At 41.8% G+C, this 144,179-nt stretch overlaps 4 protein-coding genes across 5 annotated transcripts; 3 read left to right on the forward strand and 1 right to left on the reverse strand.

Moving 5' to 3' along the window:
• Positions 1 to 1,820: 1,820 nt before the first annotated feature.
• On the forward strand, positions 1,821 to 5,418 carry LOC120544985. Its single transcript, XM_039778902.1, has 3 exons — positions 1,821 to 2,036; positions 2,913 to 3,144; positions 4,646 to 5,418. The coding sequence occupies exons 1-3, from the start codon at positions 1,884 to 1,886 to the stop codon at positions 5,188 to 5,190; spliced, it is 930 nt and encodes a 309-aa protein (XP_039634836.1). The 5' UTR covers positions 1,821 to 1,883; the 3' UTR covers positions 5,191 to 5,418.
• Positions 5,419 to 19,308: 13,890 nt separating this feature from the next.
• On the forward strand, positions 19,309 to 85,009 carry rasgrf2a (Ras protein-specific guanine nucleotide-releasing factor 2a). Its single transcript, XM_039779058.1, is given in 28 exon segments — positions 19,309 to 20,098; positions 41,669 to 41,775; positions 45,027 to 45,174; positions 52,024 to 52,074; positions 52,077 to 52,115; positions 52,193 to 52,463; positions 53,222 to 53,301; positions 59,543 to 59,737; positions 60,765 to 60,874; positions 60,952 to 61,070; positions 61,149 to 61,312; positions 62,963 to 63,029; positions 63,112 to 63,248; positions 63,335 to 63,417; positions 63,891 to 64,139; positions 67,292 to 67,800; positions 69,712 to 69,837; positions 69,920 to 70,009; positions 71,745 to 71,851; positions 73,476 to 73,588; positions 74,664 to 74,724; positions 75,760 to 75,863; positions 76,566 to 76,650; positions 79,144 to 79,341; positions 79,905 to 79,984; positions 80,081 to 80,198; positions 81,039 to 81,107; positions 81,201 to 85,009. Coding segments are annotated over 28 exon segments (3,855 nt in total). The 5' UTR covers positions 19,309 to 19,819; the 3' UTR covers positions 81,297 to 85,009.
• Positions 85,010 to 87,349: 2,340 nt separating this feature from the next.
• On the forward strand, positions 87,350 to 108,086 carry ckmt2a (creatine kinase, mitochondrial 2a (sarcomeric)). Of its 2 annotated transcripts, none has more exons than XM_039779724.1 (10): positions 87,350 to 87,488; positions 91,066 to 91,256; positions 93,360 to 93,558; positions 99,082 to 99,177; positions 99,281 to 99,502; positions 102,615 to 102,700; positions 103,671 to 103,794; positions 104,311 to 104,445; positions 106,269 to 106,394; positions 107,712 to 108,086. In XM_039779724.1, the coding sequence occupies exons 2-10, from the start codon at positions 91,108 to 91,110 to the stop codon at positions 107,826 to 107,828; spliced, it is 1,254 nt and encodes a 417-aa protein (XP_039635658.1). In that variant the 5' UTR covers positions 87,350 to 87,488; positions 91,066 to 91,107; the 3' UTR covers positions 107,829 to 108,086. The 2 variants fall into 2 exon arrangements, with proteins under 2 accessions (XP_039635658.1, XP_039635659.1); XM_039779725.1 differs by lacking the exon at positions 102,615 to 102,700 and adding an exon at positions 102,895 to 102,980.
• A 2,867-nt stretch (positions 108,087 to 110,953) lies between these two features.
• Positions 110,954 to 119,690, reverse strand: LOC120545428 (ubiquitin-conjugating enzyme E2 L3-like). The gene is made up of 4 exons (XM_039779734.1): positions 119,561 to 119,690; positions 113,425 to 113,520; positions 113,130 to 113,316; positions 110,954 to 111,541 (listed from the first exon to the last, which is right to left on the reverse strand). Exons 1-4 carry the CDS (start codon positions 119,579 to 119,581, stop codon positions 111,387 to 111,389), a joined length of 459 nt encoding a protein of 152 aa, XP_039635668.1. The 5' UTR covers positions 119,582 to 119,690; the 3' UTR covers positions 110,954 to 111,386.
• Positions 119,691 to 144,179: the final 24,489 nt, after the last annotated feature.

Here is a 144,179-nt window from a genome sequence, read left to right on the forward strand (position 1 = left end):
GGCAGGCTGGTGGTGGGGGTGTTATGGTGTGGGGGACCCATCATGCCTTGTTACCACTGGGCAGGCTGGTGGTGGTGGTGTAATGGTGTGGGGGACCCATCATGCCTTGTTACCACTGGGCAGGCTGGTGGTGGTGGTGTGATTGGTGGGGGGACCCATCATGCCTTGTTACCACTCGGGCAGGCTGGTGGTGGTGGTGTGATGGTGTGGGGGACCCTTCATGCCTTGTTACCACTGGGCAGGCTGGTGGTGGGGGTGTGTGATGGTGGGGGACCCATCATGCCTTGTTACCACTGGGCAGGCTGGTGGTGGGGGTGTGATGGTGTGGGGGACCCATCATGCCTTGTTACCACTGGGCAGGCTGGTGGTGGGGGTGTGATGGTGTGGGGGACCCATCATGCCTTGTTACCACTGGGCAGGCTGGTGGTGGTGGTGTAATGGTGTGGGGGACCCATCATGCCTTGTTACCACTGGGCAGGCTGGTGGTGGTGGTGTAATGGTGTGGGGGACCCATCATGCCTTGTTACCACTGGGCAGGCTGGTGGTGGTGGTGTGGTGTGGGGGACCCATCATGCCTTGTTACCACTGGGCAGGCTCGTGGTGGGGGTGTGATGGTGTGTGGGGGACCCATCATGCCTTGTTACCACTGGGCAGGCTGGTGGTGGTGGTGTGATGGTGTGGGGGACCCATCATGCCTTGTTACCACTGGGCAGGCTGGTGGTGGTGGTGTGATGGTGTGGGGGACCCATCATGCCTTGTTACCACTGGGCAGGCTTGTGGTGGGGGTGTGATGGTGTGGGGGACCCATCATGCCTTGTTACCACTGGGCAGGCTGGTGGTGGTGGTGTAATGGTGGTGGGGGACCCATCATGCCTTGTTACCACTGGGCAGGCTGGTGGTGGTGGTGTGATGGTGGGGGACCCATCATGCCTTGTTACCACTGGGCAGGCTGGTGGTGGTGGTGTGATGGTGTGGGGGACCCATCATGCCTTGTTACCACTGGGCAGGCTGGTGGTGGTGGTGTGATGGTGGGGGGACCCATCATGCCTTGTTACCACTGGGCAGGCTGGTGGTGGTGGTGTGATGGTGTGGGGGACCCATCATGCCTTGTTACCACTGGGCAGGCGGGTGGTGGATGGTTGCTGCCTTGTTACCACGGGCTGGTGGTGGTGTGATGGTGTGGGGGACCCATCATGCCTTGTTACCACTGGGCAGGCTGGTGGTGGTGTGATGGTGTGGGGGACCCCTTTCACCTTCAGAACTGCCTTAATTCTTTGTGTCATTGATTCAACAAGGTGCTGGAAGCATTCTCTAGAAAATTGGCCCATATTGATAGGATAGGGTAATACCGTGTTTGACCCTATCCTATCAATATGGGTAGGATAAATCCAATAAAGGATTATTAGGAACACGTGTTCCTAATAATCCTTTAGGTGAGTGTATATTAACATTAGATCATGTGATATGTAACTCTGCAGGAGTAAATACAAACCTGCAATGGCATCGTGATATACAAAACGCTGCATGATTATAAAAAAAGAAAAAGAAAAAGAAACCTGTTCTTTGTATCCTCTGCCCAGAACATTACTTAACCAGCTGGTCATTTTGCAGACCTGTAGCCATAGAAACACTGTGACTTCACAGCGCAGTTCATAAACCCACCACAAGATGTCAGCGCCTGACCATAAGTTACAGAGCCGTGGAGAGCCTTTGGCCAACTAGGGAATCTAATGTTCTGAGCTATCCCGTTACGCGATTGGTTCCGAGGTTGTCACGTGTTTCGTGGACTCCATGTTTGATACCAACGTCCATCTGATTCCTATTGACACAGCTAGTGCAGGGAATAGTGGGACATAAATGTAAACATAAATCACTGAAAAAAAATGCCCTACTGTTGCGCGTTTGGCTGCAAAGAAAGACAGGGAAGGGGCAAAAGATTTCACAAGTTCCCCCGTGATCCAAAAAAGCGAAAAGTATGGGAGCTGAAGGTGAAAAGAGCAAACTGGAGGGCAAATGACTACTCAATATTGTGTGAGGTAAATGTCAATTCCTCTCTTCGACTTATGATAGCAAATTACATAGGACAAATATAGTAATACCATCCGTTAATGTGTACCATGCTGTCAAACAAGTTCTAACACTGCTTTAGAAATTAACTAAGTTTGAAGTTAGCCATGCACTAAATGCTAGCGTTAGCTTTTTCTCTAGCACTCCTATGTACCTAAATGCTTAGAAATGCTTGTGATCTTGCCAATTATAGTCATGACTTGAATTTAAGCTAGTCTGACTTCAGTTGTCATCTGTAACTCAGGTGTAATATGCTGTGACCTCGCAGGCATGTCATTTATGTTGATTTAGATCACCAAATATTATTAATACATAACTTTGCCTCGGTTCCTACTAAGTTATTATTGCTATAGCGTGATAACGTTATGGTCCTGTCCTACCGAGATTTACACCTGACCAAAACACACTTTTTTACCCGTATGCTGTCGGTCGCATTATCATTGTCTTATCGTGTATTTTGTCAAAAGACTGAGTGAGTAACTTTGTGAAGAGTTCAGTTGCTAGTCGTGACGTTTTTGGAAGTACAGAAAACGTGTGTTTGTAGCCAGGGCTGCTCCCTCTTAGTCGATTAGTCGACTAATCGGTCGTTTTGGTCTTAAGTCAACTTAGATTTCTTTAGTCCATTAGTCATGTTTGATGCTTTTTTTCATGCTGAATGACTTATTTCCAAGAAACGTACGAGCACATCTCTGGTAAACACAAGAATTAAAGTGGTGCTTTGAATGACTGCATAGAAACTCAGATTTACAGGTCTGTCGATTAAATCAACTAATCGATTAGTCGATACAATTGGATGAGTGTTAGTCGACTAAGAATTTCTTCAATCGAGCCTGTCTTGCTTGTAGGACCACTTTGAGGAAGCAGCCTATGAGACTGGCCGAATTGATGGCCTGAGGAGGCTCAGGTCGACTGCTGTCCCAACGCAGTTCGTCTTCACACCACCAAAGACCCCTGGCAGAACCACCAGGCGCAGTACGAGGACAGAAGAGGAACCGTGTGTTGGTGGACAGGAACGTGTACAAATTGACCATTCATATTGTTCTACATCCTGTCCTGCATCCTTTGAAGTTCAAACAGGTAATTATGTTTAAAGTCAAGTGAGAACTGATTCAAGTTGTTTGGAAATCTCAGCACAAGGGGTGCAAAATGCAGGTGAAAAGTTACACATAATAGTGACGATACATGAATCAAAACACTAATTTACATAATCAAACAACATAAGGAAAGACACATTTTGTTTATTATTAATGTCAGTAATGTTTAAAATTGCAAACTCAAAAGTCTGAGCGTGACTGATACTACACCATTACATTTTTCTCAGTGTCTTTGCAGTCTGAGAACGAGACTGTACTGACGGTGTGTAATTCAACACATGTCTTGTTATGGCGTTTTTCCATTACATGGTACCTGCTCGACTACTTGGCTCGACTCGGCTCGGCCGCGGTGCCCCGTCCTCCTTTTTCCATTGCAGATTTACCACGATTTCATGGACATCGGAAAAACATTTTTCCGAGTTAAAACGTCACCATTCACCTCACTTCCTGTGGGAATCAGAGGTGGGAAACTCGGGCTAGATTTTGCTAACAGAGTTTCCCAGTTGGTGACGCGTTGTTGACTTCTCACTTTTGATGGAGGCGACTTTGGTTCACTGAACATATTTCAATGACAATAAACTGTTTATTGTGGACAAACGCCTCTGCCAAGAAACATGCACAGACATAACATGTTTCATATTATTCATAAATAGGCCCATGTAAAAAAAAACCCAACACATTATCTGTGTCCTTTCCCGTTGGTTGTCCTGCAGATAACACAAACAAACACCTGGCTATGTGCTGTTTCTATGCTCGTATAAGAAAACAGCAGCAAATCTTTTGTTATTGTGGCCTCCATGTTTTCACCCACCTGATGCTCTAGTCTAGGCTACGGCCAACCGTTGGTGGCAGTCATGCAACAAGTTGTTATGCCAAACGCCAATATAACAGAAGAAGAAGAAGAACACGCATCCCGAACATGTGAACGCTGGCAGTCGGAAAAACAACGTAATCAGGGGGGGCGGTCCCTGTTATTCCCAGGTGGCATGAACGCAGCATAATGCGACACACGCACACAGAACGTGGAAGGTGTGTTGTTTGTGATTCTCGGCATTTGTGGCCGTTTGCCAGAAGACACATTTAGTTTCAAAAGAAGCCGGAGGCAGCAAAAAAAAACAAAAAAAACACACACTGCTTGCTAAACTATTTAAAAATGTCGGGTTTGTTCAGGACACCCCCGTCTGTCGCTAGCGATGATGACGCAGTGATTAGTGACCGTTCTCTCCGACCAATCGGTAGTCTTCAGGTTTTCACGTCACCTTTTGGTATCGGCTCAGCTCGCTTGGAACCTGGGCTGAGGTGATACTAAAAAAAGTACTTTTTAAAGGGACTTTTTTCTTAATGGAAAACCAAAAAAGTCGAGTCGAACAGATACTATGTAATGGAAAAACGGCATTAGTCTGCATAGATGTTACACAAAGGTGTGTAAGAAATGTTAATCATGCTGCTTCTACTCTTTAAAAAAAAAAAAAATTCTATTCCAGATCTCAAAGTTGACCATGAAGAGTTTGATCTGAAGAACAACGCCTGCACTGGTGGGACTGTGAGCAGAGAGACGACCAGCGAGGACCTGGTCAGCCGGGACACGGTCAGCGATGTGGCGGTCAGCGGGGAGACAGCGGGCAGGGAGAGTGTCAGCGGGGAAACTGCAAGAGGCGAAGAAGAACTGAACGCCTTGAAAAACAAAGTGGCATCACTCCAGCGGGCTCTTGTAAAAGAAAGGAAAGAGAAGTGGAAGGTCATCAGGCGGCTAAAACAACTCGAAGCAAGCGTTTCAGGAGTCTTCAACACAAATCAGCTTTACAAACTTAGCCAAGCAAGTAGACGGGGGACAAAATGGTCAGCTGACACGATCAAAAAAGGTCTTCAATTAAAGTTTGCATGTGGTGCTAATGGATACAACCTGCTTCTTGCCCAAAATCAACCTCTGCCATCAGCTAGATCACTACGAAGAAGTTTGGAAGCTGTCCCACATTCGCCCCATAGGGGCCATCAGACGATAGTATCCAATATGGCGCCCATGATTTGAGTTGACCAAACTCTCTCTCTATACGGCTCTGATTAGTTACATACATCATGTGTAACAACTTTCAGTTTGAGTGTGAGTGTTTTTGCACAATAATAAATCAACCTATGGAGGCACAATTTACTTTTCTATCAATGACTTTAGAACGACAAAATAACATATAGAAAAAGCAGTTGGTGTGCTCAGAAATTCAAACAAATAATCAAGGAAGGGAACTCAAAAAGTAAAAAAAGGGAAAGGTCCAAGGCACTCTTCTTGCAAAAAGTTAAGAAGCCTTTATTTAGATGGCTATTTCATGTTGATATTGTAAGGAGGGGCGTAGTGCATATTTATAACGTACAATAGCCGTCTAGGCTAAATAAAGGCTTTTTAACTGAAACTTTGTCTTATAAATACAAAATATATACAATATTATTAGCTAGATAAATTGGTCCATTCCTTGGGAAAAAAATAACTAACATTTTTCTCAACCTGGACCCTATTTTCCTATGTTTTTGTGTCTTAAGTGACTGATCTTTGACGTTGACGTCTTTGACGTTGGTCCAGTATTAAGAGAGATCGCTGCAGTGGGGTCAGCCCTATGTTCCAACATTTCTAACAATTTCTTTTTCACTGAAAATTAGGCCCTATGTTCCCACATTTCTAAGATTTTTCTTAAAATTAGGCCCTATGTTCCCACATTTCTAAGATTTTTCTTAAAATTAGGCCCTATGTTCCTACAGCCCTATGTTCCCAGGGTTAGGGTTAGTTACCAGATTTAGCTAACAGCTACATTCCATCTGTAGTCCATTGCTACTGGATAATAGGTTGGGTGTAATTGGCTACCAAATTGGGAGAAAGGGGGATACAATCTGATAAAAATGTATGAAAAAGGAAATGTGGGAACATAGGTCCTAATTTTGAAAAGAAATCTTAGAAGTGTGGGAACATAGGGCTGTAGGAACATATATGTTCAGGCTACAATGTGAGTTAATAGGGGCAATTAACCAGCTTGTATTTACCTTCACAAAAGTGCTCTTTTTAATATTCTAGGTATCTGACCACATAATGGAAAGGATCCCTTCAGAGTTAGACCTTTAAAACCTCTCTCCTCAGCCTTCAGTCTGTCTGCCGTTTCCAGAAAAACAGTGAGAGTTAAGATCCGACTCTAAATGGGAAAAAAAAACCTATTTTTACTGTCAGTTTTTGAGCTGCAAATCAGAGCTCTGCATGTCTGCATATCTATAGAAAAAAACCTGTCCAAATAAAAAAGTGTGTTCTCTCTTTAAGAGGGCAATCACACAGGTGCCTGGTTAGTCATGATGGCTAAACATACAGTCCCGTGGGTGTCTCCGGTTTCCAGCTGAGAGTACTTGTTCGCTGTGCTGATTTCCATCCCAACAGGGCAGAGAAGGGGTGCAGGTAACGGCTGCTCGTTGTGCATCACGTTCAGGACTCGCACAGGATCCTCTCCTGAAATAAAAACAGTCACAACTTATCCCGCAGTGTTGCAATGAAAAGAAATGCTTTTTTCCTAGAGGCCTTAAATATGAAACAAAATCAAAATAGGAAAAGCATGATAAGAGAATATGTCGTACGTAGGTGTGAAGCTCGTGTCTTTTGCTTCCACTTCACCTTCAGACCTTGAGACTCTCGCCCAGAATTACCTTTACAACCCTTGGCAACATGTGATTGTGTCTGTAACAACATATCAAAGTTTAATGTGATAGACAGCCAAGGGCGTAACTTTGGGTTCCACATGGGGGGGGGGGGTTGAGATCTCCAACTATCTAGGGAGGTCCCGGGACATGTATGCATGTATTTAAAAATGCCAAAAAAACATTGAAAAAAACAGACAACTATGTATTTTTGGGGCATTTTAAGCCTTTATTTGTATAGGATAGCTGAAGACATGAAGAGGGATGGTGGGGGAGGGGGGGGGGATGGCATGCAGCAAAGGGCCGCAGGTCGGAGTCGAACCCACGGCCGCTGCGGGGAGGAGTAGACCTCTATATATGGGCGCCTGCTCTACCATGTGAGCTACCCAAGAGCCTTTATTTTGATAATCTTTTTACATTTTATTTTCTTATTGTTGTAATTTTTTGTCTTTCTTAATTCTGTTTTTTTCTCATCTGTGTTTTAATTTTGTTCTGTGAAAGGTATAAATAAAGTTGAGTGATTGTGTGCCTCTGTAACAACTATAGTTCATATCAAAGTAACTTACGCTCATATACATAATTCCTTGTTATGGAATGTAAGGAAGTACATTTAATCAAGTACAGGCTACAATGTTGAGGTACTTGTACTTTCAATTTCTGCTACTTTCTTTCTACTTCTACAGCAATACACAAAATCTCCGAAGGAAATATTGTACTTTTTACTCCACTACATTTATTTGACAGTTTTAGTTACTTTACAGATTTAGATATTATACAAAACATAATAATAATCTACCCAACAGTAAATACACTAATTAAAATGAGCTCCACCTTTACCAGCTGCAACATTAAAGTGATGAACACATTATAATCCAATAATATAATAAATATTATTCTGCAAAATGAGTACTTTAACTTTTTGTAACTTTAGGGCACCTGACAGTTGTGCTCACTCACAGTTAAATGGCCAAAGACTATTATTTTTATGTGAAATAATAATTAGGTACATGAAGTTTCATTGTTTTAATGTTTTTTATAGAGATTATTTTTTGTGCTTATTCCGCCTTTATTTTGACAGGACAGCTAGGTGAGAAAGGGGGAAGACGTCCAGGAAATATTCACAGGTCGGATTCTAACCCTGGGCCTCTGTGTTGAGGCATAAACCTCTCAGTATATGTGCGCCTGCTCTACCCACTGAGCCAACCTGGCCAAGGCCTCTGTTTTTTTTTTTTTTAACAATTATTTGTTGCAGTTCACCAGATGCCCTCTAGGACTTTCCCTCCTTCTTCGCCCACCTGCTCACCTGTTCCCACTTCCCTCATCAGCCCTGCAGATATTTAACCAGCCCTTTTTCACTCCCCCTGTTTCTTTGTCGCTTCTTCCAGTTTGCGTTCAAGCCTGTGATTCCTGGAACCTGGAACCTGTGTCAGCAAAATATCCAGGTACAAGAGTAATGCCATAAAAAATTATAAAAAGTAATTGTGTGCACATCCCACCTGGCAGGTGCAGGACAAATGAAACTACTTAAAATGAGGGAAATGTAATGTCCGCAACACTGCTTAAACTCCCATATTTAATATAAATGCATATACTTGCAACGTTTCGACCCTACTGGGTCTTCTTCAGGCCATTATGTGAGGACATCACATAATCACACATAACATCACATCATAAAGGCCTGAAGAAGACCCAGTAGGGTCGAAACGTTGCAAGTATATGCATTTATATTAAATATGGGAGTTTAAGCAGTGTTGCGGACATTACATTTTCTTCATTACAAGAGTAATGCCAACCAAAGTCTCAAGCTCTGCTAAAATACAGATGCCTAAATGCAAGGGCGTCCCTTTGGGTTCAACAGTGGGGGGGGTTGAGCTCTTCACTTTTGGTCAAAATTTTAATTTAGTTATGGTGCGAATGTCTTTAATTATGTAAAAGAAATTATAATCAGTTTTTGGGGTGGGTTGAATTGGCCAGTTTTGCACTCCCTTGTAAATTAGGCCTAAATGATCCGACATGTGTTTGAATTTGGGGTAAGCCTAACGGTTAGTGACATGGCTCCTCTAAAAAAGACCCAAGCTCTCTCGAAAACAACAAAAGTTTGGTCTTAAAAACTGATGAAATTCAAGCCTCTGATTCCTCTAACCTGGACCCTGTACCAGAGATCCATGTATCCAGGTACAAAAGTAATGAAATACAGATAACGAAATGGTCCGACCCGTGTTTGAATTCGGGCTAACCGTTGGAGACATACAGTAAGACCCAAGCTCTCCCGAAAACAACAAACGTTTGGTCTTAAAACGGATGGAATGCATGAAATATATTGTGAGCCATTATCAACCAACATCCCCTCACCGGTTTTAAACGTGTGCTATCTTCTGTCTCTTTTGTCAATTATACAACATGAAAGATGATTCCCTCCGAAGGCCAGTTGGTAGCTATAGTATTTAGTAACAGACAGTTAAATTTGAGTAAAAAAGGGGATCCTGTAGCTATTATTTTAGTGTCTGTTAGATGTAGGCTGTAGTCGTTTAATGGCTGTCTAATGGATGGCTAGGCTATTAGAGCTATGGTTTAAAGTCTACTAAACTTATACTGACCGCCCAAATTTAGCTGTTTTAGCCTAGACGCCAGTTTTACGCATAGACAGAAAAAGGAATGGACACGACGACGCCATAGACTTCAACGGAGACCAGTGAAGGCTATTAGAAGCACTTTCGGTGATGGCTGAGCATTACTGAGCAGCCTCCAACTGAGCTTGACGACGTAGATGTGACGTGAGCAACCTGTCTGAAAGTGTGAAGTCTTCTGGTAGCTGTGCCGAGAGAAATCTCAATCATTCCCAATCTTGTGGATTAAGTGGATACATGTTAGTTCATATGAATTCATTTGCCACATACCGAAGTATTCCAATACATCAAAACATTGCTGAAATATTTTGTTCCGATGCTTTCATGGACTCTCTATGGGCTTCTCCCTTGTCCCCACGATTGCCTGCGAGCTTCTCCTGTACTGTACGGTAATTCCTCTACTATGCGACAGAAAGTCGCGTGGTGATGACACAATCGTTCGCCTATTTTTATAAAAGCGTCTGCTACCGAGCCATAACGTGCGATACAAGGTAATGGAGACTTTTATACATTGTCATGTTTCTTTAGAAATTAACAATGGACAAATAGAGTCTTTAAACGCTTCAGATGTAAAGTTATTCGCTGTCAAAGTGACGTCAAAATGAATGGGAGTCAATGGGATGCTAACGGGAGGTAATGGCTTGTTAGCCTCAGAGTCTCCCCCATAGGAGGTATGCTTTCCGGATGCTTGCTTACCCCCTTGGTTTTACGTATAGACGGCTATAAAATGTCTTTTAAATGCAAAACTGCTTGCTGGGTTATCTGGATTATTATCCTGTGTGTGTGTGTGGTTTTGTTTTGTGCCTAAATGTTTAAATTGTGTGTTTATTTAATGTCCTACAGGTTCATGCAGTGTTCCCCCAAAGACAAGAATACTACTTTATTCTTGTCTAAACAAGAGCATATAAATTATAGCTGCTTTGATGAATAATTTGTATGTTTACTTTGCAATCTGAGCTGCTGTTGTGTCTTCTTGTGTTCAGGGATTTTTCAAATGCATCAGGGATATTCCCCAATTTTCTGATGTGTAGATGAACGTGGAGTTGTGGGTCTCCTCCTCTGTTCACGCAGGTTCAGGGCCTCACCTAAAATACCACATCACATGTAAGAGATGCAGAAGCAGCTGTGAATTTAAAGTCTTAAAGAAAAAACTCTTAAGCCATTGTTTCTCAAATACCCCTAAGGGTACTTTGGAGTACTGTCCGGTGTGACATTTTCTTTTTAAGATTGTTTTTTGGGCATTTTTAGGCCTTTATTTGACAGGACAGCTTACACTTGAAAGGAGTGAGAAGGGGGAATGACATACCGCAAAGGGTTGCAGGCCGGATATTCAACCTGCAACCACTGCGGCGAGGACCGAGCCTCTGTACATGGTGCGCCAACGCTCTACCGGGTGAGCTACCCAGGCACCCCCGGTATGTCATTTTCTTATGCATATATCAAATGATTATACTATAATGCATTTAGTGAGGATTCTAAACCTTTTGAAATGTAGGCTAGCATAGCAAGTGTTTTTCAGTGTCAAGTCGTTTTTATTTCCATAGCATATTTAAAACGACAGAAGTTGACCCAAAGTGCTTTCCAGCCGAGGCAGATGGTTCAAGATCTGCCTTTTTAATACAGATAAACATCGTAGAGATGACGATACAAAATGTAATGAAAATCAACTGCGCGACCAAAGTCAAGAGATTAAAAAGCAGCGTAGGGAATTAAAAATAATACTCAAATAGTCAAAAGAGGACTTAACAAAAGCCGAGCAGCCACGAGATAAACTAAAAGCGAGTGAAAAAGGCGGGGTCTTTGATTTTGATTTCAAACTTTCAATTGTGGAACAATTGAAAATTGCGCTGTGTATTATAAAATATTTCAAAGGGGGTACATTATTGGAAAAAGTTTGAGAAGCACTGTCCTAAAGTAATAAACACAAGAAATGCTGCAGCAGCTTTTAAAGAGTAAGATTGTAAAAACTGCATTTCAGAAAGTAAAAAAAAAAGAGGATGTTCGTTGTGCAACATAAACACACAAAAACAATGCTGATCCTGATCAGTGATGTTTGGTGGTTTATGTGCAGCGGTCATAGTGGCAGACACAGTGATAGTAATCCCCCATAATCCTTTGCTGGCTATATCTACAGAAGAGAGCGAGCGCTGTTATTAAAGCCCCTTATATCCCAACATAAGACCACCCACTGTGACAGGTCACACGCACAGGATCAAATAAACTGTTCATGTTGTGTGTGTGTGTGTGTGTGTGTGTGTGTGTGTGTGTGTGTGTGTGTGTGTGTGTGTGTGTGTGTGTGTGTGTGTGTGTGTGTGTGTGTGTGTGTGTGTGTGTGTGTGTGTGTGTGTGTGTGTGTGTGTGTGTGTGTGTGTACACACACATGTATGAAGTTTAACTTGAACACAACCTGAAGCTTTTTATACTTTAAAGATGCACTAATTGATTATTTTTAAACTTACAATGAAACAAATGACATGCAATGGGAAAGGTGTTACTCAAAATCACTGAATCTGTTGTTCCTTTCAGCTCCACGAGGCTTTTCTAAGCATCTTCCAGCTTATTTTTTTTTTTTTTGGAGGGCTTTTTTAGGTCTTCATTGACAGGACCGCTGAAGAAATGAAAGGGGAGAGAGGGGGAATGACACGCAGCAAAGGGCCGCTGGTCGGAGTCGAACCCGGGCTGCTGTGTCGTGGAGTAGCTCCTATATATGGGCGCCCGCTCTACCAACTCAGCTATCGCGTCTCCACTTCCTCCCACTGTACAAAGTGAAGCCAAAATCTCAAAACAAGAATTGTGTCTAACGTTACTTGTGCTACATCTTCTATGTAGCTTTAAACTTCGGAGCGTATAGCTTTAACAAGCCTCATTCTCTAACAGATTTGGTGTAGATGTACATGATTCCTAAAACAAAGAAATGTCTTGTAAATACGTGTGATGTCCTTCACATAAATAAAGACCATAAATTGATGCCTAAAAAGTCACCAGAATGCAGGAAATAAAGTGTTAAAATTGTATGTGAGAGGAGAACCCTCAGACCCCTAGTTACAATCAATACCGCACCCACGGTGTGCCAGACTGCCAGGAGGCTACATTCATTTAAAATTAAACATTGCAGTTGGTGCTCTAAGTGGAGCGTCTGTCATAGTGGGATTGGTTATGTCGCTGTCAGTCCCCTGCTGCATATCCTATCCACCAATCACAGCGTCTCTCGGATGAAAACTCCTCTTTTAGTGCCCCCCATCCCCCCACTTAGTGCATGATGCATCTCCAATATTTATCCGTGTTTTACCTCTCCTCTGGTTATGTAACTGTTTTTTAAGGTCTGGTAGAATGAATCTATCTCTGTTAACCCAGGTCATTTCGATAGCCCGGCCCAGGCCCACTAATTCATGTTTAGGCCTTGGCTACTAGACAGGTGGCATTGATTCTTAATTTCCCACGAGAAGTTTAACTGGCACGTTACATGCCAGTTAAACTTCTGATCTCCAATCCTGTCTGTATCTGTGAGAAGTGGCGCTGTCCTGAGTTGAAAGATAGCCTACTTTACGGCTTTGTTATCAAGTTAATAGGCGTGTGTGTTCGTGTCGGCCGCTGTCTGTTTCCTAAGGTTCTGAAATGCAAACATTTTTTGACTACTTTTTTAATTTTAAAGGGCCTGCGCCCATGAGCACCCACGGAGCAAAACCTAAATCAGCGCCTATGGTTACAATGTGTCCGCCCCAATGTTGCAACCAAACCTACGCCCTTGTCTAAAGTTATTATTAAACCACCCGAAGAACATTTACTCAATTATAAGATGTATTAAGTGATAGCAGTAGCATAGAACAGTTGAAGGCATGAAGGGCTTTGGAGACTGGAGCCCCAGAAGCCACCCCTTGCTCCGCCCTGCTGCCACTTTGTAAATGCACAGATCAGGCTGGAAAACAGCTGAAACTGAACAGGAGTCTGGTGCAGCAGTCTGGTGCAGCAGTGGCTGTGATGCAACGTGCCCTTGCCCTCTCCTTTTGACCTCGGTGGGATTGTTTCTCTCCGTGCAGCTCCGCTGATGATATTAAGCTGCGATGAGACTTTTCATTTGTCAGCATTTGCCTGCGGACATCAGATGTGGTCTTTAAGGCTCGGGACCTGATAAGACGCGACAGGATGAGGTTAATCTACCTCTAGTGGTTAAAGTGTTCGCTCGCCAAGACTTAACCGGATAACCTACCCAGCCCTGGATCACATAGATCCAATGTCTTTCTACGATAACGGCACAGTTTAAGACATTATTCTTACTGAGCGCTGAAGCTATTAATCGATTAATCAATTAGATGTTCCTCAGAAAACCCTTTCTTTTTTATTAAAATTTAAGAGTTTAAGCTTCTTACATGTGAAGATTTGCGGCTTTTCTATATTTTCAATCGGAAAATTAACATTTGGGGGTTTAAAACTCTTGGTTGGACAAATTAAACTGTGAAAGTCAGTTTAGGCTTTTTTTTAAATACTATTTTCTGACACAACAAAATGTAATGGCCAGATTAATCAAAAATGAAAATAATTGTTAGTTGCAGCCCTGTTCTTATTCAAAATCTAAATGTCTTATCGGTTATGTTATATAATATTCCTGTATTTTAATTGTCTGTTTGCCTCATTGTGTCCCCTAATGCTTTAATCATCCTGGTTCAAACATGTAAAGCACTTTGTTTTGAAAAGCGTGCTGTATGAATATGTTACAGAAAAATGGAACTCAGCAAAAAGCTTGTTCATAGTAACACATAATATCTAAACACAGACTTTATCCTCTGTTCTGTTGTGCCGTTCCTTTCCCTCGGCACGCTTCATTTGCATCTGAGCATGTGCAGAAGAGTCTCAGGATCAAGGTGGGTTATAGGAGTTGGCGTGCGGTCCCTTTACCTGGCGCTCCTGTTTTAGCTTCCCAGTGGGAACAGCTCTGCTCCAGCAGCGTGGGCTTGATTATTCTCCGTCAGCTCTGCTGATGTAGGCGGCGGCTGAACTGGGAAAGATGCACTCTGGCTGCAACTGAAAGTGTGTTTTTTGTCACCTTATCCCTTTATCAAATAAAACCTCAACCGGCAGCGGTGGAGGAAGTATTTAGATCTTCTACTTCATTAAAAGTACTAAAACCACACTGTAAAAATACTCTATCACAAGTCAAAGTCCTGCATTTAAAACCTTAAAAGTATTTCCTGCAAAATGTAGCCTACTTAATTAAGTGGATTAATCTGCTGATTATTATTTTCTCAAGTTATTGATGGGATTGATTGATTGTTTGGTTTGTAACATTTTCAAAAATAGTCTGTGTTTGTAGTCCAAAACTGCAAAATGACTAGATGTGAAATAACTAAAAGGAAAAGCAGCAAATCTTCACATTTGAGAAGCTGGAATCAAACGGTTTTTGTATTTTTGCAGTTGCCGTTGATTTTCTGTCAATCAATTAATCAACCAGTCGCTTCAGCTGCGCTCGTTTAAATAGTTGGGGATGTCGGTACACGATCCGTTCTGCACATGCGCAGAATGTTTGCATGTGCTGTTGTACGAGGATTTACGACATTGCACGATCTGTTTCACGCTTCCGGTTGACAGCCAAGCTAACATTAGTTACGCTTCTGGTCGACAGCCAAGCTAACGTTAGTTTAGCTAACAGCTAATTCGGCTAACCGCTAGCTGAGACAGCACGTAATAACTTTAAAAGACCCTCAAAATAAAACTTGAAAATAAACGTTAACATATATAACAGCTGTTACGTCAGTTCTACTTGTGCTCATTTAAAATACAATCACTCAATACTTGTCTTTATTGTTATTACTGTAAAGTCTTAATGTAGCTGTAGCCTGCTTCTCCCATTAAGTTTGACTTAACGTCATTTTAGCGGATTAAAGCCTGACATCTGACGCGTGATGGCCCTCATCTTCCGCTCTTTGTGTGTTGCCGTTCGTAAACTCTTTTCGCTTCGGGAAACAACAAACTTGAAGCTAGCGAGCTACACGCTGAAAATGGAAAGTTTTGAAGACAATTTGGATCGTGCAACAAGGCAGGCCTGCTTTGTTCTTTCGGGGAATGACTGTAAAGATTTACAACGAATAGGTGTACGGCAGTTACTCTCTGAACTGGGACATTTGGCGGGATTGCTGTAGACAAAGTAAACACGGCGATACACTAGTAACTAGTGGCCCGAAGGTAAAATGGTTGCCCCACAAATGTAAATGGGCTGTATTTATATAGCGCTTTTCTAGACTTAACAACTTTTACATAGTACAGGAACCATTCACCATTCACACACCAACGTGCAGCATTAGGGTAACTTGGGGTTCGGTGTCTTGCTCAAGGACACTTCGGTATGGGACTGCAGGGCCAGGGATCAAACCACAGAACTTCCGATTGGGAGGCAACCGCTCTACCACTGAGCCACAGCCGTGGCGGGTGGCAGATCAATCCCAGGTCGTCCGGCCGCATGTCAAAGTGTCCCTTGAGCAAGACACTGAACCCCCAAGTTGCTCCCTGGATGCTGTATGTAAAGCTGTCCACTGCTCCTAATACTTAGGATGGGTTAAATGCAGTAATGGAATTTCACTACATTCTACATGTATGTGACGATTAAGGAATAAAGTTTGTTTTGTAAGAACAGATGAGGCTTAACCATGTATTAGCTAATTTAAATAGCTCACTTTACTGTATTGTGTATATATATTTTTTTCTCCTATCCCAGAATGCATCTGTGGTGTAGCCAGACCTATCTCCACAGCGCTGTGGAGCAGTGGTGTAGTCTAACGTATTGTAGTGGGTATACTGTACTCATATATAGGCCAATATATAAATATATTGGCCTATATATGTGGGCCAGAATCTGCCTTTGGGGGAGGGGGGTATATCATAGTGGGGGGGGTCTGGCTGTCCTCCCCCAGGGTTATTTTGAGTGTCAAAGACTTCATTTCCTGTATTTGAATAACTTTTATGCACCAATTTACGGTGGAAATCCATTTTATTTAGCCTATGCGAAGAAGAAAAACACAGATGACAATTCAAAATATATCCAAAATTTAATAGAAAGTATGTTGTTGCGTGTCATTGGGCATTTTTAAGTGGGTGTATAGCCTGGATCTTTCTTAGTGGGTATACCTGCGTATCACGTAGACTACACCACTGCTGTGGAGCTCTGGCAACGTGAGACCATATTTTACAAACTCTTCATATGTTTTATGCAAAAATCGTCATGTAGCTAAAGCTGTCAGACAAATGAAGTGGAGGAGAAGTATAAAGTGAAATGAAAAGAAAACACTCAAGTAAAGTACAATTACCTCCAATACACAGTACTTGAGTAGATGTACTCGGTTACATTCCATCACTGTGAGCAGGACACTGCAGAGTCGATTAGACTTCATCACAGTAAACTGATGCTAAGCTGCCTAACAGATTAGAGCGCCGTCGTCTGCGTGGGACATTGTGTGTGTGTGTGTGTGTGTGTGTGTGTGTGTGTGTGTGTGTGTGTGTGTGTGTGTGTGTGTGTGTGTGTGTGTGTGTGTGTGTGTGTGTGTGTGTGTGTGTGTGTGTGTGTGTGTGTGTGTGTGTGTGTGTGTGTGTGTGTGTGTGTGTGTGTGTGTGTGTGTGTGTGTGTGTGTGTGTGTGTGTGTGTGTGTGTGTGTGTGTGTGTGTGTGTGTGTGTGTGTGTTTATCTGTTATGTGATGTCCATGAAGTGTTGCATGTTTCTGGCCCTGAACTCAGCCAGACCTCCACCTGACCCTGTGACTGCAGGGCGGAGCGACAGGGCAGTGTCTTCGGGTTTAATACCCCTCCAATCTCGCCAACATGGAGGCGACCCAACCCAATCTATCACCACATCGTGCACAGGGAACATAAGTGAGAGGCAAAACTCTGTGGCAGCTTAGCTTAAAAACACTCATAACATCTGTCCACACACACACACACACACACAGAAAGCAAACAGATGTTGTGCGTTCAGGCTGGATGACAGTTTCGTTGTCTCCTGAAGCATATCCTCACTTTACAGAAATAGAAACTTCTGCTTTTGTGTGTGGTGTGTGTGGTGTGTGTGTGGCAAGAGACTCAAACATTTCTGTAACGCCCTAATTTGTCTAAAATCATAGTTCGAAAAAAAAAAAGGATCTTTATACGTACGCCTCACAGCTGGGTTTAGTGAATTAGTCCTTAAAGGGTGTGTTATATTTGGATCCTTTTTAAAAAAAATAAATAAATAAAAAAAATCTGAAATAAACACCTGCTATTTGATCAGGAGTGAAGAAACTAGAAAATATTCACATTTAAGAAGCTGGAGTCAGAGAAAATAACCCAAACCAAATAACTGATCGAAAAACTAAATTGTTGGCGTTTAATGTAACAGTTGACAAGTAATCAATTAATCTTTTTTTCCCTTTATTAGATAGTGACAGTGGCTAGACAGGAAAGGTGGGAGAGAAATGGGGGATGACACGCAGCAAAGGGCTGCAGGTCGGATTCGAACCCGTGCAGCTGCAAAGGACTCAGCCTACATGGGGTGTGCGCTCTTACTGGGTGAGCTAGAGGAAATCGATTAATCTTTAAAGATAATTCTTTGGGGCATTTTAGGCCTTTATTTGACAGGACAGGTGGAGACATGAAAGAGGGGAGAGGGGGTGGGAAATGACATGCAACAAAGGGCCACAGGTCAGAGTTGAACCTTGGCCGGCGGCACAGGGGGGGGGGGCCCCCCAAAATGGGGGCCCCCCCCCCCCCCCCCCCCCCCCCCCCCCCCCTGTTTTTTTTTTTTTTTGCCTTTCTCTTTAAGTCAATTACAGTACCTCCTAACTTGTTTTTAATTGCTCTTGTATTTACGTTTACCCTTTTGCTAGTTATATGCACCTCTTATTTGATTGTATTTGTACTTTTCTCTCTGTAATCAAGAGAAGGGCTGCGGCAACACCTGAAATTCCCCTCTGGGGATCAATAAAGGTTTATTTATCGTATCTTATCTTAGAGCGGGAACGCAGACTGCTGAAGCCTAACATTTAGCTTTTATGAATTTTTATCGCCCGTCACTGAAAGTGCTTTAAGAAGAGATTTCTTCGTGACCCGTTTGGACAGGAGGAATGGTTAACAACCTGTAGCAGACAAAAACCATCAGAATCAGCTTTATTTGCCAGGTATGAGGACACATACGAGGAATTTTGCTTTTTGATTAATACAATGCTCACAATGTGCTCACTCATACAAAACAAACAATATATACACACTATAAACAGAAACCATATAGACAGGTTGAGGCAGTAATGCAATGAAGTGTGCAAAGTGTGCAGGAGTAAATTATTTTTATGATAAATTATTATTATTTTAATTATGGAGCGTAGTGCAAAGGATGCTGGAATAAATAAGTATGTTATTATATAAGTATTACAATGATTAATAAAAAAATAAAAAAAAAAATTACATAGTATTAAGAATCTGTCACTTTCAAAGCACTTCTCAAAACCTGTATCTTTAGAATAGCCTTCACCCAATAATAATAATAATAATAATAATAATAATAATAATAATAATCACGTTTCACTTGTTTAATATGCTTCTTTTTATGTTTTGCGTTGTATTGCTTCCACCTGCTGTTATTGTACTTACCATGGTGTTCTTGTAAAGTGTCTTTGAGCAGTTAGAAAAACGCTATATAAATGTATTATTATTATTATTATTATTATTATTATTATTGCATCTAAAATGGAGGTCACTCCAACGCACCTGTCATGCTGTGATGTTACCCTTTCAACTTTTGGCCCCCACCTCACGCGCTCCTGCGCACCTGCACTCCAAGGGGCGTTCCTCGGCTCGTGCGCTCCTGTGATGAGGCGCGAGGCGCAGCGAGGGCAGACATGCAGCGCGCGCGGCGGGCTGCAGGCAGCGACCTGTCTCTTTAAAAGTCGGTGTCAAAGCCGATTACCGCTGATCTCCGCCGTGATTCGGTTTGCACCGTCTGTTCCCTCAATCTATTTCTGTCTCCGCGGTGCTGCCGGGACGACGAGCTGTCTTCTTCTTGAGACGTTTTCGTCGCTCAGGTAGAGTAACGACCGAGGGCTCGAGCGCTAGCTAACTCCTCGCCAAAAGTTTGGAGCACGGGAGCGTCGTGGAGTGTTTCCTGCGGGCTTTGCTTTGTGAGAAAGCCCCGACGTTAAAGCCCCAGTTTGCCGGTGAGCTGAGTGTCTTTCCAACTTTTTTCTACCGTGGTAAGCCTGGATTACTTTCCCTGCTAACGGAGATATATGAACCGCTTTCTCTCTGCTCATAACGCCAGTGACAGAAAACCGGGAGATGCAGTGATGCCTCGGGTTACTGTTTAAAGTTGGCACCAAAATAATAATAAAAAAAAACCAAATCCGGTTGGACATAAGATGCAGAAGGGCGTGCGGTACAACGAGGGCCACGCTCTGTATCTGTCGGTGGTTGCGCGTAAAGAGGGCTCCAAGCGCGGCTTCCTGAGCAAGAAGACCACGGAGATCAGCCGCTGGACCGAGAAGTACTTCGCTCTCTACCAGAACGTGCTCTTCTACTTTGAGAACGACCAGAGCACGAGGCCCTCCGGGATATACCTACTGGAGGGATGCACGTGCGAGCGGGCACCTGCACCCAAGGTCTCCGCCATCAGCAAGGAGCCCATGGAGAAACAGCAGGTGAGTCCCGCTGAGCTGTAACTGAGTGAGGCAGGGCAACGGCGAGGCAATGCACCTCTTGGAGGAAATCTCATTTTAACACTATTTCTGAAAAATAAGTATTAAAATCGTACAAAAATGACGAAGAAGTCCAATCACAAGTCTCTAAATGTCTTGTTTTGCCTGACTGTCTCAAACCCCTAATATTAAGTTGGAGGTGGAGAAAGATCCCAGTTAAAAGTTTACATTAGTTTAAAGAATGGAGGCTGCGGTTTCCTTTTTCATTAATAATTCCACCTTAAGCTTCATTTTGGTGATTTTTGCATCCATGAATCATTAATCATGTTGAGTAAAGCAACATGCATGGTTTCATAATTTGTACACCAACTCGGCTGCAAGTTTGACTTGCATTTGGTCAATTTTAACAGAATAAAATGCTGCCAGGAACCCAAAATACAGGACAAATGCCACGGTCTCATACAAAAGCATACACTTCTTTAGTGATAATTACTCAAAATATTATTACACAGTTAGGTTTGTACAAAAACACAGCAGAATAATTCAAGGAACAAATCTCTCACGCAGTACGGTCATGTAAAATGGTCAGGGAGAAGCTAGCTCATAAAAATGCACTCTTGCAGAAAATGTTATGTCAACACAATATTTCTGATGTAATTAAACACAACAATGCGTAGTCGATCATAACTGGCTGGGGCAATGAAGTCAAATAAAAATTCTGTGGCAAGCATATATATATATATATATATATATATATATATATAATTTTTTTAAACTCTTTAAGGTATTTCTACAGAAAAGAACACTGTGTAGGGCCCCACAGTTAGTTTTACATGATCCCTCGTGTTCACTGTCCACAGACATTCACTGTAATGGTGTAGACACATATAGCCGACCGATGACAGGAAACCCCGTCGATATGATCGGTCGCGAGGTCCAAAAACTGCCGCGGGACACACCAAAAAGACGAGAGGAGACGAGACGTAATACATCTCTATAACAGCAGGCGGCGCTAATCTGTAATGTTCCCCCAAGAAATGAAAACCGGCAGCTGATTGGACGAACGCGTCACATGGGTTTGTTTTCTCCGGAAATTCAGAGCCAGACTGTCATGGCGGCTCGTTCAGAATACGATCTCATATTGAACTAAAATAGTTCACTGAGACATGTTTCTGAAAACATTTTAAAGGAACATGCCAACTTATTGGGAATTTAGCTTATTCACCGTAACCCCCAGAGTAAGACAAGTCGATACATACCCTTCTCATCTCCGTGCGTGCTGTAACGCTGTCTGACGGCTCCAGCATTAGCTTAGCCCAGCACAGATCCTGCAGGTAACTGGTTCCAACTAGCCTACTGCTCCCAATTGTGACAAAAGTGACAAAATAACGCCAACATGTTCCTATTTACATGTTGTGATTTGTAGAGTCACAGCGTTTACAAAAAACAACGCAACATGAGACACAGCCGTCTTCTAACCGTAAACAAACCGGGAACTATATTCTCAGACAGGCTTGCTGCGACCATATCACTCCGCCCAAGTACTATATTCTTCCGCCTGAGAATATAGTTCCCGGTTTGTTTACGGTTAGAAGATGGCGGTGTGTCATGTGACCTTGTTATTTGTACACGCTGTGACTCTACAAATCACATGTAAACAGGAACATGTTGGCGTTATTTTGTCACTTATTCGGAGCAGTAGGATTACTGGAACCATTCACCTGCCTGTTCTGTTATTGGCTGATGCCGCTGGAGCCGTCAGACCGCTTTACAGCACGCACGGAGATGAGAAGGGTATGTATCGACTTGTCTAACTCTGGGGGTTACTGTGAATAAGCTAAATAAGCGTGTTCCTTTAAGCGAGAAATAGGCCATGCAGCTGCTGAATCTGTCTTCATTTCAGCTCAACAAAGGTCAGTTTAGAAGATTTTCATCAGATTTTGAGAGACTCTAGTCACCTCATCCCGCTTGTCATTTCCGGCGACCGAACATGTCAGGTCGGCCAAAATGAACGCCGACAGCCCCCCAGACGGACGACGGCACGGGACACACCGAACAGACTCGAGTCACCGACCTCGCCAGACTGTCCCACGGCCGATAATCGGCCTGATGTGTCACGGCCTTAAAGCAGCGTCCATTTCTCACATTTTTGTTTTTAGGAAGATTGCACTTTTAGATCTGAAGGCGCCGACACACCAACCTGATTATCAGCAGTCGGACAGTCTGGCGAGGTCGGTGACTCGAGTCTGTTCGGTGTGTTCTGTGCCGTCGTCAGTCGGAGGAGCAGTCGGCTTTAATTTGGGCCGATTTTACTTGTTGAATCGGCCAGTGGGCAGTCGGACTCAATGACCAATCTGATTGGTGGAGTGCTAGCCCTTGACTAGCGAATCAGTGCACTTATGTTAAAACACTTAGCGGAAATGACGAGCGGGATGAGCGTGACGAACGCCTCTCAAAATCTGACTAAAATCTTTCAACCTGACCTTCGTCGATCAATAAAACAGATTCAGCTAATGCCCGGCCTATTTCTCGCTTAAAATGGTTCACGAAACACGTTTCGTGAACCATTTTCGTAAAATACGAGATCGTATTCCGAACGTGCCGCCATTATGGGTGGCTTTGAAATTCGGGAGAAGCCAGACCCACGTGACTCATTCGTCATTTCCGTTTTTTTTTTTTTTGCCGACAATACAGAGTAGCGCCGCCTGCTGTTATGGAGACGTATCACGTCTCGCGCACGCGCAAAACGTGCGCTCAAGTCGGCGTCGCTTCGGTGGGTTCCGAGACACTTTTTGGACCTCGGGGAGGATGATCAGACCGACTGGCTTTTCTGCCGACGGTCGGCCGACGGGTTGGTGTGTCAGAGCCCTTAAGGAAACGCAAGCAAATATTTGTCGTTGATATTTGAGCCTACGTGATTCCAAAAAAAAAAAAACGTCCCAAATAGAGAAAGTTTGGAACAATACTGGAGATGAATTAATTTATAATATTTACATTAATAAAGACATTAGCATGGACAAATTGTTGCATACAAATTCAACAAAATGCAGGAAATGGAAGTATCTGGCATCGTAGATGGAGATCTCAAACCCCCCAATATTGAACCCAAAGTTGCGCCCTCCCAACCAATGAACATTTTTCATTCTATAAAAGTCAGAGAATGATGAAAAAGTCCCATCACAAGTTCCCGGAGCCCATGGCGCCGTATTTAAATGTCTTGTTTTGCTTGACTAACCTGACCAACAATCTAAAACCCCTAAATATGAAGTTGGAGGTGGAGAAAGATCCCAGTTAAACCAGTTAAATGTTTACACACAGATTAAGAATGGAGGCTGATAATGTTTACTTTTTCATTTATCATCCCTCTGGAGCTTTATTTGGGTTTGTTTTAACTTTTCTATGCATCAACTTCTGTCTTTAGTTTCACCTTTTGTAAACAGTCTTTACTCCACATGCACGGTCTCATCATTTCAGAACAAACTCGGCTGCAAGTCTGACCCTCGTTTTGGTTTTTATTTATTTAACAAAGTCAAAAACAGCCAGGAACCCAAAGTACAAGAAAAATGACACAGGCTATTATTATTATTATTATTATTATTATTATTATTATTTTATTATTATATCATACAAATCGTTACTGATAAGCACTCAAAATATTATTATTGAATAGTAAAAGGTTGTAAAATCTATAGTTTCACTGTTAATACACAAATGCAGCAGAACATTTCTAGAAATGTACCATCCATCTATCATACAGCCTGTTTACATCCAAAGTGAGTGGTTACTGTGACTAGTTCATTGACAGTCTACAGTCTGACCTCGTAAATCACTCAAATGTTGAATAATTCAGTTTAAAAACTGTTATGGTCTACAAACTACTGTGTGGAAGCCCCACATCAGCAGCTTGTCGCTACACAATTTATAAATTATACTACTATAAATAAAGGTGTGTGTGTGTGTGTGTGTGTGTGTGTGTGTGTGTGTGTGTGTGTGTGTGTGTGTGTGTGTGTGTGTGTGTGTGTGTGTGTGTGTGTGTGTGTGTGTGTGTGTGTGTGTGTGTGTGTGTGTGTGTGTGTGTGTGATGAAGGCAAAGTTTGAAACTGGGTGTGGTCCTAGCAAGGGCGCGGGAAGTAGGGTGGGTAGGATGTACGTAAGAGGCCCCACTCTAGTTTGCTTCAAACAGAAAACTACTTTGCATGATCTATTACATGCAATGCATTCTCATGAACGGGTTTGCATGATATCGTACGAAAACGTATGCACAACAGTTCTTATATCGTATTGCTGGTCTTGTGAAGACCGTCAAGTTTAGCTTTTTAGTCTTTGCAGTTAAATTTTGCCGACAAAAGGTGACTGTGAGCCGGGTACGGAGCACCGTGAGGTGACGGTCCTTTCAGCGGCCGTTGCAGATACAGAGGCTTGCAAAAGTAATCCTACCCCTTGAACTTCTCCACATTTTGTTACATTACAAACCACAAATGTAAATGTATATCATTTGGGATTGTATATGATAGACCAACACAAAGCGCCGCATAATTGTGAAGTGGAAGGAAAATGATACATGGTTTTCCAATTTTTCTACAAAAAAAGAAGGGTGCCGTGCAAAAGTACTCCGCCCCCTTTACTCTGCTACCCCTATATAAAATCCAGTGCAACCAATTGCCTTCAGAAGTCACCTAATTAGTAGATGTGTGTAATCTAGTCTCGGTATAAAAACAGCTGTTCTGTGAAGGCCTCAGAGGTTCAGCGGACAAAAAGTGAAACCTCATGCAGCAACGGCAGTTAAGTTTAGGCACCAAAATGATTAGTTAAGATTAAACAATTGGTTAAAGGTGCAGTAGGTAAGCCTTATAAAACTAACTTTCTGTCATATCTGCTGAAACCGACCCTATGTTCCAGTAGAACTACATGAAGCAGGTCATTCAAAATAATAAATCCAGCTCCTCTGGCTCCACCTACAGCCTGTAGTGAGATTTGCAAAAATCCACAGCTCCCTGTTCAGATGCACCAATCAGGGCCGGGGGGGTGTCTAACTGCACGTCAATCATGGCTCATGCACATGCATTTCATAGCATCCCTTGTGGGGGGAGGAGCTTAGGAGACCGTTTTGGGCTTTAGCGGAAAGGGGGGAGGGACTGAGAAGTTGTCGATGTTCACATTTTTTGGCTAAGTCCTGGATCTTCACAATTCTACCTACTGCACCTTTTTAAAGTAGAATTTTCACGTATATGTACTTTACTTCGTATTTATATTTCTGGAAACTTTTACTTTTACTCCACTACATTTCCTAAATAAAATGTATACTTTTACCACGATACATTTTCCCTAAGCATGTTTGTTACTCAATACTTCAAGAAATGTTTTCGTACGTTGGAGTAAAATCTTCGTAATCCTATCTATGGCAACTTTTTAAGATTCGAAAAAAGATTGTAATTTGGATTAATTTGGACACCATACACGTTTCCTGAGAGAGAGTCTTGCGTTTTACCCAGGACATGAACTCCGCTCCCCCGCTTGAAAGCCTGTGTTTCTTAGTAAATGTTTGGCTTTTTTTGCTGAAAAATAACTCAACTCAATCCTCCGATTTTTTTTGTTTTTGTTTAAACTGACAGAGAAACTCGTACACAATGTACACATCTTCCACGTTTAGCGGTAGAACACACAAACCGGAACATTTCTTGCAGACATCGTACGTTTTATTTAATATAGCACCTTTTTACAAAGTCACAAAGTGCTTCACATGAGGAAAAAATGGTTTTATTTTTATAGATAATTTTTTGGGGGCTTTTCCCTTTTTTTATTTATTTATTTATTTTTTTTTGTGTGAAAGTGGATAGATATGAAAGGGGGAGAGAGATGGGGGATGATACGCAGCAAAGGGCAGCAGGTCGGATTCAAACCCGCGCCGCTGCAGGACTCAGCCAACATGGGGCGAACGCTCTTACTGGGTGAGCTAGAGGCAGCCCCGAAAAAAAAGACCCAATAAGCAAAAAAGAATAAAATCATAGAAATAAAAATTGAAACTGGTAAAAAAAAAAAAATTTACATGGCTGTAATGTGTTGAAAATAACATCCTTTACAGAGAAAGTCCCGTGTAATGAGGTAGACATAAAAAGCCTGATGCTATTGATGATTTAATTGTAAACTAAATTAGATTAGGAAAATATTTGTTCTGGGAAAGCTAATTTTAAATGACCCATATTCCAGTTTCTGCTGCTGCGGGGTCTGAAGATGTTTCATCCCATCAGCAGCTGGCGTTATGTAGACGAGTGTTTATTTTGTAAACTATAAAAGGTCATTTTCTGCTCCACATACAGTCCACAGATCCTGTATGGATATAGTTCATTTCATTTTTATATACAAACTGGATTACGTTGGTTAAATATAATCTAATCTCATCGATACGCAGGTAATCTGCCGCTGCCTGACTCTCTGTCATCACTCCACATGTTCATGAGGCAGAAAAAAAGCAGACATGTTGTATTCACAGCTTTAATGTGGCGACAATGAATGTGTTCACACGCTCCAGTGGGGTGAGAATCTGCTGAAACACCATGATGACTTAATGACTGCTGTCGTTACATTTAAAGCTGAGCCTGTCAGAATCCCTCCACATGTTGACCTTTGCGCTTAAATCTCTTAAGTCATTATATTACTGTGAGTTTTGTTGGCATGTTTTAGGCATTTCTATGTAATGTAAGGGGCTGTTTGGATATTATTAGGGGCTGTCAGAAAAAGGCTTTCGTCACCATTACATAGTTTGTCCTCCGTACAGCAAGGACAAGTTTATTCTTAAGTATCTTTGTCACAATTTTTATTATTTTTTTAGGGCTGCCCCCTTTTTAAGTAGCCTGGAAATCCAGACCCGAATCCGAAAGATTAAGGGTCTGGCATTGAGTAATGAAAATGGCCCAACTCGAGGGGCGGCACCAAGCATGCATTTGAAAATCTCACTGCACGCAATTGGATAAGACTACGACCAATCGCAACAATACACGGGGTGACGTATCCAGAGCCCCATACGCTTAGCTACCAGCGGAGCTAACTGGTAGATCGTCATAGGTCGTCGTCTGTTTAGCTCGTCTCTGGCCCGCCTCTATCAAATACACCGATGTGATTGGTGCAGCTCGGCTACCAGGGCATAGTTAATGAGCATCGTTACTCAATGCCAGAGTGACTCGCTTAGCAAATTCAAATTGTGCTCTTGTGAGAACTCTGGATTTCCAGGGTACCCTTTAAGTAGTTTAGTCAACTAATCGGTCGTTTTGTTCTAAATCCCACCAGGCGCGTCTGCACTGCGTTCCGGCGTCTGCTGAGGCGCCAAGAAAGCTTGTTATCCGACCAGCCGCGACGCAGCGTGTCCCGGAAGCACGCGAGAAGCGGCTCTCCACTAAACATAGGCGAGCTGCGGGGCGTTCAAGAGTCGGGCAGGCAAAACGCTCTTCAAATCATGAGTTCAGTCGACTTCTTTAGTCGAGGACAGCCCTAAGATTTGAGATCCTCCCCAATAAAGGTGTAAATACCATTAGGGCTGTACTTTTCACATTCAAAGCTTCTATTGAGGTTTTCGAGTGAATTTAGCTCTGTGTTTTAGCAGTCAGAGAGAAAAAAAGGTAAAAATTCTCAAAGGAAAAACCCATATTCGTCCAATCGCCCAACACTAGCTATGAATGGAGCTGTGAACTATTCGGTAGTCCTCCTTGCGATAATGTGAGTAATATTTTTGTTTTTAAGTCTTGAATATCAACGTCGAAATCAGCCTCAGAAATCCAGGATCGATTGAATTTTAAAAGCTTAACAGTAACAGCACAAAGTAAAATAATTCAGGAGGTAACATGGCTTTAAATAAACATCCCTTTTTATTGTTGTTGAAGAGAGTGTAGTCTGACAGAGGCTCTCTTATTCTTTCTTTTCTCAGTTATATTTAATTTCAGCCTTCCCCTGGTGAAGTCTGTTATATAAAACAGAGATTAAATAGTTCTGTTGTGCACCACAGGTCATAAAGGTGCAGTATACAGAGGACAGCAATCCTGTCTCTGTGTCAGAGCTTTATTGTCCTCCCTTTTTCCTGCAGACAAACGCTCACATGGCTGCTCGTCTGCAGATAACAATTCAATCAGGAGAGACTGGTTTGCAGATATGCAAAAGGTTTAATATACAAGAGCATGTAGCTGTACAGAGTATTGGAGATTGAAGTCCATCGTTATATTATTATATTTAATATAAGGGTAGGGAACCATGATGTAACCCCACGATGGAATCCAGACACCGGTGGTGGCGGAGAAGGGCCGGAAGACCAGAGCGAAGAGGCACTGGAGCGACAGCCGGAGAATCACTATGACAGGAGGTGGAAGGGGAGGAGCAGGAGGGACGACTCCTTTCCTGAAATGACAGCTGATAGCACAGGGAGAGAAGCAGATTTTAAAGCCGTGTTGTGACTCTGTGATTGGCCTATGGAATCCGTGGCCGATTCTGATTGGCTTATCAGAAAGGTGAAAGCCTCCAGCGCTGATTGGCTTATCAGAAAGGTGAAAGCCTCCAGCGCTGATTCGCTTTAGGGAGAGAACTGATTTATTTGTTAGGTCTTCCTGAAAGAATTTGCGCTGAGCTACATGAGTTTTCAGTCATATTGCTCGAAAGAGGATTTTTTTTTTCGGGCTTTTCCGCCTTTATTTGACAGGACAGCTAGGTGAGAAAGGGGGGAGAGAGGGGGAAGATGTGCGCCTGCTCTACCCACTGAGCCAACCTGGCCACGAGGAGGGCAGCTTTTACTCCAAAAACAAAATAACCTAATGGTATCTGTAATTTTAAGCTGCAACTTGCTTTTCAGGTTGTCGTATTTGCAAAACTTTTGTTTACTTGCATTGTTCACTGGCCTTTTTAAAGGACACTTTTCTTTGTATACTAGAGAGGTTGTGTTGTTGGATGGGGGTCTAACAGCTCACCAGTGAATCCTGTTGTCACACCGCTATCATTAGCAGGATGCAGAGGACCGCGCTCTGTAATCTGTTATGAACACTTTAACATGCACACTTGCACAGTTTGTGTGTGTGCTCGGTTTAGTGTCATGTATCATGATGCGACCTGCAGGGCATATATCGTTGCTTGTAGAAGTTCTTCCTCTTACCTTCATGTAGTTATCAGGACTACTATTTTTGCCATGCACCTTATCAAGTCGTTTAAGTCCATATTACAGTCGTAAAACCTTATTTTCTTAAAACAAGTGAAACAAATCGGCCAATGCTGTAAAAATATTTCAATCTGTTTCTAAAAGAAATAAAGTAAATGTATCTTGAAGTAAACGTATCTTGAAATAAAGACTAAAGTACTGAACTAGAACAATGAAAAACTAAATTTGACTTTAGACAATAAGTTGATTTGCAATGGGAGCTTCTTTCCTTCTTTCTGTTCTGCCATAGTGAACCTTTAACTCACAGTAGTGGTGTGCGCTACTGCAATATTTGGTATCCATCTGATACCAAGTAAATACAGGGCCAGTATCACCGATACCATACCAATACTTTATAATAATTAAGGTGAATGCATCATCAAATTGCTAAATCAGAATACATTTTAATGACCTTTTCTGTTTTTTCCTTTTGGATTATTAATTAGTTAAATCTCTCTCTCAATTTCCATATGCTTGTATAAATTTGTTGTGTTACCACTGTATCTTACAGCCTTTTTACAAATTATACAGCTTTCCGTTGTTTCATTTTTGGCCTGAAAATATAGCCACACGACGCTCCTCTTCCCCTCTGCCGTTCCTTTGCTCTGTCCTGCTTGTGTGAGTGGGTGCGGTGCTGGCCGCCGCCAGGCCTGGCGGCTGGCTGGCTTGTTTGCCTGGTGCGCTGAGTCACGTGACGGTACAACATACTGTAAAATCACAAGAGGAGGGAGGAGGAGCAGAGCGTGCCTGCTCCGCGCTGCGACAGGAGCGGCACCGCAGCAGTGCACACTGGAGAGAAACTGAAACTTGGATCGATCCGTCCACCATAGAATCATTGCATTAATTTGTCTTCGTCTCATTGCCAATACTAGCTGACATAATGTGCGTATCATCGGATGCTCCCATTATCCCGACCCTCTGGAAAAAGGGGTCATTACTCCAGTGCCTAAGAAAGCCTGACCATCTGAGAACAACGACTTCAGACCAACATTTTTAACTTCAATTGTGGTAAAATGTTTGGAAAAATATTTGGTCTCGCCGATATAAACCCACTGTTGGATCCTTTCCAATTTGCCAATAGACACAAGAAAAGCACTGACGTTACTGTGAACAGTGTCACCAATTTCATTTTCCAACGTTTGGAGGACCGTAAAGAATACGCACGTTTTATTTGTCGATCTTAACTCAGCCTTTAACACAACACAGACTTACCTCCTGATCCAAAAAAATGAAGCTGCTGACTGTTAACCCCTTCATTACCAAATGGTACCATTCCTTTTTAACTGAGCATACCCAACTTGTGAAGGTCAACAGCACCCTCTCCGAGCCTAAACTAATTAGTACAGGTACCCCTCAGGACTGTGTGAGCTCCCCAGTGCTCTTCACATTATACACAGAATGTGCGAGCATCCACCCAAACAACTAATATATTTAAATTCTCCGACGATACGGCTATCCTTAGCCTTATGCATACAAATATAGAAAATACAGACCCCTCATATTACCAAGCTGAGATCGATAACTTAGTACAGTGTTGAGATGCCAACCACGTCATTCTGAATAAGATGAAGACAGAGGAGATTATATCCTATATGTTCTTGGGGATCCACTTTGACAACCTGCTCACCTGGCAAACCCATGTTGATAGCCTGTGCTCCAGACTCCAGCAGAGATTATACTTCCTGAGAAGGCTAAGACTGTACGGTGTGGATCAGAAACTAATGTTTTTGTTCTACCAGGCAGTATTGGAAAGTCTGATCAAATACAGAATACAGGCATGGTATGGGAATCTATCTGTACAATCTAAATCTAAAAACAACTCCCAAAGGCCGCCATGAAAATAATAGGTAGGGAAGAACACGGACCTGTCCAAACAACCTACGAGCAGTCAGCTCTAAGAGGTGCACAGAGAATTCTTGATGATCCATCCCATGTCCTTCACTTTGAGTACGAGCTCTTACCATCAGGCAGAAGATACAGGGTGCCTAGATGCAGACTTAATCTCTTTAACAATTCATTGTGCCCTGTTCCATCAGCCTTCTTAACAAAAGTCTGTTAAAGACTTAAAACGTCCAGGGCTTGTAGATTACTATTCACTGTTTGTAATGTATGCAGCATCATTGTGCCCAAAATGAATTCCCCCCCCCGCGGACAATGAAGTGTATCGTATCTACATGAAAGAACAGTTCAAACTTGCTCAATTGAACCAAATTCCTGAAAATATCTTTCAATTTTTCTCTCTAGACGAGTTAGATGGCCATGTCAACTCTCTTTGTTTGTGCTTAGCAACCTCTACCTCTTGTATTATGTTAAAAGTTCAGCTACAAGGTGGCAGAGTTAATTTGCTCCTAACCAGTTAATGGAATTGCACCCAATTCACATTTCTTTTTCTGCAACATTTTCAAAAGTTTGCTAAAAATTAGCTTGACAATTGAATGGAAACATGGCTACTGTTAACCATACAGTCTCTTTGACACATCTGTACTGCAGTTTCCTGTTTTTACCAGCCAACGTACAGCAACCCCAGTATATCTGCAAGAAGCAAATGATTACAGATATATCCGCCTTCATTTTGAGCTGCAAATGACTTTATTTAAATTTTAATTAGTCGATTGCTTTCCGGATTAAATAATTCAGTCCTCTCTTCTTGACCAACAAACAGTCTCTCTCTCTCGCTCTCTCTCGGTTTCTCTCTTAGTGTTAACTAAAGAGTAAAAGAGGAGAGTTGAGCTGTAGTGTGACAGCTTGGCATTAGAGCCACGGGGGGGCTGTCTGCCGGCTCACCAGCTACTGAACCAGAGTGGACAGCACAGCTGAGCAGCATTCAACACCCTCCAAAGAAGTCAGATAATAAGACTAAAGGTCGGGCTATGTTGGAAAAGAACCAGTTCAATGACGTTTTGTCTGAAGGCAAAAGTGTTTACAGCTCTGGAGGGAGGGAATGTCTGCTGTCGGAGAGAGACGGAGAGAGACAGGCGAGTCAAACATTGGAATACGAGGATAACGGTTGTACATAGAGCTGGGCGATATGGAGAAAATCAAATATCACTATATTTCTGACCAAATGCATCGATGCAGATATTGCAACGATATTGTACTTTCACGTATTTTCAAGTGTCTAAAGGCAAATAATACAGCTAGTAAGTCTGGTACTTACTCTAATGTAGCCTTTTAAAATCAGGAAAAGACAACACTTATGCCATATTACGATATCCAAAATCGAAGACGATATCCAGTCTCATATGGATATCAATATAATATATAGATATATTGCCCAGCCCTAGTTGTACACATGAAAAAAAGACAAATTGTCGATTCATTTTCTGCTTACGTCTTTCTTAAGTCTAACACATCAGAAATTCCTAAACCTCAAGGTGACTTAATCAAATGTTTGTTTTGTCTGACAGAGTCAAAACCCCCAAAATATTTAATAAACTGTACTGCAACATGAAGCAAAAACAGCAATTTTAATTTTACAAGCTGGAACCTTCAATGGTTTGTCATTTTTTATGATTAATTGTCTTATTGACTAACCAGGGCTGTCCTAGATATCTCTTTTTGGGGCTAAGAAGCTTCGGTGGGAGGTATACAAATACATTCAAAGCTCATTGCAAATTTAGAAATTATTCCAGACGCTTGACTTTGGTTGATGGTTTTCCGTCTGTCTATCGATTTCACCACCAGGGACAGCGCTGCAGCTAGCCCTTCACACACTCACCCTCGGCCCTACACGTTAGCTAATATATCGTCTTCAGTTTTGGATATTGTAATATCGTGATACGACACGTGTTGTCTTTTTCCTGGTTTTAAAGGCTGCATTACAGTGAAGTGATGTCATTTACTAGCGGGTTTAATATTTGCTTACATATTGTATCGACATTATTGGTGATTTATTTATTAAAACTCTCATTGTGTTAATATTTTGTGAAAGCACCGGTAGTCAACTCTACAATATCGCCACAGTATCGGCATCAATGTATTTGGTTACAACAACAAACAGCGCTCAGTCTGGAATAAAAAAAAAATTATAATTCATGTAGATGAATAAATGAACAATGTTGGATTAATATTCCTGATTTCTAGATTTTTAGGGTAATGCAGATCTACATGACATATTTTACTAGAGCTACAGCAAAATAAAGTTGTGCGGTGACATCGTAACGTAGCTCTTCATGTACGGAGATGAAGCAGCTTATGTCAGAGGAAACGGCAAATGCACGACACAGGCAGTCATTGTTTGATCTGGTCCTGATGAAAGCCACTGGAGGGTTAACTCTAAAGCAGGTTTCTAATGGAGCAAGTCAGACAAAACATCGGAGAGCATCAAAGCACTCTGGTGCGATTGATAACCCGGCTCATTTGATGCCCACTCTCTTCACAGATGCAACATAAATTATTCAATTGCCTGTATCTGTGGCCGCTCATAATGATTTTGTTCATTAGAATATGACTGTAATCAGTGTATTGATCTCATTAAGTAAATGTGATTCTTTGTTATTGTGAGTACAAGTCAAGATCTCATCCTCTTAAACCCACAGTCTTTTATTTTTCTGCCTCCTAAGGATCTCTCAATCGAAACAATAACAAATGTTTGGTGCTGTATGAAGTAGCATGGGATCATGGGAGTTGTAGTCTTCATTGCAGTCACTTTCTTCCTGTTAGGATTCCATCAGTGTTCATCGTTCATGAGGTTTTTATCCGCAGAGGTCTCCTCCTCACCAAAACAAACGGACCCGCTAATAAAAACCGATTTAAAAACATGGAGTAAAGCAGTTTCACGTTAAAAATGAGTGTTTCTTGGACTCTGTTTGGCCTGTCAGTGGACAGGCTGCGAGCCGAGCAGCTGCTAACGTTTGCTCAGCTTGTTACTCCGAGAACTTAAGATGCACACGTCCGATGGCTAAAGTCCTTCATCCGGTTCAAATATAGAGTTAAAAACCACCACGATCTGAAAAAGTGTATCGCAAAAATGGGTCTTAAAACTGGATAAAAAGTCAATTTATGACCGCTTCTGGCAGACGACCACAACAGGTAGCATGCACAAAGGGGATTTGACGCCACTGATGGGCAACTGGGGCGCCAGGTAGCTCACCTGGTAGAGAGTGCGCCCCATATGCTATTAGTACGGGTCCACTGTCAGCGACATTTCATTCGTTGTCTGTGTGCAGCCGTGCAATGCATTCTGGTAGCGTCGTGGCGACTTTGGAGAAGTGGGGCATCGAGTTGCCCACTCCTCATTTGCATGAAATGGAATCCAGGCTACATTATGCAAATGAGGAGCGGGCAGCACTGCTCGCCACCTCAACAAGTCACGAAAATCATTTAAAGTGACTGTTGTCATTCTGAAATGAAGACCGATTCAGCAGCTACATAGCCTATTTTTCACATAAAATGTTTTCAGAAACCCATTTTGGTGAACTGAAGCCATTATGGTCTGTTCTGAAATCCGGGAGCAGACAGCCCCACGTGAAGCGTTCATCCAATCAGGTGCAACCTTTAGGAAGGTGTAGTCTGTTTTCTTTGCTTGTCAGTGGTCAGTAAAGAGAAACTGATAACTGCTGGTGGCGAGCCCACTAGTGTGCACTGCTGGGAAGTGGGGGGGGGGGTCCCTGCCGTGGAAAAAAAAGTGTATATGGATACGTACCATGAGGCTGAGTTCAACTCCCAGCCGCATCCCTTTGCTGCATGTCTTTCTCTCGCTCTTTTTATCGTTTCTTTTCTGTGAATCAAGAAAAGCCCAAAGAATAATCTTAAACAGTGGGACACTGAACACAATGTTTGTAACATCCCTCTGGATTAGTGTAATATGAGTTAAATAGGCTGTTTAAATATGAACAAGTGACAATACAATTCACAGCTCTGATTTGCTGCCTAATGAACTGGAAACCTAAGCCAGGCTAAAAGCTCATGTAGCTCATTGAAGGCTTGTGCTGTGATTGTTTTTGTGGGTTTACTTGCATCATGCTCAGGTTGGTTCAGAGAGTGAAAACCTTCTGATTTGTAGCTTTGACATTTTTTTTATTTGTGCACAAATCTACACTTGTTTATCTTGTCATCCTTAGACATGATCTGCCTGTTTGTATGGCAGTGAAAGTATCAAAACTCTTGGATGTCCACGAGAAAATAAATGCTTAGTTGACGCTCCTACGATTTGTCGAGTAATAAATTAAATTTAATCAACAGATCTGTCAAACTGAGTTTCTCCACAAAGAATCAAGCAAAACACCACTTCAGATCTTGTGTTTGCAAGATATGTGATATAAGTTTCTTGGAAATAAGTCAGTCAGCATGAAAAAAAGCATAAATGACTAATCGACAAAAGAAATCTTGGTCGACTGAGACCAAAACAACCAACTAAATAGGCGACTTATCGTCCAAGAGGGGGCAGCCCTAGTAAAGTCCTAGTTCTTTAATCAATCCATAAGGTTTGGTATCTACAGAGGGGGAGGGTGTAGGGTAGGGCTGGGTATCGTTCAAAAATATTTGGGGAAAAAAAAAGTATTAAATTCGGCACCCAGCCCTAGTGTAGGGTCGACATCGGCAGGGCATTCTGTGCAAGCGAGCAACAGGATGCTGACAGCAGTTCACTTAGCGCCCACTCCCATCATTAATAACAAGGATTTTCTGTCAAAATTACACACAGTACCTTTTTTAAGTAGTAACGTTTTCCAAATTCGTATTAATCTCAGTCTGCGCTTAAGTACCGTGAAAGGTCGATTGATTAAAGTAATTAAACTGAATTAGTGCTTTTATTTTGAAGGGTCGGACCACCCTTTTTTTCCTCTTCCTGCGTACAGTTTTTTATTATGCTAATACTGCTTTCCACTAAAGGCTACTCAGACAGGCACGTCCTGCCTGTTGATTTCTATGATGAAGAGGGTTTATAGGTTGAAGTGGCTAATGTAGCTCATAGAGGATGTTGAACCTGTTTTGAAATACAGAATATGTGAGAAGAGATTTATTAAGACATTTTGAAGAGTCCAATAAAAACAAATGGAAACAAAAAGGAGGCGATCAGTGATGGACAACAAGATAATGGATGATATGATTACGTTTAAAAAAGGAATTGAAATTTAAGAGTGTGCTTGGTGACACTTTTAGTATTTTCTCATGTGTACATGTTTGACAGCTTTGCTCTTACAGTTACAGGAATATAAAACTGTTGGCGTCATTTAAAACCGAGGATTTAATGTTGAATCGAATTGAAATGAATAGAGTTGACATGTAATGCTGTCTGTTTGTGAGTTTGTAGCGAACATGTAGTGCTGCTCTGGGAGGCTGCTGTGCTCGACTAAGAATAGCATCCTTGCCAGTTATTTTGCCTGCAGTCACTGTCTGAATACCGAGTTAACACAACTGCACACAGACTCTAGTACACACTGCTGGTACCTGTGCTATTTGTAGCCTCCTTTAACTGTACTGTGAGGGGATCTGTCTATCTTTCTCTGAATGTAATAGACGTCTAAAGCCTTTCAAACGAGCCTAATTGACTTCTGTGTAAAAAGGTTTAGGTGTGGAAGATGTCCTGAAGCCTGTTGGATATTTTAAATCCTTTAGAAACTACAGCTGCTCTGTGTGTTTGTGTTCATGCATCAGTGACTTTACATAAGTGGTGTTAACATTGTCTCATGAATAAGCTATGTTTCTTACTTCATTAGGAACATAATGGTCTGTGGATCACCAAACGGTTCAAGTCGTGCACATAAACATATACATGCAGATCTCACTGTTCTGTCAGAAGGATTAGTACAATATAGGAGAAGGGCACACTGCCACCAATATTTATGCAGGCTTTGATAACTTTGATTCCTAAAAAAGGTAAAGACAGGAACATTTTGGCAAATAGATTAAATAAGGTTATTCAATTCATCCTGATCAGGTGGGGTTTATTCGCGGGCATAGCTCGTCAGATAATATCAGGCGTCCCATTAATATTGCATGGTCTGTAGCTGATGAACAATGCCCAATAGCTGCTATTTCCCTCAATGCCGAAAAAGTGTTTGATATTGTTGAATGGTAGCCTAGAAATCTAGATGCACCCTAGGGGCAGCAAATTTAATTTGCAGCCGGGGGGTCTAGCAACTCTCCGTTGGCTTGCGTGCTGGAAAAACCAGACTCTGGTCAGGCCAATCGCATCGTGTACAGAGTCAGTGGGCGGGGCTTATGGCTGCTGCTGCTGGGAACAGCGGTCTTCTGGAGAGAAAAGAACAAAGAACGGTACAGAAATCATTCTTAAAGGAAGATGTGTTAAGAGTTTTGCCGACCGGATACGGCAAAAGTTTAATCTACCAACTAGCTTCGCTACCTTCTTCGTTACTCTGGTTGGTTGTAGCGCTATCCTATTGCGTGCAGAGGGAATTTGAAAGACAACCGTTTATCCCGCCCCTCAGATTGAGCCCTGCCAATGGTGAGTTCCCAGACCCAACATCTGGATGTGGGTCTGGCTTGTCAGGTAAATTGTCAGGTAAATTGGTCCAAGTCAGAAGTTACCTTTAACAACACAGTTCCCCGTAACAGCCGTCCAATTAGGTGCATTTCAGTGGCCAAAGCAAGGTATCTGATATCTGGGTATGTTATTACCTCCTCAGTTAAAAGACCTAGTTAAGTTAATTTTGATCCATTATTCTGGATCCAAATCTCTTTTGATGTTAATAGATGGACTCTCAATCTCTTGATAGCAGTCTTGATGTTAAAAAAATGGTTTGTGTTCCCAAGCTGAATTACCTTATCCAATCTCTCCCTGTGGAGGAGGTTCCCCTGTCATGTTTTAAATGGTGTGACAGGATAACAAAGACATTTATATGGAATGGTTAAAAAAAAATGGCTACAATTTTTAATAAATTGCAAAGACCGATTGATAAAGGAGGTTTGGGACCTTTTCTGTGCATACTGTGCCGTGAATACTTTTGTAGTTTTATGTCCAGAAAAACGTATGAAGAAAAAAGCTAATAAAATTCGTCGTCAGATGATGGCCGATTTCGGAGATTGTATTTCGGCCAATAGGTTAAGGAGGAACTCTCGCATTTGTGTCCATGCACGTAGGGCTGGGCGATATGGAGGAAATCGGATATCACGATATTCTTGACCAAATACCTCGATGTCGATATTGCGACGATTTTGTTGGGTTGAGAATTTTTGCTTTTACAAAATAATTTACCAGTGAGATTTAAGATAAAACCGCTAGAACAGTCAGTTCAGAAAACTACATCACTTTACTGTAATGCAGCCTGTAAAACCAGGGTCTGTCTGTCTGTCTCTCTTTCTATCTCCATCCCTGTCTGTCTCTCTGTCTCTGTCTTTCTATCTCCCTCTCTGTCTCCTCTATCTGTCTTTCTATCTCCATCCCTGTCTGTCTCTGTCTCCTCTGTCTTTCTATCTCCCTCCCTGTCTCTCGGTCTCCTCTGTCTGTCGGTATGTTTCTCTCTCTCATTGTTATCCTCAAGCTTAAATCAGGCTTGTGGCCGGGGAAGCCGCATTAGCAATGTGAGAAGCTGTACAGGCCTTGATGGTTATGTAAACTCTCCCTCCCCCCAACACACACACACACACACACACACACACACACACACACACACACACACACACACACACACACACACACACACACACACACACACACACACACACACACACACAAGCCCTTAAGCCTATCTCTGGTCCGTAGCCGGCACACGCTAGCAAGTGTCTCTCACCCGCTTATCGTTACATCATTACTATACAGGCCTACTTTCTCCCTCTGGCAGCCTCATAGTAATGTATATTGTCAGATGCTATAAAACAAGGTAAATATAAATATGCAACATGAACATATGGCTTAATTTTTGTTTTCAATAAGCAAAAACAAACAGAAGAAACGTCTCCTTTTATCAGCAGAAATAAATTTAAGATGGATAATTTAGATATTAAGATGACTTTCAGTCAACATTTAAAATAGTGTGTTTTTTATTATATGTATCAATATTACTTAAAGTCATATAGATTGTCGATTTAATCTGTTGATTATTTTCTGGATTAATGGATTAGTTTGTTTGGTAAATAAAAATGTCAGAAAATGGTGAAAAAAGTTGATCGGTGTTTCCCAAAAAACCCAAGATGACGTCCTCAAATGTCTTGTTTAGTCCACAACTCAGAGATATTCAGTTTACTCTCCCAGAGGAGAGAAGACACTAGAACAATATTCACATTTAAGACGCTGGGATCAGAGAAATTTGACCTTATTTCCTAAAAGTGACTCAAACCAATTAACCAATTATCAAAATGGTTGGCGATTAATTTAATAGTTGACAACTAATCAGTTAATCTTTTGCAGCTCTAAAGATATCTGCATCGCAGTGTTTATGGTTTCATTGCGAGGAATTGTGATCGGAAAACGTCATCTCACGCTCAATTATAAAACACTTTTGAGCTTCTGTTTTCAGGCGTGCCAAATTACGATTCCACTAGAAAAGAAGTCCGGGATATTTATTCATTTCTGACCCTAAACTCACTCTCCCTTAAAAGTCTTGACATTAAATATTGATGCCTAGAAAAGTAAGATATTTAAAATATAATAGGTTTGTGTTCCTGTGGATACTCTACATTTGTTGGGACGGTTACGAAGCAAAGAGCTGTCAGCTGCTCACGTACAGTAAGTCACCCAATGAGATCGTTGATATTGGCACAATGGTGCTGGAGATCTTAGTGTTTAAAGTCAACGTGTTTGGACAGAAAGACAGGACACGGTGCTACGAAGACAAGCGGGGTTATGTAGGTTATATAACCCTGAGGCATCTTGGCACTTTCACCCTCTCGTAGAGCTGCTCGCACCTCCTGATCAGGCAGTTTGGGATGATCATGAATCCAGTAGAGGTGTGAATCTTCACTGATCTCCCAATCCGATTACGATTATCATGTCAGCGATTCGATATCACGATGCATCAAATACATTTTTCTATTAAAGCCACGTAGGATATTTAATTCGTAGCTTTTCAAGCTTCAAAAACCAAACATTCTGCAGTGCTCCAATACTAAATAAATTGGATACATAAAACTATACAGCACTGAGCACATGGCACTTCCTGAATGTGCTAAACAGAATATGTAAACAGAAATGTTGTTAGGCCTACATTAAATTGTAAACGGAAATAATCGATTATGAGCCGGCCGATTATCGATGCAGCATCGTCCATGTCCACGATTCGATGCATCGATTATTTGATTAATTTCAACACCTCTAGAATCAAGTCACATATTTGTTATAATATCAGCCGTCAGCCAAAACCTTTCTTTGCTGTTCAGTAGGAAAACCAACATGTCTTTAAGGCTACATTTACATTGCTACGTTTTGGTTTAAAATCGAATATCTTTTTTTTTGTTGGGTTTTGACGTCTCGTTCTCTGAGACTAAGCTACTAACGGCATCTACCGTCAACGGGCGGAGTGTACATGCTGCCTCCTGTTTATGCCTAGCATACGAACATTTTGAGATATGGGCGTGTTAGTTTAAACAGAGATTAGTTCTTCTACTGGAGCTAAAAGCACTTGTGTGCACGGAGATCGCTTTTGGCTCAAAACTGCTTAAAAACCAAAACATGGCGGTGTAAATGTAGCCTTAGTCTTTTGAGTAGAGTAACCTACTGCAATTAATCACAGAACAATAAGAAAAGAAGGCTTTGTGGTTTAATAATTAAGTAGCCTGATAATCAGACTAATGCCCAATTATAATTAACATTACAGGGGAAGGTGTCTTACTGTGCTCCTCTGTTATGACTTCAGCTGTTTTACCTTGAAACAAAAGCTGTCAGGTTTTCATAATCGGAGATGCGAGCGCTGTCTGCTAAACAACATCGCATTGCTTGTTGTCAGTGAAAAACAACGCACCAAATTTATGGATGTCTTGATCGATTTGCTCAGGCAAATCTGCATGGCTCAAGTTACCGTAACATTTTAAAGCAATGGGCTTCACTGCTGCAGCAGGAAGCATCGATCCTCACACTACTCATAACAATGCATGGATTGAAATGTTGACATTGCACTTAGCGCTGGTATACTTGGCAGTTCTGACTATTAGAGTGCCGTGGCTCCACACTTTCTATTATACGCTCTATTTAAGTTACTGTGTGCTGACTGCTTGTGGCATCGTTGGTGTTTGTTAAAGAGATGAAATCCAATAACCTACTGTCTCATTTTCCTTAGTAATAAATCAAGCTGCTGAGTTAGTCCCCGTCTCATTATTTACATCAGAATTTCAAACTGTATACGTATTTAAAGTAACATTTTGTACACTGGTGAATCCAAACTAACCCAGAGGTCACACAATAACCCAAACAAACTAACCGTTTGAGGCAGCGGTAGAGCAGCAACTCCCGCGTTCAGCGAGGTAAAATGACAGTTTTTGTTGTGTTGCGTCTGCTTTCTCTACTGCAGCACTATTTCCTGGTGATTTTTGGCCACGATGGACAGAAACCTTTGGAGCTGCGGACGGAGGAAGAGTCGGACTGCAACGAGTGGGTGGAGTACATCCAGCAGGCCAGGTGAGAAAAGACTTGTATAATTTGCAGTGACAAAACTCAGGAGCAGCACAACTCATTTCACATATGGGAAGATGGTTCGGGAGACTTACTGACACACAATTTACACAAATTTAATGAACACTCGATTGAGGAGACCATTAAGCAGGCAGTACAGTATAACCAGTATGTGTTATTGTGCTGTGCCGTCCCAACTCTCTGAAGTTCCTGTCCTCCTGAAGGTCTATTTAAACTCATGCTGGAGGCGTTATGTTTAGCTGAACCTTTAAGGTAAACAAAGATATTGCAGGCGCCGTAAACACAGATGCTAACCCCTTAATGACGTCTGTCGCTAATTTGCATCAGACCCCTTCCATTCCGACTGCAGGCGAGATAGCGTGTGTATTCCCCCAATGCCAGTTTGTTTACATTCGATACATACCTAGGAACCTTTTGCTCGCACTGGTTTCTCGTAGGACCGGTCGGAGTGGGAACTACATCCGGTTCACGGAAGCGAAATTAACCCTAACCCTAACCCTATAAAAACTACTGTCAATGTTAGGCAGTAGGAGAGTGTTTTCTTTCTTGCTGTTAAGATTCATTTATTTGTCAATTAAAGTTTAGAAGTTCTAACAACATATAAAATAATAAAATCTACATATCTGAGATGGGAAAATGTGTTTTATTAATTTTACCATTTTGTAAAGAATTTTACCATAAATGCCTGTTGTCGCTAATTTGCATCATGTGATGGAAGTTTCCTTTGCAGCAGGGGGGGAAATTTCAGAGTTTAGTAAATTGAAACAAATAAGACAGACTGAGACTAAAACACCAAGTTGGGTTTTTGTATTTTATTAAAAAAGATATATTTGCAAATATAGGAGCAACATGATTTCACAAAAGGCCGCAGCCCAGTGTGGAGTCAGTTTCTCAAATGAGTGAACAAGAACACCAGGCTTATATGCATCTTCAGAGTGACAGCACACACGCACTTGGATTATTATGACGCTACAGTTCTTACAGGCAATCTGATACACATGAAGACAATCAAAATAATACAGGAGACATCTTGGAGCCATTTCGCCTCCTCCTCCAGGTACGACTTTCACCCCCCAGTTACATCTTAACTGGCATGGGAAAACTAGAGAGTTTAAGGGCGACCTTGTAGCCCCCTATCTGTTCAGACAAACCGTGCTCACTTTCTGTTCCAGACTGGACGTCTCACAAAGTTAGAATCAAAATCTGCATGTGGGAATGAGAAACTCTTTCAGCATTTGTGAGAGAATTAAAGTAGAAAAATATAAGGAATTATGCTTAAATGTAATTTTTGCCATTACAATCATACCTAAATTTATATCTATTCTATATGCTATAGACAAATTAACATCCGCTTGGAGCCAGAAACGCACATAATACATTTTTTTTTATATAATTGTGAATAAATTCAGACGTCAAGGGGCTAAAGCCTAGTTCAGCCTCTCTCTCTTGCTCGCTCGCTCGCTCTCTCTCTAATGGGAAGTATGGCAGGCCCACTGACCTCCGAAAGGAGACAGTCCTGAAACAAAACATTCCCTATCGTACAGCTGCTTCGATTCCCTGAACAGTCCCTCCAGAAATACGCGATTATGCGATCACATAATTCAACGCATAATCAGCCAAAGTCTGCATATTTATGCAGGGGGGGGGGCGCATTTTTTTCAAATATGCCGCACTTTCGCCGCATAAATTGCCGATTTCCGCGCAAAATATGCAGGGCTTGCATGATTTCATAATCCCCGCATTTTCGTTGCAAAAAAGTCCCATAACATATCTTAGCAGAAAGTTGAAAAATGTTGCGTTTACTTCACACAAGAGCAGCCATTTTTTCCCTGTTGCCATGGGAACGTTATGAAGTGAGGTAATTACTCGACGTGAACAACACAAGTTCCTGGAATTTCATCGCATAAAATTGCATAAATATCATATAGCATATTCCATCACATTTTTTAAGAAAACGTGCCGCATAATCAAGGATTTTGGCCCGCAACAATCACAAAAAAAACTCCTTCCGCATTTTTCTGGAAGGAGTGCCTGAATCTGTAGAGACGGACATAATTATACATGAACAGTTTTGGTTATTAGACACTGGCTGAATATTCTCGTCCCCTGACCTGTGACCTACTGTATGAATGACCTGATGTTGTCTTAAGCTTTCCCTTTAGTCTCATCATACCACAACATGGTGTTTCCATAAATTCCACCACACTTATACTTGCCTGATTATTCCCATGTTATTCTACTTCATATACTGCTTTTCTTACACGCCATCTCAGAGGTAAATATTACGCCACTACATTTGTCTGACAGCTTCTTGACAGTTTCTCGTTACGATTTGTTTTTAAATATAATACATTGCGTGGAGTATTTTTACTCTGTGGTACTGATATTATAACTTACATCTCAATACTTCTTCCAACACAGTCATCTTCTAACATGCAATTATATTTAACAAATCTCATCAAAAAACTACTTTCTGCTTGCTGTGTGTGTGTGTGTGTGTGTGTGTGTGTGTGTGTGTGTGTGTGTGTGTGTGTGTGTGTGTGTGTGTGTGTGTGTGTGTGTGTGTGTGTGTGTGTGTGTGTGTGTGTGTGTGTGTGTGTGTGTGTGTGTGTGTGTGTGTGTGTGTGTGTGTGTGTGTGTGTGTGTGTGTGTCAGCAGTTCACATTTAGGTCACACTGGTGCTGTACTGCTCTGCTGGTTACATCACAGACTTGATCTCGCCACTCCACCTCCATTCCTCTCTCTCTTTGTCGGTCTTTATCTGAACATTCAGTAGAAAATATGAAGCCTTTGTTTATCCCTGCTGATATGTTACTGTATACACACGTTATGTCAGGTTGTTGCTTATTGACAGAAAGGGGAAGAAGTACTCGGATACTTAAGTAAACTGAACTGGGAGACGTAAAATGCAATAGTCTCATTGGTCGCTTGACAGGATGTTAATTGACTTGGAGGCAGACACATCTGGCTGTCGATGTTTCGCCTGATGTATTTATGATTGTGGTTGACTTTGGGAAATATTTGCAGCTTTAGTTTTTGTATTTCTAATGTTTGTGTGTGACTATACTGCTGCCTGTCTTGGTTAGGACACTTGAAAAAGTTTTTTGTTCTCAGTAAGGTTTTTTTCTGGTTAAATAAAGTATTGTAATACGAAAATATTAAAGTACAGGTTTCATTTTGTGCCTCTTTCTTATAATCTCCTCACCCACTCGTCTCCTTTCCCATGCTCCCTTCAGTTACTCTGACATTATCATCGAGCGTGAGATCCTGATGCAGAAGTACATCCACCTGGTCCAGATCATGGAGACAGAGAAGATCGCAGCCAATCAGCTCCGCACCCAGCTGGAGGACCAGGACACGGAGATCGAGAGGCTCAAAGCTGAGGTATGCTCGAGTGCTTCCACATCAACACACGTACTGTACGTGCATGTTGTTAAAAGGCCCTCAGGTGCAGATCAAAGAATGCAAATGCATCTGGATAGATGGGAAAACACTTGAGTTCGGAGCATAGACTCAAATGCATAGAATAGCATAGAAATAATGGACGTAGCATCCGTGACGTCGCCCATTGGTTGTGCAATGCCGTTTTGAAGCCTCAAGTTCGAACTGAGTACGATGACTTTTTTATTTTTTTTTTTGGTGCGATTTAAGATGTTTTTCATACGACTTGCAACATGAACACATTTTCAACCCTTCTGAAGTGAATCATCCAGTAGAGATTTACCAGCGAGTAAACGCACCATTCATATACATACAGAAAATCTGCAAACTTCCCTTTTTAAAGGCGCTCTAAGAGATGTTGGGTGATGTCACTTCTTGTTGACGTTCGAAGTATTTTCCAACAAAACGAGGCTACCCTACTCATCCCGTCCCCTAACCGTCCCTTCTGTGCTTCCGCGCACTAACCCTCCAACCCCCACCCCCAAATCCTTCTTGTCGGTTATTGGCTGGAAGACATGTTGGACAAGTTTGTTATGTTTGGTGGTGCAGGTTGGCGCAGTTTATTTTTGTTGGCGTGTGTGGAGCCTGGGCTGTCTACAGAGACCGCGTTTTTTTTACAGTGTGTTCAGGGGACAGACAGCTAGCAGATAGTGAGGAGATGTTTTTTACAGTGTGTTCAGGGGACAGACAGCTAGCAGATAGTGAGGAGATGTTTTTTACAGTGTGTTCAGGGGACAGGCAGCTAGCAGATAGTGAGGAGATGTTTTTTACAGTGTGTTCAGGGGACAGGCAGCTAGCAGATAGTGAGGAGATGTTTTTACAGTGTGTTCAGGGGACAGGCAGCTAGCAGATAGTGAGGAGATGTTTTTACAGTGTGTTCAGGGGACAGGCAGCTAGCAGATAGTGAGGAGATGTTTTTTACAGTGTGTTCAGGGGACAGGCAGCTAGCAGATAGTGAGGAGATGTTTTTTACAGTGTGTTCAGGGGACAGGCAGCTAGTAGATAGTGAGATGTTTTTTACAGTGTGTTCAGGGGACAGACAGCTAGCAGATAGTGAGGAGATGTTTTTTACAGTGTGTTCAGGGGACAGACAGCTAACAGATAGTGAGGAGATGTTTTTTACAGTGTGTTCAGGAGACAGCTAGCAGATAGTGAGGAGATGTTTTTTACAGTGTGTTCAGGGGACAGGCAGCTAGCAGATAGTGAGGAGATGTTTTTTACAGTGTGTTCAGGGGACAGGCAGCTAGCAGATAGTGAGGAGATGTTTTTACAGTGTGTTCAGGAGACAGACAGCTAGCAGATAGTGAGGAGATGTTTTTTACAGTGTGTTCAGGGGACAGACAGCTAGCAGATAGTGAGGAGATGTTTTTACAGTGTGTTCAGGGGACAGACAGCTAGCAGATAGTGAGGAGATGTTTTTACAGTGTGTTCAGGGGACAGGCAGCTAGCAGATAGTGAGGAGATGTTTTTACAGTGTGTTCAGGGGACAGACAGCTAGTAGATAGTGAGATGTTTTTACAGTGTGTTCAGGGGACAGGCAGCTAGCAGATAGTGAGGAGATGTTTTTTACAGTGTGTTCAGAGGACAGGCAGCTAGCAGATAGTGAGGAGATGTTTTTACAGTGTGTTCAGGGGACAGACAGCTAGTAGATAGTGAGATGTTTTTTACAGTGTGTTCAGGGACAGGCAGCTAGCAGATAGTGAGGAGATGTTTTTACAGTGTGTTCAGAGGACAGGCAGCTAGCAGATAGTGAGGAGATGTTTTTACAGTGTGTTCAGGGGACAGGCAGCTAGCAGATAGTGAGGAGATGTTTTTACAGTGTGTTCAGGGGACAGACAGCTAGCAGATAGTGAGGAGATGTTTTTACAGTGTGTTCAGAGGACAGGCAGCTAGCAGATAGTGAGGAGATGTTTTTACAGTGTGTTCAGGGGACAGACAGCTAGCAGATAGTGAGGAGATGTTTTTACAGTGTGTTCAGGGGACAGAGCAGCTAGCAGATAGTGAGGAGATGTTTTTACAGTGTGTTCAGGGGACAGGCAGCTAGCAGATAGTGAGGAGATGTTTTTACAGTGTGTTAGGGAGCAGCTAGCAGATAGTGAGGAGATGTTTTTACAGTGTGTTCAGGGGACAGGCAGCTAGCAGATAGTGAGGAGATGTTTTTTACAGTGTGTTCCGGGGACAGGCAGCTAGCAGATAGTGAGGAGATGTTTTTACAGTGTGTTCAGGGGACAGACAGCTAGCAGATAGTGAGGAGATGTTTTTTACAGTGTGTTCAGGGGACAGACAGCTAGCAGATAGTGAGGAGATGTTTTTACAGTGTGTTCAGGGGACAGCAGCTAGCAGATAGTGAGGAGATGTTTTTACAGTGTGTTCAAGGGACAGGCAGCTAGCAGATAGTGAGGAGATGTTTTTACAGTGTGTTCAGGGGACAGACAGCTAGCAGATAGTGAGGGAGATGTTTTTACAGTGTGTTAAGGGGACAGACAGCTAGCAGATAGTGAGAGATGTTTTTTACAGTGTGTTCAGGGGACAGACAGCTAGCAGATAGTGAGGAGATGTTTTTACAGTGTGTTCAGGGGACAGGCAGCTAGCAGATAGTGAGGAGATGTTTTTTACAGTGTGTTCAGGGGACAGGCAGCTAGCAGATAGTGAGGAGATGTTTTTACAGTGTGTTCAGGGGACAGGCAGCTAGCAGATAGTGAGGAGATGTTTTTACAGTGTGTTCAGGGGACAGGCAGCTAGCAGATAGTGAGGAGATGTTTTTACAGTGTGTTCAGGGGACAGACAGCTAGCAGATAGTGAGGAGATGTTTTTACAGTGTGTTCAGGGGACAGGCAGCTAGCAGATAGTGAGGAGATGTTTTTACAGTGTGTTCAGGGGACAGACAGCTAGCAGATAGTGAGGAGATGTTTTTACAGTGTGTCCAGGGACAGGCAGCTAGCAGATAGTGAGGAGATGTTTTTTACAGTGTGTTCAGGGGACAGGCAGCTAGCAGATAGTGAGGAGGATGTTTTTACAGTGTGTTCAGGGGACAGGCAGCTAGCAGATAGTGAGGAGATGTTTTTTACAGTGTGTTCAGGGGACAGGCAGCTAGCAGATAGTGAGGAGATGTTTTTACAGTGTGTTCAGGGGGACAGGCAGTAGCAGATAGTGAGGAGATGTTTTTTACAGTGTGTTCAGGGGACAGACAGCTAGCAGATAGTGAGGAGATGTTTTTTACAGTGTGTTCAGGAGACAGACAGCTAGCAGATAGTGAGGAGATGTTTTTTACAGTGTGTTCAGGGGACAGACAGCTAGCAGATAGTGAGGAGATGTTTTTTACAGTGTGTTCAGGGGACAGACAGCTAGCAGATAGTGAGGAGATGTTTTTTACAGTGTGTTCAGGGGACAGGCAGCTAGCAGATAGTGAGGAGATGTTTTTTACAGTGTGTTCAGGGGACAGACAGCTAGCTGACAGTGATGTGATGTTTGCTGTATGTGACAAAAAATGTAGCCTAAAAAACGCGTGACATCGCTTAAAGCACCTTTAAGTTACCAGCTAATGTTAGCGGAAGCTAGCCAGCTTGGTTGGCCTAACGCCAGTCTGTCATTACCAGCTCTAGCTCCACAGCGCTGCGGAGTAAGGTCTGACAACACCACAGATGCATTCTGGGATAGGAGAAAAAAACACTCTGGGTTGTTTGCATTTCTTTAAACCAATCACAATCATCTTGGGCGGCTCCAAGCTTTAGTGATGGACGCAGCGACTGTGGCTCTGCAAAATAGTCTCAGGAAGGAAGTTGTTTTGGTGGAACATTTGCACCCCGCTAAAACGCCACATACAGTATTAAATGAAGTTAACTGTTCATCCAATACAGTAACGTGAGCTATTTAAATTAGCTGATACAAAGTCATTTGCTCTTACCAGTGTACCGCTGTGTGTACTTTCTAAAAATATTCTTTCTAAATCTTTACAATCTTTCAAAGAACCAAGCAGGCCTGTCTTGTCGCACAATCCAAATTTTCTTCAAAACTTTAAGCGTGTAGCTCGCTACCTCGAAGGTGGTTGTTGTTGTTGTTGTTGTTTCCCGTAGCGAAGGGAGCTTGAGAACAGCAACACACAGACAGCAAAAGGTAAAGGACGTCTGGCAGAACATCCGGCAGCACCGGATATGAGGGCGGTTATGCGCCCTACATTGTGGTTTTATGTGTAGGCGGCTTAACAAGACATTTTTAGGCGACCAAATGTTCCAATTAACTTTGAAGTAAAAACACAGTGAGACGGTAAAAAGTTTAAGATGAAAACACGGACAACACACAAAAACAAGTTCGGGTCTAGATTCAGTTTTGGCCATTTCTTCGTTTTCTCTCTTTTTGCTGGCAGGTTTCTCTATAGAGCCCCCCTACAGGTTTCTCTATAGAGCCCCTCCTACAGGTCTCTCTATAGAGCCCCTCCTACAGGTTTCTCTATAGAGCTCCCCTACAGGTCTCTCTATAGAGCCCCCCTACAGGTTCCTCTATAGAGCCCCCCACAGGTCTCTCTATAGAGCCCCCCCACAGGTTTCTCTATAGAGCCCCCCTACAGGTTTCTCTAGAGCCCCCTACAGGTCTCTCTATAGAGCCCCCTACAGGTTTCTCTATAGAGCTCCCCCCACAGGTTTCCTCTATAGAGCCCCCTCACAGGTCTCTATAGAGCTCCTCCTACAGGTCTCTATAGAGCTCCCCCACAGGTTCCTCTATAGAGCCCTCCTACAGGTCTCTCTATAGAGCCCCCCTACAGGTTTCTCTATAGAGCCCCCTACAGGTCTCTCTATAGAGCTCCCCCCTACAGGTTTCTCTATAGAGCCCCCCTACAGGTTTCTCTATAGAGCTCCCCCTACAGGTTTCTCTATAGAGCCCCCCTACAGGTTCCTCTATAGAGCCCCTCCTACAGGTTTCTCTATAGAGCCCCCCCTACAGGTTTCTCTATAGAGCCCCCCTACAGGTCTCTATAGAGCCCCCCTACAGGCTCTCTATAGAGCCCCCTACAGGTTCCTCTATAGAGCCCTCCTACAGTTCTCTATAGAGCCCCCTACAGGTTTCTCTATAGAGCCCCCTACAGGTTTCTCTATAGAGCCCCCCTACAGGTTTCTCTATAGAGCCCCCCCCACAGTTCCCATAGAGTCCCCCCTACAGGTCTCTATAGAGCCCCTCCTAAGTTTCTCTATAGAGTCCCCCTACAGGCTCTTAGCCCCACAGCTCTATAGAGCCCCCCACAGGTCCTCTATAGAGCTCCCCCTAAGGTCTCTCTATAGAGCTCCCCACATCTCTATAGAGCCCCCTACAGGTTCCTCTATAGAGCCCCCCTACAGGTCTCTATAGAGCCCCTCCTACAGGTCTCTATAGATCCCCCTACAGGTTCTATAGAGCTCCTTACAGGTTCCTCTATAAGCCCCCTACATCTCTATAGACCCACAGTCCTTAGCTCACACCTTGCCCCCCCAAGTTTCTCTATAGGCCCCCTAAGTCCCCTATGCCCCCTACACTCTTCCCAACTTCCCTACAGCCTATAAGCCCCCCTACATTTATAGACCTCATCTTAGGGCCTACAGGTCTTGCCAAAGGTCTCTATAGACCCCACAGGTCCTCTATAGGCCCCCACAGGCCCCCCACAGTCCTCCTAGGCCCCACACCCACCCCACATCCCCATACCCCCCACAGGCCCCCAGACCCCTACAGTCCCTCTATAGAGCCCCACATCCCCACCCCGCCCCTCTATAGAGCCCCCCACAGGTCCCTCTACAGAGCCCCTCCCCATACCCCCAGAGCCCCCAGGTTTCTCATAGAGCCCCTCCAGTTGCTCCATAGAGCCCCCTACAGGTTTTCTATAGAGCCCTCCCCCATAGAGCCCCCACAGGTTTCTATAGAGCCCTCCCACAGGTTTCTATAGAGCCCCCTACAGGACAAGAGCCCTCCCTACGGTTTTGTCCCCTTACAGCTCCTGTGTTTATCGCTGACTCCCTTCTCGGTCAGTCTGCCGCTTTCTCTCTCTCTTCGACGATGCTTTCCGAGCTTTCTGCTTCTGTTTAGCCGGCTCAGCCATGACGATAGTGTGAAAATCTCCATCGCTGCCTTGTTAGCCGGTTCCTGAATGGGCGTATCTGTGCAGTGCCGTGAAGCAATTAGTTGCATCGCAAGACCTGATATCACGCCATACTTCCTGACGCTGAGGCCGGCAGCTCGCCAGCCGAAAGTCGCGAGGGTGATTTTCCCGCTCACAGGCGCTAGGGGGGGGGGGAAGCGAGACGACCACCATTCAAAACCAAAAAAAGCCATATAACCATTCCAATGACTCTGAAGCTGTGCAATTAAGGTAAATTAAGCTAAAACTGCATAGTTCCCTTTAATGTCCACAGTGTTAGCATGGTTAGCATCACTAAGCCTCTGTCCTGATTTGACCGTCCAGCGGAGCGCCCCTGCTTTATCGTCTGTTTTAAAATAAATGGGATCATGACTTTACAAAATGAAAATCACGCTCGCGATTGAGGCCATTAACCAATTATGAAAATGTTTACTGAGGTAATAATAAATCGCGTGAGAACGGGTCATTTTCCGGCATCGGCTTCAACTTTCAGACTCGAAAGCTTTCAATCCATTATTATTTTACAGTCTATGCTTTGAGCTTAAATGAAAGCTCAGCAGGGTCCAGTGATTCAAAGGCCATTACTCCCCATCATGCAACAACATATTTGTTGTTTTAAACCTCCAAAGAGGTTCTCGTGAATATTTCAACCTCTGTGCGGTGTAAAAATTACGGAGACTGTTGTTTGCCAGATTGTTGTGTTGAACAAAACCAAAGAGGGGATGCAGCCGCACCACAACAACCCAAGAGGAGGGAGGACCCAGATATCAAAAAGATCAAAAAGGTAAATTGTTGGTTACACAAAAATGACAAAGCCAGAGGGACAAAAGAGAGACACCTTGGTGTGCTGTGGCTGTGCAGGTGCAAAGCTTCATGCGTGGCTGGCTGTGCCGGAGGAAGTGGAAGATCATCGTCCAGGACTACATCAGTTCGCCTCACGCCGAGAGCATGCGGAAGAGGAACCAGATTGTCTTCAACATGGTGGAAGCGGAGACCGAATACGTCCACCAGCTCTCCATCCTGGTGAACTGTTTCCTGCGGCCGCTGCGCATGGCCGCCAGCTCCAAGAAACCTCCCATCAGCCATGATGACGTCAGCACCATATTCCTCAACAGGTACAGGGCTGCAGCTAGCGATTATTTTCATTATCGATGAAGCTACCGTTTTATTTTCTCGATTTTTTTTTTAATGGATTAGTTGTTCGGTCTCTAAAATGTCAGAAAATGGTGAAAAAATGTGGATCAGAGTTTCCCAAAAAAGCCCAAGATGACGTCCTCAAATGTCCACAACTCAAAGATATTCAGTTTACTGTCACAGAGGAGAGAAGAAACCATCAAAAGCTGGAATCAGAGAATTTTAAACTCAGACTAATCAATTATCAAAATAGTTGGCATTTAATTTAATAGTTGACAACTAATCGATTAACCTTTGTAGCTCTAAACGGGGAATCTTTTATTTTGTATAAGAGTAAATGTTTAACTCCCAGTTAATAGTTACAGTAAGAACATCCTGTCCTCTCTCTCTCTCTGCCCTCTCTCTGCTATATCCTCTCTGCCCTGTCCCTCGCTCTCTCTGTCTTTATCCTCTCCGTCGTCTCGCTCCTCTGTCTTTATCTCCCCTCTGTCCATACTCTCTTTCTCTTCATTTCTCTCTCTCTCTCTGGTCTATATCTCTCTCTGTCTGTCCTCTCTCTGTCTATATCTCCTCTGCCTTCCTGTCTCTCGCCTCTGTCCATATCTCCCTCCTCTCTCTCTCTGTCTATATCTCTTTCTCCTTCTCTTCTATTTCTCTCTCTCTCTGTGTCTCTCTCTGTGTCTCTTTCTCTTTCTATTTCTCTCTCACTTTCTTCTCTCTCTCTCTCTCTCCTCTCTCTCTCTTCTCTCTCTCCAGTGGAGACCATCATGTTTCTGCACGGATCTTCCATCAGGGTCTTAACGCTCGGAGTCGTAACCGGGCCCACGCTAGTCCTGTGAGTACTTCACAGCTCAGTACGTCTCGTTCGCACTTAGAGCCCCTAACCCCCGCCTCGCTTCAGTTATCAAAAATAAAGAACCTTTAAACACATTTTACGTGTTTATAACACGGGACACCATTTCACATAATACACGATATATAGATGGTTGATTTAGTTAGTTCGTTTTTATTTAGTTACTGTGTCATGCAACAGTAGGATTACATACACATAGGATTACAAGACACTTCTACTGAACAGACATCTTCCGTCTCACATATACAACTCATGTTGAGAAATGCATGAATAACAAAACCTCTATAGATCAGAGTTTTGTCTCCTCTCCCGGTTTCTCAAATAATTGACACAAAATGTGCAAAGTAGCACTACTTTGACTGTCTTTGACTTTGAATAAACTAACGACAATTCCTCGGAATTTAAGGTCGCTTTTCAGAAACCCACACATGCATTTGCCAACACTATATAGTATTTTCTCTTTTTTTTTTTTTTTTTTTTTTTTTTTTTTTTTTTTTTTTTTTTTTTTTTTTTTTTTTTTTTTTTTTTTTTCTCTCTCTCTCTCTCTCTCTCTCTCTCTCTCTCTCTCTCTCTCTGCACACACACGAACAGTCCGGTTCTGGTGGTTGATGAACTCAGATGTGTGCTGATTGGCTCTCATAACGGGCCAAGTGGGTAGCGCACTGCCATGTGCTGCCACCTGATATTCAGATTAGAAGGCTGATGATTTGACATGAGTCTGGATTTTTCAGTTCTTTGAAGCTGGTTTATTATTATTATTATTATTACCAAGAGGTTTTGAAGTAAACTCCTGATATAATTATGATTTTAGATGAGCCTGAGCAGTTTATTAAGAAACAAATATCATATTTTCAGAGAATTGCCTATACATGATAAAGTATACAACAAAATAAACACATTTAGTGTGGGAGATAAACTCGTTCAATTGCGTCTACGCAGTTGAGGAAATAGATCAACATTTTGGAAAGTAATATAACCAATCCAGAATTAACAAATTAATTTTAGCCTGATAACGTGTTAGCCTGGATTAGTTCTGAACAACAGGGCTGTCAGACATCCGATATGTACGTGTATATTTATGTGTTTATTACATTATGGAGATGTTGGGATTAATAAACTGTATTACCACATGAAACGGGGGTCTCGGTTCACTCCCAAGTGCACTAGAGTTCGGTTCACTTTAGGTGAGAAGGCAGTCTGACCCTAATATAGGATCTGAACCAAAAAGCAATGCATTTACTAGCTTGCAGTTTCAACTTTAAAATCCATAACCTTCTCCTTACTCGCTGTCTCGTCAGCTGCTTATTGTTCGCCTTCTAAAATATTAGAAAACACTAAAGCAAAACAGGAAAAACCAAGACGTTATTTGATGTAGCTCCATTATTTCTGAGACCAGGTTAGTGTCGGCGAGTTTCACCAGGATATTCCTTCTAATAGACCAGCGACCATTTGACTACGTAATGTGTGGTGCTCTTGACAAAGTGCAGTGTGAGCGCTGTATGAACATGTGGAAAATGCAACAATGCAACAACTACAACCCCGAATCGCAATCGAGTCTACAGAATTAAAGGTGTGAGTGACCGGTGACTGTTAAAAAAACGTCAAAAGGTGTGAACGTGCCCTTAGGCCGGTTACCCGCTGGACGCGTGGCGTGCGTCCTTTCTTTAATTAACCTATTTTATCTTCTTTTATATGTTGAACTGTTTTAACTGTTCTTTATTCGCTTATTTTATCTCTCAGTTCTTTAAATTCTTACACTGCACTGTAAAATGTATTCTTGTCTTTTAAATTGTTTTTAATTGTTTTATAACTGCTCATTCATGTTTTATGTAAAGCACTTTGAATTGCCCTGTTGCTGAAATGTGCTATACAAATACAAACACGCAAGTGTTTTGGAAGAGTTTCCAGGCAAAATAGAATAGGAAAAGATGTTTATGTCATTTAGACACAAATACACATATTAATAAATGACATGTTGGTGTTTGAAAGCCTCGAGGTTTTGATATAAATGCAGATATATATAAATGTAATTTAAAAAAGAAAATCAATTTTCTAATATTTCACCTGTCAATACAGAATGAAATATTCTGGAGCCTATTTTGCCGTCAATACTGCCGACGTTGTCTTTGCTGTAATCTAATCAGTATACAGTACAGGCCAAAAGTTTGGACACACCTTCTCATTCAATGCGTTTCCTTGTTATTTTCATGAATATTTGTATAGATTCTCATGCTGCAGGTCTAAATATGAATGAACACATATGGAATTATGTATTTAACAAAAAGTGTGAATAACTGAAAACATGTCTTATATTTTAGCTTCTTCAAAGTAGCCACCCTTTGCTTTTTTGATAACTCTGCAAACCCTTGGTGTTCTCTCAATGAGCTTCATGAGGTAGTCACCTGAAATGGTTTTACCTTCACAGGTGTGCTTTGTCAGGGTTAATTAGTGGAAGTTTTTCCCCTTATTAATAAAAAAGCAAAGGGTGGCTACTTTGAAGAATCTAAAATATAAGACATGTTTTCAGTTATTTCACACTTTGTTGTTAAGTACATAATTCCATATGTGTTCATTCATAGTTTTGATGCCTTCAGTGAGAATCTACAATGTAAATAGTCATGAAAATAAAAAGGAAACGCATTGAATGAGAAGGTGTGTCCAAACTTTTGGCCTGTACTGTATATTTATGTTTAACATGGTATTTCAGTTTATCAATGGGAAACATACATGTGTCCAGACAAGGCTAGAAGCAGCAGCGCTGCATCAGACACGTTTCTGGTGTGTAAAGAAATAGAAAACGTCACACAGCCGGCACGCAGCTGACACGCAACAGAAACGCCACGCTCACGCCACGCAGGCAGTGTGTAGCCGCCCTTAGACTCCAGCATCACTTCATATGTGTTAACGTGAAACTGAAAGATCATCTTCAGTTCAATCAAAAAAGGGTAAATATGTGAAACATTTGCGGTCAGGTTTTCACGGTAGATGTGTGTTTTTATCGGACCCATTTTACAAAGACAAATGCACAGATAAGAGATTTATTTTAAAAACATGTGGCAGTAAAACTGGATCACACTATTTAAAAAAAAACAAAAAAACAATGTCGAGGTTAATCCTCTCTCTTCTCCTTCTGCTCCTCTTCAGTCGCTCTCGCCTCCTTTTCTTTCTTCTGTACCTGAAGATCGGAGTTTTGCTCTTTTAGGAGCTTGATTTCGTTCTCGGTTTTGGTAAACCACTCCTCCATCCTTCTGCTCATCTTTTCAGACTCCTGGCAGCAGTGGTTTTGTACCTGAAGAGCAGAGATTTTCTCTTTTAAGAGCTTGATTTCGTTCTCCATTTGGCTCTGTTTGTTGTTCCACTCCATCTCTCTGCTCTCTCTTTCCAGCTCACGCCATTTCTCAAAGCTCTCCATTTTTGCAGCCAGCTCACGCGCCCTGTGGTCTTGCAGAGTGGCGAGTTTTCTTTCAAACTCTGCCTCCCTCTGGATGATCTGCCTTTCCTTCTCCACGAGCTTGGCTTCGCTCTCCAAATACTTTGCTTCTAGAGCCCTCTTTTCCTCCGTTATTACGTTGATCGGATCATCCTTTAACTGGACGACATGGCTCGACTTCCTGTCGTGGTCCTCTGCCAGAGTTTGGAGCTTTGCGTCCTTGTCCATCAAATTCTGGTTTGGTACGGTTGATAATGTACCATTAGTCTTCTTCCTCTCCTGGGTCGCTCTGTTCCTCTCTCGCTCCTGTTTCAAGAGCCCGACGACCCGGTTGAGCTCACCACTCCAGTGGAGTTTGGCTGACAGGGAGACGTTCTTCTCTGCCTTCAGACTTTCTCTGAGAGATTGAATCTCTTCATTTTTGTTCTTCTCCTTGATTTTACTCTCCTTCTCGACATTTTTCCTTACGGTTCTCTCTGAACGTAGAGCCGTCAGGATTTTCTTTTTCTCTTCCTCCAGCCCAGCATTTTCGGACACCAGCTGGTTGATTAGTTCTCGAGTTTCCAGTTGGTCTTTCTTCAGGTCCTCGAGCTCCACGCTGGGAGCTGGGCAGACGACTGTCGCCGGCATTGTTGCCATGATCGCTGAACAGAAGTATTTGCTGCGATAGTGGAGTATTGCAGCGTAGAGTAGTGTCGCTCGATCGTTTTAGTACGGAGGTTTTGGTGTTTTGAGCTCTGTCACACAAAGAGATGTGTTGTTAACGAGTTCAGACGGTTAACTGGCTGTGAGCAGCCAGGGTTTTATTCTGAACAGAACCGTAGAATACCACGAGAGGGTTAGAATGGGTCACACTGTGATGTCACACTGGGATGTCACACTGTGATGTCACACTGTGATGTCACACTGTGATGTCACTCTGCACGACAAGTTCTAGAAGCAGTCCCTCCAAAAAAATGTGATTATGTGATCGCATAATTCAATATTAAATTTATGCGGGGGGCGCATTTTTTTTCAAAAACGGCGCATAAATTGCCGATTTCCGCGCAAAATATGCGGCGCTTGCATGATTTCTTTGAAAAAAAAAATTTGAAAAAAAAAAAATCACACATATCTTAGCAGAAAGTTGAAAAATGTTGCGTTTACTTCACACAAGAGCAGCCATTTTCCTCTGTTGCCATGGGAATGTTATGAAGTGATGTAATTACATGACGTGAACATCAACGAAAAGCAGGGAGTGGGGGGAATCACTTTTTTTTTCCTCTTTTTTTTTTCATCAAACTGCAGTTTTTGCAAGTCCCTGCAATTTCATCGCATAAAATTTCAAATGGTGCCCCATGTGTAAGGAACAGGCATTTGTGGGCTGAGCAGCAGCGCTGAGTATGTGGGTTGCGCCCATGGAAAAATTTGCCAAATCTTCTCTGCCAATGCCAAACCGCTTATTCTGGCATTGACTCATTTGGTGGATTGGATGATTGAAGTTCGAAGAAATGAGACATATTGGCAATTGAAAAATTTATTAATTTCACAAATGTGTGTGTGTGTGTGTGTGTGTGTGTGTGTGTGTGTGTGTGTGTGTGTGTGTGTGTGTGTGTGTGTGTGTGTGTGTGTGTGTGTGTGTGTGTGTGTGTGTGTGTGTGTGTGTGTGTGTGTGTGTGTGTGTGTGTGTGAGAACCAGACACAGCCACGAGTTACTTTTTGTGCCAAGTTTAGAACATGTTCCTTATCGGTTCAATTCAAAGGGCTTTATTGGCATTGTGGTGTAATCGGTAGCGATGCTGTAATTCTATGTGGAGAGGAATCCGCTGACACTGTTTCTTGATTATAAAGGTTTATTTACATCAAAGAAATCAGCATCATGTACAAGCCCTGCAGAGCTCGGAGAGGACCTGTTTCCCAATTCTCTGATGGTCACTCTAAAGTTCTTTGTGTGTGGACCACATATCTATATTCCATAGATTGGGGTGGTATCGATAACTGACCAATGGCTTCAAGCCAAGTGGCTCTGTCTAAGGGTCCATTGATAATGCATCCCAGATATCTTCAGAGAAGTGTCCAACGAATGTAGGCTAAAGTTCATCTGGGTTTCTTTGTTACCCAAAGCTTAAATACAAATCATATAGAATATGCAGATACAATAAGATGACCATATACCTCAGCATGAATGTTCAATAACAATGTTGCCAAAACAATATTAGGATGGGTTTATATTATTTTATGAATCTATTTGTATGGTTATTAAGCAATATGGAAAAAAATAAAAATGTAAAGACAGTAACATTTTACATTAGACATAAATATGTACAGATATTTTAAAGTGTGTGTGTGTGTGTGTGTGTGTGTGTGTGTGTGTGTGTGTGTGTGTGTGTGTGTGTGTGTGTGTGTGTGTGTGTGTGTGTGTGTGTGTGTGTGTGTGTGTGTGTGTGTGTGTGTGTGTGTGTGTGTGTGTGTGTGTGTCACATGACTTCTCCAGACTGAAAAATGGAAGTGTATATAGCCCAACATAGCATTTGATATGAAGTTCACTTAGGGTCTTCTTAACAATGTAACAAAATGAAATGTTAAAGTATTTTTATTAAACACAACAATGCTTTTATTTTACAGTAAAGACTATAAATAAAGTCCTATAGACCTTTTTAAATTGAATTCCATTGCAAGGCAACAGTCTGTGCTCTTGTATTTTTAAATTAGCATTTTGAAAAAATCCCCTGTCTAAAAACATATCTTTTATGTTGTGGAAAATGCTTCATTTTTCACCTTATGGTTAGTGTATGTGTTTTCTTTCTCCCACCCAGCGGACCTGTTTGACATCCTGCTGCCGATGCTGAACATCTACCAGGAGTTTGTGCGTAACCACCAGTACAGTCTGCAGGTCCTGGCCAACTGTAAGCAGAACAGAGACTTCGACAAGCTGCTGAAGCAGTACGAGTCCAACGCTGCCTGTGAGGGACGCATGTTGGAGACGTTCCTCACTTATCCCATGTTCCAGGTAGTACACACAACCTAGTACATTTACTCAAGAACTGTACTTGGGTACAAATTCCTATAGTTTACTTGTGTATTTCCATTGTATGCTTCTTTCTACTTGTACTCCTCTACATCTCAGAGGTGAATAGTGTACTTTCTACTACGTTTGTCTGACAGCTTTAGTAACTTTTCAGATGACCGTTTTTCCTCCCCTTCCTGTCCAGTGAAAACCTTGTATCTCCAGATGTTGAATGTTGGTGATAAACTGAAGGATGAAGTCTTCCTTTATGTGTTGAGAAAATTCCCCTACTTCTTTAGCTGAATAAAGTCTTTAAAAAGCCTCTCGGATCAGCTGGAAAATGCATCGTCACAAAGCTGAAAACAGGGCTGTTTCTCTGACACCACGAAAAGTTTAAAACTTTTTAGAGGAAAATGCTTTTGGGGAACATTTTTACTGCACGAGTACTTTCACTTTACGTACTTTAAGTACATTTTACTGACCCATACTTTTACCTAAAGCTTTGAATGCAGGACTTTTAGTTGGAGTGGAGTATTTGACGGTGTGTATTAGTACATTTACTTCAGCAAAGTAGGGATCGACCGATATAGATTCTTTTAGTGCTGATACAGATTTTTCTTTTCCATCAGCCTTAGCCGATGACAGATACGGGCTGCCGATTTTCTTGAGCCGATATTTGGAGCCGATACTGCTTTTGCTCCCTCAATTTACACATCATAAAAATGTAAACCCTGCCACACTGGATTTGTTTTCGGAATCTGCTCTGCCATTTCTTTATAAAAATAATAAACAAAAACACAGATCAGTGTCACTTCTGCAATCATCTTACATTCATATCACCCAAATTATGTGTGCAATGTGCATCCTATGGACGGGTGCAGCGTCTCCAGCACTATTGGCGAACGCAGCAGCTGCGTATCGGCCGATACACGTAAAAACTCCAATATTGCCCTGATATATCGGCCGGCCGATTAAAATCGGTCTATCACTTCAGCAAAGGGTCTGAAAGCTTATTTTTTTGGTATTTCAGATTCCACGTTACATCATCACTCTTCATGAGCTGCTGGCTCACACACCTCATGAGCATGTCGAGCGCAAGAGTATGGAGTTTGCCAAATCCAAACTGGAGGAGCTTTCCAAGTGAGTTTGTGCACAATTCACAGATATACATGTATGTTGTGACAGATGATGTTGATGAAGATTGTTCGTGTTGTCAGGATGATGCACGATGAAGTGAGCGACACAGAGAACATCCGGAAGAATCTGGCCATAGAGAGGATGATCGTCGAGGGCTGTGACATCCTGTTGGACACGAGTCAGACCTTCGTCAGACAAGGTGAGCCTCCTCTACGACATCTGCTACCACTTCGGTTTAATCCCAAGGCCTTTGACTCACTCCTGACTCCGTGAACAGGCTCTCTTATCCAGCTGCCGTCCAGCAGCGAGCGGGGCATGCTCAGTAAAGTCCGCCTGGGCTCGCTCACACTGAGGAAGGAAGGAGAGCGCCAGTGTTTCCTGTTCACCAAGCACTTCCTCATCTGTACACGGACGTCTGGAGGAAAGCTTCACCTGCTGAAGGTCAGCCTCACCTGGCCACAGATGTACTTGACACATACAATGGAATTAATAGAGCTCGATGGTGTTTTAAGTCCCCAACGTCTCCTTCCAGGCAGCGCTGCGACCGACTTCAAGGCACCTAACCTTAACCATAACCCTAACCATTGCCTAATCCTAGTGCCTAGAAGGAGACGTTGGGGGCTTAAAACACAGATAAACATTAAAAGATAACCACTTGGAAATCACTTTTTTTCTACTTTTTAAAGGCGACCTGTTATACTTTAGTATTTTCTGTCCTATCTATAATTTTACAATGTTGGATTTTCATGTTAAACTTGGCTGAACTTTCAAATAATGAGGGTAAACGAAATCCCTGTGAGACAAAACCTCAGATTTCACACGCTCTGGTTTTAACGGTGTTTTCTACTGTCTCGGAGTGACGTCATACCGAGCCGGTTTTCAATTCATGGTCATCTGCTCCATGTTACGGCATTCCTGTTTCCATTTTAAACAAACACCAGAACAGACAAACACACTTGAACAAGAACAACCCCCCTCTCCCACCCCCCCCAGGAAAAGAAAGAAAAAACAAACAAATAAATAAAAACCGAAATCACACCTTGCCTAGTCGCCCTCCTCTAGTTCTTGTGATGCTGAGGTCATTAGGTCTGATACCTGTGCTGCTGCACCTTTCCATAGGTCTATGAGTCGATGAAGTCGATTGGCTTTGTTAATCCTAGCTACCTTTTTTCTACTTTTAAAGGAGATCTGTTATGCTTTTCTGTATTTTCTGTGCTATCTATGTTACAATGTTGGGTTTTCATGTTAAACTTGGTTGAAGCTTCCAATAATGAGGTAAACGTAGGTAAAAGAAATCCCTGTGAGACAAAACCTCAGATTTTAAAAGCCCTTCTATGGACAGGTGTTGCGAATTAGCCATGGCTATAAACACTGTGATACAGGCATTAGATTGTTCTTTATGTAATAATCAGTTTTTTGTATCTGTCCCTATTTTAAATAAACAAAAAATGAGATTTCACACGCTCTGGTTTTAACGGTGTTTTCTACTCTGTCTCGGAGTGACGTCATACCGAGCCGGTTTTCAATTTATGGTCATCTGCTCCATGTTACTGCAGTGTTGACGTTACATGTAGCAGGGCATACCCTGTAGCTACATGCTAAGTCAGGGAAAGCTGTAATCTTGGTTGCAGATGTTTTTTTAATTTCTCCCCAATTTCGGATCATATTCCAGCTGGAACATGTCTGGTTGTGTAACATTTGGTTTAGAAGCCTTTATTGGTGATTTTTGACTGTAAAAAGTGCTGCTATATACTTAGTCAGTCTCAGGCTGCAATGGACTGTACACCATACAGAGGCAGAATCCAGAGATCAGGAAACGCTGTCCAATCAGAACAGACTGAGAGTTTAAAGAGACAGGTGCTCGAACAAAATGTGAATACAGGTATATTCAGACAGACGGTATGAGAAAAATAGTTTTTTAACATTAAAGCATGTAAAAAAATGTTTGTAGAAACATAAACAAACCATTCTGAACCTGAAAACGGTATATAATAGGTCTCCTTTAAAAACAACTGAAACAACTTCCCCGTGAGGTAGAATTCGGTTAAAATGTTGAATTTGCTCTCTGTCGCATCTTTTCTCCCCCAACAGCAAGGAGGCACGTTGTCTCTGATAGAGTGCACTCTCATCGAAGAACTAGATGCCAATGATGAAGACTGTGAGTACTTGTTATACCAAATATTTTCTTGTTTCTTAACATTTTTCCCGCTAACCAAGTCGTGGACCTTTTACACTTTCAGACAACGCAGCAGGTCAAGGCTTCAACCACCTGGAGTTCAAGATTGTGGTGGAGCCTCCGGATGGTCAGTCCTTCTCTGTCGTCCTCTTGGCTCCTTCTCGCCAAGAAAAGGCTGCCTGGACCAGCGACATCAGCCAGGTACGCCTGACTGTCTTAAAGCTGTTAAAGAGCTCTCTAATGTCTGATTAAAGAGGACTGAAAGTGTCCCCAAATCTCTGTTTCAGTGCATTGATAATATCCGATGTAACGGCCTGATGACCAGCGTCTTTGAGGAGAACTCCAAAGTTTCGGTGCCGCACATGATCAAGTAAGAAAAGAGGATTTTTGTACATAGAGAGGTTATAGAAAAAGATTTCAAACTGAAACATTAAAAATTAAATAATATTCTGTGTTTTTGTCCCGTTATATGACAACATCGTCAACATACAGTACAATTGTTTTGTGACTGAATATTTATTGCGTGAAATGTTGCTACAAACAACGAAAGTGTGGTTTTAATTTAAGAATAGAAATTGTACTTCCATGTCGTAAAAAAATCATAAAATATAGTGTTGTTTTTTTTAGCTGTTAAAGTATGATGAAAATGTATTTCATGAAATGTTAAAGATTTAAAACTGAGGTGTTTTTAAAGTATTAAGAGACAGACGAACACTGAAAACCCATTTAGGGCTGCAACTAACGTTTAATAGATTAGTTGTTTTGGTCTATAAAATGTCAGAAAATGGTGAAAAATGTGGATCAGTGTTTTCCCAAAGCCCATGAGGACGTCCTTTTTGTCAGGTCTGACACCCGACTGCATAAAGACGACGTCGACATTTGCTTCAGCAAGACGCTCAACTCCTGCAAGGTCCCTCAGATCCGATACGCCAGCGTGGAGCGCCTCCTGGAACGACTGACGGACCTGCGATTCCTCTCCATAGATTTCCTCAACACCTTCCTCCACACGTACAGGATCTTCACCACAGCGGCCGTGGTCATCGACAAGCTGGCGGACATCTACAAGAAGCCGTTTACCTCCATACCTGTCAGGTACACATCACTGTGTCAGAGTGTTACCCCTACTGTAGGTACATTGACTACATAATAGTCAGATTTTTGCTCTTATTTCGAAAAAGACAATGTTCTGTAGGGCTATAGGGCTGTGCTCGATTGAAGAAATTCTTAGTCGACTAACACTCGTTCAACTGTACCGACTAATCGATTAGTTGATTTAATCGACAGACCTGTAAATCTGAGTTTCTCTGCAAAGAGTCATGCAAAAGGATGCATATATTGAATAAGATGATGCCTCCTTTGCATATTTAAACACAACATTTCAGAAAACGTGTAATACAACAAAAAATTGCTTTTAATGACAGTAATTGAAGTAGGTTTCACGGTGATATCTATTAGGTCAAATGTCAACCCTTAATTCTTGTTTACCAGAGATGTGCTCGTACGTTTCTTGGAAATAAGTCATTCAGCATGAAAAAAAGCATCAAACATGACTAATGGAGTAAAGAAATCTAAGTTGACTAAGACCAAAACGACCAATTAGTCGACTAATCGACAAAGAAGGAGCAGCCCTACTGACTAAGCTGTTTACGTGGCTAATGTAATATTCAACTATTATTCCTGTTTACATGCAGCCATGCAAAATAGGATTTTTTTATTTTTTTAAGTTTTCCATCACTGGTAGACTTGTTGGAGCGTCCCTCTTTCATTCCTTCAGCCACCTTCTTGAAAAGGTCGGCATTGCGATGTTTGTGCATGTCCAAAAACCTGTTGATATCCAAGTCTTTCATGTTCTTTTAAAAGTAGCTGTGTTTCTCCTCCTTTTCTTTTGGCCTGCAAACTGTCGGCCGGCTGGTTTGTGTTCAACAACCATAGCAAGGCACAGAGCTCACCGTAAACCGGCAAGAGGCCGTAAACTGTCACAAACTGCAGTAAAAACCCTGATTGAGACACATGTTCTGAATGCGCTGTATGTCCAAATAATGCTTCTAAAACCCAAATACCGGAATATCCCACATGTCTTAATCAGAAAATGCTATATTCACAAAAGCGCCTAATTCGGAAAATCCAAACAGAATATACTGTTTACATGACCTGCATCAAATTCAGAATATTGTCATATTCGGAATAATAGTGGAATATTAGTGTGCATGTAAACATACTTATTGAGGTCTGATAATGTCTGTAAACAACGCTGTGATTGTGTTTATTATTTGTTTGCACACATTCATCCACCCTCCTGGTCTTTTCCTCTCCTCTCATGTAACAGACTGCATGCTACAATTCATTCACTCCATCTTTCCATCTCCACATGTTCTGTTGTTCTTCTCATCCTCCCCTCAATATTCACCTCCTTTCTTCATCTATCACCCTGCCATACACCACCTCCTCCTCCTTCTCTTCCTGTCACTGTATCAGGATCGAGCAACATTCGTGTGATCGTCTGTCCATCATGTCCCTCTGTCCTGACTACAGTCTGAAGATCACACAGCTTGCACTGGACCAGTCCAAGTAAATACCATCAGTAGAATTAGAGTACGTGTCCACAAAGGCGTTTTTTTGGCTGCAGGCATCGCCCCGCTTCCCAGCATTGGACGCTTGGTGGGCAATTTCTCTTCACGAACCAGTGACAAGCAAAGAAAACAGGCTGCGCCTGATTGGACGAACGCTTCACACGTGGGGCTGTCTGCTCCCGGATTTCAAACCAGACCAACATGGCGACTCGTTTGGAAAAGTTTCACTTATATAGTAGTTCAGCGAAATGTGTTTCTGAAAACATTGTATGCGAGAAATAAGCTGCTGTTGCTGAATCTGTCTTCGTCTTAGATCGGGAAAAACAGTCAGTTTAAAAGATTTTAGTAAGTTTTCGAGAGGTGGCGAGTCGAGCTGGACGCCTCCGATTTGCATAAAGTTGCCTGGATTCAACTTATGCAAATGAGGAGTGGGCATCTCGACACCCTGCGTCATGAAAGTCGCGGCGCTACCAGAATGCATTGCCCCGGCTGCTTGTACACTGGAAAAAAAAAGGCAACTTCAGAAATAAGTAGAAAAAACAATGAATACAAGGTGGTGTTTTTTGCTTGTAATAAGTAAAAAATCTGCCCAATGCAAGTAAAAATTCACTTGGTAAGATTTCTTTAAATAATATTTGATCTTCAAATTTGATCCACCTTTTATAAATTACACAGCAGCTTAAAAACCTAATGAAATGTGAAAAGAAAAGCTTGTTTCGTCTAAGATACGACTCAAAACAAGATGTCTTCAAGACTCTTTCACTTAACGAGATCTTTAAGGTGCATCGTCTAAAAAAACAAGTCCCTATATCTCACTGAAATATTACATGCTAGATGATTGTGTCTTATATTAAGTGTTATTAGATATTTTGATGGGAAATTAGATGAGTAAAGATTTTGCTTTTACATTGTACATAAACAATGAATGGGAAGCGTGGAAATGATTCTGTCAGTGGACTCGTACCATTAGGGTTTTATCAGCGTTGGTTAGAGACAGATCTACAGATGGACTCTTGTCTCTCAGGTCTCTGGAGCTCTTCTTCGCCACCGCAATTGCTTGTTGAATTTAAAAAACCTTAAAAAAAAATCATTTCCAACGTTCTTTTATTGAACAAATTGAATTGGACATTAAATGTCACACTAAAAAAATAATTAATTACATTTTAAAGTATACTTTTTTATTAATACACTCTATCAACTAACTCAAAAGAGTGTCTTTGGCGATATGTCACAGCCTTTGGAGATGGGTCTATTGTGCAAGTTGATATCACGATAACGATTTAATAAAATAAAAATAAAAATAAAAAATACACATTGTGCAGCCCTAAATGGGAAGCGTGGAAAAGATGCTGCCAGTGGACTCGTATCATTAGGGTTTTATCAGCATTAGTTAGAGACAGATCTACAGATCTTGCTTGTTGAATTTTAAAAAACCCGAAAAAATCATTTCCAACGTTCTTTTATTGAACAAATCGAATTGGACATTAAATGTCACACTAAAAAAAGAATTAATTACATTTTAAAGTGTACTTTTCTATTAATTAACTAACTCTAATTGTGCAGCCCTAAATGGGAAGCGCGGAAAAGATGCTGCCAGTGGACTCGTACCATTAGGGTTTTATCAGCGTTGGTTGGAGACAGATGTACAGATGGACTCTTCTTTTTGTCTCTCAGGTCTCTGGAGCTCTTCTTCGCCACCAACCAGAGCTCGTGGGCGACGGACCCCTTGAACAACAAATCCCCGAGGCTGTGCCGCAAGTTTTCCTCTCCTCCTCCTCTCACCATCCCCTCTCGCACCGTCTCCCCCGTCCACTCGCGCAAGCTCTCCCTCAGTTCCCCCATCGGTGGGAAAGCCGGAGCGTTGGACCTTTCCACCACCCCCACCTCCTCTGCAGCCAGCTCCCCCACCTCCAGCCACAGCCCCTCCATCTCCTCTCCTCCCCCTACCTCCACCAGGGCCCCCTCTGGCTTCTCCTCTCCTCCGCCCACCGCCACGCGCTCTCCCAGCCTCCCCCAGGCCTCTGGGGTGTCCTCGCCGCCCCCCACCTCCACCAAGGCCCCACTGGACCTCAGCCGCGGTTCCAGCTCGCCAGAGCTGAGCCCAGCTGAAGGGGAGGACGTCAGCGGAGAGCTGCCTCGCATCGACGCCTTCTGTGGGAAGCTGAGGCGCAGCATCCGCAGGGGTATGTAGCTGGAACACAAAAGCATATGATTCACACGCTGACGGGAACGTGTGAACATCAGCCCATGTGTGGGCACGCGCCTCAGTGTCGACTGTTGGGAGTGTCACGAAATTGTGGTTTTAAAAAAAAAACGGGCAAATGCAGAGTTTAGTAACAGCTACTGCAAAGTGACTTCAAGTTCTGAATGAAAATGATTTCTTCATTACTAATATTATGCTCAAATGTGACACATCACGGACAGTGGACCGACAACCCAAACAGACTCAAGGGGAAAAGTGGACATAAATGGGTCAGCGTTACCCAACAGAGGAATAATCGTGCTCTTAGATAACCATCTGGCTCCCCGCCCGACAGCTCGTTCACTGTAAAAACGGTGGCTGAGCACCAGGTCAGAAAGTCGCAGACAAAACAACAAATTGGAAAGGAGAGAAAGAAAATGAAGAGAGAAACACTAACGGAGCTCTTCTGTTGCAGGCGGAGAGGAAAATGACATATTGAATGGGTGGAAAGGAGAGCAGCTCTCCAATAACGCCTAAAATACAGCAGCTTATGACCCAGCAGGCCAAATATACACATGAACAACAGCGTTCAAAGGCTTTATTGCTGATTTATTTGTATCCAGACGCAGTATTTTAAGATCACTTATGTAACAAATATACTGTATGTGTATTAGAGGCCGAAAATTTTTCGGGACTCCCGTGGGTCATGTGATTCCCGCGGTACGGGAGTCAGTTTTACAGTCGGTAACGTGTTCGGGATGGATCGAGCATAGAAATCAATGGGAGCAGGGACAGAGCCGGAGATTAAATTAAGAACCGACGCTGCAATCCGCTGAGGTGCGCCCAAAGATTGCGAGGCATTTCGTTTTAGAAAAGAGAACCACTTATAACTCGGGTAATACCCTACCCGAGTCTGATAACTTTAGACAACATAGGGAACGAAATGGGAGTGGGACGGGATTCAGGAGTCTTTCTCTCGGGATTTTGCACAACAGGATTTTTTTGGGGGGGCAGTCTGGATGGAGTACTTTTGTGGGCTCGGGATGGGATGAGAGCGACAATTGATTCCCGTGTTACCCTCTAATGTGTATTATATTTAACTCCCACACAAAAACGGAGCACACAAGGCAGCCAAGTTTAGGGGCATTGCAAATTAATGTGCACAAATTTCACAAACAGGTGGCTGTTTGGTGGCTAAAACAAACAAAATTACTTTAAGTTTGGGCTTTCTGTCCCTAGAGTCAGAACTTAACACGGAGAAGCACATATTTGGAACTAACTCCAAGATAATTGCAGGTCTGCTGCAACTCAATTCTTTTAAATCAAGGCTGAAGACTTTTGTTTGTGTTTTGAAGCTGCCTTTTTTAAGTAATTGTTAATTTGTAACACCACACTTTAACTTTTATTCTTGTATTTCATACCAGTCTTATTCTATTATAGATGTTTTTATATTCTGTTTAACAGACTTTTACTTGCAGCAGACTATTTTTACAGTGTGTTATTAGTACTTTTACTTCAGTAACTCATCTGAATACTTCCTCTACCTCTAGTTTAATCTGATTTGTACAATCAAACCTCACAGAAGTAAAAGACTAGAGCTGCAAAGATTAATCGATAAGTTGTCAACTATTAAATTAATTATTTTTTCGGTTTGAGTAGTTTTTTATGCAAAAAAGTAAGAGTTCGCTGATTCCAGCTTGTTAAATGTGAATATTCTTCACTCCTCTGACAGTAAAGTTGTGGACAAAACAAGACGTTTGAGGACGTCATCTTGGGCACAGTTTTCACAATTTTCTGACATTTTATAGACCAAGCAACTATTCGTTAGTTGCAGCCCTACAAAAGACGTGTGCATGTTTTTTCGTGGTCTTGTTACATCGTGTGACGGATGACTTTTCTTTCCCTCTAACAGCTGTCCTGGAGTCAGTTTCTCTGGACAAGTTTCTTCCTGAATCCCTGGCCAGCAGCGAGCCGGGCGACATGTCTCCCTGTCGCTCGCCGTCGACGCCGAGGCATCTCCGCTACAGACAGTCGGGAGGTACATTGACGTGTACAAACGCACACAGATACACACTTGTACAATGTCATGCAGTTCTTCTAATGTCTCTGGTTCCTCTCAGTCACACCGGGGGAGAACTCCCGCTGCACGATGTCGCCGGCTTCAGCGTTTGCGATCGCCACTGCTGCTGCCGGGCACAGCAGCTCCCAGGGTGAGCACGGCAAGCCACGAAGGACAAAAGACACACAACTTGGTTGGGCCGGGTATCGCCAGTGATTTCCCGATTTAATTCTGATTCACCATGTCCCGATTTGATTACATTTTGAAATCGAGTAGGTTAGGGAAATTTCAGTTACAATACCATATTATCTTGGATATAAATGAGATTCTCAGAGAGCTTCTGCTGTAAATTGTTCAAGCACCTGGTTAAAGCTACAGTGTGTAGTTTCTGTCGCCCCATGAGTTATTCTAAGTAATGACAACAACACTGTCGGCGCGTCCACATGATGCAAGTCTTCCGTGATCTGCGCCACTGACTTTAGACCAGGTTTTTCCTGGTCTGTGGCGGAATTGTTTTCTGAAACTGCATAATACCACTGGGGAACGTTTGCGCCTGAACACGCCTCCTCTTTTCGCTGAACCGCCCCCGGGAGCGCAAATACATTCCTTAATTTATGCGTCGGTGCACAAAGGCAATTGCGCTGAGTACAAGATAGGGACCATAGTCTATTAGTCGACTAATCTGCTGTTTGGTCTCAGTCGACTTAGATTTCTTAAGTCCATTTGTCATTTTTTATGCCTTTTCACGCTGAATGATTTATTTCAAAGAAACTTCTGAGCACTTCTCTGGTAGACAAGATTTAAAGTTGTGCTTTTGCAGGTTTCTTTGTGGAGAAACTGTTTTACAGATCTGTCGATTAAGGAACGTTTACCAGCTGCAACATTAAAGTGATGAACAAAATAATGCATAAATAATTATAATCAAATAATATAATACTGTATATATTATTCTGAAATGGGCCATTCTGCATAACGAGTAGGGTTGTGTACAGAGACCCGGTGCTACTACGGCACAGGTTCCTTAACTAACAGGATCTACCGGACCGAATAGCAACGCAGATGCCTCATTTCAGTGCAACTTGAATGTCCGCGCTTCTCTCTGATTCTCCGAAATGGACATTGCAGGCAACAGAAGCATCGCTGCATGTGACGTTAGTTAACACTGTACTTGGCTGGATTAAACACGGTTAAAATGCGGACAGCTAAACGGTGTAAAGTGTGACTGTATTTCACTGTAGAGGCTTCCAACAGCGGGACGTAACAGTCTGCAGCTGCTGCTGTCTGTAAAACAACACAGACGGTGCGTTTACTTGAAACAGTTAGCCTCGTGGTGCATTTAAAGTTATTGTAAAATACCCTTTTCCCATCTGGTGGTTGTTTTTGTTGTTTAACAGGAATTTACTGGTGAAATAAGTTATTATTGCATTTTTATTTCATTTAATTTTGACCATATGGCCTTAGCAATAAACAAGCCGTTCTTAAATGTCGCAGACGGTGTGTGTGTGTGTGTGTGTGTGTGTGTGTGTGTGTGTGTGTGTGTGTGTGTGTGTGTGTGTGTGTGTGTGTGTGTGTGTGTGTGTGTGTGTGTGTGTGTGTGTGTGTGTGTGTGTGTGTGTAAAAATCCCCGATACCCAACCCTAGTAACAAGTAGTTTTACTTTCGGTGCTGCTGTAGTTTTATGGAAGTAAAATTGTAACACTAGTTTTACACTGTAATGATGCTACTTTTTGCTTCAGTAATATATCTGAGTATTTCTTCCATCCCTGATTGTTGTTTTTACACTTCCATACTCCAGATATTCAAGGCTTTTAACAGGGAGCTGAAGGGCAAGAATGACCTACGGTGTTTGAAATGGTTGTCCTAAGCTTTCATTTCTTTCCTCCTAGGTTTTAGTAATTCTGAAAAAGTCTGTGACAAAGAATTCATCATCCGGAGAGCTGCTACCAACCGAGTCCTCAACGTGCTGCGACACTGGGTCTCCAAACACTCGCAGGTGAGTCCACAACAGAGAGTCCTTTACTACATGTGTGTCCAGAAGACCCAAACCTGGAGAGGACACCTGAAAGAGCCTGTTTTTGTGTCTGTTTTCATCACCATCACCCCCCTCCGTGTGTGTGTGTGTGTGTGTGTGTGTGTGTGTGTGTGTGTGTGTGTGTGTGTGTGTGTGTGTGTGTGTGTGTGTGTGTGTGTGTGTGTGTGTGTGTGTGTGTGTGTGTGTGTGTGTGTGTGTGTGTGTGTGTGTGTGTGTGTGTGTGTGTGTGTGTGTGTGTGTGTGTGTGTGTGTGTGTGTGTGTGTGTGTGTGTGTGTGTGTGTGTGTGTGTGTGTGTGTGTGTGTGTGTGTGTCCTCTCCTGTTAATCTTTTCCCCGACGGAGGTGCTCTTTGCTCTGCGTGTCTTTTCTACCACCCAGGACGCATGCAGAAAGGTCAGCATCCTCCCCGGGGACAGTGAAAGGACTATCGTCTTCTTTGGAGATTATATAAGATGCTATTTCTGTTCTTGGATGTTAGTAGTCTGAAAACTTAAACATGTATTATTTGGTCCTGTTGATGAACACAGTTCATGGGTCCGTGGGAGTGATCGCTTATAGTAAGGATGGGAACACTTGTGAAAAAACTTAAATTCAAATCAAGAAGATCTTTTATTATCTTACAAAAAAAAAAAACAGTAAGTTCTATTGGTCTATAAACATTACAGTAAATTAACTTGGTAGTTTTTCCCTCCCAAGTAATTTTTGGTTTTGTATTTATTTAAATGTACAATCTGTAATTGTCTGCCTCTAGGGGTCTCTGTCAATCAAAACCAGAAATGAAGTCAAATGTTTTAAGGTTATGTTTTTGACATTTTGACTGCTGTTTGGGCAAAAATGACAGTACGACACTGGATGTAAATGTCCTCTAGAGGGCATCCTTCTCATGTGCCGTCTCTGTAGCTGGAGACGTGATAAGACATCAATTTACAGCAGTGGAGCTTTGGATGCAAACCATTTTTTGAAATATAATATAATAATTATATAGCAAATATTTTCAAATAATTATCAATTTTAAATTAGAAAAATGTCACATGAATAATCATAACTTGAACTTTACAGGACAGAACAACATTTTCTTTTTGAACATGGTCTCTTTTATTTTCAAAAATAACAAGCAAAAGAAATACAATACACACTTGAAATAGTCAAATCAAGTTCCTGTCCATACAAACAACCCAAATAGTTCCCAAGTGCCCCCCACCCACATGTACTGGACCCCGACAACTAGAACAACATTTTCTGAACTTGCTCAAGTCAGTCTTACTGCCAACATGCAATATGATAAATGTTAGGGTTGCATGATATTTACAAATGTGATATTGCGATATAGATATTAATTTTGATATTTTTAAACCTATGTAAAATTACCAAAGTTATGGGAAAATGCATCAAAATAGATTCATAAAGAAAACAGTGTAAGTGAAGAAAAAGTTTTTTTTCTTCACTTACACTGTCACTCTGTTGAAAACCAACTTTGTTGCAACCCCTTTCGATATAATATTGCGCAACGTGATATTGCGATAACGATATTGAGTCGATATATCATGCACCCCTAATAAATGTGTATAAATGTGTTGATCTTCAGGACTTTGACATGAACAGTGAGCTGAAGATGGGGGTGATCGGTCTGTTGGAAGAGGTGCTACGAGATCCAGACCTGCTGCCTCAGGAGAGGAAAGCAACATCAAACATATTAAGGTACAAAGTCAGAAAAGAGTTATAGATATGGGATCTTATATACTGTTCATGTGTCTGTCTGTCTATCAATCAAGTTGCCCCCTGGTGATTGCAGTAATTATTTGGGAAAGACTATGTAAACACTGTTTTAGATTTACCCTGATTACGAAATATCTGCAAATGCAGATTTTCTTATCTGGAGCATTATATTGTTTCCCCTCATGCCTTCCCTTTATGTTACCTGAAGGCTGGATGCCAAAACGCATTGACCTTTTTATATGAATCTTATGGACCTTTTTCATGGCAGACATTTTGACTTGTCATAGTAGGAAAAGCAAAGCTGAAATTGATACCAGGACCTCTCCTAAGTGGAATGCAGCCATCAGTAATGGTTTAATACCAGGGTCTCTCCTAAGTGGAATGCAGCCATCAGTAATGGTTTAATACCAGGACCTCTCCTAAGTGGAATGCAGCCATCAGTAATGGTTTAATACCAGGACCTCTCCTAAGTGGAATGCAGCCATCAGTAATGGTTTGAATACACCTGTGGTTTTCCTACTGTGACATGTCAACATGTCTTCTGTGAAAAAGGTCTATTCTAGTTAGAATGTGCCAGATGTAATACAGGCATTTTACCTTTTGTCATAATGTTTTTTTTGGTACCTGGGTAGATCACCTTGTAGAGCACATGCCCATATACAGAGGCTCAGTCCTCGACGCATAAAGGCCTAAAATGCCAAAAGAAAATAATCTTTAAAAATGTATTTATTTAAATTTATTTGTATCGCTCCCTTCATTACAAGTAAAACCAAAGTGCCAAAGACATCCAACAAAAAATAACACACACACACACACCACACACACACACACACACACACACACACACACACACACACACACACACACACACACACACACACACACACACACACACGTTCATGCTCCCCTACCAAAGAGCACAGTCTTTATTTTCACAGAGACGAGAAGCTCTCTAGTTCTTCGGTTTTACATGAAATAAAATCTCAATCACACTACTACAGTAGTACTACAGTACACTATGCACACATGTTGTAACGCTGTCTGTTTTGCTCAGCAGTGCCCTTTCTCAAGAAGAACAAGATGATGCTCAGCTGAAGATAGAGGACATATTACAGATGGTCAGTACTGCCGCCTGTCAGCAACACAAAGAACTTAGATTTTAGTTTATTCTGGGTAAATTTTTAAGCAATTGTTGAAATTATTTATCTCCAGACAAGCTGTCCCCTACTACACTTCATTGTGGTAAGAATAACATCACTCCCTTAAGGAACACCAGCAGCTCTACAGTAGTTTCTGTGTAATGTGGTGAATTCCCAGTCATAGGTGGATTCCCAGTATGTGGAGTTAACTTGGGGTGCTTTCACATCTGTCGTTCGGTTCATTTGGTCAGGACCAAGGGCAAAAAAGTATACATTGTAGTATTTATCAGCCTTTTCGATTCCTTTTCACACCACACTGTTTGCTCCGGTCCAAATCAGTTGAGGAGTTGGTGAACCAAAATGCAGCAACACAAGTCATGTGACAACATTCACATCATTGGCCAGATGTGTCTTTGAACGTATTTCATAAACTACTCATGACTTCAAGTTTGTCCGCGAGGTGCCATGGGGCTGTGATGCTAAAGTGCAAACTTGTCCTCAACCCATAATGCACAGCGCATCGGACTACGCCAGCTGGTTTAGTCCAAAAATGTTTGAAGTCGGATCACGTTCTCCCCACAAACGAACCGCTCCAGAGTTTGTTTAAAAGTGAACAGAGAGTGGCCAGGTTAGCTCAGTGGGTAGAGCAGGCGCACATATATATAGGTTTATGCATCGATGCAGAAGGTCCAGGGGTCAAGTCCTGCATGTCTTCCCCTTTCATAGCTGTTCTATCCATTAAAGGCAGAAATGCCGAAAAAATAATAGTAAAAAAAGAAAAGAAAGTGTACCGAGACCACACTTGTTTGGTCCACTTTTGGTGCACGTCAGAGTGCGATTGCTGCGTTCACACCTGCCCAAACGAACCGAACCAAGGGGGAAAACCAACTCTAGTGCGATTCAACCAAACTAAATGAGGCCAATGTGAAAGCCCCTTTTAGCATACTGGTACTGTAGTTCATCAAAACAGCTTTTTGAAATTCTGGACTACAAATAGTTTGCGTGTGTTTCCAGGTGGAGAGTCCGAAGGCCGAGTGTTTTGAGTCTCTCTCAGCCATGGAGCTGGCAGAACAGATCACACTCCTGGATCACATCGTGTTCAGGAGTATTCCCTACGAGTGAGTACATCACGCAGAACGATGTTCACCTCACGCTCACACCGTGTACACCTGCAGGTCCGCAGTCCAGTGTTGGTTCAAATGGCTAATTGTTAAAGAAAATGTTGTTAAATCTTTTTTTATGGGTTTGTAATTTCCAAAATAATTTCCTTGAAAGAAATGTTATTTATTAAACATTTATACCTATATGTGTGTGTATATGTTCGTGTATGTATAAATGCATATAAATAGGTAAAGAATTAAATTTTTTCATATTTAACTAAAGTATAAAAAATATAAAAAAGAAGGGAGAACCAGAAAAGTTTTTATAACTTCTTCCTACTACTTTTTGAAAAAAGTGGAAATCCTTTTTTGAATCATATAATTTTGAAAGATATGTTTGCTGAGGACTTTGTTTGTCTGTTTTCTTTCCTGTACTGAAATGTTCTTATTTATCTCTTTTTTTTTTTTTTTTTTTACATGTTCAAAATACGCAAAATAATAATCTAAAAAAACTTGAACTAAACTTCATACACTGCACAACAATACATCACATTTTATATTGAAAGTTCTTCTATTATCTGCAACATGACAAGTAACTATAGATGTCAAATAGATGTAGTGGGGTAAAAAGTCTCTAAAATATATTGAAGTATAAGTAGTATAAAGTAGAATGACCTTAAAGGTACTTCCGGTATGTCTGACTATTCTGTGTCCCTGCAGGGAGTTCCTCGGTCAGGGCTGGATGAAGGTCGACAAGACCGAGAGGACGCCGTACATCATGAAGACCAGCCAGCATTTTAATGACGTACGACTAAACCGGCTTTTTTTTTTTTTCTCCAAATTTTCCATTTTAATCAATTAGTTGATCGACAGAAAATGAATCCGCAACTTTGGCTACGTTCACACCGCAAGTCTTAATGCCTAATTCAGATTTTTTTTGCTCAGATTTTTTATTTGGCTGTTTACATGACCTTTTTAAAATGTGGCTTATATATCCGATCCCAGTGTGAACTGTTTGCGGTTTCGAACTGACCCGCATGCGCAAAAGAACAATAACAAACGACATCAGACGCAGCACGCTGTTGCACTAAAGTTAGGGAGGTTATGGAGGAAGTCAGCATTTTGGCTTTTATGGCAGCCATAACATTAAAGCTGCTGTAGGTAAGTTTGTGAAGATCCAGGACTTTGCCAACAAATTTGAACATCGACAACTTCTCAGTCCCTCCCTCCTTTCTGATGAAGCCCAAGCCGTCTCCTAAGCCCCTCCCACACAACGGAGTGTGACAGAACTGCCGGCCGGCATGTCAGACAACTAAACACTAACACAATGTTTACTCACCAACAGTAAAACGATGCTAACTAGCAGGCTAGCGTTAGCCATTTCAGCATCATATCAGCGCGACCACTGTGCTAACGTTACTATCATCCTCACCAGCGTAACTTTGTGGACTTTTGACTACTAATAACCAAGTGAAAGATAAATCATTCATGGTAATTATGTTACCTGTCGAGAGGAAATGTGGCTACATCTGCATCGTTCTTCAGATCTTTAAAATCCTGCAGCCACACCACCTCTGAAAAGCCTCTCCAATATTCACCCGAGTTTTGGGAAACCGTTCTGCAGCTCGTGCTAAGGGAAGGGGGACGGGAGAACGCTCTTATATGCGTGTACGTGCCTGAGCAGTGATTGACAGGCAGATAGACCCCTCCCTGTGGCCCTGATTGGAGAAAATCAACTGGGTGGTATTTTGCCAATCGCACTACAGGCTGTAGGAGGTGCCAGAGGAGCTGGATTTTTTTTAATTACATAATTCATGTAGTTCTACTGGAACATAGGGTCAGTTTCAGCAAATATGACAGAAAGTTAGTTTTATAAGACTTACCTACTGCACCTTTAATGAGCAGGTGCTGAGGAAAAGAATGAAGAGAGAGAGCGCCAAATTGGCTATTTTGGCCTTTTGTGGAGTTATGGCTGCAAATTCACTACAGAGGTCTGTGTGACCGGACGACCGATTTGCACGTCAGGACCGCTACGGGCCTTCACCGGAGTTTTTTTTTTTTTTTTTTCTCCATAGTTCATTTGCAAGGTTTGTAAATAAACTCAAATATTGAAGGTGAGATATTTTTTTCGAATTGAAAAGTGCTTATTTTAAAACCATTGAAGGAAACTCACAAAGCGGGAACTATTATGGCTATTTATTGAAAATGTGTAAAATTGAAATGAAAGCACACATTGCTTGAAATGAAAATGTCACATTTTAGTATTATAAAAATTATCGAAATTATCTTCATGGGAAAAATACGTCTATATCAGCTTCAGAATTTCGATGTCGATACATTTTCGATAATCGTCCAGCCCTAATCAGACGATTATGATAATGATCTGTAGTTTCAGCCCTACAAAAAACCTTCCTTCATGAAGTTATAATTCTCTTTAAGAGAGGTGTTGATTCAACTTTGTGGCTCAAGTTTGTGGTGTCAAGTTTTGTCAACCTTGTTTATATCAATAAAGGTAGACCAAATATTTAAAAAAACAAACATCTTAAGTGCAAAATAAAAATAGTTATACATAGTCTTCTACTTCTTTAAAATTGTCAACCCTAACGCACACAGCTTTACAAACTACAGCAAAATAACTGTAAAGTTGTGGCCGGGTTAGCTCAGTTGGTAGAGCAGGCGCACGTGTGTGTGTGTGTGTGTGTGTGTGTATATATAAGTTAACTCCTCGATGCAGCAGCTGTGGGTTCGACTCCGACCTGCGGCCCTTTGGTGCGTGTCGTTCCCCCTCTCTCTCACCTTTCGTGTCTTCAGCTGTCCTGTGAAAATATAGACCTAAAAATAATCTTTGAAAATAACCGTAAAGTTATATATGCACCTCTCTAAAAACAAGTACTGAATAAATCTTGAACTAGGTGTACCTAATAAACTGGTAACTAAGTATCTTTAACTAGGTGTACCTAATAAACTGGTAATTAAGTATCTTTAACTAGGTGTACCTAATAAACTGGTAATTAAGTATCTTTAACTAGGTGTACCTAATAAACTGGTACCTAATAAACTGGTAACTAAGTATCTTTAACTAGGTGTACCTAATAAACTGGTACCTAATAAACTGGTAACTAAGTATCTTTAACTAGGTGTACCTAATAAACTGGTAACTAAGTATCTTTAACTAGGTGTACCTAATAAACTGGTAACTAAGTATCTTTAACTAGGTGTACCTAATAAACTGGTAACTAAGTGTGGAATATTTGCAAACAAAGGGGAACTGTCTATTTCTCTCAACCTCTCTCCACAGATGAGTAACCTTGTGGCGTCTCAGATAATGACCCACACTGACGTGGGCTCCAGGGCCAGCTCCATAGAGAAGTGGCTAGCGGTGGCCGATATCTGCCGCTGCCTCAACAACTACAACGGCGTGCTGGAGATCACCTCGGCGCTCAACCGCAGCGCCATCTTCAGGCTGAAGAAGACCTGGGCAAAAGTCTGCAAACAGGTTGGAATCCATTCATTTAAAGTTCCCATGGCATGAAAAATTCACTTTATGAGGTTTTTTTAACATTAATATGCATTCCCCCAGCCTGCCTATGGTCCCCCAGTGGCTAGAAATGGTGATAGGTGTAAACCGAGCCCTGGGTATCCTGCTCTGCCTTTGAGAAAATGAAAGCTCAGATGGACCAATCAGGAATCTTCTCCTTATGAGGTCATAAGGAGCAAGGTTACCTCCCCTTTCTCTGCTTTGCCCACCCAGAGAATTTTGCCCCCCTATGAGAGATACAAATACAGTATTAGGGGACCACTAAGGTCTATATAAAAGAGACTTCAGATACAGTATTAGGGGACCACTAAGGTCTATATAAAAGAGACTTCAGATACAGTATTGGGGGACCACTAAGGTCTATATAAAAGAGACTTCAGATACAGTATTAGGGGACCACTAAGGTCTATATAAAAGCATCCAAAGAGCACCATGTCATGGGACTTTTTAACAAGTTGCTAAAAATAAAACGTTACTCTCTCCGTAAAACCTTTTTTACGATTTCTTTGTTTTGTTTTTAGACAAAGGCGCTCATGGACCGCCTGCAGAAGACGGTGTCATCAGAAGGGAGGTTCAAGAATCTCAGAGAGACACTGAAAAAGTAAATACTGCTAATTACCAGAGAAAAAAAACAACAGATGTTTGAATCCAGTGCTTAAAAACTGTCTGTTTGCGCTGTATGTACGTGTGTGTGTAGCTGTAACCCTCCATGCGTCCCATACCTGGGCATGTACCTCACTGACCTGGCTTTCATTGAGGAGGGAACACCCAACTTCACGGAGGAGGGCCTGGTTAACTTCTCCAAGATGAGGATGGTAACGAATATTCACTTTACCTGCTCCCGGTCTTGAATAATGCTTATGAAAGCCCAATTGACTGTTAGCTAAACCCTTCCCCTGAAAAAGAAGCCTTTCCAAAACCAAAAATACAACAACCAAAGTCTTCCAACGTAAGCTACAATTGTTAGCTTGTCAGACTAACTAGCTTACTTCATACAGTAACCAAGCACTTCTTAGACCAAGGAGCACATCATCTTCGAGCTTTGTCGTGCTATTTATTGGATTTGTGTTAGTTTTCAAAAAATATATGAGCAGGATTCCTGTTTAAAAAATTGTCAGCTGTAACATTAAAGTCAGATGAAGGCATTTTTAAACAATTAAGCTAAAGTTAGCTTCATGAGCTAGTTAATTATAGCTGATAAAATCTGTTAGCGACAGTTATTAGTTTAAGCAGCAAAATCGCAAGTTGACGGCTAGAAATGAAAGGGTGCTTTAGTCTACAACTGTCTCGAATTAAAGACACATTGTTTCAGAAATATATTTAAGACTTATTTTATAGGATTCACGTTTTTAAATGAGTCAGCTGGATTAAAAGGCAGCTGGAGACATTTTCAAACAACTCAGCTAATGAGTTAGCTTAATTAGCTAGCAAACTAGCTATAACTTATAAAATCTGTCTGTAACAACGGCAAATTTAAAGTTCAAAGGCTAGAAATGAGAAGCTGCTTTTGTCTGTCACTTCTTAAAATGTATGACCCATTGGCAATGAATTTTGATGGTTAATCTTCCACAGGAATAGCAAAATTAAAGGGGATGGGGGTTTAGCTAACGGTCCATTGATTAAGTTGTTCTTTAACTCTGTCTCTACTCTCTTAGATTTCTCATATTATCCGGGAGATTCGTCAGTTCCAGCAAGCACCTTACAGGATAGAGCACCAACCAAAAGTGTGTCTGATAAAATGCATTATTTGTGCAATATGGAAGTGATTAGTATTTAACTATTAACACAATCTATTTGCCTGCCCTGACTCTCTCCAGGTGACTCAGTTCCTCCTGGATAAGACACTAGTGATGGATGAAGATACCCTTTATGAGCTCTCACTGAAGATCGAACCTCGAGTACCACCTGGTTAACATTTCACACCCAAACATATTAACACAGACGTGATATACAAAATATATCCATCTAACAATATCAGTGATTAACGCAACTTGAGATTCTTTCTTAATAAAGCAGGGGTTGTTTTATGAAACACCACCAGTTATTGTGCTAAGGAAACTCAGGAGAAAATGTGCCTTTTTGTGTAAATATCTGATGTGTACATTTAGTAAACAGAATGAACTGTATAACATACACAACTCTGCCATACAATCGTACAGTTATGACTGTAGAAACACTCATGTTGGCTAGCCAAACATGGCACTAGTAAGTAACAGTTGCTGCTGTCACATTGTAAATACCAAACAATCTGCCTCTGTAGTCTTGCACATAAACATTGTCAGATGAGTTTTACATTATTTATGTAATTATGGCCAGATTAACCTGCTTATCCATAGAGAGGCGAAGTCCTTCCCCTACCGGTGGACCCCCATGGGACCTTATTTAGGAAAAAATATGTACTGTAGTTAACGGCGAGAAATAAATAAATATTTGATCCCATTTGAATTGAGACACATAAAATGTTGGTCAATTTAAAAGATAATTTTTTAAATCAAGAAAGTCTGTCGAAAAACTGTTGAAGTATAAGACTGAAAATACGTAATTAAATACGTAATTAGAAAGACTAATCATCCCAAAGTAAGTGATGTCTTGCTGAAGCTACAGTGTCTGTGTTGTGTACTGGGATGTAACTCAAACAAACAGGTCTTGCTCATTCTTTCTCTTCCCGGCTGATGAAAAGATGCCGGTTAAAACCCATCAGGTAAGATAAGGTTACATCTGTTGTGGATCAGAGCTAAGTTAGCTAGCTAGCTAGCTAGCTTGCAACCGGAGCAGTTAGCAAGCTTATGTATATTGTGTGAGATTAGATATGTAGTTCACTGAGCGGTTTCACTACGGCAAACCTACAACAAACTGACTTTCTTCACCTGCAAATTGTTTTAATCTGACAATATATGTGTAATTCATGGCTCAATTTAAATAGGCTCAAAAAAGTATTATTTCTCTCGCCGTTGGACTACCGGACAGATTATTTTTTTACATAATTAGGTCCCATTGGGTCCACCGGAAGTAGAGGGACTTTGCCTCTTTATTGGGCCCAAGGTTTGCTGTGTGGTTGAAATATGCACTATTTACACAAAGCCTCTGCACAGGATATACAAAGTGAAATGGATGCTGTGTGCCAGTGGAAGTCGCTCTCTGGAAGCATAGGCAGAAAAAATGTTTTGGCCTCTTGGAGGCAGTGCTACAAGCTGTAAACACAACATTGATTGAAATCATCTCAAGGAGATATGGTCTCAGTGCTGATGAAAGGTCTGGCTGAACCCATCATAATTCTAGGAGAAAAAACGCTTTAAGTTTGTATTTCTTTAAACCAATCTCAATCGTCTTGGGCGGCATTAAACTCCGGATGCAGTGACTGTGACCTTGCAAAATTGTGAAACTTGTTTTGGTGGAACATTTGCACGTGGGTAGGCGATCCCTGTCATTGAAATGGCTAAATCCCTCCAAAAGAAAATGCTGCTACAACTTTTAGAGCCCTAGGGGTGAAGCCTGCCTAAACTTCAGCTCAGGAGGAGCTCACTGGACTTATGGTGCGTTCCATTTACCGGGGAATGGCGTCACACCCACGTTAGTCTCGCTTTGCCAGACCTTCCTCCACAGCACTGTGAAGGAGGGTCCGGCTAGTCCTCTCAGCATTACGGGACGGGATAAAAACGTGCTCTGGTTTATGGGGATTTCGTAAAACCAATTACAATCGTCATAGGCGGCGCTAATGTGTACGTTTCGTTGTTTTAGTCGTGCAACAGGAAACTCCGATTGGCCAGATAGTCTAGCTAGCTGTCTGGATTTACCCTGCAGAGATCTGAGGAGCAGTTAACCATAGTCCTCACAAATCAGCCGGAGTTTAAAACGCCAACACAGAGACAGAGGAAGGTGACGCACATCTGGCTGAGAAAAGTGAAATCCAGCGGAATTTCTGACAGCAACGGAGCGATCCCGGAAGTGGAACATCGTGGATAGGGACTACCCCCGAGTTAACCGCGCTCCAGTAAAACAAGTCGGAATAACTTATTTCACAGTGGGGTTTATTCTATCCAGGTTAGCCATTGTTAGCAATACCAGTTGATAACGCATTTTTTGCACATACAAACAGCGTAACATATCGCCAGAAGTTGGACAGGACTGTGTACGATTTAGTGATTCAAAAATAAGACAAAAGAGCTTATTTACTGTATAGAACTACAGCTTCACTACTGTTGATGCACAGAGCAGCCATGTTGGATTTTGAGGTCTGGGTACTGTGTAGAGGATGGAAACCCGACCCAAGCCCGACGGTACCCAATGGGCTGGGCCAGGTTCGCACAGATATTTAGAAATGATGTTTGGGTCGGGCTCCGTCACATCAGCGCGATATGATTGGGCCTCTTGTGTTAACGCTTGTTCCTCGTGTGCGCTGATCTGTAGACCTTTCCGAATGCCTTCCTACAGTAGCTTAATAAAAGCTTTCCACACAAACAAACGTACATGTGTCATTAGTATGAGAAAACATCGTCTGGCTCGGACGTAAATATCTTAATGCCTGTCGGGTTCGGATACCGCTCTGTCGGACGCGGGCCGGGCTCGGACAGAAAAATGCGGCCCGATCTGCACTCTAGTACTGTGAGGTTCTTCAACTTTTCCTAGTCGAAAATCTGACTTCAGGGGGCATTCCAGTTGAAATTTCCGACTCGGAAATTCCAACTTCAGATTTCAAATGGAACGCACCATACGCAGCTCAGAGTCGTGCATATTCCCAGACGAAATGACAATGAATCAAATGACCACAAACACCCACACAGTGAACCTGAAGCAGTTGGGGGCCCCCTGGGGGTGTAAGGTGTACCCCGTTGGTAGTCCAGCCTCATGTATATGTGTGCGTCGAGACACACTGGGTTCCCTAAACAGCTGGAGGACAGTTAAAATATTGTATCTTTACGTAATACTTTCTGGCTCGCCTGTTTCTAAAGGTTTATCTTTTATTGTATTTGCATGTTAACTGCAAAACTCTTTTGTAGTTTACACACAAAATCAGAAAATATGGTCACAGCAAACAAGATTTACATTTTATTCATCTTTCTTGACATTCAAATGCATTTCTGCTACAAATCATGTCTTTTCAGTGTCAGTGATTTTGTACACACAACGTTCTGATTTTAATAATCTTTCTGCTCTTTTTTTAAAGAGTCTCGGCCTAAAAGGTTTCTTACATGATACAAAGCCCTTCGGTTAAATTTCTTTAACATGTATCACTATTATAGGTTCCTTGTCAATGTGATCTTTTAATCATATTTCAAACCTTAATTGTATTAGTAATAGTAATACCTTGGCACTATTGATACGTAAAGAATGTCAATAGACTCCGTGTTTCTAGCATGAATATAGCATGATGTCCCTTCTGTCCTTCAGATTACTGTTCTCTTTATAGTTGACTGTTACTGACTTTTGTTAGATTCATTCATTTATTTTGGCACATTCCTGATGGCAGGAATCTTCAAACTCTTAAAAGCATTAGCGTATAAGACCCCGTGCTTTCTTACAGTACTGTATACTTTGAAATTCCAGCTTTGCTGTTGTATTTTTCCATGCATTTCTTTGTGTAATGTACAGATATTTACACCCAATAAAAGCAAACAAAAGTGAATTATAATGTTGTTCCGAACAGTTTTTATGACAGTTACAGGAAGATACAGTTGGCCCTGAGTGCTCAATGCTGTAACTTGAGTTACAGAAGAAGTTTCCATGGCACTTTGCAGGCATGCTTTGTGATGAGCGATAAGAACGACTTCCAAGAAGTAATGTTGCGTTTGTAGAAGATGCATTTCTTTTGAACGGCTCTTTGGTATGAATGAAGGGAACTGAGCTATATGAGAGCCAGGTTTTTTTTATCATTGTGCCTAAAATTTCACTCCCTCTCCTGCGCTTTGGGGCACTTCTGCTTCCTCTTGTCATTGTGACAGCAGCAGCAGCAGGCTATTTCCCCTTTATTTAAGAACATGTTCATTATTAGCATGAGATGCACAGAAAGCTGTTACACTGAAAACCCTTTTATCCAACGTGTGACTGGCAGGCGCGCACGTGTACTGTACGATGCCTCGTTGATATTCGCAGTCATGAACCATGGCAGGAACTCACGCATCACGCGTCTTCTTCAGTTTTTCGTGTTTATTCCCAGACAAAATGACAATGAATCAAATGACCACAAACAGCCTTGTGTATGAGTTTACTTACTACACGTTTACTTATTTTGTTTTGTACTTAAAGTGCATTTTATGTTGTGCAACTTGGAGTTTTTAGGCATTATGTTTATAGCTGTTTTATGTATGTACTTATCTACGTCCGGCCCATTCTTGTGAACACGATATCTCAGGACCCCCTGGCGGGTTTTTATTTAAATTTGGCATGAATGACAACTTGGGCCTGAGAATGAACGCATTCAAATTTGGCGGTCAAAGGTCACTAGCTTCACAAAACACATTTATGGCCATAACTCAAGAATTCATCTGCCTACTATGGAGAAGATTTACACAAATGTCTAATAGGATAAAATGATTATTGTAATGACATTTTATATCCAAAAGGTCAAAGGTCAACTTCACTGTGATATAATGTTCTGAAAAAAAAACTTTGGGCCATTATTCAACGCCATAACTCAGGAAAAGAAATGGGAACATTTGGTCGGATACTGAATTAGTGACAATAATCTTGAGAAGTCCCAAGCCACTGAACTTGCGTCCCAGGTTCAAATCAAGAGACTGATAACAAGCCCAACGCACAATCAACTAATTTACCACACAGACACGGCAAAATAATCCTAATACCAGGGTCGTCACAGCTGCCGGGTTGAAGATGTGTGTGTGAAGCATCCACGTTTCGCCTAAAAAAAAAAATACACCTAAGTTGCTTTCACGCCTTCCTCTTTTGCTCTGTTTAAAACCAACTCTGGAGCGTTTGGTCAGACTGTCCGGTTGGTTTGGGGCCGGTGTGAGAGCTCATCTGAACTCTGGTTTCGATCGAACAAACTAAATCTGGTCATCTTGAAAACGAGGGGTCACGGTTCGCTTCCAAGTCGACTAGAGTTTGGCTCACTTCAAGTGAGAACGCGATTCGACCCAAATACAGGAAGTGAACCAAAAAAACAAAGCATTTACTAGCCTGCAATTTCAATCTTGCACACAATTTACGGACTTACTGTATACTGTAGATGATCTAAGGGATGATAACGTTCAGATCCATAAGCTGTTCCGAGCACTGGTCGTCTGTGTGACCTCATCATCTCTCTTTCGCTCGCTGTCTGTCAGCTGCTCACATTGTTCGCCTTCTTACATTTTTTGAAACGCTAAAGCAGAACCAGGAAACGTTATGAATCTGGTGTTGTGCCATTATTTCATTATTTCATAAGTGTTGGCGAGTTTCGGAATATTCCGTTCAATAAACCGGCAACCGTTTTGATCGCATGACGTGTGTTTACAGTGTTTGGTACGTTTGACAAAGTGCAGTGTGAACGCAAACCGAACCAAATGAAAAATGCAGCAATGTTGCAACTTTACCCCCCCCACCCCCCGAATCGCACAGAGTCCACCGACCTATAGGTGTGAAAGTGCCCTCAATATCTTTTTATGAAATTGCTTCACTACATACGGTTTGAGTCTGGACAGACTCAATAAAATAAATAAAATGGTGCAAAAAAGTGCAATTTGACTGGTTGGCAGAGGCAAACAACTGCAAGGCGGTCATTCTAGTTTTAGATTTGCTTTTGTCTTCTTTTTTTGGTTGCATTCTCTGTATTTGCAGTATACTGTAGCTTTGTAATGCCTTGTGAACTTGGTGTAAAGTTTGTGTGTGTGTGTGTGGAGCTCTCAGTGTCAGTGTGTGAGGGGAAAATATCAAGGTCAACCTGGACAGTGATATCTGACCCGTGGCGGTCATGGTTAATCATGGCTCCACATTAGCGGTCTGCCGTCGTAGCTCATGTCGGTGGTCCTCCATTGGTTTGTTTCTGGACTTATGATTGGCTCCCGGGGTTTTAATCCCACATGAGGGGGGCGGAGTCCCCTTGAGAGAGGAGAGTGAAAAGCTCTTTAACAAGAGACCTTCAGCAAGAAGGCAGAGCAGCTTCCCTACAGGTACTGTAAATACTTTTTTCTTACTTCTCTTGCAGAAAGGCTCCGTTAGCGTCATGCATCTCAAGCTGAATATAAAATCATTTGTATCAAAGAAAATACAGGCCATACACCTTGATATTTGCTTTTTATGAATGCCTGGGACATTTATGGTTAATGTGAGGGAGGTTAGCATGTGAGAGCATGTTTCAAAAGTCAAAATGTTTTCAATAGTGAAGGCAGGATGTGGTAACAACTTTAAGATATGTAGCTGAATAAATACTGCAAACTTCATGCATTAGAACTAAAAGAAAGCTTTGCAGTTACAGCTTCAAGATTAATCAATTAGTTGTCAACTTTTAAATCAATCGCCAACTATTTCGATAACCAATTTATTGGTTTGAGTCTTTTTATTTATGAAATAAAAGTTAAAAATCTCTGATTCCAGCTTGTTAAATGTGAATATTGTTCTAGTGTCTTCTCTCCTCTGACAGGAAACTGAATATCTTTGAGTTGTGGACTAAACAAGACATTTTAGGATCCACATGTTTCATCATTTTATGACCTTTTATAGACCAAACAACTAATTGATTAATCAAAAAAATCGACAGATTAGACTACAATGAAAATAAGTGTTAGTTGCTGCCCTATTTGCAGTTAAAAACGCAACTTTTTGGTGCACTTTGCATGAAAATGATTTATTTTACATGTTTCCTAACTGTTTTATTTGAAATACCTGAGGTGGTGGTAACTTTGCCGTGTCCTCTGGAGAGGACGAAGCTGCTCTTATTTCCTGAACGTACCGTCTCAGAGTTAAAAGGTCACAGTGGTCGTGTGTGTGGGGGGGGGGCTGATCCCGGGTCTGTCGTGGGTTTGGCGTAATCCTGACTATAAGAACATATGATCCACAGTGTCAGTTGGCAGTGGAGGCTTTAAAAGGCACAAGCACAGAATGCAGAATCTAAACGTGATCTTAAATTCTTGCTTTTATCTTGTCGATCGTTGCTGCTTCACCTCCGTTCTGACTCCACCTGCCCTCCTCCCGTGTTTCCATCCCTCTGTCCTGCTGACGTGGCCTCATGAGGTCCGGTCTTATGACCAGTGCAGAATGTCACCGCGTTGGGAGCCAGAGTCGGCTTGTTTCTTGGCACTGGATCCTGGCAGCACAACTGCTCTCCAGTGATCTATAAATAACATTACCACTGACCCAAAGAGTCCAAAGCCGTTAACTTCCACAGACGGAGAGGTGAATGGAATCGGTGGGATAAATTCTGCAGACAAAAAAATATCCTGCGACTTGTTGGGGGAATGTTTTAGAGCTGCAACTAATGATTATTTTCATTGCCGATTAGTTGTTTGGTCTATAAAATGTGTTTCCCAAAGCCGTCCTCAAATGTCTTTAGTCCGCACCTCAAATATATTCTGTTTACTGTCACAGAGGAGAGAAGAAACTAGAAAATATTCACATTTAACAAGCTGGAATCAGAGAAGCTTAACTTTTTCTTAATTAAACAATGACTCAAACTGACTGATCACCAAAAGAGTTGTCAATTAATATAAATAGTTGACAACTAGTCGATTAATCGATTCATCTCGAGCTCTACCTCTACCTCAGTGATCAGTTCAGAGCAGCTCGGCCGTCTTTCCTTTGACCTGGATTAACAGTACTGTCCTCACAGCTTCCCTCTCTCTATATTAAGACCCAGTCTCGTGGCTATTACACACCCTCTGTCTGTGAAGGACAAGCTAGAATATGACCTTTTCATCAAGAACTTTTCAGTAATGTAGGCCTACTACATTTAACATTTTAAATCAATCTTCATGGACATTTAAACAAAAATAACAATATTGTGCCAAACTGGAAACTGCAGTTTGTTTCTGAGCTGTCTCAAGTCTCACTTTCTTCTGTGTCCTCAAGACGGACGTCTTTGGGAAACAGTTCATTAGTGGACACGTACAACCTGCCGTCCTGAAGGTGGGAGACTGGGATAATGCTAAGAGGCTAAGAGCATCTGTCACTGCCCCACCTAGGCTACTCTAAGCTCATTACTGCATTAAACAAAAAGCTGTGGGGGGTCAGCGTACTCACATTGTGCACTAATGCAGCTGAGACTTTTGTTAAGGAATTGACTATTTATAGCACTTAAGTCCAGTTCAGACCAAAGATTTGCGACAAAACGAAACCCTTTGCAGGGAACAGTTTCAGTGGTCTGAACCGGCCGTCTCAGCTCGACAGCCAACAGAGAAGTCAGCTGGTAAAGTCGGCTATAACTACAGAAACGGAGTTCTCTATAATCCATTTTATTTTAATGTTACAAAGCGCTGTTAGAAATGGTTTTCTCGCCTCGTCTTATTGGTGTGAACTGGCAGGTTTTAGAACGCTGCAGACCGACTCGTTGCAAGAAGTTTCAAGTTTTAACTCGTCTCGTCACGAATCTTTGATCTGAACTGGTCTTACATTTAGTGGGAAGGTTTCTTCTTTCTCTGGCTTCTCCTAGAATAACTAATTCCCTCTTAAACACATACAGCATATGATTTTTTTTTTAGATATTGTGTTGCACAGAAATTCGTCTGCACAACTTTGCCAATATTTAATTTTAGACACATTGGGACGTAGCAACTACTCGCTGGGTTAGGTGGTGAAATACTGTAGCATGGCGAGCTAACCGTTAGCATGCTAGCCATCTGAGAACATGTTAGCGCTTGTAAGTCACAATAGCTCTCTTATTTTTAATCTGTTCTGGGCCTGTTACTGCTCTCAGCCATTTTGTTCTCAGGATTCTACATCATTTTTGTTAAAGAGTTTTTCAAGAGAAGAAAAAAGCAAGTTGCCTTGTCGCTAATGGGACATAAAGCTTACAGTATTTCTTTAAAAACAAAAAAGGCTAATTGAACTATCAACTACTGTCTTGTAGCATAAACTAGGCCTAGGTCTGTTTCAGCAGTTTAAACTCCCACAGAAATGGATGATACAACAAAGCTAATAAGCCACGATAACTTCCTCCATTTTGGCTTTCCGTTCCTTTCTAAAGGTCGTCACTGTCAAGGCAGTTTGCTTTGAGTCAACGACGCAAATTCACGTTTACCAAAGTTGAACTTGACGTGAAAGGTTTAGAGATTTACGTAGCGGTTTTAAACGCTGGCGTGCACCTGCTGCCTGAGTATGATTAGACGAGATAAACTGATGAACGAAACCGCTGATTCCAATCCAAAAAGATAACTAAGGCTATGCTCGAGTACTATGAATGTCTATTCTGTGTTTTACTTCACTGGTTTACCAAACTGTTACATGTGAAGAACTGACAGGTAGACCACGGTGTGTGAAGAACTGACCACGGACCCCCATTTGATAAGATTTCTTCCCAGCGTCCCCCATCTGGAGTTCTGCGTTATGTTTTATTACAGAAAGTGAATGAAACCCATGACCAAAACGGTCATATATTCTGCCGTTGTGTTACTTACGGATGGAATTAAAGGTAGTGAACATAAATTATTCCCTTTTTTGCTGGAAACTCCCCTGGAACCCCCTCAAGGACCTCACTTTAGTCTCACTTTTAAGATCTCTTCTGTCTAAATATTTCAGTTGTTTTTTTCTCTCCAGCTCATTTCTTACTGACAAAAAGAGTCAACAACCATCAGAAAGATGGCGAGTTCTTTCACACGCTTGATCTCCGGCCGAAACACGGCAGCTCTGTTGGCCAGCTTGGGCGCAGGAACGATGGCCGCTGGCTTCCTGATGAGCGAAACTGGCCCCCTGGCTGCTGATAAGAAGACGAAGCTCTATCCCCCCAGGTAAGACTGGGTCGCACCAACACCACAGAGGCAGCATGAAGGAAGGCGAGTGCAACATGTAAGGGTTAAAGGACAAATCCGGCGCAAAATGAACCTAGGGGTTAATAACACGTGTACCAAGTTGATCGTTCTCTGGGATATGTTTTCATGCCAATCGAATGTGACCAGTTTTAGCACAAACTGCTAATTAGCTTATAACGCTAGTCGTCAGGGCACGGCTAAAGTAAAAAGAAATCTGTATTTCTATATCACTAACAAGGCTCAAAATATCCCCACACTTCACCGGTAGCATAATGAGGGTCCCTACATGTAAACCGAAGCATTGAGAACTTTGTAAGTGTACAGACAGTTTATTAAAAAGATAGATTGTAAAGACAGAACCGTTCACGTATACAAGCAGGCGCCATCTTGGGAAAACAGTCACGATCAGTCGAACGCCGTGTAACCAGTAACCAGTACCGTAGCTCAAGAACGGTGCTCGTTGTTCGACTGGTCGTGACTGTTTTCCCAAGATGGCGCCTGCCTGTATACGTGGACGGTACTGTCTTTCTAAACTATCTTTTTAATAAACTGTCTGTACACTTTAGCCGTGCTCTGACGACTAGCGTTATAAGCTAATTAGCGGTTTGCACTAAAACTGGTCACATTCGATTAGCATGAAAACATATCCAAGAGAAAGGTCGACTCGGTACACATGTTATTAACCCCCTAGGTTCATTTTGCACCGGATTTGTCCTTTAATGCCCAACGAGGTGTCCATTGTCAGGAATTGTTGACAGAGGGGGTGAAGCTATGGATGGAAGTTATATTATATAATAATACTATTTTAATACTTTCAGCAACGGGAGTGTTTTAATCCAGACCCCAATCTCCCTAAACTTTTCTTCGTTTTGTTGGTGCCTGAACTTAGCTGTTTTCTCCGCTAAACCGTCTGAATATACTTAAGAACAATATATTTATTTGAGATTCTACTCGTAATAGCCAAGAAAATGAGCACAGTTGTCTGGCTGAGGCCCCACCCTCCAACAGTAGACATTTTTAAGCCTTCCTTTCCAATGGTCTATCTAATGGAGACAATCACAGCAAGACTCCAGTTAAAAATGGCTCTTATCTAGTCAAATGGTCTCCGATCATACAGAGTTAACAAAGACTGTGCTAAGAATTAGCTGTGTACCTGCCTCTTAAGAAGAAGGAGAATTTTCTCAACACTTCATCCTTCAGTTTATCAACATCAGCACATCTGGAGCTACGTGGTTTTCACTGGACAGGAAGGGAAGGAAAAACGGTCATCTGAAAAGTAACTAAAGCTGTCAGACAAATGTAGTACAAAGTACACTATTTACCTCTTAATTATGAAGTAGAAGTTTAAAGTTGCATAAAATGGAAATACTCAAGTAAAGTATAAATACCTCCAAATTGTACATAAATACTTGAGTAAATGTACTAAGTTAACTTCCCACCACTGCCCTCCAGTTGCTTCTGTAGTGGAAACAAAGCAATGAGTCATTGCTCTGAAATGTGCGAGTGAGGGGAAGCACGTAGTCCGTTTCTGTGTTGTTGAGGCAGATAATTAGAGAGTTTGGACTCGTCAAGGTTATCCAGCCACTGCACTCGCACCAAACACTGAGAGCGGACATCTTTGTTCACTTGCCAAAGAACTTTTTTTCTTTTTACTTCACTTTATTCCAGAAAGCACGTACAGGTTATGACTAATGACCTATTTTTCTCTTCTCTCTGGTTTGTTTTGACCATTATTCTGAGGCGTGGCAATTTTGCATAATTTGCGATGATGAAACGAGGTAGGAAACTGGGAAAAGTATATTTGACATGTACTTTGTAGTTTTTAGTCCCATGTCCCATCCGCTAACATAGTGGGGGGGCGGGTTTATGAACTATACTGCAGCCTGCACAAAAATCAGAACTTAAGACGAAACATTCAAGCACATCTGTCGATATTTGATCATACTTAATTTAACCCTAAACGTGATCACAGCAGCGTGGGTTGTTTGAAAAAGCACGCTGTCCCCACCAGTTGGCAGTAAAAGCAGGATCTTCAGATTACGTACGGTTACTCAAATCTTTCCACCTCTCCCTCTTCTGCAGCTCGGACTTCCCCGACCTGAGGAAACACAACAACTGCATGGCCGCGGCTCTGACTCCCGCCATTTATGCCAAACTGAGGGACAAGGTCACCCCCAACAACTGGACCCTGGACCAGAGCATCCAAACCGGAGTGGACAACCCTGGGCACCCGTTCATCAAGACGGTGGGCTGTGTGGCTGGCGACGAGGAGAGCTACGAGGTGAGAGAGGTCAAAGGTCACAGTTGGTGTCTATACATCAGTTCAACGTCTCCTCGAGTTAAATGATTTGTACTTTTGATAAAGGGTGTAATTAAAGCACCACTGGGGATGGACATTTTTAACTGTTTTTCAGTTTATTTACTACGGAGCCCCCCTGGTCCCACTTTGTCCAAAAAAATTTATTGTAACTATCTCGTGGCCACGAGATACGTATCTTGATATGAAGATACGATCTCAGATACTATCTTGAGGCCTCAAGATAGTGTAGAGATGTAGTGTAGTGCAATACTTCACATTCTGTGCAATATTCTCTGTTTTAATATTCAGTGTGCAATATAGTTTGCTGCAGTTCTGCTTCTATTTATTTACTAGTACTGTTCATCACAATTCTGTTAATACAGTAATGTAAATCTTGTAGGCTGCATATCCATCGTCCTTTATAATTCTTCATATTTTATAGCCTATATTTATACGTTTTACATGTATTTCGGGTGTTTTATTTTGTATATAGTGTGGTGTTTCGGGTGTTTTATTGTGTATATAGTGTGGTGTTTTGGTTTGCCTGGCACAGAACTGAAGACTCCTCCCAGCGCACCTGAGGCAGATCTCATCAGGAGAGATGCTGGAGGAACACATTTTGATAATGAATGGCTGAGACACAAGGAGGAAAGAGGAGCGGATAGAGAGCGAAAAAGAAACGTTGGGGACGGAGCACAGATAGACGGCAGGACAGCAGAAACACCACACTATATACAACATAAGAAAACTCTGGCTGCCTGGTTCCACTTTGTGACATATATACATGTAAAAAGTATAAATATAGGCTATAAAATATGAAGAAGAATTATATCGTGGCCACGAGATACGTATCTTGAGGCCTCAAGATAGTATCTGAGATCGTATCTTGAAGCCTCAAGATTCGTATCTCATGGCCACGAGATAGTTATAATAATTTTTTTTTGACAAAGTGGGACCAGGGGGGCTCCGTAATTTACTCTTTAAAATATCTCTGAATTTCCTCTGACTGTCCAACTGCCAAAATCTAGACGAGAGAAGATATGAGTTCATAATAATATGAATATGCTGAGTAATAAGCTTGGCCAGTAATGGGTGGTGATGGTGCAGTGGATATGACACATGCCTTTGGTGTGGGAGAGCTGATTCAGTTCCCACTGCGATACATCAACCAGTGTGTCCCTGAGCAAGACATTAACCCCTAGTTGCTCCAGAGGCGTGCGGCCTCAACGTATGTAGCAATTGTAAGTCGCTTTGGATAAAAGCGTCAGCTAAATGACATGCAATGTAATGAGCAGCTAGCGGTTCAGCGAGTGCTTAGCTGGAGGGCATCGCGGCAACTCCTGTGTTGGATAACAAGAACAACATTTAAAGTCCCATATTGTAAAAAATGAGATTTCTAAAAAAAATATTATTATTAAATATTATTATAAAGCAGGTCAAGGGGCTATATAAATACTGTGAAAGTATTAAAATGCTCATTCCACAGCAAAATGCACACTGCCCGTATTCAGACACTTTAAAACAAGCCGTCAGGACTTCTGTACAGTTGTGATGTCACAACTATAATATATATATATATATATATATATATATGTGTGTGTATGTATGTAGAAAGTGCCACTACAGTGCCGTTACAGTCATTCCCCAGCTGCAGTGACTGTGCAGAGACACCAAGAGTACAGATCACGGATGTATAATAAACCTGGATAAAGCGTTCAAGGCGGAGCCTCGTTTATTCCTATGAGAGTTGCTCAGTAGCCCATGAAGCCCACTGTGAAGCCCATAGAGCAGGCACACTAGAGACCTCTGCTGTTACGGTGCGTTCTTTTTGTCTTGTAATCGCGACTAGTAGCTCGAGCGTGACGTCACATCCGTGTCGAAAAACTAATAACCTGCGGGGTTGTTGCATTCTTGTTGTCACACGAATACCACGAGTCGGAGAAAAGATGGATTTTTGTAACATTTTTAGTAACATTTAGGATTCTATTCACCCAGTTATTGACATATTACACACACATATTTCAGTTTGATACATGAAAATTACGTTTTGATTAACGTTAACGTTAGGCTACTGCTCTGCTTCCTGCTCAAGACTCGGCTTAAAGCCATTGTTGTCATATAGCAACCGAGCGTCTCTAGCCAATTTCAGCTGCACAAGGAACAAAATAACTAATTAGGCGGTATTTAACTCTTTATAAGACTGTAGAGACATGCCTATAGGTAGCAGTATACAGCGCTATGTTTAACTCCTAATAAGACTGTAGAGACATGCCTATAGGTAGCAGTATACAGCGCTATGTTTAACTCCTAATAAGACTGTAGAGACATGCCTATAGGTAGCAGTATACAGCGCTATGTTTAACTCCTAATAAGACGTAGAGACATGCCTATAGGTAGCAGTATACAGCGCTATGTTTAACTCCTAATAAGACTGTAGAGACATGCCTATAGGTAGCAGTACACAGCGCTATGTTTAACTCCTAATAAGACTGTAGAGACATGCCTATAGGTAGCAGTATACAGCGCTATGTTTAACTCCTAATAAGACTGTAGAGACATGCCTATAGGTAGCAGTATACAGCGCTATGTTTAACTCATAATAAGACTGTAGAGACATGCCTATAGGTAGCAGTACACAGCGCTATGTTTAACTCCTAATAAGACTGTAGAGACATGCCTATAGGTAGCAGTATACAGCGCTATGTTTAACTCCTAATAAGACTGTAGAGACATGTCTATAGGTAGCAGTATACAGCCATGTTTAACTCCTAATAAGACTGTAGAGACATGCCTATAGGTAGCAGTATACAGCGCTATGTTTAACTCCTAATAAGACTGTAGAGACATGCCTATAGGTAGCAGTATACAGCGCTATGTTTAACTCCTAATAAGACTGTAGAGACATGCCTATAGGTAGCAGTATACAGCGCTATGTTTAACTCCTAATAAGACTGTAGAGACATGCCTATAGGTAGCAGTATACAGCGCTATGTGTACGACTTCTTCATTTGGTTACAACAAAGACAAAAGTGCTTAAAATTGTAGATAACCACAATGTTTACTACGCGTGATGCACGACGTAGCCATCTTTGAAAGTGAGCTCGGGGCATACCTGTCAAGTTTTGGATTTGAAAATAAGGGAAATTTTCCGGCGCCCACCTCGAGCAGTCCCACCACCCCAACCAAGCTCCAGTATCCCTTACATTTTAAGACAGGTGTACAAGAAAGCTAAAATCACCACTTGATGCAGAATGCTGAAAACATTTACAATTTATAACATTGCTTGTCTTTACATTTTATTTTCATTCCACACATTCTTTTCATTTCATATTGCTTTTCTTTTACAGTTTTTCTTTTAATTTCACATAACTTTTCTTTAGTGAGTTATTGTACAAATTTGTTGCAGACTTTGCATAAGACTGTTTTGGAAGGAGTGTATTCTGATAGTAAAATGAGTCATTTTGCGGGGGTTGTGACGCTCAAAAAAATGTATCCACTGATTTACAGACGTGTCTACGGGAAAAAGTCTTTTTGGGCCCCATGGCATCACGTGACGGACACGAAAGTTGTAATTCCACTGTTTGGCCGCTATGTCAAATTGGCTTCAAAGCGCGGCGCACTTCCTGGGGGCCTGGCGCCATGGATGTATTAAGAGAACTGGATACAGCGTTCAGCGCGAAGCCCCGTTCATTCCAATGAGAGTTGCTCAAAAGCAAACATGGAGCTATAGGTGTCGGTACACGATCCGTTCTGCCTGCGCGATCCGTTCTGCACATGCGCAAAATGTTCGCGCATGCGCTGTTGTACGAGGATTCACGACACTGCACGATCTGTTCCACGCTTCCGGTCGACAGCCAAGCTAACGTTAGTTAGCTTGGCTGTCGACCGGAAATAAAACTTTAATAAATAAAACTTTAAAATAAACGTTAACATATATAACAGCTGTTACGTCAGTTCTACTTTACTTGTGCTCATTTAAAACCCAATACTCAATATTTGTCTTTATTGTTATTACCGTAAAGTCTTAATGTAGCTGTAGCCTGCTTTTCCCATTAAGTTTGACTTAACGTTATTTTAGACTGAATCTAGCTGTCAGCTAGCGGTTAGCCGAATTAGCTGTTAGCTAAACTAACGTTAGCTTCCCGGTGGAGGCTAGCCATAGGCTAGCGTGGAACAGATCGTGCAGGTCGTATCCTCGGTAAAACAGTATTATCTTGCGCATGTGCAGAACGGATCGTGCAGGCAGAACGGATCGTGTACCGACACTAGGATCTTCCGCGTTGACTGGCCCATGACGTCACGATGGATACGCTCACCAACAACAGTTTGTTTGTGTTGTCGAAGCAACGCTGCACGTTCTTGAGCTTCTCTCTCGTGTCTCTTACCAGTATATAGTACGTCATTCTCTTAATACATCCATGGTACACGTGGCGAACTCATGAACTCGCCGTTTCATTGTCTTAAATATTCACTAACGTTAAACCTTCTGTTTTCGTTGTTCCTGATCGTTTAAATGCTTATCTAACTAAACGATGGATGTATTTAGAGAACCAAGGAGATGTCGTGCTACTAGCTAGATACTAGCTAGCTAACCTTAGTAGCTAGCGCTAGCTAGTATCTAGCTATGTCTGTAGTAACATTATGTAGGCGTATATGTATAGTGTTAGCGTTCTCTTAATACATCCATGCTAAGGACTGCTGATGTTAGCTACTAGCCGATAGCCCCGGCAGTTTGGGAAATGCTAATGACGTTACATCCATACATCCCTCGGATGTATCATAAGATAATACCATGGATGTATAAATAAAACAAATGGTGAATTACAGCCATGAGCTATATCCATTATTACAGCTACAGGACCTCAGGAGAACGTGTGCGGCTACTAGTGAATGTTAAAAATGTTTAAAACATGACTCTTTAAACAAAGACCCTTTAAGTGTTCGGGCTGGTAAGTTGATGTACCCCAAAAAAAAAATATCCGCTGAAATATAAAAGTTTCTTTCGCCATGCAAAGTCTATGGGAAAAGTCTTTCTGGGCCAGAGGGGTGCAGTTCCAGGGTTGGCCACTAAGCCCATCGTTGCTTTAAGACATGCCGCTGTTCCTGGGGGCTTGCCTGGCGCAGATGAGGAAGGCCTGGCCAATCAGAGCACACTGGGCTTTTTCAGGAGGGGGTCTTAAAGAGACAGGCGCTAAAACGGAGCATTTCAGACAGAGGGTGAATTATTTTTTTAAACATTAAAGTATGAACATGTTCTAGAAGAAACCCAAAATAAAGTATGAACGTGAAAATGAGCATAATATGGGCCCTTTAATCTATATTTTATCACCTGTGATATTCTCAGAAAAGACGTTGGAATTAATCAATTAAAGGCAAACGCACGTTATTTACCATAAGATATCAGCTCTCTATAAAGGAGACTAATCATTTTTAGTTTGTTTGTTTATAAAAACACTTCTGAAACCAAACCTTACAGCCTTGACTTTGCTTTCTGTTCCCTCCCAGGTGTTTGCTGAGCTCTTTGACCCCGTCATCAAAGACCGGCACAACGGCTACGACCCCAGAACCATGAAACACCCGACCGACCTGGACTCCTCCAAGGTGTTTACACCGCTGCACGATCCCTCCGTCCACCTGCCGTCCCTTCAAGTATTAAACAACATGTTCCTTCCGTCTGTCTCGCCTCTGTGTCCCCGACCTCCAGATAACCAACGCCGTGTTCGACGAAAACTACGTCCTGTCGTCCCGTGTCCGCACCGGCCGCAGTATCCGCGGGCTGAGCCTGCCCCCGGCCTGTTCCAGGGCCGAGCGTCGGGAGGTGGAGCGCGTGGTCGTGACGGCCCTGGCCGGCCTGAAGGGAGACCTGGCCGGACGCTACTACGGCCTGGGAGACATGACCGAGAAGGAGCAGCAGCAGCTCATTGATGTGAGTTTCAGCGTGGTTTTATACAGAGAAACTACGAAATAATAGCCTGACAATTGACAAGCCAGACCCACATCCAGATGTTGGGTCTGGGAGCTCAGCATTGGTCAGGGCTCAATCCGAGGGGCGGGATAAACGGTTGTCTTTCAAATTCCCTCTGCACGCAATAGGATAGCGCTATGACCAATCAGAGCAACGAAGAAGGTAGCTAAGCTAGTTGATAGATTAAACTTTTGACGTATCCGGTCGGCAAAATCTGAATACATCTTTATTTTTAAAGAATGACTTCAGTGCCGTTCTTTGTTCTTTTCTCAAAGAAAAGCTGAACTCCAAGTCTTCCAGAAGACCGCTGTTCACCTGCAGCAGCAGCAGCCATAAGCCCCGCCCACCGACTCTATACACGATGTGATTGGCCTGACCAAAATTTGGTTTTTCCAGCTCGCAAGCCAACGGAGAGTGCCTAGACTCCCCCTGGCTGCAAAATAAATTTGCTGCCGCTAGGGTGCGTCTAGATTTCTAGGCTAACGAAATAATATAACTTCCCAGAACCCTGTGATCTTTGATTTGACAGAACCTACCTAAAGTCATAATTGGGACTTGATAACTCATAGACGAGTATGGATTAGTCCTCCAGGTAGGATTGTAGGGCTGCACAATATATCCACAATATCAACTTGCGTAATATAGCCTACACGTCGCAAAAGGCTGCAACATAACGCAATGGATGCTCAGAGACGGTTTGTTGAAAGAAGAATTCAATGTTCAATTTGTTCAATAGAAGAATTTTGGAAGTGATTTCCAAAATTATTTGTTTTAAATTCAACAGGCAATTTGTTGTATTTTAGCTGAATAATGAAAGCAGCAGAAATGCAGAGCTAAGTACACTATTTATCGCAAGTCATATCGTTATCACGAGATGCATATTTTCCTTATATAGTGCAGCCGTAGCCCCCTTTTTAGTTGATTAATAGATTAATTGGTCCTTTTACTCTTAGTCAACTAAGATTTGTGAAGGCAATTAGTCATTTTTTATGATTTTTTTTTTTCATGTTGAATGACTTATTTCCAGAAACTTATGAGCACATTTCTGGTAAACACAAGATTTAAAGTTTACAGTTTTACAGACGGTAAATGGACTGCATTTTATATTGCTCTTTTCTAGTCTTAACAACAACTCAAAGCACACAGATCTGTCTATTAAATCAACTTATTGATAGGAGGGGTAGGGGAGAATCGATACAGCATAGTATTGGCCGTGGCAATACCGTATCAATACCCGATCTGTTATTATATAAATTGCATAAAAGAACTACTAGAATAATAACATCAGTTGCTTTTTCAGTCCACTAGATGGTGGAGTTGAGTTATTTTTCTTCTTCTGGTGAGGTCAGATGTTGACAAAGTTTTTCCTTTGGGGATATAGTTTGAAGTTGGAAAAAATTGCAAATTGCAATAAATCGCAGAATATCTCAACAATTGTTTAATCATTTAACCCTCCTGTTGTCCTCAGGGTCAAACTTGACCCGTTTTTCAAAGTTTCTACACAAAAAATATGTTTCTTTTAACCAAATTGCCCCCCCCAAAAACAACGGTTGGTTCAATACAAAATTCTTCGCAATATCATTGAATTCCGGAGGTTATATTATATTTTACAGCATTTGGAAAATAAATAAATGTTTAAATGGTTAAAAACCATTTCCTGACTAAACTCTGACAAAAGTCCTCCTCGTATTTTAACTTAATTGTCAAAATATTTCATAATTTCTGCTTTTAACTCAAAAATGAGGTACAGCACAGGCCAAAAGTTTGGACACACTTTCTCACTCAATGCGTTTCCTTTTATTTTCAGAACTATTTACATTGTAGATTCTCACTGAAGGCATCAAAACTATGAATGAACACATATGGAATTATGTACTTAACAAAAAAGTGTGAAATATTTGCTTTTTTTTATTAATAAGGGATACAATTCCACTAATTAACCCTGACAAAGCACACCTGTGAAGGTAAAACCATTTCAGGTGACTACCTCATGAAGCTCATTGAGAGAACACCAAGGGTTTGCAGAGTTATCAAAAAAAGCAAAGGGTGGCTACTTTGAAGAATCTAAAATATAAGACATGTTTTCAGTTATTTCACACTTTTTTGTTAAGTACATAATTCCATATGTGTTCATTCATAGTTTTGATGCCTTCAGTGAGAATCTACAATGTAAATAGTCATGAAAATAAAAAGGAAACGCATTGAATGAGAAGGTGTGTCCAAACTTTTGGCCTGTACTGTATAAAATCATATAAATGAGGTTTATTGACCATGAATTTTGAAGAATAATTGTAAAACTTTTGGTAATAAGTTGGTTTAAGGGGTGTATATACTGGTGGAAGCTGGGGGGAAAGCATAGAAAACCTAGAAGAAAGCAAAAAAAAAGAAACCTTAAAAAAAACCTTAAAAAAAACATTAAAAAAACGTGTTTTCAGTTTTCACCCGGGAGGACAACACAACAGTTAAACATGTGCATCTCTCACATTTGTCATGGCGCAGTAGCCAGGTTATCAACGTTTTAAAATTGCAATATCGTAATGTGACATCAGTATCGTGATAATATCGGGCGTCTGGTGATTCCCACCCCGACTAATCGATCAGTCGACAAAATCATGAGACTGTTAGTCGTCTAAGGATTTACTTTGTCGAACTCAGCTCTAGTAGGTTCTAGGGATGCACAATATACGTTTTTTTTTTATCGCGATGTAAACTGGCGCAAAAAACATATCGCGAAAAACACTATTTTGTGTTATTCGAAAGAAAATATGAGCAGAAAACTGCACTTGTAACTGTCATTCTTTTTTTAATGTCGCCTTCTATATTCAATTCAACGTTCAATTTGTTCAATAAAAGAACGTTTGAAATTATTTCCTTTCATTTGTTTAAAATCCAACAAGCAGTTTGTTGTATTTTAGCAGAATATGTAAAGCAGCAGAACTGGGAACACTTTAATATCACTTTTATTTATCGCAGGTCATATTGTTATTGCGATATTCGACAACGTTATCGCAATAGTTTCTTTTCTTTTTGGTTGACCTTCCTCTTCTGATTATTTCACGCTGCACCACACAAGGACCACTTCCTGTTTGACAAGCCCGTGTCTCCGTTACTCACCTCGGCCTTCATGGCCCGAGACTGGCCCGATTCCAGGGGGATCTGGTAAGAAGTCCCAGTCCCAGAGGAAATGCTATCGGACCCAAACCCTCTCCTGTCCTGTGAAGTCCTCCCGAACCTTTGTTCTATCCTCTCCACCACAGAAGTTTGTTCACTAATTTATAGAAGTTATCCTCTTTAACGTACTCCTTCCTCTGTTTTCTACCCGTTTCTACCTCTCCTTTGCCCCCCTCCTTTAGGACCACTTCCTGTTTGACAAACCTGTCTCTCCTTTGTTGACATGTGCCTTTATGGCCCGAGACTGGCCAGACGCCAGGGGCATCTGGTAGGGTTGACTCAGATCTCCTGCATGTCTTGCTGTGTCACTATTTACACTTTAACATCCTGATCCATTTCAGAGATAGTGTAGAAGTGTTTAGATACAAATTTAAGATACTTAAATGGCAGAAAATGCGGTTTTCAGCCATTCAAATATGGAGATTTACAGTTTTTTTCTGTTTAGTAATCGGACTAAATTGAATATGGAAAAAATATAATTTGAAAACATTTTATTAAGCTATTAACAGTTAGAAAAAGGTCAGATGAAATTGCCTTGTCACTGTTTATATTTGTAAAACCCACAGACAGATGTTAAAGGGGACCAATAGCATATATGATTTGTTTTTTTTAATTAATTAAAATTACAAAATATGGAAGATGCAAGGTTTTTGCCTGACAGCAACGATACATTTTTCTACACCCTCTGACACACAAAAGAAATAATTCAGTTATTGCCCTGATTTTGACGCATGTTGGTGGAAAAAAAATACAGACGGGGACTACTTTTTGTGTTTTCAATTTGGTGTGTATTGTCCGTTACTCTCTCACATATTAATTCTGCACAGACAAGCAGCATGAATATTAAAGTGTCTGCAAAATTAGGTCCTTTATGGCCATGAGTCATCTCCAGTAAATGGAAAAAGAGTGTTTCACCTGGAGAGCTCCCTATTGAGTCTCTTGTTCTGGTTCTCTTCAGGCACAACAACGAGAAGACCTTCCTGATCTGGGTGAATGAGGAGGACCACACCAGAGTCATCTCCATGGAGAAGGGAGGCAACATGAAGAGAGTGTTTGAGAGATTCTGCAGAGGACTTAAACAGGTACAGTGGAGACAAGTTGCTTTAGGGCGAGATTAATGCTGCGTTCCAGACACAATTTTTACTAAGTTACGACTTCAAGTCACGACTCACGACTTGGTAGCGTTCCAGGGTTCAGGTTAGGCTACCTAACGTTAGCTAGCGGCTCCCTAACGCTGACGTTAGCTAGCTGATACTAGCAATTTCTAGTCGGCGACATATTTTGGGCTTCATTTAATAAACATAAACTGTAGTAGTACACAATCGTATGTGTATTGTTTTGATTACAATGTGCGGAATTACTTTACGTTGCCTATTTATGTATATCTCAGTTTTTTTTTTTTTTGCAGAGATGGATCACAGTAGGTGTCTCTTTAAGACGATACATTTCTCAGGTCGACCGGTTTGTTTACATGTGTTAGTAACACAAGATGCAGGAGAATTTTCTCAGCTCATCAAGAAACCTTCAATTTGTTAATCTAAAAAAACTTAAAATGTGACTGGTCGACTCTTCTCACGTGATGTCATCGTGTTTCACAGGTAGAGCACCTGATCCAGGAGAGAGGCTGGGAGTTCATGTGGAACGAGCGTCTGGGCTACATCCTCACATGTCCCTCCAACCTGGGCACCGGCCTCAGGGCGGGGGTGCATGTGCGCCTGCCAAAACTCAGCCAGGTAACACACACACACACACACACACACACACACACACACACACACACACACACACACACACACACACACTCTCACAATAAAACAGTTACAACTCAACAGGAACACACAGGTACAACTTCAACCTCTGTTGACAGAACCAATCTCACCGTGAGGTCCATTTAGCGGCTGTTCTGGAGCTTTTGATCACATGATCTTCCTCTGTAGATGAAGAACGAAACGACCAGTGAATGTATCATTATGTATTGTGTGTGTGTGTGTGTGTATGTGTGTATCACAGCCTGATACAGTATATCTTCTTCCTCTGTCTGTACCATACAAACACATCAATGAGCCACACTGTTAGACTGGCTGACATGTTTCTTCATAATGAAACACACACACACACACACACACACACACACACACACACACACACACACACACACACACACACACACACACACACACACACACACACACACACACACACACAGTAGTTTATTTTGACTCAACCCCACACCCGTGGCCCTGCTGCCACCAATACTCACTAGAGCACCAAATGTGGATTAATCCACCGCTGAAAATAGACCCCTATTTAGCACTATTTCCTCCCGTTTGTTTAAAAAAAAAAATTTTAAAGCTACAGTTCAGGGTCTGGAAATCAGAACGTATTGAGAGACAGACAAAAACATTGTTGGTTTTTTGTTCTTTTCATGGGATTTGTTCAAATATAAATTGATAAAATATAGAATATCGCCACCCTTATCCTTTATTCTCCATCTCCTGAAGGAGATTGTGTGTTACAATGGATTCCTCCTCAACAGCTACTGACTGCACCTTCTGCTGAGATTGATTTATCAACTCGCTTTTGCAACGTCAACTTTCATTCTCAACTTAAAGGGACAATTCAGATTTTTTTGAAGTGTGGTTGTATGAGCTACTTCTCCATAGTCAGTGTATTAGCTGATGTTAGTAGATGGCAGTCGGCACGCCCCCCCCAGTTTAAGAAAAAGCAGGCAGGAGCCACCTTGCTGCCTCGAATGGTTAGTTTATTTGATAGTGTTGTTAGTTCCTAACAGTGGTGTAGTCTATGTATTGTATTGTAGTGGGTATACTGTGCTGTGTGTGTGTGTGTGTGTTGGGGGGGGCATATCATAGTGGGGGGTCTGGTTGTCCTCCCCAAGAAAATGTTCAGCATCAAAGACTTCATTTCCTGAATTCTGATACAATTTTATGCACCAATTTACAGAGGAAATACCTTTTTTTTAGCCTATGCAATGAAAAAAAAACACAGGTGACAATTCAAAATTATAATGGAAAGTTTGTTGTTGCGTGTCATTGGGCATTTTTAAGTGGGTATATGGAAATCCTGGAGCTTTCCTAGTGGGTATACTATGTATACCTGTGTATCACGTAGACTACACCACTGGTTCCTAACCCTTAAAAACACCAAAGTCACACAATAACACAAACTAACTAACCGATGGAGGCAGCCGTAGAGCTGCAACTCCCGTGTCCTGCGAGGTAAAATCACTGTTTTTGTCAAAGGAGTCTGGAGGCTTTGAAGAGAGCGGAGATAACGGCTTCAGTTCCCTGTCGTAAAGGGCTGTCTGTCTGACAGCACGGTGAAGCGCTGAAAATATTCTAAATATAGCATCCACTTCCTGCTGTAGCTAACACACTGACTATGGAGAAGTACATTCAACCAGACTTCAAAACATCTGAACTATCCCTTTTTAAGCCCACAACCTGTACAGGATCAATCAGTGTAAACTTCTGCATATGTGCTCTTGGAATTTGTCTGTAGTAACAACAAGTTACGAATGATTGAAATCACTCCGCAGGACCCTCGTTTCTCCAAAATCCTCGACAACCTGCGGCTGCAGAAAAGAGGCACCGGTGGCGTGGATACGGCCGCTACCGGAGACACCTTTGACATTTCCAACAACGACCGTCTCGGCAAATCTGAGGTGAGGAGAAATGTCTTTTTGTTCCTGCTTGTAGATGTGTTTTTCTTTCTTTTGGTCATGTTAATAAGTAGAGATGGCCCGATAACCATTTTTGTTTCTTCCCGATACCGATTCCGATACCTGAACTTGCGTATCGGCCGATACCGAGTACCGAGCCGATACCAGTGTGTTTTATAACAAACTCAAACAATGAACGCCCCAGAACTTTCTTTTATTCTCCAGTTTGACAGTCAGTTATAACGGGAAAATAACATAAATAAACTACTTTAACGTAGATTTTCTTCAGGGCTTTATTACGTGGTATCGGATCGCTGCATAAACTCCAGTACTTCCCGATACCGATACCAGCGTTTTAGGCGGAATCGGAGCCGATACCATCTCTATTAATGAGGAACGACGTTATGCAGGGGCGGGGCTAGAAGGGGGGCGCGGGGTGGCCACAGCCGCTGCCACTGCCCGATGTGAGTCGTGCATGCTCCGAGTTAAACTGTTTACGGCATAACGTGAACTTTTCTCTTTACATACAATAACAGAAGATGGTAGTCATTTAAAAAACGTTTTAGCTATCTATGATTGTTTGATTGCTAACGTTAGCTCAAAACGCCGTTAGCATCTTGTAGGCTACTTGTTGCAAAAGTGACGCATGCACGACTCACATCTGCACTCGACTCAGATCGGGCATTGACAGCCCCCACTGAAATATAATTGCCCCCCCCCCACTACCCAACTACCCATTGGGCTAGTTTGCTGTCAATCTGACAGCTGTGATTTCCATTGGATCAGAGATCTGTCACTCGGCTGCCTGTTCTGACAGTCTTCCCAGCCCTCGTCACATGACCAATTAATGTTACCATGACGACTTTCCAAAATTCTGATACCACGGAACCAGCACTGGATATGTTATTTTATTTATTTTTTTAAAGTGGCAGACTGAGCCGATTTAGAAAATGCGTATAGTATTCGGATATACAATCTGTTTAAAATGAAAACAAGTGAAACTAATGATGAATGTGATGTTTTATTTAGCAGAATAAAATTATGTTTTTCTACCCTATCCAATATTTCCTAATGACTAATTTCTAATTTTTGTATGCTGTATTCTGATAAACTGCCCCCCTCCCCATCTGACTGATTATTGCCCTCCCCCCGTGCCACCTCACATAATAAAATCCTGGAATTGCCCCTGACATAATGTACAGTAACTTCAATTCATTATTTGGCCTTTGATAACCAACGTTTTTTGTCATCTCAAGCTCTCTGAGACAATATTTTGTTGTAGAAATTAACTTTAGTGTGTATTTTTGTGTTTTTCTCCAGGTGGAGCTGGTCCAGCTATTGGTCGATGGGGTCAACCACCTGATTGAGTGTGAGAAGAAGCTCGAGAAGGGACAGGACATCAAAGTCCCTGCTCCCATTACTCAGTTCAGGAAGTAAAAGCCCGATGCATGGGTGCTTCAGTGTCAGCAGGGGGGGGGGGGCGCTCTCTGCTCGGGGCTCCCCTCCCGAACCTCAGAACGACGTCAGTCCACTGCTACAGAACAGGGGGAGCTTTCTTTATTCCTCCTCCCGACGATTGCAAAATCTTTAGGCGAACCTAATCTTAAACATGAACTGCAGTTAGGGAGCGATTCTACCTCATGTTTAAGGTCCTCACTGTAAGCCTGACTTCAATAAAACCAACCGTATTAAACACTTTGACTGTGTTTTGCTTTTCTACGGTGGCCACCAGGGGTCAACGCACTGCATGTCCACAAAGTAACTGGTACTTTTACGTGAGTATTTCCTTTTTCTGCTGCTACTACTTCACTACAATTCAGAGGCACATTTTGTACTCTTTACTGCATTTATTTGACAGCTTCAGTTACTTAGCAGATTTAGATAAATCCAAAATATACTCAACAAATAAAATATGATGCATTCAGATAAGGTGGGAAATTCACACTGTAGCAGCATATAAAGTAACTAAAATAAACAAAAACAAAAAACTTTCAACATTGAATCGTCAATAATTATAATCCAGTAATATAACATATATTATTCTGAGAAGGACGATTCTGCAGGAATACGTTTAGATACTTTAAAGTGTATTTTGATGCTAATACTTTTATTTAAGTAGGGTTTAAATGCAGAACTATTACTTGCAACAGAGTATTTTTACACTGTGGTGCTACTTTTACTTAAGTAAAGGTTGGAATACTTAGTTACATTTCACAACGGCTATCTGACTCCATGGCAACCTCATCCTTTGTTTTTCGTCTCCCAAAACTTAATTCCCAAACTTATCGCGCGATTATTCTATGAAAAGAATAATACAAATTAATTATTTTATTTTTCATGTTGCATTTAAAACTTTAGAGCAGGGGTCTTCAACGTTTTTTTAAGGACAACTTAATTGAAAGCGAGCCAGAGCAGGGACCCCCCTACTACATATATATTGTATAAAATGTTGCACATTAAACTGGGCCTACTATAGCGTGTAGGGCGGCCTAAAGCCTTTTATACATTCCTTTTCTGCATTGAATACTAGGCTATTCAGTCCTTCCAGAAAAACGCAGAGTTTTTTTGTGATTGTTGCGGGCAAAAATCCTTGATTATGCGGCACGTTTTCTTAAAAAATGCGATGGAATATGCGGGATATTTATGCAATTTTATGCGATGAAATTGCGGGAACTTGCAAAAACTGCGGTTTGATGAAAGAGAGAAGAAAAAGTGATTCCCCCAACACCCTGCTTTTTTTAAACTTAATTTCCAAAAATAGTTAGATATTCAGTCATTGCAATAAGTAAAAAAATAAGATACAACAATATATACAAATAATATAATATTAAAGTAAAAATAAAAGTAATAGTCTAAACAGAGGGAAATAAAAGATACAAAAGAGATGGACTTTTAAAAATCGTTAATAATATAGACAGCAGGAGCACTTAAACAAAGAAATTTCAGATAATATCAGATATTAAGATAGCTTTCTTATTGGATACCAACTTAAGACTCAAAGTACATGTCAAATTCATATAGGTCAAATTCAACCTCCAACACCTGCTTTTCGATGATGTTCACGTCGCGTAATTACGTCACTTCATAACGTTCCCATGGCAACAGGGGAAAATGGCTGCTCTTGTGTGAAGTAAACCCAACATTTTTTCAACTTTCTGCTAAGATATGTGACTTTTTTGCAACGAAAATGCGGGGATTATGAAATCATTTAAGCACCGCATAATATGCGCGGAAATCGGCAATTTATGCGGCGAAAGTGCGGCATATTTGAAAAAATGCGGCCCCCGCATGAATATGCGGACTTTGGCTGATTATGCGTTGAATTATGCGATCGCATAATCGCGTTTTTCTGGAGGGACTGGCTATTAAAATAGTTGTTGGAATGATTTTATAAATCATGTTTTAATGTTAAACATACATGTGGCACTGTGAATCCTTAGGAATAACTGTATCTGTCGTAGAGGGTGACAATTTTTCGGGACCGGGAGTCAATCTCACTGTTGGTAACGTGATGATAGGGACGGAATAGAGCACAGAAATCAACGGGAGCGGGACAGAGATTAAATTAAAAAAAATGACGCTGCAATGCGGTGAGTGCGGCCCAAGACTGGGAGGCATTCCTTGGCTACTTAGTACGCGGAAGGCAAACGTGCGTTTTATCGTTTATCATCCTGTTAAAAACCGTGTATCGTCAACTTCGAATCGTAAGTTGAGCGTATCGTTACACCTCTATAAAAACCTGTCATATTTTCATAAACAGTGAAGATAAAATCTGAGGATTAATAAACACAACAATTCAGTTTTGTTTAAGTATCCATCATATATCTTTATTCATTAATGAGCTGCTGCAGTTGGATGTATTGCCTTTATATGTGTAACTGCGTAGAGACAGCTATCAGAGGATATTAACTGGTTAATTACGTTGGGTTTATCGAAGGAGAGAAGCCAATATAAGTGTATGGCTGCAGCCCAGAGTCTAACTGCAGCTTGAAAACTGTATCACAATGCCAGAACCAACCAGTGCTTGGTAGAGTTTGTTCTTAATATGAAAATACTGTCAGCGTTATGACGAGTAAGACGAGCAGGAGTTGGTATCACTTACTACTTACGCTTTTAAAGCAGAACTGAACAGCTTTGAACGCGTTAGAAGAGATAAATCCATTTATTGTAAGTAAACAAAAATCAATAAAGACATTGTTAAAAAAAAAAAGAGATAAATACACCGAATTTTAGATGAAAACAATTGTTAGTGCCTGAGCCATAGGTCACAAAATAACGGTGATGCTCACTGACCCTATGCACTTTCCTGGGAGGCCAACCGAGGTGGAAGAACTTTAATTATAGGAGACTTCTTTCTCCTCAAATATCTCAAAATAAAAACAAAAAATAACATTTTCGAGGTACACGTGAACGTTGTTGCATTTTCACAAATTGCTGAGTTTACACGGGGAACTCTGCATCAGTAACAAACTTTAATTTCTGTGTACTGCAACAGGTGATTACACAAAGTACAGTGTTATCTTAAGGGGAATAGAAAAAAGATGACAACAAATATAAACCGCTTTACATTTAGCTGATTTAATCTGAAGAAAAAACAAACATTCAATATTTAAGTAAGCAGAACAGCACTTTTTTATTTATTCTTTATTTATGATATTTTACTTTTCAGGATGCCACCTCAGACAATTTTCTTTTCTTTTTTTTTCTCCAAAAAAAATCAGTAGAAAGAAGTCATAACAACCAAACGGTGACACCTAGAGGCCAGAGCCTGCCTATTCAACAAAAAGTCCTGCTTTCTTTTGTTGCTGCTTTTTTTTTTTGGCAAAGTGAAACAGAAACACGAGCCTCTATTGAGAAGTGGTGGGAGAGAGCTAAAACAAGGAGGTACGCGAGAACAGGGCATCTCTGTGTTGTTTTTGGGGGTGAGAACAGAGAGTCGGGGGGCAGGCTCTTTGAACAGGAAACAGAAAGGAGGCCGACGGCAGCGTTGTGTCGTCAGTCGACGGGTCGCTTTTCGCTGTGTTTCTTTGTGAACTCCTCGGCGTTCCTCATGAATTTGGCGCGGTCTTTGCTGTACTCCTCTGCCAGGTCGGCCCTCAGCGGATGCTCCGGCTGAGGGCTGTTCACCAGACTAACCAGATTGTGAATCACTGAGAGAGAGAGAGAGAGAGAGAGAGAGAGAGAGAGAGAGAGAGAGAGAGAGAGAGAGAGAGAACACAGGAGTTATGCACTCTGCCTGTTCAGCAGTCACAGCCCCCCCCCCTCTGACATCTCTCCATTAGGCAAGGCAGCTTTATTTGTATAGTCAGTCCCTCCAGAAAAACCTGATTATGCGATCGCATAATCAGCCAAAATCTGCATATTTATGCGGGTGGGGGCCCGCGCATTTTTTTCAAATACGGCACACTTTCGCCGCATAAATTGCCAATTTTCACGCAAAATATGCGGGGCTTGCATGATTTCATAATCGGCGCATTTTCGTTGGGGAAAAAAAAAAATCACATATCTTAGCAGAAAGTTGAAAAATGTTGCGTTTACTTCACACAAGAGCAGCTATTTTCCCCTGTTGCCATGGGAACGTTATGAAGTGACGTAATTACGCGATGTGAACATCATCGAAAAGCAGGGTGTTGGGGGGGAATCACCTTTTTTTTCTCTTTTTCATCAAATAAAATTGCATAAATATCATATAGCATATTCCATCGAATTTTTGTAAAGAAAAGGTGCCGCATAATCACAAAAAAACTGCATTTTTCTGGAAGGACTGTTTAGCACATTTCAGCAACAGTGCAATTCAAAGTGCTTTTCATAAAAACGATAAAAAAAAAAAAACAGGTCAAATACGAGAATAAAAGTTACAGTGCAGTATAAGAAATTAAACATTGAAGAGCAGTTAAAAACGGTCAAAATATGAAAGATTAGTTTTACGTTCTACTATCGGTCCCCCTGGGACGTTGTCTTACTCGGTTTGCCTGCCACCCATTCTGGCGTGGAAAAAGTACTTTTATTTTAAAAATATAGTCGTCACTATAAAGGTCTTTGTTTCTCTATTTTGGAAAAGGGAAAAACTTCGCAAAACCCTTTTGGTTGAAGTCACACTTTTTGTAATTAGATTTTGATTGCTGATCTCATGTCAACCAGTTGAAATTCACACTTTGTTGTAATTAGTGATCTTATTTCATTTCAACCTTTAAACCTTTTACTATTCGTAAAAAGGCTGGTTTCTTAGTGAAGCCCACACAATGAAATCTGGAAAATTAAAATACACAATAACAAAAACACATCATTAGTGCATGTAAAGGACCTGAGCGTGTGTGTGTGTGTGTGTGTGTGTATATTTCAGGCCTGTGAGTAGTGTGTAACAACAGAGTGTAAATTGTAATTTCCCCATTAGGGATCAATAAAGAGCATAAATTGAAAATGTGCAGTTTTTAAGGTGCTCTAAGCGGTGTTGGGTGACGTTATTCTTGTTGACGTTCGAAGTATTTTCAAACAAAACTGAGGAGAGGTTTTGCTGTATGTGACAAAAAACCTGTTGTACCCTAAAAAAAAAAGGCGTGACATCGCTTAGAGTACCTTTTTAAAGTAAAGTCCCAGTACCTCAAATTTGTGATTTCGATAAAATTGCGATTAATTTTGCAGCCCTATGCTAAACTATGATTACCGCTAACTGAGGTTTGATGTTGGAGATTCTAAATGTAATAAAAGAGGCCGGATTACTGATCTCTGAAGCCTCACCTTGATCCGTTCTTGTGGCCGGCTTCCAGTTCTCGACGCTGATGATGGGCAGGCACACCTGGCCCTTCTCATCGATGTTGGGGTGGTAGATTTTTGTCTTGAACGTGACCTTCGGTGGCTTGAAGGGGTACTCCGCGGGGAAGATGAGCTCAATCCGAAATGCTCCCTTGTCATATGGAGGACAGTCCTTTTGTAGATTGGGGAGACATAAAACAAAATAAAAGTTTCACGATAAAAACAACTTTTAATGGCAGGACAGCTGCTACACACGAGAGCAACACGAGTCGATACTCACAGGAACAAGAAGGCCTTGCCAGTTCAAAAGATTTGATTCGTCCACTTGAATGCTGCGGAAATGCTTCGCCCCACATTTGCGGATTTCTTCAAGCTCCTGAAACAAAAATGTTGATTTAAAATGGGATAAAATCACGAGACGACTGAGTCCAAAAGAGGGAATATACACGTACACCTGTACAATCTAAAGACTTTATTGATCCCTTGATGAAATTCAGCAGCACCTCCACCAGCTGATACTTTTGTATCTTTTTCTTAAGTACAACTTTGAATGCAGGACTTTTATTTGTTGCAGAGTATTTCTACACAGCGGTACAGAGCTCAAAACGGTATGGTTACGGAAGTAAAAATCCTGTTCATTTTCTCCGTAAGGTTTTTGATTATCAGCCACAATGTCTAAACCATCAGAGGTAGGCTTTCTACGAGCTACGAGCTAGTGAAACGAAGGTTTCTGCTCCCGTAGAAGCCACAAGTTCGTATGAAATCAACGTTGTTTTAAGCCAAACACGTTTTATTCGTGATGTCGTGGAGAAGTACTACACTACCCACAATCCTAAGTGTAAAGCTTGATTTATGGTTCTGCGGAGGTTCCAGAGCTTTCGCCGCAGCTTAGGTAAGTGGCCTGATGCTGATACGTGTGTGTGTGGTAGAGCGAGGGAGAAAGTGAGAGAGTTTAGAAGATAGTAGTGATTCTAGAGTCATAGTTAGGGTTGGGTACCGAAACCCGGTTCCACTATGGTACCGGTTCCTACGCAAACTGTAGTATTCGGACTGTATTAGAACGCGAATTTCGGTTCCGACTAAAATATTTTCCCTCTGTCGCTCTGGACAGCGGCAGACTCTTTTTTTCCTTTCTCACCAAAACGGACGTGAAAGCATATTAACCATTCGCTGACTGCACGTGATCGCTTGTAAACATATTACACTTGCTCTGCTAGTCTATCGTTCAGGACGAGACCCTGTGGCCTGGTGGTGGGGGAGGCGAGACAGCCTCCCCAAATTGTCTGTCCTTTCAAACTCATACCTGTGTGTGTACAGACCTGTTGGACACCGTCTGAGAGGTTTCTCCTGTGCAGGACATGTCATAAGTCAGGAGACGTGTCCTATCTCGCCAGAGAAGGCAAATATGGTAGAGCTGGGCGATTTGTTTCCCTAAAAAAATCTGCGATTTTTTAATAAAAAACTCGATTTACGATTCGATTTCCCCCCCTTCCATTTAAAACAAAATAACTGCGAACTGTAAATATATTTTAAAAATATATATTTATTGTATTTAATTAAAGTGCATAAACAAAATTGCAAAGGCAAACCCTTTCTCTAACTGAAAAGTCACGGTGCAGTGTGCAACAAAGATTGTTAAACATCCAAATTATACTGTATTTGGATTAAAAAAAAAATGGATTTTTTAAAAATATGAATCAATTTGACCTACCAACTCGATTTTTAAATCAAATAGATTTTTTTCCCAGTCCTAAAATATGGTCACTTTTCTGCAAAAGAAGTGCTAAAGTTTGAAGCTGGTTGGCATACCAACTCAACATTTATTTAGTTGTTACTTGTTAATAGTGTAACTGTTATTTGTCAAACGGTACCCAACCCTAGTCCTAGTGAGAGAACCAAAGTGTCTCCACTGTTCCTTCTGACATCGGTGGGAGATCTGGAGCAGGAGAAGTTAACCCTCTCCTTGATTTCACGTTGTTAATGGAGAAGGAGAACCAGGAAATGAGTCGAAAGGGGGGGGGGGGGAATGCATTTTTTTGACCGTTTTGTGATATGTTATTTTGCGCCAAATCAAATGTTTTATTATATATTTAAAGTGCTCATATTATGCTAATTTTTAGGTTCATAATTGTATTACTGCAGCTCCTCTTTTCACCCTGTGTGTTGAGCTCTGTTTTAGCTACAGAGTGAGACATCTCACTTCTGTTCCATCTTTGTTGGGAGTCGCACATGCTCAGTAGCTAGGTAAGGACTACTAGCCAGTCAGAAGCAGAGTATGAGGGCGTGCCCTGACAGTAGCTAGGTAAGGACTACTAGCCAGTCAGAAGCAGAGTATGAGGGCGTGCCCTAACAGTAGCTAGGTAAGGACTACTAGCCAGTCAGAAGCAGAGTATGAGGGCCCCCCTGACAGTACCTAGGTAAGGACTACTAGCCAGTCAGAAGCAGAGTATGAGGGCGGCCCTGACAGTACCTAGGTAAGGCTACTAGCCAGTCAGAAGCAGAGTATGAGGGCGCCTGACAGTACCTAGGTAAGCTACTAGCCAGTCAGAAGCAGAGTATGAGGGGCCTGACAGTACTAGGTAAGGACTACTAGCCAGTCAGAAGCAGAGTAGAGGGGTCCTGACAGTACCTAGGTAAGGACTACTAGCCAGTCAGAAGCAGAGTATGAGGGCGTGCCCTAACAGTACCTAGGTAAGGACTACTAGCCAGTCAGAAGCAGAGTATGAGGGCATCCCCTGACAGTACCTAGGTAAGGACTACTAGCCAGTCAGAAGCAGAGTATGAGGGCGTGCCCTGACAGTACCTAGGTAAGGACTACTAGCCAGTCAGAAGCAGAGTATGAGGGCGTCCTGACAGTACCTAGGTAAGGACTACTAGCCAGTCAGAAGCAGAGTATGAGGGCATCCCCTGACAGTAGCTAGGTAAGGACTACTAGCCAGTCAGAAGCAGAGTATGAGGGCATCCCCTGACAGTAGCTAGGTAAGGACTACTAGCCAGTCAGAAGCAGAGTATGAGGGCATCCCCTGACAGTAGCTAGGTAAGGACTACTAGCCAGTCAGAAGCAGAGTATGAGGGCATCCCCTGACAGTAGGTAGGTAAGGACTACTAGCCAGTCAGAAGCAGAGTTTGAGGGCGAGCATTATAACGTGTGTTCCAAAGTGACCACGTCTGTCTCTGAAGTAAAGGCTGGACTACAATAGAGCTGTTTGGAGCAGTTGGTGAACAGTGTTTTCTGTTGGAGATGGTAAGTCCCTTTGGGGGGGACTTTGGGCTTTTCCACTTTGTAAATCTATAACGTGCACAAAAAAGATATATAACACAATAAAGAGAAAAAGCCAAAAAGTATAATATGAGCACTTTAAACACTTACGGAAACAGAGCCGTTGAAAAAGTGGACGGTCACTGTTGAGCTCTGTTACTACTTTACTTTAGTAAATGATCTGAATACTACTTCCACCACTCGTATAATAAAATATATAAAAGGTAAAAAAAAAAAGCAGGGATCAAATCTCTGTTCTGCTTCCTGTCAGCAGACCCTTCGATACCTGAGTCGTAAAACTAAGTTGTTGAGGAATTCAGGAAGTTGTTACAAGACACGTCTCTCATTCTTTTATGACGCAGGGGAATTCCTGACTCAGACGCTTTGCTGTATAACACAATCAAAAACCAAAACTACTGGTGTGTCACACTGAAAGTGTAAGTAAGAGGCTGGAGAAACTGGGCAGCCATACAGAGTTAATTTCACTCGAGGCAAAGACATTTTTCAAGCAGATTTGAACATTGATGGTGCTGGAAGAAGTATTCAGATCCTTTACTGAAGTAAAAGAACTGATAGAAACTGTGAAAATACTCCAACACAAGCAAAAGTCCTGCATTTAAACCTAACTTAAGTAAAAATATGTAGGCAAAATGTACTTAAGGTATGAAAAGTAAAAGGTATGCTGCAGTAAAATGTTCTGTCAGTGTTTTCTTCTTCTATCTGATGTTTCTGGAGTAATATTCGTGCTGCATTAATGTTTATGTTGCATTTCCTGCTGTAGATGTTTAAGGTTGTGCTCATTTTAACTCCTTTATATACTGTTGGATAGTTTAATCTACAGCAATGCATCATGGTCTATAAGATCATCACGTTTGTAGTATCGCTGTCCTGTGAGAACCACAGATCTCTAAAAATTCAACTGTTCATGTTGCAGAAAAACAGCCCTGTTTTCAACTTTTTGACAATTATGGCTGCAACTAACAATTATTTACGTCTTTAAAATGTCAAAATAATGAAAACTGCCCATCCCGGTTTCTCAAAGTCCAAGGTGATGTCTTTAAACGTCTTGTTTAGCCAGTCCAAAACCCAAACATATTCAATTTATTCTGATTAGTAAACAGAGAACTAGGAAATCTCGATATTTGAAAGACTGAAAACAGCATTTTCTGGCATTTTTGCATGAACATTTTTATCAAAATAGTGGATTATTCTTTCCGTCGATCGACTTATCGATTAGTTGACTAATCGTTGCAGCTCTATGCATGTTCGAGCTGATCCGAGAGGCTTTTTTAAAGACTTTATTTAGCTTAAGAAGGAGGAGAATTAACACAAAGGAAGACTTCATCCTTCAGTTCATCACAAACATTCAACATGAAGGGGAGGAAACACTGTCATCTGAAAAGTGCTACATTCACACCGCAAGTCTTAACGCTTAATTTGGATTTTTTGCTCAGATGTTTGGCTGTTCACATGACCTTTTTAAAATGTGGCCTATATATCAGATCCCAGTGTGAACTGTTTGCGGTTTCGAACTGACCCGCATGCACAAAAGAACAATAACAAACGACATCAGACGCAGCACGCTGTTGCACTAAAGTTAGGGAGGTTATGGAGGAAGTCAGCATTTTGGCTTTTATGTCAAAATGTTTGTGCAATGGCAGCCGTAACATTAATGAGCAGGTGCTGAGGAGGAGAAGAATGAAGAGAAAGAGACACATTGTTCTAGTTTTGATTGAAGTATCTCCCCATACACTAATGAGGTCTAACACCTCCCTCTCCCTCCATTGACTTGCTCCATCACTGTTCTCCATTTTGTAGGGCTAGTCAAGTTTTTAATTTTACTGTCTGTGTCTAGGGCTAACTCCCGTGCCGCATATCAATTTAGGTTCACAATAAATTTTGGCCCACCTAGTTGTGCGCCAAACCAAAAACATGGGAAACTGTTTTTCATCATTTCATTCACGCCACACTCAAAGCAGAATTTGGCAAATTTGCAGACTTTGAGACTCAGAAATTCCCCCAGAAGAAGCAGAGAGTTTAATATTCAGGCGGTGAAAGAGCTTGTTGTGAGTCAGCTGGGTGGTAGCCCACTTAGAAAATATAATCATGGCTTTGCTCGATTTGCTAAATTCTAGGATGGCTTTGGCACTTTATTGCAGACTTTTTCAGGGCTTTATGTGGACCAAACTGTGAGGGAGAAGACTATATGAGACATGCAATAATAGAGTCAAAGATATTTGACTTTTTCGATGAAATAAAAGCATGTAAATAAACTCTACATATCTGGCCCTCGGTGTGATTCTCTTTTCCCAGTGTGGCCCTCTGGGAAATTGAGTTTGACCCCCCTGATGTAGATTGGCGTAAAAATCGCATCAAATCCGCCTTGGTTGTTCACACTGCGGCCGCATTGAAATAAATCAGACCTGGGTCTGATTCAGGACCACATATATAGAAGTGGTCTAAATCTGAGTTTAAAAATTCAGATCTGGGCAAGATTTGAGTGTTCACACTACTCTGACCTGGTCATTTGACCCCCAAAAAATCTGATTTGGGCCACTTTTGCCTGCAGTCTAAAGCTGTCAGATAAATGTAGTGGAGTACAAGTATATAAAAAGGAGCAGAAATATTTTTTTTTATAGCAGATTTAAACATGTATCACGACCTTATTGACTGTTGTCTGGTCTTCTTATTTCACAATACAATTTATTTTTGTGAGATATGATCTCCCAGTAGACGTCTGACGTCACGTCCCAACCCCAAAAGTCTCCATGTTTTCTGTACAGCCTTCAGACGGTGACAGCGCGTAAAAACAAGCCGCCGCCGCCGCAGCTTCTTCTCGCCGTGAAAAGCGGGGTTGCTAAGCTCCCTGGTTTAAAAGATTAAAAATAAAAAACACGTTGTCCGACTTCACGCTTTATCTAAGTCTAAGTTGTCTCGAGTCGCGCCCTGCCGGCGTCTCAAACTAAAACTAAAACTAGTTGCCGTCCGTTGGACGTCGTTATCCTTTCATTTTGTCGGACAGATGAACGTTAAACTATCTCGTTAACGACATTTTCTCTTGTTCCACGGCACTGTAGCGACACGAATAAAGCCGAAACAAGTTATTTAAAACCCTCACAAAATAGCGTAAATTGTAAATTTGGGAACATTTTGTTACCTTGATTAGTCTCCTATTCATTGTGGTGCCGATGTTGTCTTCTTCTTCCTGTTTCTTTCCGTTCCTGCTGCTCGACTTCTTTTGATTTTGGTTTTAAGTGGCGCGCACGCGGCGTCCCGGTGTGTTAGCGCCACCTGCTGGACTGGAGGGTGGAGCAAGTAGATCAGGATCACAATCAGCTTTATTGGCCAGGTTGGCGTTAAACAAACAGGGAATTTGACTCCCTCTCGAAGTACAACAATTTAACATATAACAAATACATTTTTTTAATTTTTAATTTATTTTTGTATTTATTTATTTTTTGCTGCTTTTAAATGTCTTATGTATCCCTGTACGGTGTCCTTGAGTGCCGAGAAAGGCGCCTTTAAATAAAATTTATTATTATTATTATTAAAAACAGAAAGGACAGTAAGAAATATAAAAAAAAATACTGTTAAGTATGCAGTATAACAATACAATAGAATTAACAAATTTACAAAACATATACAATAACAATTGAAGAGAGGGAACGAATAGTGCAATATCAGTATAGTCGAGATTTAAGATTTAAATATAAATATAGTGCAAGGCAGTTCAGTGCAATGGTAGTATATTAATACCAATATTGTAATTGTAAGATTGAAATAAACATGAGGTAGAGAGCAGAACACTGTTGATTGATGTTGTTCAGTGTTAGTGTGTGTGGTGTGTGTGTGTGTGTGTGTGTGTGTGTGTGTGTGTGTGTGTGTGTGTGTGTGTGTGTGTGTGTTGAACGTTCAACAGAGTGACTGCTTGGGGAAAGAAACTGTCTTTGTGTTGGCTGGTTTTGGCGAGCAGCGCCCTGTATCTCCTACCAGAGGGGAGGAGGTTGGACAGTTTGTGACCAGGATGTGTGGGGTCAGCAGGAAACAAAAGCCATCAACACCAAAAGACTACAAACAAGTAGCATGAAATGAAAGCACTCTAGTAGAGTACAAGTACCTCAAAATTGAAAACAAAACTGTATGTACTTCGTTGCGTTGCACCAGTGATTTTTTATCCATTCAGAGGAAACTATTCTACTACATTTATTTGACAGCGATAATATTTAGACTTTAATTTTATCACTTAATCACAGTACAGCTTTACAGGAATAATAATATAAATATAAAGGAACAATTATGTGATTTAATTCCTTTAGAATATACTCCTGAATATCTTAAATTGAAAGAAAGTTAGTCTCCTTTGCCAGACCCTCCTCCACAGCGCGCTAAAGGAGGGTCTGGCTAGTCCACATAGCATCCGGGGATGGGAGGAAAACGTGCTCTGGTTTAATGGCATTTCTTTAAACCAATCAGAATCGCCATGGGCGGTGCTAAACTCCACACAGAGCCGCTGTAAAATAGTCGTTCACTTGCGTACACAGAAGATATGTGCAACTAACCTGACTCCTCCAGATGGATCGCTTCTCATTTGCTCGGCATATCCATCTGGGAACTTTCCGTTGGAGAACTTTTGGGAAGGGGCAAAAATCCTGGTTAGCTGATTGGATAAACCATCTGTCTATCACCACCTATAGTTTGAAGCTCTTCTACTCAGGTGCTGTATGCATGTGCCTAATCAAGTGCATCAATTGGAGATGCCCAAGCTGAGGATTCAGCCACCATTTCAGATGAAGGATACACAGAAGGACAGTTTGTCTTAAGTATGAGGGGAAAACCATATGTGGGACAAATTGTTGACATAAGTATGGAGGGGCAAGAGACTGCATTTATTATCAAGATCAGGAAGTTGTTTGTGGCATATCACAACCTCAGTAAGGCAGTCAGTTTGCTACTCTCTCCAAATTTGACTGGCTTATGTACAATGAAATCTATATGAAGTGATTTATTTATGGATCCACTCAGCTACCCTGTATGTTCACGGTTCATATGATATAAAAAATGTGTTTGTTTTACTTATATTAATACATATTGCAGACCAGTTTTGAATTGAAATGAAATGAAATTTGATACACACACATATATTCATATGGTTCGTACGATATTAAAAAATGTTTTGTTTTATTGTTAAATATCAAATAAATCAATAAAATTTGAATTTTAACTTCCAGCATTAAAGAGTGGTTAAATATTTCCTGCCATATGAGTGATCAGTACTCACCAATAAGTAGGATAATACATGGTTTGCATTGACACATGGCGACATTATCATATGGTGTGACACTATATAATTTGGTGTGACATTCCAAATTGTGAAAATAATAAGGTCTCACATTGAGCAATGTTTTAGAAAATAATACACAAATTTAATTAATTTTCACAAAACTAAAATGGATCACAGTTTAGTTATAATAAATTACTTTGATAAAGTGAGTAACTTAAGAAAGGTATAATCCATTTTCAGTTTATATACAATTATTTTCATGTCCCACCATATGACGATTTTACGGACTAATACAACAAATTGTCACATAAATTCTGATTCAAATTGAAAATCTAAAAACAAAATATGTTTCTATAAAGATGAGAGTTAATAGAACAAAAGTCAACCATTTTTATGCCTTTTGAAAAAACACTTTTTTCTGGTATATATGTCACTGACCCTGATACATTTCAATATCGATCCAGCTTAACGTTACTACAATGTGCTGGTTGACAAGTAGCTAACGTTAATGCTAATGCTTACATTGACATTATGAGGTTACAACATTGTTCAACACGCTTATAAAGTTATTTTTAGTATGATTATTTTGACCACCGATAACAGCACTGGGCTAACCCACGAATAAGCTCACCAGTAACGATAACGTTAGCCTATAGATAGATGACTAATCTAATGCTAATTTCGCCAGCTAGCACACCCCGGTCGGTCTGCCTCACTCCCCTGGCGTAGAAAGATGTCAGTCGGGATGACAGCTGACAACAGCCCCGGGACATATAGTTACCGTTACCCCCAGCCAGCTAGCAGCAAGCCGCTATCATTAGCTACAGTAATCCGAAACCTGGCCAGCACTTAACTCCAGTGCTGGGTGCTAACGACGCTAACGGCAGTTTAATAAAGTGTCGGGAAGCAGACCATATCAGACCGAGGCATCCGAGTCAGAACAGCGTCCATCCATAACGTTAGCTACATCTCTATTAGCGCAACAGGTGTAATCTGGAATTTGGGTAGATGCCAGAGGGGCCGCGGGCCCTCGTGGGCCGGCCGACCAATCGGAGTGCCGCATGATCACAGCCATGCGGCCCTTTAATTGTAAACGGCGGCCCATATAATTTCTCTCAGGCCCCTTTCAAGTGTCAATGATAACATTCAATTGGCCAACCGATAGCCAAACTTCTCCAAATCCTTCACAACTGTCAGTAATCTGATCAGTATTTATACCACACGTGAGTCTCTCGATATCGGAGAAAAAGAGAGAAATATAAGAGAGCACATGTTGGCTGACGGTGAAAAATTTGTTTTAAAAATCAAGTGCAGCTACGGCTAGCACTAGCATGTTAGCGACACAGCACACCAGGGAGAAAGACAGGACAGTGAGGAATATGAGGAAGAACAAAACGAGCAAGAGGAGGATGAAGACACTGAACAACAAGCCTGCTGGGGGTCTGGATGTGGATTACCAGAAGCAACAGAGATGGAGACAGAAATGCTGCAGGAGGGAGTGTACCAACAGGTACAGTAAGTATGGCTACAGAGGATCAGACCAACCATGTTTTTATTATGGAGCGGCTGGCTCAGATGATTTATTCATTTTTTTATGCATTGGGGTTGTGCATTGATATGTCTATGATTTGGTGCAGTTGTTTATGGCATGGGAGTTTACATTCACCATCGCTGGGGCTATCATAAGTGTGTGTGTGCTCTTTCCGTGCGTCAGAAGTTCAATCTCTGAGTTGCGCACCCCCGCTTAAAGTTTGTTGTGTCATTTTTCTTTCCACAGACCACCTGTGGGTGTTGTTCCCTGTTGTTTTCATGTTCGTGTTTTCATCACCAAATGCAATGACATCACTGCAGATATTTACAGTGATACAGGAACAGTTTAGCTTTCGATCTTCTCAGTCGTCGACAGATTTGAGTACACAAATGGTTAAATTACATAAAATGCCCGTCCCTTGTAGCCATGATAAATTAGCCTGAAGCTAATGCTTACCTGTTCAGGAGTAAATTAGCCAACTCTGCTTCCTTTTGGGGGTCTAAGCTGTCTCCATCTTTCAAATCGATCTCCAATATTTATCCAGGGTTTGTTACATCTCTGGTCACGCAACTGTTAGAAACATGCTGTTTTTTTATGTCATGTAGAATCTATCTCCGTTAATCCTGTTCGTTTGTTTATTTGCTGCTTTCATGGCTGTACTAACGTTACAGCTGTAGCGTGCTGGGTTTACGTTTTTAGGTATATCTGGCAACCCGGCCTGGCTGTCAAACTGGGCCGTTGATAACAACACACAGACCAAAACATAAACAGAAATTATTAGCATTGTTGTCAGAAAAGATAGTATTCCAGCTTAACATGTTTCCTTAATATCTGATGAGGCATTGGTGTCATTTTTGGATTTATTACAGTACATATATTACATATTGGACCTTTAATAAGCAGAGAGATTAGCTAGCTAGTTGATAAGTTGTCTACTTCCACTTTATAAACAGCTAACCATAGCAGCTAACATTACGTCGCTGCTGTAGCGATCAGCTACTTTAGCGATCAGCTACTTTAGCGATGTTTAACATTAGCTACATAACGTTAGCAATATATCTTGTGTAGAATCCAGGACCAGCAGAGCAGAGGGTAGTGTCAGGGAGCAGAGACAAACTACAGTATTTTAGCTAGATGAAGTGAGCTGATTTGACCACGGAGATGGGATATGCTCGCTTAGCTTCACCGCAGCGAGTGAAGTTGTGTGTGGCCGTGCACTAAAGGTCGGGGGTGTGGTGATGACATCATCCATACGGACGTATTCGTATTCGCCATCCAAACGAAGCCAAACGAGAGCCGTTTTGGAATTTTTTTTCATCCTCAGATCAGGTTTCAAAAAAGTGCGTTTTCAGGCAGTACGTTTACATAATTCGTGTGGACGGTCGGCCCAAATGATGCAAAACGTGCGTTTGCATCAAAAAGCGTCTCCGTGTGGATGGCCCCTCAGTAGTCGACGGACGAATGCTTGTACTGACTACAGTGACTCAGTGGATGTAAGTGTGAAATTATTATAGTTTGAGAAATTATTATAGTTTGACGATTCTGAAAATTATATTTGTATGATCTTGTTACCGTTACCAGTTGAGCTGAGGGCAATGACTATGTCACTTTTGAACATATTCTGTTGTAAAGCATTGCAAAGACAGACAAAGACTATCAAGTTCATAACCTTCACAGGCAGAAGTCTTAGGCTACTGCTAATGTTAAACTGAAATGTACTTTTTTTCTATTTTAGATGCCCTGACTCAACGACTGAGTAGCCTTATGGCAAATGCATATGAATTCTCACAAGCTGGGCAGAAGTGGCTGCGCTACGCCCCAGACCGGGCGGGAGGAGCTGGACGACCGACACGGTAGTTAGCGCGTTAAAAGAAAAAAATACAATAAAAACTATTGTTTCATTTTTATTAAAAATGCGTGGGGTGTCATTTGTGGTAGACAGCAGGTTTCCCCAGTCCCCAGCCCCTCGGCGTAACAGAAGGTTGGGCTCAAAAGGCAGGAAGAACTAAGTTGAGACCTCCTCCAGATAAGATTTTCTTTCCACAGACCACCTGTGGGGGTTGTTCCCTGTTGTTTTCATGTTGGTCACCTCAGAAGTTGATGTTAACATAACTAAACATGTTTTCATCACCAAATGCAATGACATCACTGCAGATATTTACAGTGATACAGGAACAGTTTAGCTTTCGATCTTCTCAGTCGTCGACAGACGAATGCTTGTACTGACTACAGTGACTCAGTGGATGTAATAATAGATAACAATACTGATAAGATTTCTCTGTTATCTTTGCTGCAGTGTACAGCTCTGGAGGCCAAGCTGCAACATGTGGAGATCATTTCTCTGCTGCAAGAAGTGAGGACCTCGTCCCCATTTCTTGTAGCTCAAGAAGAGTTGCCGGTTGAAAGGGTGACTATGATCTAAAATTGCAGCAACTACAAGCTTGGATTCAGCAGTTGTCCTAATTTGCTTTGTAATGAAACGTTTGTCGAGCAGGTGGAAATCCCAGACACAATCGGGTGTCGTTTGGAGGGCTAATCCAGCCAGTGGCCGTCCCACCCACGCCACGGGAGGAGGCTGCACTACGTAATCATTGTAGGGAATTAATTACGATATACTGTACATTAACGTAAGGAGAGCCAAATTGCTGAATGTATTTTTTTTTAAAGAGAAAGAAATGTTCTTTCCATCATGTTATTTTAGACAGCAGGTTTCCCCAGTCCCTCAGCGTAACAGAAGGTCGGGCTCAAAAGGCAGGAAGAACTTACGGTAGGTTTCCACACAGCAAAATTTCGCTTCGCTCTCATTGAGGTTGAATGGAGACGAAATTCGCCCTGATTGGGGCGAGATGAGAGCGAATCGCCTAGGGGAGCGAAATAAAGTTGACGAAAGTTTAACTTTATTCAAATGAGGACCACTCGAGAACCAATCAGGTCCGCGTGTTTGTATTTGGAGGCGGGAGTTACAAAAAAAGTCTGACAAAGATAATTAAAAATTAAATTTGTATGTGATTCAAATGTTTCTACACGAACGTTGGTACTTGTATCAACACAAATTGTGATTTATATGACACACAAACTTAGGGCACATACACCACTAAATAGACCACTGTATATGTTAGTTTAAACACTCGAACTTTTCAGCTAGCCGACAGGCTAATCGCTAGCATGTTCGGACATTGTACATTTCATTGTAGCCTAGCCAGGCAGCTAGGCTACTTGTGCATTTGTTTGATTACGTGTTTTGTTGGCGAACATTGACGCTTGTATCAACACGGATTTCACAAGCTACAATAGCAACGATAGCTAGCTAGCAAACTACCTGCTAGCTACCTTCAACCCTCTCTGCTAGCTGCCTAGCAGCCGGTGTTCTGTTGTTTTCGCGACCACGCCCCCGAGGCAATATTTCGCTGGCCGAAATTTGCTTGGTGTTTCGCTGTGTGGAAACCTACCGTAAGTGGAGACAAAGAGACCTCCTCCAGATAAGATTTTCTTTCCACAGACCACCTGTTGGTGTTGTTCCCTGTTGTTGTCATGTTCGTCATCTCTGAAGTTGATGTTAACATGACCAAACATGTTTTCATCACCCAATGCAATGACATCACTGCAGATATTTACAGTAATACCAGTTTGGCTTTCGATCTTCTAAGTAGTCGACAGACGAATGCTTGTACTGAACACAGTGACTCAGTGGATGTAATAATGAAATCATTATAATTTGAGAAATTATTATAGTTTGAGGCTTCTGAAAATGATATTTGTATGATCTTGTTACCATTACCAGTTGAGCTGAGGGCAATGAGTACCGTATTTTCCGGACTATAAATTTTTTCCTACTTTGGCTGGTCCTGCGACTTATAGTCAGGTGCAACTTATATATCAAAATATATATAATTTAACATGTTTTTAAATGTTAATTCATACTGAAAACATTACCATCTACAGCCGCGAGAGGGCGCTCTAGGCTTGTGACAACTAGAACGCTGCTCCTAAAGACAACTGAGAAAGAAAAGAGATAAACTGCAGGTAGTAAAATATGCAGCCGAAAATGGTAATCGAGCAGCAGTATATATCTATGGAGCAGCGGAAAGAAAGTTGAGGGAGAAACTTGTGAGGGAGACTGGCAAAAAGGTGACTCTTACTGCAATGAAGAAAACAAAGAAAGCTAATCGGCTAATCGCGGGCTGAGAGCTAGATGGCCAGAGCTGGAGGAACGAGTCGGGAGGGGCTTGTCAACGGTGCAGTTACGTCTCCACGCCTTTTAATCCATCCATGCTCCACGCCCTGGTAGCTAGTTGTTCTGTGTGCTATTGTATAGTTCAATAACTGTTAATGTGTTACGTTAACATACCGTATTCAGCCTGTTGTTCTGTGTGCTATTGTATAGTTGACAGATGAAGAAGAAAAAAAATATTCTAAATAAATGCAACTTATACTGCGGAGCGACTTATAGTCCGGAAAATACGGTATGTCAATATTTAACATTCTGTTGTAAAGCTTTGCAAAGACTGCACAGACAAAGACTATCAAGTTTATATCCTTCACAGGCAGAAGTCTTAGGAGCTGCAGTTGAAACTGGATAATGTCCACCAATCATCTAAAATTCTGTACAGGTACGCACTGGATTTCATGGAAACCCTGACAGCTCATATGAGGTCCACAGCAATTGTTAAAATAATAAAATATAAGCTCAACTACCAGAAAAGTGAGCTCCTAACGATAAACTCTCTGGCTAAGCAGCTCCCACGCTCGTTGTCGTCATTCAAGTGGGCTGAGGACGGATTTCGGTATTTGGGGGGTTATATTGAATGTTCTGTAAAAAGATTCTTACCCCTGGTCGATATAGCCGTAAGCAATTTTGACCGCTGCTTTCAGCACATCCCTTGAGTCTGTTCAGTGTGTTTCGCGCCGTCGGAGGGGCTGTCGGCCTTCATTTTGGCCGACCTGGCGTGTTCAGTTGGAGACAGGGCAGTCGGGACTCACCTGGAAATGGCGTGCGGGCAGAGGTGTCAAGTAATGAAGTACAAATACTTTGTTACCTTACTTAAAGTGATGGTTCGGAGTCATTTCACCATAGGGTCCTTTGCACCATGACCTCGAGCCTGTGTTAATTTCGTCAGACGAGACGAGATTAAATATGCTCGTCAACGACCTTTTTTTCCATGACTAAGATGAGACGATGACGAGACTGCGCCAATTTCCAAAAATGCTGACTAAGACTAAATTAACGTGCATTATTGTTGACAAAAAAATACGAGACTAAAGTGTTTTGCATAAAATAAAAACTAAGATAAAATCTCTCTTCATTTTCGTCTACAATCGTCTCTACTTTTCTATCATGAGATAGAATATTCAGCTGTTACCGAGACCCGGTGCTAATACTTCACCGACAGGTGCCTAAACGAACGTTATCTACCGGACTGAATAGCAACGCGGATTTCGGTGCCACTTAAATGCCTGCGCTTCTCTCTGATGCTCATTAACGGACATTAGAGGCAACTGAAACATCGCTGCACGGGACGCTAGTTTACACTACACCTGACAGCAGGTAACGTTAGCATACCGTTAGCTAACAGTTGGAGTAAACACAGTTAAAATGCTGACAGCTAAACAGTGTAAAAGTGTATTTCACTGTGTAGGATTCCAACACCGAGACGTTCGACAGCCTGCACCTGCTGTTGTCTGAAAAACAACACATATGTTGCGTTCACTTGAAATACGCCTCGCCAGCTTCGTGCTGCATTCATTGTTATCGTAAAATACCATTTTCCCATTCAGTGGTTGTTTTTGTCATTTAACGGGAATGTACTGGTGAAATAAGGAAGAGGCTCGATATTTATATAACTTTATATAATTTATTTTTATATAACTATTTGACTGAAATGGTTATCAGAAATAATCTCAGAAATAATTTGTTATTTAAAAAAATACTAAAACGTTTTGACTAAATGTTGACTAAGATATATTGAGTTCTCTTTTGACTAAAACTAGACAAAAATTATGAGACTTTTAGTCGACTAAAACTTCACTAACAAGAAAAGATATGTGAATGACTAAATATGACTAAAACTAACAAGGACATTTGGCACAAGACTAAGACCAAGACTAAATTAAAAATAGGTGACAAAATTAACACCTCAAGCCAAACAACCCCCCAAAAGCTTTTTTCACCTGGGTCTAACATTGGACGAGTTAGCGTGATCAGCTGAATAGCTTAGTGCAGGCGCTAATGGATCCACGTTTGTATCTCGTATATGACCCCACTTATAATGCCCAAAATGATACCAAACTTCTACACTAGTACAAATAGGTTATGTACTCATAAAACGATGGATTGGAAAGTTTGTAAGTACACCAGATGTTTATGTAAATAACACTTGCCTGTTGGCTTCTCGTCTCTGCTGCTGCTACTGAGTGCTTAGGGCTGTCTACAAATTACAACACCGAAAAGAGATACAACAAAAATATGTATTAATTTAATGATTAAATAAGGTAATGTCTCCAAACTTACCTCAATTATTACTTGTCTCCTGCTAGTTATACTACAGCACTTACTTAAAAAAAAAAAAAGTTAAATTAATAAATATTTTTGTTCCATTAGCGCCTGCACGAAGCTATTCAGCTGATAATGCTAACTCTCCCAATGTTCGACCCAGGTGAAAAAAGCTTCTGGGGGGTTGTTTGGCTCGAGGTTGTGGTGCAAAGGACCTAACCGGACCGAACAGCAACGCGGATTTCGGTGCCTTATTAGGTGCCACTTAAATGACTGCGCTTCTCTCTGATGCTCCGAAAACGGACATTAGAGGCACTAGCGGCGCCAGGATTTTGATTGTCAGTGGGCCTCCAGAAAACTGGATGGGCCAGTTAAAATAAGCCCCAAAAAAAGTGTTCCCCCTGCATACAGACAGCCAGACACTAACGTTAACGTTAGCCTAACTGTTAGCCTACTTGCCTTGCTGGTGTGAGGGGGGGTGGCTACGGGAGGACTTGATGGGGAGAGAGGATGGTTACTAAAAATGGCAGGAGTTTCCTCCTCCTGGTCCTCGGAGCGTTTCTCGCTGAATTTAAATGAAAACAAGCTGCTTTGCTTTGCTTTGCGTTTCATATTAGCTAATAGCTACAGTCTGTGTCTGTCTCATTGAGCTTGCTTGAAAAGCTTGTGCGCAAACATCATTCATTTCATTGAATCAATTGCTGGTGACGATGCAGCCTGTGGGCAGGCTTACTCCTCATTTCCACAGCATGCGTAACGGCTGTGGACCAGCTCCGCTGCATGTCTGCTGCGTGCTCCGCTGTCCGTCAACACCCACCAGCTCCGGATTTGTTGCGGAACGGCTGCGGCCATGACTGACAGCTGAAGTCACGAGGACCCATCGCGAATTCAGGTAGAATAGAACCACAAAACCAACAACAGTTAGTTTCCATCCAGAGGAGTAGAGGGGAAACAGCTCTGTGTTTTCAAGGTGTAGTGCAGGGAATAGGGTTGGGTATCGTTTTTTTTTTTTTCGATTCCGGTGCTAAATTGATACTTTTAAAACGGTGCCGGTGCCTAAACGGTGCCTGAACCGGTACTTTTCAATAAAGTAAAAAAAAAAAGAAGAAGAAAAAAAATAAGGGTAGTAAACAACAGTCAGTGACTTGTTTATTGCTAAGGACATGGTCAAAATTAAAGATTTAATAATAATGTAATAACTATAACAATAACTTATTTCACCAGTAAATTGCTGTTGAACCCCAGATGGGAAAAGGGTATTTTACAATTACTGTGAATGCACCACGAGGTTACCTGTTTTAAGTGAAGTCCTCCACAGTGAAATACAGTCACACTTTACACTGTTTAACGTTAGCTGTCAGCATTTTACCGGTGTTTAATCCAGCTGCTAGCTAAAGGTAGGCTAACGTTACATGCTGTCAGGTGTAGTGTAAAGTCAAGCACCGAAATGAGGCACCGAAACTTTCGTTCTTATTCGTTCTCGTTACTACCGTTTACGTCGGCACCGGTTCCCTATTGGCACCGAGTTTCGGTACCCAACCCTAGCAGGGAAATATGATCCACCGTGAGCACGGTGTATTTTATTTTGAAAATTAACCGGATATTTATTTTGTTTCTGTGCTCGACTTCCTGTCCCGCACTATCTGCCGTGTGCTGAATTGCTGCGGTGCTCTCCGTCGTCCGTCAAAAACAGAAGCTCTGCGTATATCTGCTCCGGAGGGCTGCAGACTGACGGAGCTGGGACGGAGTCGGGACGCAGACGTTCCCCAGTCTGTGGAAATACACACACCGACTTTAATGGAAACCTAATGACTCCGTTGACGTTCCGGAGACGTTCCGCATCCAGTGGAAATTGCCGGTAAATAGTCCACATGTGGGGTAGAAGCCGCTGATTGGCTGAGAAGCTTTCACTCAAAGCCTTTCCTCGGGCTGCTTATTGGATGAACTGCTAGAATGAAAATCACTCACTACTCACTATAGGCCTGGGTCAAAATGGGCGGGCCCGGACCTAAAATGGGCGGGCCCGGACCTAAAATGGGCGCTACCATTGGGCCCGGTCCCACCCGGGCCCAATGGTAGCGCCGCGGGTGGTTAGAGGGAACTGAAACATCGCCGCATGGGACACTAGTTAAAGTGATGGTTCGGAGTAATTCACCCTAGGGTCCTTTGCACCATGACCTCGAGCCAAACACCCCCCCAGAAGCTTTTTTCACCTGGGTCTAACATTGGGAGAGTTAGCTAGAGTAGCGTTATCAGCTGAATAGCTTAGCGCAGGGGCTAATGGACCCACGTTTGTATCTCGTAAATTACCCCACTAATAATGCCCGAAATGATACCAAACGTCTACACTAGTACATATAAGTTATGCTCTCATAAAACAATGGATTGGAAAGTTTGTAAGTACACCAGAAGTTTATGTAAATAACACTTGCCTGCTGGCTTCTGCTCTCTGCTGTTGTTGTTGCTGCTGTGAGACGAGTGCTTAGGGTCGTCTACAAATTACAACACCGAAAAGAGATGCAACAAAAATATTTATTAATTTAACTTTTTTATTTTAAAGTAAGTGCTGTAGTATAACTAGCAGGAGACAAGTTATAATTGAGGTAAGTTTGGAGACATTACCTTATTTAATCATTGAATTTATAAATATTTTTGTTGTAACTCTTTTTGGTGTAGTAATTTGTAGACGTGATTATGATCTAAAAATTGCAGCAACTACAAGCTTGGATTCAGCAGTTGTCCTAATTTGCTTTGTAGTGAAACGTTGTTTGTCGAGCAGGTGGAAATCCCAGACACAATCGGGTGTCGTTTGGAGGGCTATGACATCACTGCAGATATTTATAATGATACAGGAACAATTTGGCTTTCGATCTTCTCAGTAGTCGACAGACGGATGCTTGTACTGACTACAGTGACTCAGTGGATGTAAGTATGAAATCATTATAGTTTGAGAAATTATTATAGTTTGAGGCTTCTGAAAATTATATTTGTATGATCTTGTTACCATTACCAGTTGAGCTGAGGGCAATGACTATGTCAATATTGAACATATTCTGTTGTAAAGCATTGCAAAGACAGACAAAGACTATCAAGTTCATAACCTTCACAGGAAGAAGTCTTAGGCTACTGCTAATGTTAAGCTGAAATGTACTTTTGCTTGTTTTCTATTTTAGATGCCCTGACTCAACGACTGAGTAGCCTTACGGCAAATGCATATGAATTCTCACAAGCTGGGCACAAGTGGCTGCGCTACGCCCCAGACCGGGCGGGAGGAGCTGGACGACCGACACGGTAGTTAGCGCTTTAAAAGAAAAAAATACAATAAAAACGATCGTTTCATTTTTATTAAAAATGCGTGGGATGTCATTTGTGCTAGAAAGTCTAGGCCATTAGTCTGCCATTCTATATTTTGCTCGTAGCCCATCCTGGCTGTTGTTAAAGCAGGATTATAATAGCCTAATAATGTTTTTAATATATTAATTTAGAACTTTTTAGATTAAACCACGTGGTACTAAAATAGGCTACCATTTAAGTTTTTTTGATATGCTGGGATTTCAACATTAGCTAAGTTTCCATCCACTTGTCAATCGAATTATCTGAAGTTCGGTAAAAAAACTCATGCGAATAAAGCTGGTGAAAGTGTGTTTCCATCCAACAGCTTTAAAGCGAATACAAACCTGTGCGTAATGACGTCACATGCTGTTTTGCGATTAAATTGGTATGTCGAATTGATTTGAGACATTTTATGGGGTTTCCATTCATTTTCGTGCTGAATCGCACAAGATTCAAGCAAACATTTGCGAACAAAGTTTTGCTAGACAAAAGCAGTTGTTGTTAATATTAGAAGTAGAGTTTAGGCCCGACCCAGCCCGGCCCGAAACGTTATTTTCTGCCACTATGCCGGGCCGGGCCCTTGATCAAGCATTTGTGTTTTTGTATCATTACTATAGCCTAATTGGGTGGGGAGAACGCTATGCCGTATGCTGTATTGTGGAGCTTAAGTGCAACATGGAGCTTGAGGATGTAATGAAAAAAAGAAAAACAGGAGAATTACCTTTGAGCAAGTTTAGAGGAAAGTCGGAGGTATGGAACCATTTTAAACAAGTCGTGGGAAGTGACAACATATGTGTCGGCTTTGTTGAGTGCATTAAGTGCGGCACGCTGCTCGCCTATCACAGCAAATTAAACGGGGACTGAAGCAGGCTCGCCGTGGCAGAAAAGATGATAGTCAGCCTTCAACGTCCTCTTTTGTTACTTCTCCAAGCATAGGCTACCCCTGAGGGCGAGGCAAGCCCTCACAGAGAAATACGTTGAGTTTTTTTTTTTTTTACGTTTCTTTATTCGGATCCATTTGCGATCCGTTCCATTCTAACTAACAGCGCAGTTTACATGCTTCGCTCTTGTTGCATTATTCATTAAGATAATTTTAAACAGATTTCTGCAGTTCAAACAACTCTGAATTGTAGTTGAGAATGTCAGTTATAACTGCCCACGTATTAAAAAAGTGTCTGGTTGAAATCGGGCTCATAATTCCAGTTAATGTGTCGGGCACAACGTGCACGTGCTCGGGCTTGATTTTTTGGGCCTGATCTAAGCTCTAATTAGAAGCCAAGGAAGCTACGATGGGCCTTTGGCCGAGAATCTGATCCAGCTCATCAAAAAGGTGGAACTTGTCTTTTATTTTCCCTCCGGCACCACTGCGAGACAACTCTCTTTTTTGAGACATGTATCGCTGTTTGAGCTCCTTCCATTTACTCCGGAGGACGTCCCACGGCTTGTCGTAACCTTTGTTGGTCATTTCCTTCTCGAGTTCCTGATAAATGATGGCATTTCTTAGATTTTTTTCTATCTAAAATAGCCGTTATATTTTGCTTGTAAATTAAATTCAAAAAGTCTCTCGTCTCCTCATTCGTCCACTTACATCTGTCTTTGTTGACACCCGTCATGTGTGCAAACAGAGCGGAAATACTGTATGTACGTTTTGTGGCGGGTTGCAACCATAAAATGACCTAAAACTTAATTAATTTATTCGGCAAATAATGTTTCCAACAGCGTTTATCGCATAAGCCTTATATCGATCAAGAGAAAATCCGATGAGACCGAACGTATTTCATTTGAGTCAATATTCATGAAATTCTATCAAATTTTACTGTTTCCATAACGGCATTTTTCATTTGATATCACTTAATTTGGATAAAAACATGTGGATGGAAACATAGCTAGAGTTTCAATACCCATTGTAATCAAAATACCATTGAAATCCTGTTGATCTCTAGGTATGATTTACACGTTTCAATAACAATGGAGGGTGCAAAACGATGAAGAATCAACATCAGAGTTCAACGTTGATTCAAGGACGTTATTGTTGACAGCGGGATGTTGATTTAACATCGTTTCACACCCCGGGGGAGGACGCCGGGACACGGCCGCTGTGGACACGCGACAATAACGGGACGGTTAACAGGGAAACAAAATGTCACGTGGAATTGTTTGACCCATCCACCACTAAGGGTGGGAATCACCAGAGGCCTCACGATACGATATCATCCCGATACTTATGTCACGATACGATATTATTGCGATTTTAAACATATTGCAATATTCTGCGATATATTGCAATATATTACCTTTTTTTCCAACTTCAGATTTTTCCCAATTTAAAATGATGTCCCAAAAGGACAGTTTTGTCAACATCTGTTTTATCTAAAAAGATACGTCTCTGTTTGTTCATCTCACTTCAATTTTATTGCTGCAAAATGTGATAGTCAAGCAGACAAACTGACCAACACATATATCATAAAATATCGATACTTGGCGTCTGTGTATCGATACAGTATTGCCACGAAAAATATCGCGATACTATGCTGTATCGATTTTTAGCCCCACCCCTATCCACCACCCCAACCAACCTCCTTATGTATCAATAGATTACGTAACGTGACCATTTCACGTTTTGTTTCCCTGTTGTTTTGCTACAGCGAAAGCTCAGCATGGAGCCTCGGCAGAACAATAAATCGGCCTTTAAAAATAGCTGCTACATGTGAATTATATATATATATATATATATATATATATATATATATATATATATATATAGTATTTATATGTGCGGTATTTATTTAGTTTGGAAAATCCCATGATCTCTACAAAGCTAACTTTAGCTCAATTGACTGGCTGACTAACGTTAAACAGGGACAGGAAAATCGTCTCTGTTGTCTGAAGGTCGCGAAGGTATAGTAGCTCAATCCATCCATTAAAAAAAGAGAAGAAGATATCTTAGTTACAACATGATTAAGCTGGCGAAGCAGTTTTGTGTTTATATGTGTGGTATTTATTCTAACGTTAGCTTGAGTTGGCTTGCTGACTAAACAGGGACCAGAAATCGTGCTTGAAGTTCGCAGACGAACCTTCTCCTTTGGGATGGAATAAAATTGTAGTCTGGGGTTTCTTCTATGACTGTTAATACAGCCAACAGCACAGCATATGCCAGGCATATTTAGTGAGTTTTGCGTATCCGTTTCCTCTAGTAGTTGTGGTTGCTAATGTGCCGTAGGTCTCGTCAACTCCACGCCATAGCTACGCCGTTGCTCCTACGGCATCGTGACCCATAGCCAGACATTACTTCACAGCACAGCAGAGTAGCTAACGTTAGATGCTAGTCTCACATAGCCAGACATTACTCCACAGCACAGCAGAGCATAGATATATACGACAGCAGAGTAGCTAACGTTAGATGCTAGTCTCACATAGCCAGACATTACTTCACAGCACAGCAGAGTAGCTAACGTTAGATGCTAGTCTCACATAGCCAGACATTACTTCACAGCACAGCAGAGTAGCTAACGTTAGATGCTAGTCTCACATAGCCAGACATTACTCCACAGCACAGCGGAGTAGCTAACGTTAGATGCTGGCTATATTGACAGTCATAAAAGCCCGTTTAGCGGAGCTCTGTAAGCAACTGACAGACACACTTTTTCGGCTTAAAATTACAGTATGAACCGCTAAAAACACAACAGCCTCACCGTCCTCTCCACACGCCAGTCAGGCCCACTTCCTCGGCTTAGAATTACAATACGAAACGCTAAAAATACCACCACCATGCCGACTGAACAGCCCGGTCTCATGGCAGTTCGTGTAAATGTGACGTTATTTTAATCTATTGATACGTGTTCACGGAGACGTTTTTGTCGGTTTTACGTGGCGGACAACACGAATCGGCCGCCTCCGGCCTCCTCATCCAGCGTTCCCCAGCTGGTGCCTCCCGGCTTATGGAGCTTCCTTTCCGCCTCCGGCGTCCTTTTCCCGCGAAAATAACGCGGAAATTCGGTCCTTTCCCCCCAAGAAAATAAGCGTGACATTTACACGTAAAAAACGAAAAACGCTTCCCGTGAACACGTATAAATAGATTACGAATAACGTTGATATTTACACAAACTGCCGTGAGACCGGGTTGGAACTACACGTTGTAAACAGCCATGGCCCGCTTGCCTGGTCCTCCCGGTAACATTAGCAGGGTTAGCATGGCGGCGTTAGCCAGGACCAGTCGGGATCACTTTACTGGCTATGTCTCAATTGTTTTTGCGAGTAACCAACTCGGTTACTCTAGCTATATAATTCAATGTGAGTACACAAATGTTGAAATGACCTAAAATGCCCGTCCCTAGTGGCTGTGATAAATTAGCCTGAAGCTATGCTTACCTGTTCAGGAGGAAATAAGCCAATTCTGCGTCCTTTTGGGATCTAAGCTGTCTCCATCTTTCAAATACATCTCCAATATTTACCAGGGGGTTGTTACGTCTCTGGTCACGCAACTGTTTTTTTAGGTCGGGTAGAATCTATCTCCATTGATCCTGTTCGTTTGTTTGCTGCTTTCATGGCTGTACTACCGTTACAGCTGTAGCGTGCTGGGTTTACGTTTTTCCAGGTATATCTGGCAACCCGGCCTGGCTGTCAAACTGGGCCGTTGATAACAACACACAGACCAAAACATAAACATAAATTCCGTCACGGAATGTAAATTTCAAAAAGAAAAAATACTGACATTAGCATTGTTGTCAGAAAAGATAGTATTTCAGTTTAACATGTTTCCTTAATATCTGATGAGGCATTGGTGTCATTTTTGGATTTATTACAGTACAAATATTACATATTGGACCTTTAACAGAACATATTACCACGCTAAACAAACATATACAGGCAACGTTCACACTCAGTCCTTGAGATACAAAATAGGTAGCGCATCGCTACCGCGACGGCAGCCATAAGCCCCGTCACACTATTTTAAACACTAGCTGTCAGTATTACATATTGGACCTTTAAGGCAACGTTAGCTTTGTAGAGATCCTGGGATTTCCCAAACTGAATAAATACCTCAAGTGTGACCACAAAACTTCTTTGACAGCTTAATCGTGTTGTAATTAAGCTATCTACTGAAAAAAATAAATTTTTTTAATTGATAGATTTACCTTCTATATGTCCACGAACTTCAGAGACAGAGACAATTTTCTGTCCCTGTTTAACGTTAGTTAACCAGTCAAGTAAGCTAACGTTAGCTTTGCAGAGATCCTGGGATTTCCCAAACTGAATAAATACCTCACATTTGACCACAAAACCTATTTGCTAGCTTAATCGTGTTGTAAGTAAGATATCTGTTGAAAACAAATATTTTTTCTATCTACAGATTTAGCTCCTGTACGTACACAAAATTCACATTTTGCAGCTTTTTCCCACGTACCACCGTGATGTGATCCAAACATTTCCAGTTACAGTTAACTCCAGAGCATTGTAAAAAACTGAGTCATTTAACCTGATGAATCACTTACAATAAATATGTTGGAGAGTTTATGTGTTTCCTGATTTATTTTCATTAATACAAATGTTTCAAAAACAGTTTTTTAATGTAAATGGCGGAGTAATATTTTTAGTGATGAGTCTGGTGTGCTCAAACGACTCTGGGTGTGCCGTCATGCTGATTTGATCACACTCTAAATGTCTAGTTGACCAATCAGATTGCCTGGTCGGATATACTTGTATAATTCTATTTATTCCCAGAAGGAATTCATGTTACAAAGTAGGCTACCATTTTTTTTTTATATTTCATTCAGCGATCAAGACATCACATTTCTCATCTGCGTACATGCTGCACAATATAATTCCAACGAATGTGGTGTGAAACCTTTCATATAAACAATAATAAATATCTTTATAGTAATCAAAACATTGTCCAGGACTCCAGTGTTACAGCCCGGTCTCACGGCAGTTCGTGAAATGGTCACGTTATTAAATTTATTGATTTGTTTACTGAACACGTTAATGTCGTTATTTTCGTGTGGTGAGCACGGATTTTAAAGTAATGTATTTCAATGGGAAGCATATTTCGTGATCACAGAACGATTACGGTAACGAGTAGTATTGATAAGGCGAAAATCCACGCAGGGAGGTTGGTCGGGGTGGTGGACGGGTCCAACAACACAACACTTTCACACCGGAGACTGGGGATCGCGTCCCGCGTGTTGCAGTTCCTTTCCCCGTTCTTCTTTTCCTAGCCACAACTGTCCCGTTGTTGTGGCCGACAATCTCCGGGCTGAATTTTTCGTCAGAGACTTCAATGAGATAAGAAAAAAAAGATGAGGAGGATAGATTAACTTTTATGAACTTTTTTATTCTATTTATTTATTTATTTATTCGTTCATGGACTTAATGTTGCCTACCTGGAGTAGTGCTGGCGTTTCCAGCCTCTTGGACCTGGTCACCTGGTGGGGAAAGAGCCTGGGGAGGAGGACGGTCAGTAACATATGACGGCGCAAAGTCATCGTCGCTGAATTTCTCGGGGTTAAAGGGCCAGATCCCGGTTCCAGAAAACCCTGAGATGACATTCTGACGCCTGCGCCGCCAGAGGTAAGGCTGCTGCAACAACGGATGGCACGTCATAAATGCAGAGGTTTGTCCCTGGGTGGCCTCTCATTCACTGGTCTGCGGCCGAGTTGATGTAGGTCTTCAACGGACCAAAGACGCTATGGTCCATCGGCTGCCGACGGTGGGTGCAGTGGGGAGGGAAAGACAGTAAAACGATAAAATTTTCCCTGCAGTAGTCGATGGCTGAGGATTTCACAAGCTACAATAGCAACGATAGCTAGCTAGCAAACTACCTGCTAGCTACCTATGCTACCTAGCTTCAACGCTCTCTGCTAGCTGCCTAGCAGCCGGTGTTCTGGCGTGTTGTTTTCGCGACCATGCCCCCGAGGCAATATTTCGCTGCCCAAAATTTGCTTGGTGTTTCGCTGTGTGGAAACCTACCGTTAGCCTATTTTTACAAAAATGTCTGCTACGGAGCCATAACGTGAGATACAAGGTAATGGAGCCTTTTATACATTGTCGTGTTTCTTTAGAAATAAACAATGGACAAATAGAGTCTTTAAATGCTTCAGATGTAAAGTTATTGGCTGACAAAGTATGACTGCTATCACTCAGCAGTCACAAGTTTGAAAGCAGAAAACCCAGCAACCCCAAACGTCTCATCACAGGACAGTGTAAGTGAGAGTTCAGCATTACCAGCTGTCAAAGAAATAATCACGGAGGAGGTGACTACGACCATTAATCCTCTTTTGGATGAAGTGCCAGACTCCAAGTATGAGCTGCTGCAACGTGAATGCGCTTGGGATATTGAAAATGTTGCAGAAAGACATTTCTCGGTCAATTACTCAAATTAAGTGTTTGGGTGGGTTGACAACATGTCAAAAGCTCAAAGACTTGATAAAAGCAATAGAGAGCAAGATTAACACATTTTTTACAATGTGCTTGGCCAAATTTTTGTTTCATGGTATATTGGAGGATCTGAGGACCAAATTCAACCATGACTCAAATATTAGAAGCAAGCACGCAATGCAGGAAGCATTGCTGTTTTGTATATTATTGAGATGTTTGTTTCCTTCTCCTGTTGTTCCATTGTGATTGTGTATGGTTTGTTTGTACCCTTGTTGTTTAGTGTTGTCAAGTTTAGTGTAGTTGGTTTCATGTTTTCTGTTAGTTGTTCCCATTTCCTGTGTTATTTTGAAAGGTTGTTCGTTTCCCCTTGTAATGTCTAGTTTTACTTTCTGTGCTTTCCTGTCCTTGTGATTACCTGATGTTTTCCACCTGTTCCCCAGCCCTTGTATCACCTGCCTCTTGTTACCTTGTTATCTAGTTTATTTAGCTCCCTGAGTGCCTTATCTGTTTGTGTTCGTTCCAGTCCGTTTGAGTCTGTGCTCAGCGTGTTTTCTGTAAGTTTGTTCCTTGAGTTTTCTTTATTTTTGGACTTGAATTTTTGCCTGCCTCTTTTTTTGGATCTCCTGTTTTTTCATTTCAATAAACCCTCAAGCTCAATCCTTCCCCTGCCTGCCTGCCTGCTTGCTTTGCCTCTGCATTTGGGTCCATTATTCCCTCATATTGTGACAGAAGGATCTGACCAATTATAGATCCAGCAGGGTTTAAGCCTGTCCTCCACCCCATGGAGCCAGAGGTGGAGGAATGGACCTTTTTCTTTCCGTTTCCTCTACAAGGAGGACCCCACCACAGCCTGGCACCTCATGATGGTTCGCTGGGAGGAGGTGGAGCGAGAACTCGGAGTTCCCGAGCTGACCGTCCTCCCAGAGTCTACCCGTGGAGGCCATAGGCAGAGAAAAAGACGGCATGGCTCCCGTCGCCATGTCCCGCTCGTCCCCCCAGAGTCTACGCTGACCACCTCCCCGGAGTCTGCGCTGACCACCTCCCTGGAGTCTACGCTGACTGTCCCCCCAGAGACTTGGCAACTGGTCAGCACCCCAGAGACTTGGCCACTGGTCAGCACCCCAGAGACTTGGCCGCTGGTCAGCACCCCAGAGACTTAGCCACTGGTCAGCACCCCAGAGACTTGGCCACTGGTCAGCACCCCAGAGACTTGGCCACTGGTCAGCACCCCAGAGACTTGGCCACTGGTCAGCACCCCAGAGACTTTTCCACTGGTCAATGCCCCAGAGACTGCCCTGGAGGCTTTGCCGGCCTCTGGGTCCCCAGAGTCCCTGCTGTGTAGCAGCCTCCTAGAGTCCCCGCTGTGTGGCGGACCCCTTGAGTCCCGGCCGTGTAGCGGCCCCCCAGGGTCCTGGCTGGCTAGCAGCCCACCCGAACTCCAGCTGTCTAGCAGTCCCCCAGAATCCCGGCTGGTTAACAGCCTCCCAGAGCCCTGGCTGACGTCCAGCCTCCCTGATTCCCGGCTAGCTAGCTGCCCCCCCGAACCCCGGCTGGCGTCCAGCCTCCCTGAACTGGCTATGACCTTTCCCCCCGAGACTTTCCGGTCTCAGTCGCCCCTGAGACCGCCCCTGAGACTGCCCCTGGGACCTTGCCGGTCTCCGGCACCCCCAACACCAGCCCAGCTGACCTATCCCCTCACTCCAGCCCTGTTGCCCCATCGCCTAACCCTAGTCTCGGGGACCCGTCCCTTTTCTCCATCCCTGTCACCGTCCCCGTCACCGTCACCGTACCAGACACTGTGCATAGGAGAACAGAGAGAAGTTGGAGATGTGGATCATGTGATTTGCCATTTCAGGGACATGTTGTTGTGTATGTTTCTGTTGTGGTTGTATATGTTTCTGTTGCTGTTTTGTATATTATTGAGATGTTTGTTTCCTTCTCCTGTTGTTCCATTGTGATTGTGTATGGTTTGTTTGTACCCTTGTTGTCTAGTGTTGTCAAGTTTCTGTATTTAGTTGGTTTCATGTTTTCTGTTAGTTGTTCCCATTTCCTGTTATTTTGAAAGGTTGTTCGTTTCCCACAATGTGCTTGGCCAAAGTTTTGTTTTGTGGTATATTGGAGGATCTGAGGACCACATTCAACCATGACTCAAATATTATAAGCAAGCACGCAAAGCAGGAAGCCATAAATAGCTTTGACGCTCTGCTTCAGACACTGTGCCTAATAGTGTTGTCAAGTTTCTGTATTTAGTTGGTTTCATGTTTTCTGTTAGTTGTTCCCATTTCCTGTGTTATTTTGAAAGGTTGCTCGTTTCCCCTTGTAATGTCTAGTTTTACTTTCTGTGCTTTCCTGTCCTTGTGATTACCTGATGTTTTCCACCTGTTCCCCAGCCCTTGTATCACCTGCCTCTTGTTACCTTGTTACCTAGTTTATTTCGCTCCCTGAGTGCCTTATCTGTTTGTGGTCGTTCCAGTCCCTTTGAGTCTGTGCTCAGCGTGTTTTCTGTAAGTTTGTTCCTTGAGTTTTCTTTATCTTTGGAGTTTTTGCCTGCCTCTTTTTTTTGGATCTCCTGTTTTTTCATTTCAATAAACCCTCAAGCTCAATCCTTCCCCTGCCTGCCTGCCTGCTTGCTTTGCCTCTGCATTTGGGTCCACTATTCCCTCATATTGTGACACATGTCCCTCCATAGAAGTATGGTATTCACACATAAACTTACCGATATCCTCTACAATGACCTGATCCATGGGATGGCACCCATGAGATGATCCCAGAGCTAATGAGAAAGTCATGCAGTAGTGTGACTGCTCTTCATTCAAATGCTGACATGTACACTGATATACAGAACAAAGTGGAATTTCCAGGGACTGATGGGGTGGTGGCTGAACACCCAAATGGAAACCCCCAGTGAAAAGGTGTTAAACACCATATTACAAAATCAGTCCCTGGCTGCAGCGCCTCGCTCAGTAGGTGAGGAGACACGTAGCGAACCTACACAGGATGCAACGGTACAGGATCTACTTAGAAAATGGCACCTCAAGAAACTCACAAAGCAGCTGGTTTCGCTTATATCAACAAATGAATCAGTGATACGTCAAAATGAATGGCAGTCAGGTGATCGTTTGGTAGCATCAAAATGGCGCCATAGGAGGTTCAAGTTCTGAAGCGAAGCTTACCCCCTTGGTTTCAAGCAGCCTACCATGGGGAGTAGCATCATGCTAGTTCACTGACTAAACTCTATATTAACTACATATTTAGGTTACAATGACGGGGTTATAGTGTGTCCATCAGTAACGTTTTGAAATTAGCACTTTGCCAGCAATCAGTAGCTACTTCGTGGGCAGTTGTGCTAAAGTTTGCTTGCTAACATAAACTGGCTGGCAGACACCTTGCAAATAACCTCAGACTTATCACCCCCTAGCTTTATGGCGGTGATTCACCGCGATGCAGAGCAACCCCGACGCAGAACTCCGAAAGGGTCACGATGCCGTAGGAGCAACGGCGTAGCTATGGCGTGGAGTTGACGAGACCTACGGCACATTAGCAACCATAACTACTAGAGGAAACGGATACGCAAAACTCACTAAATATGCCTGGCATATGCTGTGCTGTTGGCTGTATTAACAGTCATAGAAGAAACCCCAGACTACAATTTTATTCCATCCCAAAGGAGAAGGTTCGTCTGCGAACTTCAAGCACGATTTCTGGTCCCTGTTTAGTCAGGAAGCCAACTCAAGCTAACGTTAGCTCTGTAGAATAAATACCACACA

Source organism: Perca fluviatilis, chromosome 17, assembly GCF_010015445.1.
Source record: "Perca fluviatilis chromosome 17, GENO_Pfluv_1.0, whole genome shotgun sequence".
Lineage (NCBI taxonomy): Eukaryota > Metazoa > Chordata > Actinopteri > Perciformes > Percidae > Perca > Perca fluviatilis.

What these genes read in the sequence shown, in the direction of transcription:
- LOC120544985 (XM_039778902.1), top strand. Translation starts at nt 1,884, where the DNA reads ATGCCCTACTGTTGCGCGTTTGGCTGCAAAGAAAGACAGGGAAGGGGC. An exon ending in ACTACTCAATATTGTGTGAG is followed by an intron (nt 2,037 to 2,912) that starts GTAAATGTCAAT and finishes TCTTGCTTGTAG; the next exon opens with GACCACTTTGAGGAAGCAGC. An exon ending in ATCCTTTGAAGTTCAAACAG is followed by an intron (nt 3,145 to 4,645) that starts GTAATTATGTTT and finishes ATTCTATTCCAG; the next exon opens with ATCTCAAAGTTGACCATGAA.
- ckmt2a (XM_039779724.1), top strand. Translation starts at nt 91,108, where the DNA reads ATGGCGAGTTCTTTCACACGCTTGATCTCCGGCCGAAACACGGCAGCT. An exon ending in GCGACGAGGAGAGCTACGAG is followed by an intron (nt 93,559 to 99,081) that starts GTGAGAGAGGTC and finishes GTTCCCTCCCAG; the next exon opens with GTGTTTGCTGAGCTCTTTGA. An exon ending in ACCGTCTCGGCAAATCTGAG is followed by an intron (nt 106,395 to 107,711) that starts GTGAGGAGAAAT and finishes GTTTTTCTCCAG; the next exon opens with GTGGAGCTGGTCCAGCTATT.
- LOC120545428 (XM_039779734.1), bottom strand. Translation starts at nt 119,581, where the DNA reads ATGAATAGGAGACTAATCAAG. An exon ending in TGAATAGGAGACTAATCAAG is followed by an intron (nt 113,521 to 119,560) that starts GTAACAAAATGT and finishes TTTTTGTTTCAG; the next exon opens with GAGCTTGAAGAAATCCGCAA. An exon ending in GGCCACAAGAACGGATCAAG is followed by an intron (nt 111,542 to 113,129) that starts GTGAGGCTTCAG and finishes TCTCTCTCTCAG; the next exon opens with TGATTCACAATCTGGTTAGT.